The following is a 144,179-nucleotide window of genomic DNA, read 5'->3' on the forward strand; positions in this document are numbered from 1 at the left end:
ATGAAATGAAATGGAATGGAATGGAATCAACCCGAATGGAATGCAATGGAATGGAATGCAATGCAATGGAAACAATCAGAATGGAATGGAATGGAATGATTTCGAATTAACACGAATGGAATGGAATGGAATGGAATCAACCTTATTTTAATGCATTGGAAGGGAATGGAATGGAATGGAATCAACCCGAATGGAATGTAATGGAATGGAATGGAATGGAATGGAATGCAATCAACACGAATGAAATGGAATGGAATGGAATGGAATGGATTCAACCTGAATGGAATGCAATGTAATGGAATCGAAACCACACGAATGGAATGGAATGGAATGGAATCAAATTGAATGGAATGGAATGGAATGGAATCAACCCGAATGGAATGGAATGCAATGGAATGGAATGGAATGGAATGGAATCAACCCGAATGGAATGGAATGGAATGGAAAGGAATCAATTCGAATGGAATGGAATGGAATGCAATGGAATGGAATGGAATGGAATCAACTAGAATGGAATGGAATGGAATGGAATCAACCCGAATGGAATGGAATGGATTGGAATAAACTCGAATGGAATGGAAAGGAATGGAATGGAATGGATAGCAATGCAATGCAAGCAACCCAAATGGAATGGAATGGAATGGAATGGAATGGAATGGAATGGAATGGAATGGAATCAACCCGAATGGAATGGAATGGAATGGAACGGAGTGGAATGGAATCAACCAGAATGGAATGGAATGGAATGGCATGGAGTGGAATGGTATGGAATGGAATCGAATGGAATTGAATCAACCCGATTGGAGGGGATAGGAATGCGATGTAATGGAATGGAATGGGTTGGAATTGAATCAATATGATTGGAATGGAATGCAGAGGAGTGGAATGAAATGGCATGGAATGGAGTGGAGTGGAATGGAATGGAATGGAATCAATCTGAATGGAATGGAATGGAATGGAATGGAATGGAATGGATTGGAATAAAATGGAAAGGAAGCAACTCCAATGGAATGGAATGGAATGGAATGCAATGGCATGGAATGGAATCTACCCGAATGGAATGGAATGGAATGGAATGGAATGGAATGGAATGGAATCAACTCGAATGGAATGGAATGCAATGGAATGGAATGGAATCGAATCATCGCGAATGGAATGGAATGCAATGGAATGGAATCAACTCAAATGGAATGGAATGCAATGGAATGGAATGGAATGACATCAACCCGAGTGGAGTGGAATGGAATGGAATGGAATGGAATGCAATCAATCCGAATGGAATGGAATGGAATCAACCCGAATGGAATGGAATAAAGTGGAATCAAATCGAAAGGAATGGAATGGAATGGAATGGAATATATCCGAATGGAATGGAAAGGAATGGAATAGAATAGAATGGAATGTAATGGAAAGGAATCAAACCGCATGGAATGGAATCGAGTGGAATGAACTCCAATGGAATGGAATGGAATAGAATTGAATGGAATGGAATGGAATGGAATCACCCCGAATGGAATGGAATGCAATGGAAAGGAATGGAATGGATTCAACCCGAATGGGATGGGATGGAATGGAATGGGATGGGATGGAATGGAATGCAATGGAATGGAATGGAATGGAATGGAATGGAATAGAATGGAATCAACCCGAATGAAATGCAATGGAATGGCACGGAATGGAATGCAATGGAATGTATTCGTTCGGAATGGAGTGGTGTGGAATGGAATGGAATGGAATGTATTGGAATCAACACGAATCTAATGGAATGGAATGGAATGGAATGGAATTGACTGGAATCAACTCGTGTAGAACGGAATGGAATGGAATGGAATTGAATGGAATGGAATGGAATCAACCCGAATGGAATCGAGGGGAATCACCCCGAATGGAATGGAATGCAATGGAAGGGAATGGAATGGATTCAACCCGAATGGAATGGAATGGAATGGAATAGAATGGAATGGAATGGAATGGAATGGAATCAACCAGAATGGAATGCAATGGAATGGCACGGAACGGAATGCAATGGAATGGAATCAATCGGAATGGAGTAGAGTGGAATGGAATGGAATGGAATGGAATGGAATGGAATCAACACGAATCTAATGGAATGGAATGGAATGGACTGGAATGAACTCGATTGGAACGGAATGGAATGGAATGGAATGGAACAGAATGAAATCAACCCGAATGGAATGGAATGGAATGGAACAGAATCGAATAGAATGGAAAGGAATCAACCCGAATGGAATGGAAAGGAACGGAATGGAAAGGAATGGAATGGAATGGAATGGAATCAACCCGAATGGAATGGAATGGAATGGAATGGAATGGAAGTGAATGGAATGGTTTCAAAACGAATCTAATGGAATGGAATGGAATGGGATGGAATGGAATGGAATGCAATCAACCGGAATGGAATGGAATGGAATGGAATGGAATGGAATGGAAACAACTGGAATGGAATGGAATTGAAAAAAATGGAATGGAATGGAATCAACCGGAATGGAATGGAATGGAATGGGACGGAATGGAATAGAATGGAATGGAATCAACCCGAATGGAATGTAATAGAATGGCATGGAATGGAATGGCATGGAAAGGAATCAACACGAATGGAATGGAATGGAATGGAATGGAATGGAATCACCCAGAATGGAATGGAATGAAATGGAAAGAAATGGAATGGATTCAACCCGAATGGGCTGGAAAGGAATGGAATGGAATGGAACGGAATAGAATGAAATCAACACGAATGGAATGCAATGGAATGGCACGGAATGGAATAAAATGGAATGTAATCAATAGGAATGGAGTGGAGTGGAATGGAATGGAATGGAATGGAATGGATTGGAATCAATACGAATCTAATGGAATGGAATGGAATGGAATGGAATGAACCGGAATAGAATGGAATGGAACGGAATGGAATCAACCCGAATGGAATGGAATGGGATGGAATGGAATGGAATGGAATGGAATCAATTCGAATGGAATTGAATGGAATGGAATGCAATGCAATGGAATGGAATGGAATCAACATGAATGAAGTGGAATGGAATGGAATGGAATGGACTGGAGTGGAATGGAATCAACCCGAATGGAATGGAAAGGAATGGAATGGGATGAAATGGTATGGAATGGAATCACCCCGAATGGAATGGAATGGAATGGAATCAACCCGAATGGAATGGAATGGATTGGAATGAACTCGAATACAATGGAATGGAATGGAACGGAATGGAATGATCACAAATGGAATGGAATGGAATCGAATGGAAATGAATGGAATGGAATGGATTGAAATGCAATGGAAGCAACACGAATGGAATGGAATGGAATGGAATGGAATGGAATGGATTGGATTCAACACTAATCTAATGGAATGGAATGGAATGGAATGGAATGGACTGGAATCAACTCGAGTAGAACGGAATGGAATGGAATGGAATTGAATGGAATGGAATGGATTCAACCCGAATGGAATCGAGGGGAATCACCCCGAATGGAATGGAATGCAATGGAAGGGAATGGAATGGATTCAACCCGAATGGAATGGAATGGAATGGAATGGAATGGAATGGAATGGAATGGAATGGAATAGAATGGAATCAACCAGAATGGAATGCAATGGAATGGCACGGAACTGAATGCAATGGAATGGAATGAGATGGAACGAAATGGAATCAACCCGAATGGAATGGAATGGAATGGAACGGAATGGAATGGAATCAACCAGAATGGAATGGAATGGAATGGAATGGAATGGTATGGAATTGAATTGAATGGAATTGAATCAACCCGATTGGAGGGGATTGGAATGCAATGTAATGGAATGGAATGGGGTGGAATTGAATCATTATGATTGGAATGGAATGGAATGGAATGGAGTGGAGTGGAATGAATCGGAATGGAATGGAGTGGAGTGGAATGGAATGGAATGGAATCAATCTGAATGGAATGGAATGGAATGGAATGGATTGGAATAAAATGGAAAGGAATCAACTCCAATGGAATGGAATGGAATGGAATGCAATGGCATGGAATGGAATCTACCCAAATGGAATGGAATGGAATGGAATGCAATGGAATGGAATGGAATCAACTCGAATGGAATGGAATGCAGTTGAATGGAATGGAATCGAATCATCGCGAATGGAATGGAATGGAATGGAATGGAATGGAATCAACTCAAATGGAATGGAATGCAATGGAATGGAATGGAATGGTATCAACCCGAGTGGAGTGGAATGGAATGGAATGCAATCAATCCGAATGGAATGGAATGGAATATATCCGAATGGAATGGAATGGAAAGGAATGGAATAGAATGGAATGGAATGTGATGGAATGGAATCAACCCGTAAGGATTGGAATTCAATTGATTGGAATGGAATCGAATCAACACGAATGTATTGGAATGGAATGGAATCAACTCCAATGGAATGGAAAGGAATGGAATGGAATCGATTCAACCAGAGTAGAATGGAATGGAATGGAATGGAATGGTATGGAAGGGAATGGAATCAATCCGAAATAAATGGAATGGAATAGAATGGAATGGAATGGAATGGAATCAACCCGAATGGAATGGAATGGTGTGCAATCGCCTCGAATGGAATGGAATGGAATGGAATCGAATCAACCTGAATGGAATGGAATGGAATGGAATGGAATGGAATGGAATGGAATGGAAGCAACACGAATGGAATGGAATGGAGTGGAAAGGAATGGAATGCGATGGAATGGAATGGAATCAACCCGAATGGAATGGAATGGAATGGAATGGAATGGAATGGAAGCAACACGAATGGAATGGAATGGAGTGGAAAGGAATGGAATGCGATGGAATCAAACCGAATGGAATGGAATGGAATCAACCGAAATGGAATGGAAAGCAATGGAATGGAATCAACCCGAATGGAATGGAATGGAATGGAATGGAATCAACACGAATGGAATGGAATGGAATGGAATGGAATGGAATGGAATGGAATGGAATCAATGCGAAAGTTATAGAATGGAATGGAATGGAATGGAATGCCATGGAGGGAAAAGGAATGGTATCAACACAAATGGAATGCAATGGAAGGGAATTGAATGGAATGGAACGGGTTGGAATCAACCCGAAAGGAATGGAATGGAATGGAAGGGATTGGAATGCAATGGAACGGAATGGAATCAAACCGAAAGGAATGGAATGGAATGGAATTGAATGGAATGAAATGGAATGGAATATATCCAAATGGAATGGAATGGAAAGGAATGGAATAGAATGGAATGGAATCAATCCGAATGGAATGGAATGGAATGGAATATAATGGAATGGAATGGAATCAACAGGAATGGAATGGAATGGAATGGAAGAGAATGGAATGGAATGGAACGGAATGGACTCAAACCGAATGGAATGGAATGGAATGGAATGGAATGAAATGCAATGGAATGGAATCAACCCAAATGGATTGGAATGGAATGGAATGGAAAGAAATGGAAAGGAATGGAATCGACCCAAATGCAATGGAATCGAATGGAATGGAATCAAAACAAATGGAATGGAATGGAATGGAATGGAATGGAGTGTAATGGAATGGAATCAACCCGAATGCAATAGTATGTAATGGAATGGAATAGAATGGAATGGATTGTTATGGAATGGAAAGGAATGGAATGGAATCAATCCGAATGGATTGGAATGGAATGCAGTGGAATGGAATGGAATGGAATGGAATGGAATGGAATCAACACGAATCTAATGGAATGGAATGGAATGGAATGGAATTGAATGGAATCAACACGAATCTAATGAAATGGAATGGAATGGAATTTAATGGATTGGAATAAAATGGAAAGGAAACAACTCCAGTGGAATGGAATGGAATGGAATGCAATGGCATGGAATGGAATCTACCCGAATGGAAAGGAATGGAATGGAATGCAATGGAATGGAATCGAATCATCGCGAATGGAATGGAATGGAATGGAATCAACTCAAATGGAATGGAATGCAATGGAATGGAATGCAATGGAATGGAACGGAATGGTATCAACCCGAGTGGAGTGGAATGGAATGGAATGGAATGCAATCAATCCGAATGGATTGGAATGGAATATATCCGAATGGAATGGAATGGAACGGAATGGAATGGAATGGAATGGAACAGAATGAAATCAACCCGAATGGAATGGAATGGAATGGAACGGAAACGAATGGAATGGAATGGAATCAACCCGAATGGAATGGAATGGAATGTAATCAACCCGAACGGAATGGAAAGGAACAGAATGGAAAGGAATGGAATGGAATGGAATGGAAGCAACCCGAATGGAATGGAATGGAATGGAATGGAATGGAAGTGAATGGAATGGTTTCAAAACGAATCTAATGGAATGGAATGGAGTGGGATGGAATGGAATGGAATGCAATCAACCGGAATGGAATGGAATGGAATGGAATGGAATTGAATGGAATCGAATGGAAATGAATGGAATGGAATGGATTGCAATGCAATGGAAGCAACCCGAATGGAATGGAATGGAATGGAATGGAATGGAATGGAATGGAATGGAATGGAATCAACCCGAATGGAATGGAATGGAATCAACCCGAATGGAATGGAATGGAATGGAATGGAATCAACCCGAATGGAATGGAATGCAATTGAATGGAATGGAAAGGAATCAACCCGAATGCAATGCAATGGAATGGAATGGAATGCAATCAACCCGAATGGAATGGAATGGAATGGAATAGAGTCAACCCGAATGGAATGGAATGGTTTGGAATCATCTCGAATGAAATGGAATGGAATTGATTGGAATGGAATGGAATGGAATGCAATGGATTCAACTCGTATGGAATGGAATGGAATGGAATGGAAAGGAATGGAATGGAATGGAATGGAACGGAATGAAATGGAATTGAGTGGAATGGAATGGAGAAACCCGAAGGGAATGTCATGTAGTGGAATGGAATGGAATGGAATGGAATAAACCCGAATGGAATGAAACGGAATGGAATGGACTGGAATGGAATGGAAGTGAATGGAATGGAAAGGAATGCAATGGAATAAACCCGAATGAAATGGAAAGGAATGGAATGGAATGGAATGGAATGGAATGCAATGGAATCAACCCGAATGGAATGGAATGGAATGGAAAGTAATCTACCCGAATGGAATGGAATTGAATCGAAAGAAATGGAATGGAATGAAATGGAATGGAAAGGAATGGGATGGAATGGAATGGAATGGAATCAACCCGAATAGAATGGTATGGAATGGAATGGAATGGTATTGAATGGAATGGAATGGAATGGAATCAACCCGAAAGCATTGGAATTCAATGGAATGGAATGGAATCGAATCAACGCGAATGTATTGGAATGGAATGGAATCAACTCAAATGGAATGGAAAGGAATGGAATCGAATCGAATCAACCCGAATAGAATGGAATGGAATGGAATGGAATGGAATGGTATGGAAGGGAATGGAATCAATCCGAAATAAATGGAATGGAATAGAATGGAATGGAATGAACGGAATCAACCCGAATGGAATGGAATGGTGTGCAATCGCCTCGAATGGAATGGAATGGAATGGAATGGAATGCAATGGCATGGAATGGAATTTACCCGAATGGAAAGGAATGGAATGGAATGCAATGGAATGGAATCGAATCATCGCGAATGGAATGGAATGGAATGGAATGGAATCAACTCAAATGGAATGGAATGCAATGGAATGGAATGGAATGGTATCAACCCGAGTGTAGTGGAATGGAATGGAACGGAATGCAATCAATCCGAATGGATTGGAATGGAATATATCCGAATGGAATGGAATGGAAAGGAATGGAATAGAATGGAATGGAATGGAATGGAATCAAACCGCATGGAATGGAATCGAGTGGAATCAACTCGAATGGAATGGAATGGAATGGAATTGAATGGAATGGAATGGAATCACCCCGAATGGAATGGAATGCAATGGAAAGGAATGGAATGGATTCAACCCGAATGGGATGGAATGGAATGGAATGGAATGGAATGGAATGGAATGGAATGGAATAGAAAGGAATCAACCCGAATGGAATGCAGTGGAATGGCACGGAATGGAATGCAATGGAATGTAATTAATCGGAGTGGAGTGGAGTGGAATGGAATGGAATTGAAAGGAGTGGATTGGAATCAACAGGAATCTGATGGAATGGAATGGAATGGAATGGAATGGACTGGAATCAACTCGATTAGAACGGAATGGAATGGAATGGAATTGAATGGAAAGGAATGGAATCAACCCGAATGGAATGGAATGGAAGGGAACGGAATGGAACGGAATGGAATGGAATCAACAGGAATGAAATGGAATGGAAGGGAATGGAATGGAATGGAAGCGAATGGAATCGAATGGAATGGAATCAACCCGAATGGAATGGAATGGAACGGAATGGAATGGAATTCAATCTACCCGAATGGAATGGAATGGAATGGAATGGAATGGAAGTGAATGGAATGGTTTCAACACGAATCTAATGGAATGGAATGGAATGGGATGGAATGGAATGGAAAGGAATCAACCGGAATGGAATGGAATGGAATGGAATGGAATGGAATGGAACCAACACGAATGGAAAGGAATGGAATGGAATGGAATGGAATTGAAGGGAACGGATTCAACACGAGTCTAAAGGAATGGAATGGAATCAACACGAATGGATTGGAATGGAATGGAATGGAATGGAATGGAATGGAATGGAATGAACCGGAGTGGAATGGAATGGATTGGAATGAAATCAACCCGAATGGAATGGAATGGGATGGATCGGAATTTAATGGAATGGAATCAACCCGAATGGAATGGAATTGAATTGAATGCAATGCAATGGAATGTAATGGAATCAACATGAATGGAGTCGAATGGAATGGAATGGAATGGACTGGAGTGAAATGAAATCAACCCGAAAGGAATGGAATGGAATGGAATGGGATGAAATGGTGTGGAATGGAATCACCCCGAATGGAATGGAATTGAATGGAATGCAATGTTATGGAATGGAATTGAATGCAATGTTATGGAATGGAATTGAATGGAATCAACGCGCATAGAATGAAATAGAATGGAATGGAATGGAATGGAATGGAATGGAATCACACCGAGTGGATTGGAATGGAATGGAATAGAATGGAATGGAATAGAATCAAACCGAAAGGAATGGAATGGAATGGAAGAGAATGGAATGGAATGGAACGGAATGGAATCAACCCGAATGGAATGGAATGGAATGGAATGGAATGGAATGGAATGAAATGCAATGGAATGGAATCAACCCGAATGGATTGGAATGGATTGGAATGGAATGAAATGGAATGGAATGGAATCGACCCAAATGGAATGGAATGGAATGGAATGGAATGGAATGGAATCGAATGGAATGGAATCAACCAAAATGGAATGGAATGGAATGGAATGAAATGGAGTGTAATGGAATGGAATCAACGCGAATGCAATGCGATGTCATGGAACGGAATAGAATGGAATGGAATGGAATTGAAAAGAATGGAATGGAATGGAATCAAACGGAATGGAATGGTATGGAATAGCATGGAAAGGAATGGAATGGAATGGAATCAACCCGAATGGAATGGAATGGAATGGAACAGAATGGAATGACATGGAATGGAATCTAACCGAATTGAATGGAATGGAATGGAATGCAATGGAATGCAATGGAATCAACTCGAATGTAATGGAATGCAATGGAATGAAATGGAATCGAATCATCGCGAATGGAATGGAATGGAATGGAATGGAATCAACTCAAATGGAATGGAATGCAATGTTATGGAATGGAATGGTATCAAACCGAGTGGAGTGGAATGGAATGGAGTGGAATGGAATGGAATGGATTCAACCGGAATGGAATGGAACGGAATGGAATGGAATGGAATGGAATCAACCGGAATGGAATGGAATGGAATGGAATGGAATAGAAAGGAATGCAATGGAATCGAAAGGAATGGAATGGAATCAACCCGCATGGAATGGAATGGAGAGGAATCAAGTCGAATGGAATGGTATCGAATGGAATGGACTGGAATCAACCAGAATGGAAAGGAATGGATTGGAATGGAATGGAATGAAATGAAATGGAATGGAATGGAATCAACCCTAATGGAATGCAATGGAATGGACTGGAATGCAATGGAATCAACCAGAATGGAATGGAATGGAATGGTTTGGAATAAACCCGAATGGAATGTAATGGAATGGAATGGAATCAACCTAAATGGAATGTAATGGAAGGGAATGGAATGGAATGGAATCAACCCGAAAGAGAATGGAATGGAATGGAATGGAATGGAATGCAATCAACACGAATGGAAAGGAATGGAATGGAATCAACCTGAATGGAATGGAATGCAATGGAATCGAATCAACAGGAATGGAATTGAATGGAATGGAATCAACTTGAATGGAATGGAATGGAATGGAATCAACCCGAATGGAATCTAATGCAATGGAATAGAAAGGAATGGAATCAACCCGAATGGAATGGAATGGAATGGAAAGGAATCAATTCAAATGGAATGGAAAGGAATGCAATGGAATGGAATGGAACGGAATCAACCCGAATGGAATGGAATGGCATGGAATCAACCCGAAAGGAATGGAATGGATTGGAATCAACTCGAATGGAATGGAATGGAATGGAATGGAATGATCACAAATCGAATGGAATGGAATCGAATGGAAATGAATGGAATGGCATGGATTGCAATGCAATGGAAGCAACCCGAATGGAATGGAATGGAATGGAAAGGAATGGAATGGAATCAACCCGAATGGAATGGATTGGATTGGAATGGAATACAATGGAATGGAATCAACCCGAATGGAATGGAATCAACTCGAATGGAATGGAATGGAATGGAATGGAATATTATCAACCCGACTGGAATGGAATGCAATTGAATGGACTGGAATGCAATCAACAAGAATGGAATGGAATGGAGTGGAATGGAATGCAAACAACCCGAATGGATTGGAATGGAATGGAGTCAACCCGAATGGAATGGAATGGTTTGGAATCAACTCGTATGGAATGGAATGGAATGGAATGGAATGGAATTTATTGGAATGGAGTGGAATGGAATGCAATGGAATCAACTCGTACGGAATGGAATGGAATGGAATGGAAAGGAATGGAATGGAATGGAATGGAACGGAATGGAATGGAATTGAGTGGAATGGAATGGAGAAACCCGAAGGGAATGTAATGTAAAGTAATGGAATGGAATGGAATGGAATCAACACGAATGGAATGGAATGGAATGGAATGGAATGGTATGGAATGGAATCGAATGGAATTGAATCAACCCGATTGGAGTGGATTGGAATGCTAAGTAATGGAATGGAATGGGGTGGAATTGAATCAACATGAGTGGAATGGAATGGAATGGAATGGAGTGGAGTGGATTGAAATGGAATGGAATGAAGTGGAGTGGAATGGAATGGAATGGAATAAACCTGAAAGGAATGGAACGTAATGGAGTGGAATGGAATGGAATAAAATTGAAAGGAAGCAACTCGAATGGAATGGAATGGAATGGAATGCAATGGAATGGAATGGAATCTAACGGAATGGAATGGAATGGAATGGAATGCAATGGAATGGAATGGAATCTACCGGAATGGAATGGAATGGAATGGAGTGCAATGGAATGGAATGGAATCAACTCGAATGGAATGGAATGCAATGGAATGGAATGGAATCGAATCATCGCGAATGGAATGGAATGGAATGGAATGGTATCAACCAGAGTTGAGTGGAATGGAATGGAATGGAATGCAATCAATCCGAATGGAATGGAATGGAATCAACCCGAATGGAATGGAATAAAGTGGAATCAAATTGAATGGAATGGAATGGAATGGAATGGAATGGAATGGATTCAACCGGAATGGAATGCAATGGAATGCAATGGAATGGAATGGAATGGAATCAACCGGAATGGAATGGAATGGAATGGAAAGGAATGGAATGGAATCGAATTGAGTGGAATGGAATCAACCCGCATGGAATGGAATGGAGAGGAATCAAGTCGAATGGAATGGCATTGAATGAAATGGAATGGAATCAACCCGAATGGGATGGAATGGAATGAAATGGAATGGGATGGAATGGAATGAAATGGAATGGGATGGAATGGAATGAAATGGAATGGAATGGAATCAACACGAATGGAATGCAATGGAATGGAACGGAATGCAATGGAATCATCCAGAATGGAATGGAATGGAATGGAATGGAATGGTATGGAATCAACCCGAATGGAATGGAATGGAATGGAATGGAATCAATCTTAATTGAATGCAATGGAAGGGAATGAAACGGAATTAAATGGAATGGAATGCAATCAACCCGAATGGAATGGAATGGAATGGAATGGAATGGAATGGAATGGAATCAACCCGAATGGAATGGAATGCAATGGAATGGAATCAACACGAATGGAATTGAATGGAATGGAATCAACTCGAATGGAATGGAATGGAATGGAATCAAAGCGAATGGAATGGAATGCAATGGAATGGAATGGAATCAAACCGAATGGAATGCAATGGAATGGAAAGGAATCAATCCGAATGGAATGGAATGGAATGCAAAGGAATGGAATGGAATGCAATGGAATGGAATGGAATGGAATCAACCCGAAAGGAATGGAATGGAATGGAATGGAATCAACCCGAATGGATTGGAATGGATTGGAATCAACTCGAATGGAATGGAATGGAGTGGAATGGAATGGAGTGATCAAAAATGGAATGGAATGGAATCCACTGGAAATTAATGGAATGGAATGGAATTGAATGGAATGGAATGCAATGGAAGCAACCCGAATGGAATGGAATGGAATGGAATGGAATCAACCCGAATGGAACGGAATGGAATGGAATGGAATGGAATGGAATAAGCCATAATGGAATGGAATCAACTCGAATGAAATGGAATGGAATGGAATGGAATATAATTAACTCGATTGGAATGGAATGCAATGGAATGGAATGGAATGGAATCAACCCGAATGGAATGGAATGGAATGGAATGGAATGGAATGGAATGGAATGCAATTAACCAGAATGGAATGGGATGGAATGGAATGGAATGGAGTCAACCCGAATGGAATGGAATGGATTGGAATCAACTCGAATGGAATGGAATGGAATGGAATGGAATGGAATGGAATGGAATGGAATGGAGTGAAACCGAATGGAATGGAGTGGAATGGTTTCAACACGAATCTAATGGAATGGAATGGAATGGGATGGAATGGAAATGACTGGAATGGTTTCAACACGAATCTAATGGAAGGGAATTGAATGGGATGGAATGGAATGGAATGGAATCAACCGGAATGGAATGGAATGGAATGGAATGGAATCAACTGGAATGGAATGGTATGGAATGGAATGGAATGGATTCAACTAGAATGGAATGGAATAGGATGGAACGGAATGGAAACAACCCGAATGGAAAGGAATGGAATGGAATGGAATGGAATTGAATGGAATGGAATCAACACGAGTCTATTGGAATGGAATGGAATGGAATCAACACGAATGGAATGGAATGGAATGGAATGGAATGAACTGGAATGGAATGGAATGAAATGGAATGGAATGGAATGGAATGGAATGGAATCAACCCGAACGGAATGGAAGGGAATGGAATGGAATGGAATGGAATGGAAAGAAAAATAATGGAATGGTTTCAACACGAATCTATTGGAATGGAATGGAATGGGATGCAATGGAATGGAATCAACCCAAATGGAATGGAATGCAATGCAATGGAATGGAATGGAAAGGAAGGGAATCAACATGAATGGAGTGGAATGGAATGGAATGGAATGCACTGGAGTGGAATGGAATCAACACGAATGGATTGGAATGGAATGCAATGGAATGGAATGGAATGGAATGGAATCAACACGAATCTAATGAAATGGAATGGAATGGAATCAAGCCGAATGGAATGGAATGCAATGGAATGGAATGGAATGGAATGGATTGGAGTAGAATCAACCTGAATAGAAAGCAATGGAATGGAATGGAATTTAATGGAATGGAATGGAATGGAATGGAATGGATTTGAATGGAATCAACCTGAATAGAATGGAATGGAATGGAATGGATTGGAATGGAATTGAATGGAATAGAATGGAATGGAATCAACCCGATTGGAATGGAATGGAATGGAATGGAATGGAATGGAGTGGAATGGACTGGAATCAACCCGAATGGAATGGTATGGAAGGGAATGGAATGGAATGGAATGGAATGGAATAAACCCGAATGGAATGGAATGTAATTGATTAGAATGGAATGGAATGGAATTAGATGGAACGAAATGGAATGAACGCGAAAGGAATGGAATGGAATGGAATGGAATGGAATCAACCTGGATGGAATGGAATGGAATGGCATGGAATGGAATGGTATGGAATGGAATCGAATGGAATTGAATCAACCCGATTGCAGTGGATTGGAATGCAATGTAATTTAATGGAATGGGGTGGAATTGAATCAACATGAGTGGAATGGAATGGAATGGAATGGAATGGAGTGGAGTGGACTGAAATGGAATGGAATGAAGTGGAGTGGAATGGAATGGAATGGAATCAACCTGTATGGAATGGAATGGAATGGAATGGAATGGAATGGAATGGAATGGAATAAAATTGCAAGGAAGCAACTAGAATGGAATGGAATGGAATGGAATGCAATGGAATGGAATGGAATCTACTGGAATGGAATGGAATGGAATGGAATGCCATGGAATGGAATGGAATCTACCGGAATGGAGTGGAATGGAATGGAATGGAATGCAATGGAATGGAATGTAATCAACTCGAATAGAATGGAATGGAATGCAATGGAATGGAATGGTATCGAATCATCGTGAAAGGAATGGAATGGAATGGAATGGTATCAAACCGAGTGGAGTGGAATGGAATGGAATGCAATGGAATGGAACGGAATGCAATGGAATCAAACAGAATGGAATGGAATGGAATGGAATGGAATGGTATGGAATCAACCGGAATGGAATGGAATGGAATGGAATGGAATGGAATGGAATAAATCCTAATGGAATGCAATGGAAGGGAATGGAATGGAATGGAATCAACCCGAATGGAATGGAATGGAATGGAATGGAATGGAATGGAATGCAATCAACCCGAATGCAATGGAATGGAATGGAATCAACCCGAATGGAATGGAATGCAATGGAATGGAATGGAATCAACCCGAATGGAATGGAATGGAATGGAAAGGAATCAATCCGAATGGAATGGAATGGAATGCAATGGAATGGAATGGAATGGAATCAACCCGAAAGGAATGGAATGGAATGGAATGGAATCAACCCGAATGGAATGGAATGGATTGGAATCAACTCGAATGGAATGGAATGGAGTGGACTGGAATGGAGTGATCAAAAATGGAATGGAATGGAATCGAATGGAAATTAATGGAATGGAATGGAATGGAATGGAATGCAATGGAAGCAACCCGAATGGAATGGAATGGAATGGCATGGAATGGAATGGTATGGAATGGAATCGAATGGAATTGAATCAACCCGATTGCAGTGGATTGGAATGCAATGTAATTTAATGGAATGGGGTGGAATTGAATCAACATGAGTGGAATGGAATGGAATGGAATGGAATGGAGTGGAGTGGACTGAAATGGAATGGAATGAAGTGGAGTGGAATGGAATGGAATGGAATCAACCTGAATGGAATGGAATGGAATGGAATGGAATGGAATGGAATGGAATGGAATGGAATAAAATTGCAAGGAAGCAACTAGAATGGAATGGAATGGAATGGAATGCAATGGAATGGAATGGAATCTACTGGAATGGAATGGAATGGAATGGAATGCCATGGAATGGAATGGAATCTACCGGAATGGAGTGGAATGGAATGGAATGGAATGCAATGGAATGGAATGTAATCAACTCGAATAGAATGGAATGGAATGCAATGGAATGGAATGGTATCGAATCATCGTGAAAGGAATGGAATGGAATGGAATGGTATCAAACCGAGTGGAGTGGAATGGAATGGAATGCAATGGAATGGAACGGAATGCAATGGAATCAAACAGAATGGAATGGAATGGAATGGAATGGAATGGTATGGAATCAACCGGAATGGAATGGAATGGAATGGAATGGAATGGAATCAATCCTAATGGAATGCAATGGAAGGGAATGGAATGGAATGGAATCAACCCGAATGGAATGGAATGGAATGGAATGGAATGGAATGGAATGCAATCAACCCGAATGCAATGGAATGGAATGGAATCAACCCGAATGGAATGGAATGCAATGGAATGGAATGGAATCAACCCGAATGGAATGGAATGGAATGGAAAGGAATCAATCCGAATGGAATGGAATGGAATGCAATGGAATGGAATGGAATGGAATCAACCCGAAAGGAATGGAATGGAATGGAATGGAATCAACCCGAATGGAATGGAATGGATTGGAATCAACTCGAATGGAATGGAATGGAGTGGACTGGAATGGAGTGATCAAAAATGGAATGGAATGGAATCGAATGGAAATTAATGGAATGGAATGGAATGGAATGGAATGCAATGGAAGCAACCCGAATGGAATGGAATGGAATGGCATGGAATGGAATGGTATGGAATGGAATCGAATGGAATTGAATCAACCCGATTGCAGTGGATTGGAATGCAATGTAATTTAATGGAATGGGGTGGAATTGAATCAACATGAGTGGAATGGAATGGAATGGAATGGAATGGAGTGGAGTGGACTGAAATGGAATGGAATGAAGTGGAGTGGAATGGAATGGAATGGAATCAACCTGAATGGAATGGAATGGAATGGAATGGAATGGAATGGAATGGAATGGAATAAAATTGCAAGGAAGCAACTCGAATGGAATGGAATGGAATGGAATGCAATGGAATGGAATGGAATCTACTGGAATGGAATGGAATGGAATGGAATGCCATGGAATGGAATGGAATCTACCGGAATGGAGTGGAATGGAATGGAATGGAATGCAATGGAATGGAATGTAATCAACTCGAATAGAATGGAATGGAATGCAATGGAATGGAATGGTATCGAATCATCGTGAAAGGAATGGAATGGAATGGAATGGTATCAAACCGAGTGGAGTGGAATGGAATGGAATGCAATGGAATGGAACGGAATGCAATGGAATCAAACAGAATGGAATGGAATGGAATGGAATGGAATGGTATGGAATCAACCGGAATGGAATGGAATGGAATGGAATGCAATGGAATCAATCCTAATGGAATGCAATGGAAGGGAATGGAATGGAATGGAATCAACCCGAATGGAATGGAATGGAATGGAATGGAATGGAATGGAATGCAATCAACCCGAATGCAATGGAATGGAATGGAATCAACCCGAATGAAATGGAATGCAATGGAATGGAATCAACACGAATGGAATTGAATGGAATGGAATCAACTCGAATGGAATGGAATGGAATGGAATCAACCCGAATGGAATGGAATGGAATGGATAGGAATCAATCCGAATGCAATGGAATGGAATGCAATGGAATGGAATGGAATGCAATAAACCCGAAAGGAATGGAATGGAATGCAATGGAATCAACCCGAATGGAATGGAATGGATTGGAATCAACTCGAACGGATTGGAATGGAGTGGAATGGAATGGAGTGATCAAAAATGGAATGGAATGGAATCGAATGGAAATTAATGGAATGGAATGGAATGCAATGCAATGCAATGGAAGCAACCCGAATGGAATGGAGTGGAGTGGAATGGAATCAACCCGAATGGAACGGAATGGAATGGAATCAGCCCGAATGGAATGGTATGGAAGGGAATGGAATGGAATGGAATGGAATAAACCCGAATGGAATGGAATGGAATTGATTGCAATGGAATGGAATGGAATGAGATGGAACGAAATGAAATGAACCCGAATGGAATGGAATGGAATGGAACGGAATGGAATGGAATCAACCAGAATGGAATGGAATGGAATGGCATGGAATGGAATGGTATGGAATGGAATCGAATGGAATTGAATCAACCCGATTGGAGTGGACTGGAATGCAATGTAATGGAATGGAATGGGGTGGAATTGAATCAACATGAGTGGAATGGAATGGAATGGAATGGAGTGGAGTGGATTGAAATGGAATGGAATGAAGTGGAGTGGAATGGAATGGAATGGAATCAACCTGAATGGAATGGAACGGAATGGAATGGAATGGAATAAAATTGAAAGGAAGCAACTTTAATGGAATGGAATGGAATGGAATGCAATGGAATGGAATGGAATCTACCGGAATGGAATGGAATGGAATGGAATGCAATGGAATGGAATGGAATGGAATCTAACGGAATGGAATGGAATGGAATGGAATGCAATGGAATGGAATGGAATCAACTCGAATGGAATGGAATGCAATGGAATGGAATGGAATCGAATCGTCGCGAATGGAATGGAATGGATTGGAATGGTATCAACCCGAGTGGAGTGGAATGGAATGGAATGCAATCAATCCAAATGGAATGGAATGGAATCAACCCGAATGGAATGGAATAAAGTGGAATCAAATCGAATGGAATGGAATGGAATGGAATGGAATGGAATCAACCGGAATGGAATGGAATGGAATGGAAAGCAATGGAATGGAATCGAATTGAGTGGAATGGAATCAACCCGCATGGAATGGAATGGAGAGGAATCAAGTCGAATGGGATGGCATCGAATGAAATGGAATGGAATCAACCCGAATGGAATGGAATGGAATGGAATGAAATGGAATGGAGTGGAATCAACCCGAATGAAAAGCAATGGAATGGAAAGGAATGCAATGGAATCAACTCGTATGGAATGGAATGGAATGGAATGGAAAGGAATGGAATGGAATGGAATGGAAAGGAATGGAATGGAATGGAATGGAATGGAATGGAATGGAATGGAAGGGAATGGAATGGAATGGATTGGAATGGAATGGAGAAACCCGAAGGGAATGGAATGGAATGGAATGGAATGGAATGGAATGGAATAAACCCGAATGGAATGAAAGGGAATGGAATGGATTGGAATGGAATGGAATGGAATGGAAAGGAAAGGAATGCCATGGAATAAACCCGAATGGAATGACTAGGAATGGAATGGAGTGGAATGGAATAGAATGGAATGGAATGCAATGGAATCAACCCGAATGGAATGGAATGGAATTGAATGGAAAGGAATCAACCTGAATGGAATGGAATGGAATGGAATGGAATGGAAAGGAATCAACCCGAATTGAATGGAATGAAATGGAATGGAAAGGAATGGAATGGAAAGAAATGGAATGGAAAGGAATGGAATGGAATGGAATGGAATGGAATGGAATCAACCCGAATGGAAAGGAATGGAATGGAATGAAATCAACCCGAAAGGAGTGGAATTCAATGGAATGGAATGGAATCAAATCAACACGAAAGAATTGGAATTGAATGGAATCAACTCAAATGGAATGGAATGGAATGGAATGGAATCGAATCAAGCCGAATAAAATGGAATGGAATGGAATGGAATGGAATCGAATCGAATGGAATTGAATGGAATCAACCCCCATGGAATGGAATGCAGAGGAATCAATTCGAATGGAATGGAATGGAAAGGAATGGAATGGTATGGCATCAACCCGAATGGAATGGAATTGAATGAAATGGAATGGAATGGAATCAACTTTAATGGAAGGCAATGGAAGGGAATGGAATGGAATGGAATCAAACCGAATGGAATGGAATGGAATGGAACGGAATCTACCCGAATGGAATGGAATGCAAGGGAATGGAATCAGCACGAATGGAATTGAATGGAATGGAATCAACTCGAATGGAATGGAATGGAATGGAATCAACCCGAATGGAATGGAATGCAATGGAATGGAATGGAATCAACCCGAATGTAATGGAATGGAATGGAAAGGAATCAAACCGAATGGAATGGAATGGAATGCAATGGAATGGAATGGAATGGAATCAACCCGAAAGGAATGGAATGGAAAGTAATGGAATCAACGAGTATGGAATGGAGTGGGATGGAACGGAATGGAATGGAATGCAATGCAATGGAATGGAATGGAATGGAATGGAATCAACATGAATGGATTGGAATGGATTGGAATGGAATGGACAGGAGTGGAATGGAATCAACCAGAATATATTGGAATGGAATGCAATGGAATGGAATGGAATGGAATGGAATCAACACGAATCTAATGAAATGGAATGGAATGGAATCAAACCGAATGGAATGGAAAGCAATGGAATGGAATGGATTGGAATAGAATCAACCTGAATAGAAAGGAATGGAATGGAATGGAATGGAATGGAATGGAATGGAATGGAATGGAATGGATTTGAATGGAATCAACCCGAAGAGAATGGAATAGAATGGATTGGAATGGAAGTGAATGGAATAGAATTGAATGGAATCACCCCGAGTGGAATGGAATGGAATGGAATGGAATGGAATGGACTGGAATCAACCCGAATGGAATGGTATGGAAGGGAATGGAATGGAATGGAATGGAATGGAATAAACCCGAATGGAATGGAATGCAATTGATTGGAATGGACTGGAATGGAATGAGATGGAACGAAATCGAATGAACCCGAATGGAATGGAATGGAATGGAATGGAATGGAATCATCCCGAATGGAATGGAATGGAATGGAATGGAATGGAATGGTATGGAATGGAATCGAATGGAATTGAATCAACCCGATTGGAGTGGAATGGAATGCAATGTAATGGCATGCAATGGGGTGGAATTGAATCAACATGAGTGGAATGGAATGGAATGGAATGGAGTGGAGTGGATTGAAATGGAATGGAATGAAGTGGAGTGGAATGGAATGGAATGGAATGAAGCTGAATGGAATGGAATGGAATCAACTCGAATGGAATGGAATGGAATGGAATCAAAGCGAATGGAATGGAATGCAATGGAATGGAATGGAATCAAACCGAATGGAATGGAATGGAATGGAAAGGAATCAATCCGAATGGAATGGAATGGAATGCAAAGGAATGGAATGGAATGCAATGGAATGGAATGGAATGGAATCAACCCGAAAGGAATGGAATGGAATGGAATGGAATCAACCCGAATGGATTGGAATGGATTGGAATCAACTCGAATGGAATGGAATGGAGTGGAATGGAATGGAGTGATCAAAAATGGAATGGAATGGAATCCACTGGAAATTAATGGAATGGAATGGAGTGGAATGGAATGCAATGGAAGCAACCCGAATGGAATGGAATGGAATGGAATGGAATGGAATGGAATGGAAAGGAATAAGCCCGAATGGAATGGAATCAACTCGAATGAAATGGAATGGAATGGAATGGAAAATAATCAACTCGATTGGAATGGAATGCAATGGAATGGAATGGAATATAATCAACTCGATTGGAATGGAATGCAATGGAATGGAATGGAATGGAATCAACCCGAATGGAATGGAATGGAATGGAATGGAATGGAATGGAATGGAATGCAATTAACCAGAATGGAATGGGATGGAATGGAATGGAATGGAGTCAACCCGAATGGAATGGAATGGATTGGAATCAACTCGAATGGAATGGAATGGAATGGAATGGAATGGAATGGAATGGAATGAAACCGAATGGAATGGAATGGAATGGTTTCAACACGAATCTAATGGAATGGAATGGAATGGGATGGAATGGAAATGACTGGAATGGTTTCAACACGAATCTAATGGAAGGGAATTGAATGGGATGGAATGGAATGTAATGGAATCAACCGGAATGGAATGGAATGGAATGGAATGGAATCAAATGGAATGGAATGGTATGGAATGGAATGGAATGGATTCAACTAGAATGGAATGGAATAGGATGGAACGGAATGGAAACAAACCGAATAGAAAGGAATGGAATGGAATGGAATGGAATTGAATGGAATGGAATCAACACGAGTCTAGTGGAATGGAATGTAATGGAATCAACACGAATGGAATGGAATGGAATGGAATGGAATGGAATGGAATGAACTGAAATGGAATGGAATGAAATGGAATGGAATGGAATGGAATGGAATCAACCTGAACGGAATGGAATGGAATGGAATGGAATGGAATGGAAAGAAAAATAATGGAATGGTTTCAACACGAATCTATTGGAATGGAATGGAATGGAATGGGATGCAATGGAATGGAATCAACCCAAATGGAATGGAATGCAATGCAATGGAATGGAATGGAATGGAAGGGAATCAACATGAATGGAGTGGAATGGAATGGAATGGAATGCACTGGAGTGGAATGGAATCAACACGAATGGATTGAAATGGAATGCAATGGAATGGAATTGAATGGAATGGAATCCACACGAATCTCATGAAATGGAATGGAATGGAATCAAGCCGAATGGAATGGAATGCAATGGAATGGAATGGAATGGAATGGATTGGAGTAGAATCAACCTGAATAGAAAGGAATGGAATGGAATGGAATTTAATGGAATGGAATGGAATGGAATGGAATGGATTTGAATGGAATCATCCTGAATAGAATGGAATGGAATGGAATGGATTGGAATGGAATTGAATGGAATAGAATGGAATGGAATCAACCCGATTGGAATGGAATGGAATGGAATGGAATGGAATGGAATGGAATCAACTCGAATGGAATGGAATGCAATGGAATGGAATGGAATCGAATCATCGCGAATGGAATGGAATGCAATGGAATGGAATCAACTCAAATGGAATGGAATGCAATGGAATGGAATGGAATGACATCAACCCGAGTGGAGTGGAATGGAATGGAATGGAATGGAATGCAATCAATCCGAATGGAATGGAATGGAATCAACCCGAATGGAATGGAATAAAGTGGAATCAAATCGAAAGGAATGGAATGGAATGGAATGGAATATATCCGAATGGAATGGAAAGGAATGGAATAGAATAGAATGGAATGTAATGGAAAGGAATCAAACCGCATGGAATGGAATCGAGTGGAATGAACTCCAATGGAATGGAATGGAATGGAATTGAATGGAATGGAATGGAATGGAATCACCCCGAATGGAATGGAATGCAATGGAAAGGAATGGAATGGATTCAACCCGAATGGGATGGGATGGAATGGAATGGGATGGGATGGAATGGAATGCAATGGAATGGAATGGAATGGAATAGAATGGAATCAACCCGAATGAAATGCAATGGAATGGCACGGAATGGAATGCAATGGAATGTATTCGTTCGGAATGGAGTGGAGTGGAATGGAATGGAATGGAATGTATTGGAATCAACACGAATCTAATGGAATGGAATGGAATGGAATGGAATTGACTGGAATCAACTCGTGTAGAACGGAATGGAATGGAATGGAATTGAATGGAATGGAATGGAATCAACCCGAATGGAATCGAGGGGAATCACCCCGAATGGAATGGAATGCAATGGAAGGGAATGGAATGGATTCAACCCGAATGGAATGGAATGGAATGGAATGGAATGGAATGGAATGGAATGGAATGGAATGGAATGGAATCAACCAGAATGGAATGCAATGGAATGGCACGGAACGGAATGCAATGGAATGGAATCAATCGGAATGGAGTAGAGTGGAATGGAATGGAATGGAATGGAATGGAATGGAATCAACACGAATCTAATGGAATGGAATGGAATGGACTGGAATGAACTCGATTGGAACGGAATGGAATGGAATGGAATGGAATAGAATGAAATCAACCCGAATGGAATGGAATGGAATGGAACAGAATCGAATAGAATGGAAAGGAATCAACCCGAATGGAATGGAAAGGAACGGAATGGAAAGGAATGGAATGGAATGGAATGGAATCAACCCGAATGGAATGGAATGGAATGGAATGGAATGGAAGTGAATGGAATGGTTTCAAAACGAATCTAATGGAATGGAATGGAATGGGATGGAATGGAATGGAATGCAATCAACCGGAATGGAATGGAATGGAATGGAATGGAATGGAATGGAATGGAAACAACTGGAATGGAATGGAATTGAAAAAAATGGAATGGAATGGAATCAACCGGAATGGAATGGAATGGAATGGGACGGAATGGAATAGAATGGAATGGAATCAACCCGAATGGAATGTAATAGAATGGCATGGAATGGAATGGCATGGAAAGGAATCAACACGAATGGAATGGAATGGAATGGAATGGAATGGAATGGAATCACCCAGAATGGAATGGAATGAAATGGAAAGAAATGGAATGGATTCAACCCGAATGGGCTGGAAAGGAATGGAATGGAATGGAACGGAATAGAATGAAATCAACACGAATGGAATGCAATGGAATGGCACGGAATGGAATAAAATGGAATGTAATCAATAGGAATGGAGTGGAGTGGAATGGAATGGAATGGAATGGAATGGATTGGAATCAATACGAATCTAATGGAATGGAATGGAATGGAATGGAATGAACCGGAATGGAATGGAATGGAACGGAATGGAATCAACCCGAATGGAATGGAATGGGATGGAACGGAATGGAATGGAATGGAATCAATTCGAATGGAATTGAATGGAATGGAATGCAATGCAATGGAATGGAATGGAATCAACATGAATGAAGTGGAATGGAATGGAATGGAATGGACTGGAGTGGAATGGAATCAACCCGAATGGAATGGAAAGGAATGGAATGGGATGAAATGGTATGGAATGGAATCACCCCGAATGGAATGGAATGGAATGGAATCAACCCGAATGGAATGGAATGGATTGGAATGAACTCGAATACAATGGAATGGAATGGAATGAAATGGAATGATCACAAATGGAATGGAATGGAATCGAATGGAAATGAATGGAATGGAATGGATTGAAATGCAATGGAAGCAACACGAATGGAATGGAATGGAATGGAATGGAATGGAATGGATTGGATTCAACACTAATCTAATGGAATGGAATGGAATGGAATGGAATGGACTGGAATCAACTCGAGTAGAACGGAATGGAATGGAATGGAATTGAATGGAATGGAATGGATTTAACCCGAATGGAATCGAGGGGAATCACCCCGAATGGAATGGAATGCAATGGAAGGGAATGGAATGGATTCAACCCGAATGGAATGGAATGGAATGGAATGGAATGGAATGGAATGGAATGGAATGGAATGGAATGGAATAGAATGGAATCAACCAGAATGGAATGCAATGGAATGGCACGGAACTGAATGCAATGGAATGGAATGAGATGGAATGAAATGGAATCAACCCGAATGGAATGGAATGGAATGGAACGGAATGGAATAGAATCAACCAGAATGGAATGGAATGGAATGGAATGGAATGGTATGGAATTCAATTGAATGGAATTGAATCAACCCGATTGGAGGGGATTGGAATGCAATGTAATGGAATGGAATGGGGTGGAATTGAATCATTATGATTGGAATGGAATGGAATGGAATGGAGTGGAGTGGAATGAATCGGAATGGAATGGAGTGGAGTGGAATGGAATGGAATGGAATCAATCTGAATGGAATGGAATGGAATGGAATGGATTGGAATAAAATGGAAAGGAATCAACTCCAATGGAATGGAATGGAATGGAATGCAATGGCATGGAATGGAATCTACCCAAATGGAATGGAATGGAATGGAATGCAATGGAATGGAATGGAATCAACTCGAATGGAATGGAATGCAGTTGAATGGAATGGAATCGAATCATCGCGAATGGAATGGAATGGAATGGAATGGAATGGAATCAACTCAAATGGAATGGAATGCAATGGAATGGAATGGAATGGTATCAACCCGAGTGCAGTGGAATGGAATGGAATGCAATCAATCCGAATGGAATGGAATGGAATATATCCGAATGGAATGGAATGGAAAGGAATGGAATAGAATGGAATGGAATGTGATGGAATGGAATCAACCCGTAAGGATTGGAATTCAATTGAATGGAATGGAATCGAATCAACACGAATGTATTGGAATGGAATGGAATCAACTCCAATGGAATGGAAAGGAATGGAATGGAATCGATTCAACCAGAGTAGAATGGAATGGAATGGAATGGAATGGTATGGAAGGGAATGGAATCAATCCGAAATAAATGGAATGGAATAGAATGGAATGGAATGGAATGGAATCAACCCGAATGGAATGGAATGGTGTGCAATCGCCTCGAATGGAATGGAATGGAATGGAATCGAATCAACCTGAATGGAATGGAATGGAATGGAATGGAATGGAATGGAATGGAAGCAACACGAATGGAATGGAATGGAGTGGAAAGGAATGGAATGCGATGGAATGGAATGGAATCAACCCGAATGGAATGGAATGGAATGGAATGGAATGGAATGGAAGCAACACGAATGGAATGGAATGGAGTGGAAAGGAATGGAATGCGATGGAATCAAACCGAATGGAATGGAATGGAATCAACCGAAATGGAATGGAAAGCAATGGAATGGAATCAACCCGAATGGAATGGAATGGAATGGAATGGAATGGAATGGAATCAACACGAATGGAATGGAATGGAATGGAATGGAATGGAATGGAATGGAATGGAATCAATGCGAAAGTTATAGAATGGAATGGAATGGAATGGAATGCCATGGAGGGAAAAGGAATGGTATCAACACAAATGGAATGCAATGGAAGGGAATTGAATGGAATGGAACGGGTTGGAATCAACCCGAAAGGAATGGAATGGAATGGAAGGGATTGGAATGCAATGGAATGGAATGGAATCAAACCGAAAGGAATGGAATGGAATGGAATTGAATGGAATGGAATGGAATGGAATATATCCAAATGGAATGGAATGGAAAGGAATGGAATAGAATGGAATGGAATCAATCCGAATGGAATGGAATGGAATGGAATATAATGGAATGGAATGGAATCAACAGGAATGGAATGGAATGGAATGGAAGAGAATGGAATGGAATGGAACGGAATGGACTCAAACCGAATGGAATGGAATGGAATGGAATGGAATGAAATGCAATGGAATGGAATCAAAAAAAATGGATTGGAATGGAAGGGAATGGAAAGAAATGGAAAGGAATGGAATCGACCCAAATGCAATGGAATCGAATGGAATGGAATCAACCCAAATGGAATGGAATGGAATGGAATGGAATGGAGTGTAATGGAATGGAATCAACCCGAATGCAATAGTATGTAATGGAATGGAATAGAATGGAATGGATTGTTATGGAATGGAAAGGAATGGAATGGAATCAATCCGAATGGATTGGAATGGAATGCAGTGAAATGGAATGGAATGGAATGGAATGGAATGGAATCAACACGAATCTAATGGAATGGAATGGAATGGAATGGAATTGAATGGAATCAACACGAATCTAATGAAATGGAATGGAATGGAATTTAATGGATTGGAATAAAATGGAAAGGAAACAACTCCAGTGGAATGGAATGGAATGGAATGCAATGGCATGGAATGGAATCTACCCGAATGGAAAGGAATGGAATGGAATGCAATGGAATGGAATCGAATCATCGCGAATGGAATGGAATGGAATGGAATCAACTCAAATGGAATGGAATGCAATGGAATGGAATGCAATGGAATGGAACGGAATGGTATCAACCCGAGTGGAGTGGAATGGAATGGAATGGAATGCAATCAATCCGAATGGATTGGAATGGAATATATCCGAATGGAATGGAATGGAACGGAATGGAATGGAATGGAATGGAACAGAATGAAATCAACCCGAATGGAATGGAATGGAATGGAACGGAAACGAATGGAATGGAATGGAATCAACCCGAATGGAATGGAATGGAATGTAATCAACCCGAACGGAATGGAAAGGAACAGAATGGAAAGGAATGGAATGGAATGGAATGGAAGCAACCCGAATGGAATGGAATGGAATGGAATGGAATGGAAGTGAATGGAATGGTTTCAAAACGAATCTAATGGAATGGAATGGAGTGGGATGGAATGGAATGGAATGCAATCAACCGGAATGGAATGGAATGGAATGGAATTCAATGGAATCGAATGGAAATGAATGGAATGGAATGGATTGCAATGCAATGGAAGCAACCCGAATGGAATGGAATGGAATGGAATGGAATGGAATGGAATGGAATGGAATGGAATGGAATGGAATGGAATCAACCCGAATGGAATGGAATGGAATCAACCCGAATGGAATGGAATGGAATGGAATGGAATCAACCCGAATGGAATGGAATGCAATTGAATGGAATGGAAAGGAATCAACCCGAATGCAATGCAATGGAATGGAATGGAATGCAATCAACCCGAATGGAATGGAATGGAATGGAATAGAGTCAACCCGAATGGAATGGAATGGTTTGGAATCATCTCGAATGAAATGGAATGGAATTGATTGGAATGGAATGGAATGGAATGCAATGGATTCAACTCGTATGGAATGGAATGGAATGGAATGGAATGGAAAGGAATGGAATGGAATGGAATGGAACGGAATGAAATGGAATTGAGTGGAATGGAATGGAGAAACCCGAAGGGAATGTCATGTAGTGGAATGGAATGGAATGGAATGGAATAAACCCGAATGGAATGAAACGGAATGGAATGGACTGGAATGGAATGGAAATGAATGGAATGGAAAGGAATGCAATGGAATAAACCCGAATGAAATGGAAAGGAATGGAATGGAATGGAATGGAATGCAATGGAATCAACCCGAATGGAATGGAATGGAATGGAAAGTAATCTACCCGAATGGAATGGAATTGAATCGAAAGAAATGGAATGGAATGAAATGGAATGGAAAGGAATGGGATGGAATGGAATGGAATGGAATCAACCCGAATAGAATGGTATGGAATGGAATGGAATGGTATTGAATGGAATGGAATGGAATGGAATCAACCCGAAAGCATTGGAATTCAATGGAATGGAATGGAATCGAATCAACGCGAATGTATTGGAATGGAATGGAATCAACTCAAATGGAATGGAAAGGAATGGAATCGAATCGAATCAACCCGAATAGAATGGAATGGAATGGAATGGAATGGAATGGTATGGAAGGGAATGGAATCAATCCGAAATAAATGGAATGGAATAGAATGGAATGGAATGGAACGGAATCAACCCGAATGGAATGGAATGGTGTGCAATCGCCTCGAATGGAATGGAATGGAATGGAATGGAATCGAATCAACCTGAATGGAATGGCATGGAATGGAAAGGAAGCAACACGAATGGAATGGAATGGACTGGAAAGGAATGGAATGCGATGGAATGGAATGGAATCACCTCGAATGGAATGGAATGGAATGGAATGGAAGCAACACGAATGGAATGGAATGGAGTGGAAAGGAATGGAATGCGATGGAATGGAATGGAATCAACCCGAATGGAATGGAATGGAATGGAAGCAACACGAATGGATTGGAATGGAGTGTAAAGGAATGGAATGTGATGGAATGGAATGGAATCAACCCGAATGGAATGTAATGGAATGGAATGGAATGGAATCAACACGAATGGAATGGAATGGAATGGAATGGAATGGAAAGGAATGGAATCTATGCGAATGGTATAGAATGGAACGGAATGGAATGGAATGCCATGGAGGGAAAAGGAATGGTATCAACACATATGGAATGCAATGGAAGGGAATGGAATGGAATGGAACGGGATGGAATCAACCCGAAATGAATGGAATGGAATGGAAGGGATTGGAATGGAATGGAACGGAATTCAATCAACCCGAAAGGAATGGAATGGAATGGAATGGAATGGAATGGAATGGAATGGAATATATCCGAATGGAATGGAATGGACAGGAATGGAATAGAATGGAATGGAATGGCATGGAATGGAATCAAACCGAATGGAATGGAATCGAGTGGAATCAACTCGAATGGAATGGAATGGAATGGAATTGAATGGAATGGAATCAACAGGAGTCTAATGGAATGGAATGGAATGGAATGGAATGGAATGGAATGGCATCTACACGAATGGAATGGAATGGAATGGAATGAACCCGATTGGAATGGAATGGAAAGGAATGGAATGGAATGGAATCGAATGGAATCAACCCGAGTGGAATGGAAACAACCCGAACGGAATGGAATGGAATGGAATGGAATCAACCGGAATGGAATGGAATGGAATGGAATGGAATTGAATGGACTGGAATCAATCCGAATGAAATGGAATGGAAGGGAATGGAATGGAATGAAATGGAATGGAATGGAAAGGAATAAAATCGAAAAAAAGCAACTCCAATGAAATGGAATGGAATGGAATGCAATGGAATGGAATGGAAACAACTCGAATGGAATGGAAAGCAATGGAATGGAATGGAATCGAATCATCGCGCATGGAATGGAATGGAATGGAATGGAATCAACTCAAATGGAATGGAATTCAATGGAATGGAATGGAATGGTATCAACCAGAGTGGAGTGGAATGGAATGGAATTGAATGCAATGAATCCGAATGGAATGGAATGGAATCAACGCGAATGGAATGAAATAAACTGGAATCAAATCGAATGGAATGGAATGGAATGGATTCAACAGGAATGGAATGGAATGGAATTGAATCAACCGGAATGGACAGGAATGGAATGGAATGGAATGGAATGAAATGAAATGGAATGGAATGGAATCAACCCGAATGGAATGCAATGGAATGGAATGGAATGCAATGGAATCAATCAGAATGGAATGGAATGGAATCATTTGGAATCAACCCGAATGGAATGGAATGGAATGGAATGGAATGCAATCAACCCGAATGGAATGGAATGGAATGGAATGGAATGGAATGGAATGCAATCAACACGAATGAAATGGAATGCAATGGAATGGAATGGAATCAACCTGAATGGAATGGAATGCAATGGAATCGAATCCACACGAATGGAATGGAATGGAATGGAATCAACTTGAATGGAATGGAATGGAATGGAACCAACCCGAATGGAAAGGAATGCAATAGAATGGAATGGAATGGAATCAACCCGAATGGAATGGAATGGAATGGAAAGGAATCAATTCGAATGGAATGGAATGGAATGCAATGGAATGGAATGGAATGGAATCAACCCGAATGGAATGGAATCGAATGGAATCAACCCGAATGGAATGGAATGGATTGGAATAAACTCGAATGGAATGGAAAGGAATGGAATGGAATAGAATGATCACAAATGGAATGCAATGGAATCCAATGGAAATGAATGGAATGGAATGGATAGCAGTGCAATGGAAGCAACCCGAATGGAATGGAATGGAATGGAATGGAATGGAATGGAATGGAATGGAATGGAATGGAATCAACACGAATGGAATGGAATGGAATGGAATGGAATGGAATGGAATGGAATGGAATGGAATGGAAAGGAATGGAATCTATGCGAATGGTATAGAATGGAACGGAATGGAATGGAATGCCATGGAGGGAAAAGGAATGGTATCAACACATATGGAATGCAATGGAAGGAAATGGAATGGAATGGAACGGGATGGAATCAACCCGAAATGAATGGAATGGAATGGAAGGGATTGGAATGGAATGGAACGGAATTCAATCAACCCGAAAGGAATGCAATGGAATGGAATGGAATGGAATATATCCGAATGGAATGGAATGGAAAGGAATGGAATAGAATGGAATGGAATGGCATGGAATGGAATCAAACCGCATGGAATGGAATCGAGTGGAATCAACTCGAATGGAATGGAATGGAATGGAATGGAATGGAATGGAATCAACAGGAGTCAAATGGAATGGAATGGAATGGAATGGAATGGAATGGCATCTACACGAAAGGAATGGAATGGAATGGAATGGAATGAACCGGAATGGAATTGAATGGAATGGAATCAAACCGAATGGAATGAAATGGGATGGAACGGAATGGAATGGAATGGAATCAACCCGATTGGAATGGAATGCAATTGAATGCAATGCAATGCAATGGAATGGAATGGAATAGAATGGAATGGAATGGAATGGAATCAACATGAACGGAGTGGAATGGAATGGAATGGTATGGACTGGAGTGGAATGCAATCAACCCGAATGGAATGGAATGGAATGGAATGTGATGGAATGGAATTCAATGGAATCAACGCGAATAGAATGAAACGGAATGGAATGGAATGGAATCAATACTAGTGGAATGGAATGGAATGGAATATAATGGAATGGAATGGAATCAACACGAATGGAATGGAATGGAATGGAAGAGAATGGAATGGAATGGAACGGAATGGACTCAAACCAAATGCAATGTAATGGAATGGAATGGAATGAAATGCAATCGAATGGAATCAACCCGAATGGATTGGAATGGAATGGAATGGAATGAAATGGAAAGGAATGGAATCGACCCAAATGGAATGGAATGGAATGGAATAGAATGGAATGGAATCAACCCAAATGGAATGCAATGGAATGGAGTGTAATGGAATGGAATCAACCCGAATGCAATAATATGTAATGGAATGGAATAGAATGGAATGGATTGCTATGTAATGGAAAGGAATGGAATGGAATCAATCCGAATGGATTGGAATGGAATGCAGTGGAATGGAATGGAATGGAATGGAATGGAATGGAATGGAATCAACACGAATCTAATGGAATGGAATGGAATGGAATGGAATGGAATGGAATGGAATCAACACGAATCTAAAGAAATGGAATGGAATGGAATTTAATGAATTGGAATAAAATGGAAAGGAAGCAACTCCAATGGAATGGAATGGAATGGAATGCAATGGCATGGAATGGAATCTACCCGAATGGAAAGGAATGGAATGGAATGCAATGGCATGGAATCGAATCATCGCGAATGGAATGGAATGGAATGGAATGGAATCAACACAAATGGAATGGAATGCAATGGAATGGAACGGAATGGTGTCAACCCGAGTTGAGTGGAATGGAATGGAATGGAATATAATGGAATGGAAGGGAATCAACACGAATGGAATGGAATGGAATGGAAGAGAATGGAATGGAATGGAACGGAATGGACTCAAACCGAATGGAATGGAATGGAATGGAATGGAATGAAATGCAATGTAATGGAATCAACCCGAATGGATTGGAATGGAATGGAATGGAATGAAATGGAAAGGAATGGAATCGACCCAAATGGAATGGAATGGAATGGAATCAAATGGAATGGAATCAACCCAAAAGGAATGGAATGGAATGGAATGGAATGGAATGGAGTGTAATGGAATGGAATAAACCCGAATGCAATAGTATGTAATGGAATGGAATAGAATGGAATGGATTGTTATGGAATGGAAAGGAATGGAATGGAATCAATCCGAATGGATTGGAATGGAATGCAGTGGAATGGAATGGAATGGAATCGAATGGAATCAACACGAATCTAATGGAATGGAATGGAATGGAATGGAATTGAATGGAATCAACACGAATCTAATGAAATGGAATGGAATGGAATTTAATGGATTGGAATAAAATGGAAAGGAAGCAACTCCAATGGAATGGAATGGAATGGAATGGAATGCAATGGCATGGAATGGAATTTACCCGAATGGAAAGGAATGGAATGGAATGCAATGGAATGGAATCGAATCATCGCGAATGGAATGGAATGGAATGGAATGGAATCAACTCAAATGGAATGGAATGCAATGGAATGGAATGGAATGGTATCAACCCGAGTGTAGTGGAATGGAATGGAACGGAATGCAATCAATCCGAATGGATTGGAATGGAATATATCCGAATGGAATGGAATGGAAAGGAATGGAATAGAATGGAATGGAATGGAATGGAATCAAACCGCATGGAATGGAATCGAGTGGAATCAACTCGAATGGAATGGAATGGAATGGAATTGAATGGAATGGAATGGAATCACCCCGAATGGAATGGAATGCAATGGAAAGGAATGGAATGGATTCAACCCGAATGGGATGGAATGGAATGGAATGGAATGGAATGGAATGGAATGGAATAGAAAGGAATCAACCCGAATGGAATGCAGTGGAATGGCACGGAATGGAATGCAATGGAATGTAATTAATCGGAGTGGAGTGGAGTGGAATGGAATGGAATTGAAAGGAGTGGATTGGAATCAACAGGAATCTGATGGAATGGAATGGAATGGAATGGAATGGACTGGAATCAACTCGATTAGAACGGAATGGAATGGAATGGAATTGAATGGAAAGGAATGGAATCAACCCGAATGGAATGGAATGGAAGGGAACGGAATGGAACGGAATGGAATGGAATCAACACGAATGAAATGGAATGGAAGGGAATGGAATGGAATGGAAGCGAATGGAATCGAATGGAATGGAATCAACCCGAATGGAATGGAATGGAACGGAATGGAATGGAATTCAATCTACCCGAATGGAATGGAATGGAATGGAATGGAATGGAATGGAATGGAAGTGAATGGAATGGTTTCAACACGAATCTAATGGAATGGAATGGAATGGGATGGAATGGAATGGAAAGGAATCAACCGGAATGGAATGGAATGGAATGGAATGGAATGGAACCAACACGAATGGAAAGGAATGGAATGGAATGGAATGGAATTGAAGGGAACGGATTCAACACGAGTCTAAAGGAATGGAATGGAATCAACACGAATGGATTGGAATGGAATGGAATGGAATGGAATGGAATGAACCGGAATGGAATGGAATGGATTGGAATGAAATCAACCCGAATGGAATGGAATGGGATGGATCGGAATTTAATGGAATGGAATCAACCCGAATGGAATGGAATTGAATTGAATGCAATGCAATGGAATGTAATGGAATCAACATGAATGGAGTCGAATGGAATGGAATGGAATGGACTGGAGTGAAATGAAATCAACCCGAAAGGAATGGAATGGAATGGAATGGGATGAAATGGTGTGGAATGGAATCACCCCGAATGGAATGGAATTGAATGGAATGCAATGTTATGGAATGGAATTGAATGCAATGTTATGGAATGGAATTGAATGGAATCAACGCGCATAGAATGAAATGGAATGGAATGGAATGGAATGGAATGGAATGGAATCACACCGAGTGGATTGGAATGGAATGGAATAGAATGGAATGGAATGGAATCAAACCGAAAGGAATGGAATGGAATGGAAGAGAATGGAATGGAATGGAACGGAATGGAATCAACCCGAATGGAATGGAATGGAATGGAATGGAATGAAATGCAATGGAATGGAATCAACCCGAATGGATTGGAATGGATTGGAATGGAATGAAATGGAATGGAATGGAATCGACCCAAATGGAATGGAATGGAATGGAATGGAATGGAATGGAATCGAATGGAATGGAATCAACCAAAATGGAATGGAATGGAATGGAATGGAATGGAATGGAATCGAATGGAATGGAATCAACCAAAATGGAATGGAATGGAATGGAATGAAATGGAGTGTAATGGAATGGAATCAACGCGAATGCAATGCGATGTCATGGAACGGAATAGAATGGAATGGAATGGAATGGAATGGAATGGAATCAAACTGAATGGAATGGAATTGAAAAGAATGGAATGGAATGGAATCAAACGGAATGGAATGGTATGGAATAGCATGGAAAGGAATGGAATGGAATGGAATCAACCCGAATGGAATGGAATGGAATGGAACGGAATGGAATGACATGGAATGGAATCTAACCGAATTGAATGGAATGGAATGGAATGCAATGGAATGCAATGGAATCAACTCGAATGTAATGGAATGCAATGGAATGAAATGGAATCGAATCATCGCGAATGGAATGGAATGGAATGGAATGGAATGGAATCAACTCAAATGGAATGGAATGCAATGTTATGGAATGGAATGGTATCAAACCGAGTGGAGTGGAATGGAATGGAATGGATTCAACCGGAATGGAATGGAACGGAATGGAATGGAATGGAATGGAATCAACCGGAATGGAATGGAATGGAATAGAAAGGAATGCAATGGAATCGAAAGGAATGGAATGGAATCAACCCGCATGGAATGGAATGGAGAGGAATCAAGTCGAATGGAATGGTATCGAATGGAATGGACTGGAATCAACCAGAATGGAAAGGAATGGATTGGAATGGAATGGAATGAAATGAAATGGAATGGAATGGAATCAACCCTAATGGAATGCAATGGAATGGACTGGAATGCAATGGAATCAACCAGAATGGAATGGAATGGAATGGTTTGGAATCAACCCGAATGGAATGTAATGGAATGGAATGGAATCAACCTAAATGGAATGTAATGGAAGGGAATGGAATGGAATGGAATCAACCCGAAAGAGAATGGAATGGAATGGAATGGAATGGAATGCAATCAACACGAATGGAAAGGAATGGAATGGAATCAACCTGAATGGAATGGAATGCAATGGAATCGAATCAACAGGAATGGAATTGAATGGAATGGAATCAACTTGAATGGAATGGAATGGAATGGAATCAACCCGAATGGAATCTAATGCAATGGAATAGAATGGAATGGAATCAACCCGAATGGAATGGAATGGAATGGAAAGGAATCAATTCAAATGGAATGGAAAGGAATGCAATGGAATGGAATGGAACGGAATCAACCCGAATGGAATGGAATGGCATGGAATCAACCCGAAAGGAATGGAATGGATTGGAATCAACTCGAATGGAATGGAATGGAATGGAATGGAATGATCACAAATCGAATGGAATGGAATCGAATGGAAATGAATGGAATGGCATGGATTGCAATGCAATGGAAGCAACCCGAATGGAATGGAATGGAATGGAAAGGAATGGAATGGAATCAACCCGAATGGAATGGATTGGATTGGAATGGAATATAATGGAATGGAATCAACCCGAATGGAATGGAATCAACTCGAATGGAATGGAATGGAATGGAATGGAATATTATCAACCCGACTGGAATGGAATGCAATTGAATGGACTGGAATGCAATCAACAAGAATGGAATGGAATGGAGTGGAATGGAATGCAAACAACCCGAATGGATTGGAATGGAATGGAGTCAACCCGAATGGAATGGAATGGTTTGGAATCAACTCGTATGGAATGGAATGGAATGGAATGGAATGGAATTTATTGGAATGGAGTGGAATGGAATGCAATGGAATCAACTCGTACGGAATGGAATGGAATGGAATGGAAAGGAATGGAATGGAATGGAATGGAACGGAATGGAATGGAATTGAGTGGAATGGAATGGAGAAACCCGAAGGGAATGTAATGTAAAGTAATGGAATGGAATGGAATGGAATCAACACGAATGGAATGGAATGGAATGGAATGGAATGGTATGGAATGGAATCGAATGGAATTGAATCAACCCGATTGGAGTGGATTGGAATGCTAAGTAATGGAATGGAATGGGGTGGAATTGAATCAACATGAGTGGAATGGAATGGAATGGAATGGAGTGGAGTGGATTGAAATGGAATGGAATGAAGTGGAGTGGAATGGAATGGAATGGAATAAACCTGAAAGGAATGGAACGTAATGGAGTGGAATGGAATGGAATAAAATTGAAAGGAAGCAACTCGAATGGAATGGAATGGAATGGAATGCAATGGAATGGAATGGAATCTAACGGAATGGAATGGAATGGAATGGAATGCAATGGAATGGAATGGAATCTACCGGAATGGAATGGAATGGAATGGAGTGCAATGGAATGGAATGGAATCAACTCGAATGGAATGGAATGCAATGGAATGGAATGGAATCGAATCATCGCGAATGGAATGGAATGGAATGGAATGGTATCAACCAGAGTGGAGTGGAATGGAATGGAATGGAATGCAATCAATCCGAATGGAATGGAATGGAATCAACCCGAATGGAATGGAATAAAGTGGAATCAAATTGAATGGAATGGAATGGAATGGAATGGAATGGAATGGATTCAACCGGAATGGAATGCAATGGAATGCAATGGAATGGAATGGAATGGAATCAACCGGAATGGAATGGAATGGAATGGAAAGGAATGGAATGGAATCGAATTGAGTGGAATGGAATCAACCCGCATGGAATGGAATGGAGAGGAATCAAGTCGAATGGAATGGCATTGAATGAAATGGAATGGAATCAACCCGAATGGGATGGAATGGAATGAAATGGAATGGGATGGAATGGAATGAAATGGAATGGAATGGAATCAACACGAATGGAATGCAATGGAATGGAACGGAATGCAATGGAATCATCCAGAATGGAATGGAATGGAATGGAATGGAATGGTATGGAATCAACCCGAATGGAATGGAATGGAATGGAATGGAATCAATCTTAATTGAATGCAATGGAAGGGAATGAAACGGAATTAAATGGAATGGAATGCAATCAACCCGAATGGAATGGAATGGAATGGAATGGAATGGAATGGAATGGAATGGAATCAACCCGAATGGAATGGAATGCAATGGAATGGAATCAACACGAATGGAATTGAATGGAATGGAATCAACTCGAATGGAATGGAATGGAATGGAATCAAAGCGAATGGAATGGAATGCAATGGAATGGAATGGAATCAAACCGAATGGAATGCAATGGAATGGAAAGGAATCAATCCGAATGGAATGGAATGGAATGCAAAGGAATGGAATGGAATGCAATGGAATGGAATGGAATGGAATCAATCCGAAAGGAATGGAATGGAATGGAATGGAATCAACCCGAATGGATTGGAATGGATTGGAATCAACTCGAATGGAATGGAATGGAGTGGAATGGAATGGAGTGATCAAAAATGGAATGGAATGGAATCCACTGGAAATTAATGGAATGGAATGGAATTGAATGGAATGGAATGCAATGGAAGCAACCCGAATGGAATGGAATGGAATGGAATGGAATCAACCCGAATGGAACGGAATGGAATGGAATGGAATGGAATGGAATAAGCCAGAATGGAATGGAATCAACTCGAATGAAATGGAATGGAATGGAATGGAATATAATCAACTCGATTGGAATGGAATGCAATGGAATGGAATGGAATGGAATCAACCCGAATGGAATGGAATGGAATGGAATGGAATGGAATGGAATGGAATGCAATTAACCAGAATGGAATGGGATGGAATGGAATGGAATGGAGTCAACCCGAATGGAATGGAATGGATTGGAATCAACTCGAATGGAATGGAATGGAATGGAATGGAATGGAATGGAATGGAATGGAGTGAAACCGAATGGAATGGAGTGGAATGGTTTCAACACGAATCTAATGGAATGGAATGGAATGGGATGGAATGGAAATGACTGGAATGGTTTCAACACGAATCTAATGGAAGGGAATTGAATGGGATGGAATGGAATGGAATGGAATCAACCGGAATGGAATGGAATGGAATGGAATGGAATGGCATGGAATGGAATGGTATGGAATGGAATGGAATGGATTCAACTAGAATGGAATGGAATAGGATGGAACGGAATGGAAACAACCCGAATGGAAAGGAATGGAATGGAATGGAATGGAATTGAATGGAATGGAATCAACACGAGTCTAGTGGAATGGAATGGAATGGAATCAACACGAATGGAATGGAATGGAATGGAATGGAATGAACTGGAATGGAATGGAATGAAATGGAATGGAATGGAATGGAATGGAATGGAATCAACCCGAATGGAATGGAAGGGAATGGAATGGAATGCAATGGAATGGAAAGAAAAATAATGGAATGGTTTCAACACGAATCTATTGGAATGGAATGGAATGGGATGCAATGGAATGGAATCAACCCAAATGGAATGGAATGCAATGCAATGGAATGGAATGGAAAGGAAGGGAATCAACATGAATGGAGTGGAATGGAATGGAATGGAATGCACTGGAGTGGAATGGAATCAACACGAATGGATTGGAATGGAATGCAATGGAATGGAATGGAATGGAATGGAATCAACACGAATCTAATGAAATGGAATGGAATGGAATCAAGCCGAATGGAATGGAATGCAATGGAATGGAATGGAATGGAATGGATTGGAGTAGAATCAACCTGAATAGAAAGCAATGGAATGGAATGGAATTTAATGGAATGGAATGGAATGGAATGGAATGGATTTGAATGGAATCAACCTGAATAGAATGGAATGGAATGGAATGGATTGGAATGGAATTGAATGGAATAGAATGGAATGGAATCAACCCGATTGGAATGGAATGGAATGGAATGGAATGGAATGGAGTGGAATGGACTGGAATCAACCCGAATGGAATGGTATGGAAGGGAATGGAATGGAATGGAATGGAATGGAATAAACCCGAATGGAATGGAATGTAATTGATTAGAATGGAATGGAATGGAATTAGATGGAACGAAATGGAATGAACGCGAAAGGAATGGAATGGAATGGAATGGAATGGAATCAACCTGGATGGAATGGAATGGAATGGCATGGAATGGAATGGTATGGAATGGAATCGAATGGAATTGAATCAACCCGATTGCAGTGGATTGGAATGCAATGTAATTTAATGGAATGGGGTGGAATTGAATCAACATGAGTGGAATGGAATGGAATGGAATGGAATGGAGTGGAGTGGACTGAAATGGAATGGAATGAAGTGGAGTGGAATGGAATGGAATGGAATCAACCTGAATGGAATGGAATGGAATGGAATGGAATGGAATGGAATGGAATGGAATAAAATTGCAAGGAAGCAACTAGAATGGAATGGAATGGAATGGAATGCAATGGAATGGAATGGAATCTACTGGAATGGAATGGAATGGAATGGAATGCCATGGAATGGAATGGAATCTACCGGAATGGAGTGGAATGGAATGGAATGGAATGCAATGGAATGGAATGTAATCAACTCGAATAGAATGGAATGGAATGCAATGGAATGGAATGGTATCGAATCATCGTGAAAGGAATGGAATGGAATGGAATGGTATCAAACCGAGTGGAGTGGAATGGAATGGAATGCAATGGAATGGAACGGAATGCAATGGAATCAAACAGAATGGAATGGAATGGAATGGAATGGAATGGTATGGAATCAACCGGAATGGAATGGAATGGAATGGAATGGAATGGAATGGAATAAATCCTAATGGAATGCAATGGAAGGGAATGGAATGGAATGGAATCAACCCGAATGGAATGGAATGGAATGGAATGGAATGGAATGGAATGCAATCAACCCGAATGCAATGGAATGGAATGGAATCAACCCGAATGGAATGGAATGCAATGGAATGGAATGGAATCAACCCGAATGGAATGGAATGGAATGGAAAGGAATCAATCCGAATGGAATGGAATGGAATGCAATGGAATGGAATGGAATGGAATCAACCCGAAAGGAATGGAATGGAATGGAATGGAATCAACCCGAATGGAATGGAATGGATTGGAATCAACTCGAATGGAATGGAATGGAGTGGACTGGAATGGAGTGATCAAAAATGGAATGGAATGGAATCGAATGGAAATTAATTGAATGGAATGGAATGGAATGGAATGCAATGGAAGCAACCCGAATGGAATGGAATGGAATGGCATGGAATGGAATGGTATGGAATGGAATCGAATGGAATTGAATCAACCCGATTGCAGTGGATTGGAATGCAATGTAATTTAATGGAATGGGGTGGAATTGAATCAACATGAGTGGAATGGAATGGAATGGAATGGAATGGAGTGGAGTGGACTGAAATGGAATGGAATGAAGTGGAGTGGAATGGAATGGAATGGAATCAACCTGAATGGAATGGAATGGAATGGAATGGAATGGAATGGAATGGAATGGAATAAAATTGCAAGGAAGCAACTCGAATGGAATGGAATGGAATGGAATGCAATGGAATGGAATGGAATCTACTGGAATGGAATGGAATGGAATGGAATGCCATGGAATGGAATGGAATCTACCGGAATGGAGTGGAATGGAATGGAATGGAATGCAATGGAATGGAATGTAATCAACTCGAATAGAATGGAATGGAATGCAATGGAATGGAATGGTATCGAATCATCGTGAAAGGAATGGAATGGAATGGAATGGTATCAAACCGAGTGGAGTGGAATGGAATGGAATGCAATGGAATGGAACGGAATGCAAGGGAATCAAACAGAATGGAATGGAATGGAATGGAATGGAATGGTATGGAATCAACCGGAATGGAATGGAATGGAATGGAACGGAATGGAATCAATCCTAATGGAATGCAATGGAAGGGAATGGAATGGAATGGAATCAACCCGAATGGAATGGAATGGAATGGAATGGAATGGAATGGAATGCAATCAACCCGAATGCAATGGAATGGAATGGAATCAACCCGAATGGAATGGAATGCAATGGAATGGAATCAACACGAATGGAATTGAATGGAATGGAATCAACTCGAATGGAATGGAATGGAATGGAATCAACCCGAATGGAATGGAATGGAATGGATAGGAATCAATCCGAATGCAATGGAATGGAATGCAATGGAATGGAATGGAATGCAATAAACCCGAAAGGAATGGAATGGAATGCAATGGAATCAACCCGAATGGAATGGAATGGATTGGAATCAACTCGAACGGATTGGAATGGAGTGGAATGGAATGGAGTGATCAAAAATGGAATGGAATGGAATCGAATGGAAATTAATAAAATGGAATGGAATGCAATGCAATGCAATGGAAGCAACCCGAATGGAATGGAGTGGAGTGGAATGGAATCAACCCGAATGGAACGGAATGGAATGGAATCAGCCCGAATGGAATGGAAGCAACTCGAATGAAATGGAGTGGAATGGAATGGAATATAATCAACTCGATGGAATGGAATGCAATGGAATGGAAAGAAATGGAATCAACCAGAATGGAATGGAATAGAATGGAATGGAATGGAATGGAATGGAATGGAATGGAATGGAATGGAATGGAATGGAATGGAATGGAATGGAATGCAATGGAATGCAATGGAATGGAATGGAATGGAGTGGAATGGAATGGAATGGATTTGAATGGAATCAACCCGAATAGAATGGAATGGAATGGATTGGAATGGAATTGAACGGAATAGAATGGAATGAAATCAACCCGAATGGAATGGAATGGAATGGAATGGACTGGAATCAACCCGAATGGAATGGTATGGAAGGGAATGGAATGGAATGGAATGGAATAAACCCGAATGGAATGGAATGGAATTGATTGCAATGGAATGGAATGGAATGAGATGGAACGAAATGAAATGAACCCGAATGGAATGGAATGGAATGGAACGGAATGGAATGGAATCAACCAGAATGGAATGGAATGGAATGGCATGGAATGGAATGGTATGGAATGGAATCGAATGGAATTGAATCAACCCGATTGGAGTGGACTGGAATGCAATGTAATGGAATGGAATGGGGTGGAATTGAATCAACATGAGTGGAATGGAATGGAATGGAATGGAGTGGAGTGGATTGAAATGGAATGGAATGAAGTGGAGTGGAATGGAATGGAATGGAATCAACCTGAATGGAATGGAACGGAATGGAATGGAATGGAATAAAATTGAAAGGAAGCAACTTTAATGGAATGGAATGGAATGGAATGCAATGGAATGGAATGGAATCTACCGGAATGGAATGGAATGGAATGGAATGCAATGGAATGGAATGGAATGGAATCTAACGGAATGGAATGGAATGGAATGGAATGCAATGGAATGGAATGGAATCAACTCGAATGGAATGGAATGCAATGGAATGGAATGGAATCGAATCGTCGCGAATGGAATGGAATGGATTGGAATGGTATCAACCCGAGTGGAGTGGAATGGAATGGAATGCAATCAATCCAAATGGAATGGATTGGAATGGTATCAACCCGAGTGGAGTGGAATGGAATGGAATGCAATCAATCCAAATGGAATGGAATGGAATCAACCCGAATGAAATGGAATAAAGTGGAATCAAATCGAATGGAATGGAATGGAATGGAATGGAATCAACCGGAATGGAATGGAATGGAATGGAAAGCAATGGAATGGAATCGAATTGAGTGGAATGGAATCAACCCGCATGGAATGGAATGGAGAGGAATCAAGTCGAATGGGATGGCATCGAATGAAATGGAATGGAATCAACCCGAATGGAATGGAATGGAATGAAATGGAATGGAGTGGAATCAACCCGAATGAAATGCAATGGAATGGAAAGGAATGCAATGGAATCAACTCGTATGGAATGGAATGGAATGGAATGGAAAGGAATGGAATGGAATGGAATGGAATGGAAAGGAATGGAATGGAATGGAATGGAATGGAATGGAATGGAATGGAATGGAAGGGAATGGAATGGAATGGATTGGAATGGAATGGAGAAACCCGAAGGGAATGGAATGGAATGGAATGGAATGGAATGGAATAAACCCGAATGGAATGAAAGGGAATGGAATGGATTGGAATGGAATGGAATGGAATGGAAAGGAACGGAATGCCATGGAATAAACCCGAATGGAATGACTAGGAATGGAATGGAGTGGAATGGAATAGAATGGAATGGAATGCAATGGAATCAACCCGAATGGAATGGAACGGAATTGAATGGAAAGGAATCAACCAGAATGGAATGGAATGGAATGGAATGGAATGGAAAGGAATCAACCCGAATTGAATGGAATGAAATGGAATGGAAAGGAATGGAATGGAAAGAAATGGAATGGAAAGGAATGGAATGGAATGCAATGGAATGGAATGGAATGGAATCAACCCGAAAGGAATGGAATGGAATGGAATGGAATCAACCCGAATGGATTGGAATGGATTGGAATCAACTCGAATGGAATGGAATGGAGTGGAATGGAATGGAGTGATAAAAAATGGAATGGAATGGAATCCACTGGAAATTAATGGAATGGAATGGAATTGAATGGAATGGAATGCAATGGAAGCAACCCGAATGGAATGGAATGGAATGGAATGGAATCAACCCGAATGGAACGGAATGGAATGGAATGGAATGGAATGGAATAAGCCAGAATGGAATGGAATCAACTCGAATGAAATGGAATGGAATGGAATGGAATATAATCAACTCGATTGGAATGGAATGCAATGGAATGGAATGGAATGGAATCAACCCGAATGGAATGGAATGGAATGGAATGGAATGGAATGGAATGGAATGGAATGGAATGCAATTAACCAGAATGGAATGGGATGGAATGGAATGGAATGGAGTCAACCCGAATGGAATGGAATGGATTGGAATCAACTCGAATGGAATGGAATGGAATGGAATGGAATGGAATGGAATGGAATGGAGTGAAACCGAATGGAATGGAGTGGAATGGTTTCAACACGAATCTAATGGAATGGAATGGAATGGGATGGAATGGAAATGACTGGAATGGTTTCAACACGAATCTAATGGAAGGGAATTGAATGGGATGGAATGGAATGGAATGGAATCAACCGGAATGGAATGGAATGGAATGGAATGGAATCAACTGGAATGGAATGGTATGGAATGGAATGGAATGGATTCAACTAGAATGGAATGGAATAGGATGGAACGGAATGGAAACAACCCGAATGGAAAGGAATGGAATGGAATGGAATGGAATTGAATGGAATGGAATCAACACGAGTCTAGTGGAATGGAATGGAATGGAATCAACACGAATGGAATGGAATGGAATGGAATGGAATGAACTGGAATGGAATGGAATGAAATGGAATGGAATGGAATGGAATGGAATGGAATCAACCCGAACGGAATGGAAGGGAATGGAATGGAATGGAATGGAATGGAAAGAAAAATAATGGAATGGTTTCAACACGAATCTATTGGAATGGAATGGAATGGGATGCAATGGAATGGAATCAACCCAAATGGAATGGAATGCAATGCAATGGAATGGAATGGAAAGGAAGGGAATCAACATGAATGGAGTGGAATGGAATGGAATGGAATGCACTGGAGTGGAATGGAATCAACACGAATGGATTGGAATGGAATGCAATGGAATGGAATGGAATGGAATGGAATCAACACGAATCTAATGAAATGGAATGGAATGGAATCAAGCCGAATGGAATGGAATGCAATGGAATGGAATGGAATGGAATGGATTGGAGTAGAGTCAACCTGAATAGAAAGCAATGGAATGGAATGGAATTTAATGGAATGGAATGGAATGGAATGGAATGGATTTGAATGGAATCAACCTGAATAGAATGGAATGGAATGGAATGGATTGGAATGGAATTGAATGGAATAGAATGGAATGGAATCAACCCGATTGGAATGGAATGGAATGGAATGGAATGGAATGGAGTGGAATGGACTGGAATCAACCCGAATGGAATGGTATGGAAGGGAATGGAATGGAATGGAATGGAATGGAATAAACCCGAATGGAATGGAATGTAATTGATTAGAATGGAATGGAATGGAATTAGATGGAACGAAATGGAATGAACGCGAAAGGAATGGAATGGAATGGAATGGAATGGAATCAACCTGGATGGAATGGAATGGAATGGCATGGAATGGAATGGTATGGAATGGAATCGAATGGAATTGAATCAACCCGATTGCAGTGGATTGGAATGCAATGTAATTTAATGGAATGGGGTGGAATTGAATCAACATGAGTGGAATGGAATGGAATGGAATGGAATGGAGTGGAGTGGACTGAAATGGAATGGAATGAAGTGGAGTGGAATGGAATGGAATGGAATCAACCTGAATGGAATGGAATGGAATGGAATGGAATGGAATGGAATGGAATGGAATGGAATAAAATTGCAAGGAAGCAACTAGAATGGAATGGAATGGAATGGAATGCAATGGAATGGAATGGAATCTACTGGAATGGAATGGAATGGAATGGAATGCCATGGAATGGAATGGAATCTACCGGAATGGAGTGGAATGGAATGGAATGGAATGCAATGGAATGGAATGTAATCAACTCGAATAGAATGGAATGGAATGCAATGGAATGGAATGGTATCGAATCATCGTGAAAGGAATGGAATGGAATGGAATGGTATCAAACCGAGTGGAGTGGAATGGAATGGAATGCAATGGAATGGAACGGAATGCAATGGAATCAAACAGAATGGAATGGAATGGAATGGAATGGAATGGTATGGAATCAACCGGAATGGAATGGAATGGAATGGAATGGAATGGAATGGAATAAATCCTAATGGAATGCAATGGAAGGGAATGGAATGGAATGGAATCAACCCGAATGGAATGGAATGGAATGGAATGGAATGGAATGGAATGGAATGCAATCAACCCGAATGCAATGGAATGGAATGGAATCAACCCGAATGGAATGGAATGCAATGGAATGGAATGGAATCAACCCGAATGGAATGGAATGGAATGGAAAGGAATCAATCCGAATGGAATGGAATGGAATGCAATGGAATGGAATGGAATGGAATCAACCCGAAAGGAATGGAATGGAATGGAATGGAATCAACCCGAATGGAATGGAATGGATTGGAATCAACTCGAATGGAATGGAATGGAGTGGACTGGAATGGAGTGATCAAAAATGGAATGGAATGGAATCGAATGGAAATTAATTGAATGGAATGGAATGGAATGGAATGCAATGGAAGCAACCCGAATGGAATGGAATGGAATGGCATGGAATGGAATGGTATGGAATGGAATCGAATGGAATTGAATCAACCCGATTGCAGTGGATTGGAATGCAATGTAATTTAATGGAATGGGGTGGAATTGAATCAACATGAGTGGAATGGAATGGAATGGAATGGAATGGAGTGGAGTGGACTGAAATGGAATGGAATGAAGTGGAGTGGAATGGAATGGAATGGAATCAACCTGAATGGAATGGAATGGAATGGAATGGAATGGAATGGAATGGAATGGAATAAAATTGCAAGGAAGCAACTCGAATGGAATGGAATGGAATGGAATGCAATGGAATGGAATGGAATCTACTGGAATGGAATGGAATGGAATGGAATGCCATGGAATGGAATGGAATCTACCGGAATGGAGTGGAATGGAATGGAATGGAATGCAATGGAATGGAATGTAATCAACTCGAATAGAATGGAATGGAATGCAATGGAATGGAATGGTATCGAATCATCGTGAAAGGAATGGAATGGAATGGAATGGTATCAAACGGAGTGGAGTGGAATGGAATGGAATGCAATGGAATGGAACGGAATGCAAGGGAATCAAACAGAATGGAATGGAATGGAATGGAATGGAATGGTATGGAATCAACCGGAATGGAATGGAATGGAATGGAACGGAATGGAATCAATCCTAATGGAATGCAATGGAAGGGAATGGAATGGAATGGAATCAACCCGAATGGAATGGAATGGAATGGAATGGAATGGAATGGAATGCAATCAACCCGAATGCAATGGAATGGAATGGAATCAACCCGAATGGAATGGAATGCAATGGAATGGAATCAACACGAATGGAATTGAATGGAATGGAATCAACTCGAATGGAATGGAATGGAATGGAATCAACCCGAATGGAATGGAATGGAATGGATAGGAATCAATCCGAATGCAATGGAATGGAATGCAATGGAATGGAATGGAATGCAATAAACCCGAAAGGAATGGAATGGAATGCAATGGAATCAACCCGAATGGAATGGAATGGATTGGAATCAACTCGAACGGATTGGAATGGAGTGGAATGGAATGGAGTGATCAAAAATGGAATGGAATGGAATCGAATGGAAATTAATAAAATGGAATGGAATGCAATGCAATGCAATGGAAGCAACCCGAATGGAATGGAGTGGAGTGGAATGGAATCAACCCGAATGGAACGGAATGGAATGGAATCAGCCCGAATGGAATGGAAGCAACTCGAATGAAATGGAGTGGAATGGAATGGAATATAATCAACTCGATGGAATGGAATGCAATGGAATGGAAAGAAATGGAATCAACCAGAATGGAATGGAATAGAATGGAATGGAATGGAATGGAATGGAATGGAATGGAATGGAATGGAATAGAATGGAATGGAATGGAATGGAATGGAATGGAATGCAATGGAATGGAATGGAATGGAGTGGAATGGAATGGAATGGATTTGAATGGAATCAACCCGAATAGAATGGAATGGAATGGATTGGAATGGAATTGAACGGAATAGAATGGAATGAAATCAACCCGAATGGAATGGAATGGAATGGAATGGACTGGAATCAACCCGAATGGAATGGTATGGAAGGGAATGGAATGGAATGGAATGGAATAAACCCGAATGGAATGGAATGGAATTGATTGCAATGGAATGGAATGGAATGAGATGGAACGAAATGAAATGAACCCGAATGGAATGGAATGGAATGGAACGGAATGGAATGGAATCAACCAGAATGGAATGGAATGGAATGGCATGGAATGGAATGGTATGGAATGGAATCGAATGGAATTGAATCAACCCGATTGGAGTGGACTGGAATGCAATGTAATGGAATGGAATGGGGTGGAATTGAATCAACATGAGTGGAATGGAATGGAATGGAATGGAGTGGAGTGGATTGAAATGGAATGGAATGAAGTGGAGTGGAATGGAATGGAATGGAATCAACCTGAATGGAATGGAACGGAATGGAATGGAATGGAATAAAATTGAAAGGAAGCAACTTTAATGGAATGGAATGGAATGGAATGCAATGGAATGGAATGGAATCTACCGGAATGGAATGGAATGGAATGGAATGCAATGGAATGGAATGGAATGGAATCTAACGGAATGGAATGGAATGGAATGGAATGCAATGGAATGGAATGGAATCAACTCGAATGGAATGGAATGCAATGGAATGGAATGGAATCGAATCATCGCGAATGGAATGGAATGGATTGGAATGGTATCAACCCGAGTGGAGTGGAATGGAATGGAATGCAATCAATCCAAATGGAATGGAATGGAATCAACCCGAATGAAATGGAATAAAGTGGAATCAAATCGAATGGAATGGAATGGAATGGAATGGAATGGAATCAACCGGAATGGAATGGAATGGAATGGAAAGCAATGGAATGGAATCGAATTGAGTGGAATGGAATCAACCCGCATGGAATGGAATGGAGAGGAATCAAGTCGAATGGGATGGCATCGAATGAAATGGAATGGAATCAACCCGAATGGAATGGAATGGAATGAAATGGAATGGAGTGGAATCAACCCGAATGAAATGCAATGGAATGGAAAGGAATGCAATGGAATCAACTCGTATGGAATGGAATGGAATGGAATGGAAAGGAATGGAATGGAATGGAATGGAATGGAATGGAATGGAATGGAATGGAAGGGAATGGAATGGAATGGATTGGAATGGAATGGAGAAACCCGAAGGGAATGGAATGGAATGGAATGGAATGGAATGGAATAAACCCGAATGGAATGAAAGGGAATGGAATGGATTGGAATGGAATGGAATGGAATGGAAAGGAACGGAATGCCATGGAATAAACCCGAATGGAATGACTAGGAATGGAATGGAGTGGAATGGAATAGAATGGAATGGAATGCAATGGAATCAACCCGAATGGAATGGAACGGAATTGAATGGAAAGGAATCAACCTGAATGGAATGGAATGGAATGGAATGGAATGGAAAGGAATCAACCCGAATTGAATGGAATGAAATGGAATGGAAAGGAATGGAATGGAAAGAAATGGAATGGAAAGGAATGGAATGGAATGGAATGGAATGGAATCAACCCGAATGGAAAGGAATGGAATGGAATGGAATCAACCCGAAAGGAGTGGAATTCAATGGAATGGAATGGAATCAAATCAACACGAATGGATTGGAATGGAATGGAATCAACTCAAATGGAATGGAATGGAATGGAATGGAATCGAATCAAGCCGAATAAAATGGAATGGAATGGAATGGAATGGAATCGAATGGAATGGAATGGAATGGAATCAACCCCCATGGAATGGAATGCAGAGGAATCAATTCGAATGGAATGGAATGGAAAGGAATGGAATGGTATGGCATCAACCCGAATGGAATGGAATTGAATGAAATGGAATGGAATGGAATCAACTTTAATGGAAGGCAATGGAAGGGAATGGAATGGAATGGAATCAAACCGAATGGAATGGAATGGAATGGAACGGAATCTACCCGAATGGAATGGAATGCAAGGGAATGGAATCAGCACGAATGGAATTGAATGGAATGGAATCAACTCGAATGGAATGGAATGGAATGGAATCAACCCGAATGGAATGGAATGCAATGGAATGGAATGGAATCAACCCGAATGTAATGGAATGGAATGGAAAGGAATCAATCCGAATGGAATGGAATGGAATGCAATGGAATGGAATGGAATGGAATCAACCCGAAAGGAATGGAATGGAAAGGAATGGAATCAACCAGTATGGAATGGAGTGGGATGGAACGGAATGGAATGGAATGCAATGCAATGGAATGGAATGGAATGGAATGGAATCAACATGAATGGATTGGAATGGATTGGAATGGAATGGACAGGAGTGGAATGGAATCAACCAGAATATATTGGAATGGAATGCAATGGAATGGAATGGAATGGAATGGAATCAACACGAATCTAATGAAATGGAATGGAATGGAATCAAACCGAATGGAATGGAAAGCAATGGAATGGAATGGATTGGAATAGAATCAACCTGAATAGAAAGGAATGGAATGGAATGGAAGGGAATGGAATGGAATGGAATGGATTTGAATGGAATCAACCCGAAGAGAATGGAATAGAATGGATTGGAATGGAAGTGAATGGAATAGAATTGAATGGAATCACCCCGAGTGGAATGGAATGGAATGGAATGGAATGGAATGGACTGGAATCAACCCGAATGGAATGGTATGGAAGGTAATGGAATGGAATGGAATGGAATGGAATAAACCCGAATGGAATGGAATGCAATTGATTGGAATGGACTGGAATGGAATGAGATGGAACGAAATCGAATGAACCCGAATGGAATGGAATGGAAAGGAATGGAATGGAATGGAATGGAATCATCCCGAATGGAATGGAATGGAATGGAATGGAATGGAATGGTATGGAATGGAATCGAATGGAATTGAATCAACCCGATTGGAGTGGAATGGAATGCAATGTAATGGCATGCAATGGGGTGGAATTGAATCAACATGAGTGGAATGGAATGGAATGGAATGGAGTGGAGTGGATTGAAATGGAATGGAATGAAGTGGAGTGGAATGGAATGGAATGGAATGAAGCTGAATGGAATGGAATGGAATCAACTCGAATGGAATGGAATGGAATGGAATCAAAGCAAATGGAATGGAATGCAATGGAATGGAATGGAATCAAACCGAATGGAATGGAATGGAATGGAAAGGAATCAATCCGAATGGAATGGAATGGAATGCAAAGGAATGGAATGGAATGCAATGGAATGGAATGGAATGGAATCAACCCGAAAGGAATGGAATGGAATGGAATTGAATCAACCCGAATGGATTGGAATGGATTGGAATCAACTCGAATGGAATGGAATGGAGTGGAATGGAATGGAGTGATCAAAAATGGAATGGAATGGAATCCAGTGGAAATTAATGGAATGGAATGGAGTGGAATGGAATGCAATGGAAGCAACCCGAATGGAATGGAATGGAATGGAATGGAATGGAATGGAATAAGCCCGAATGGAATGGAATCAACTCGAATGAAATGGAATGGAATGGAATGGAAAATAATCAACTCGATTGGAATGGAATGCAATGGAATGGAATGGAATATAATCAACTCGATTGGAATGGAATGCAATGGAATGGAATGGAATGGAATCAACCCGAATGGAATGGAATGGAATGGAATGGAATGGAATGGAATGCAATTAACCAGAATGGAATGGGATGGAATGGAATGGAATGGAGTCAACCCGAATGGAATGGAATGGATTGGAATCAACTCGAATGGAATGGAATGGAATGGAATGGAATGGAATGGAATGGAATGGAATGAAACCGAATGGAATGGAATGGAATGGTTTCAACACGAATCTAATGGAATGGAATGGAATGGGATGGAATGGAAATGACTGGAATGGTTTCAACACGAATCTAATGGAAGGGAATTGAATGGGATGGAATGGAATGTAATGGAATCAACCGGAATGGAATGGAATGGAATGGAATGGAATCAAATGGAATGGAATGGTATGGAATGGAATGGAATGGATTCAACTAGAATGGAATGGAATAGGATGGAACGGAATGGAAACAACCCGAATAGAAAGGAATGGAATGGAATGGAATGGAATTGAATGGAATGGAATCAACACGAGTCTAGTGGAATGGAATGTAATGGAATGAACACGAATGGAATGGAATGGAATGGAATGGAATGGAATGGAATGAACTGGAATGGAATGGAATGAAATGGAATGGAATGGAATGGAATGGAATCAACCTGAACGGAATGGAATGGAATGGAATGGAATGGAATGGAATGGAAAGAAAAATAATGGAATGGTTTCAACACGAATCTATTGGAATGGAATGGAATGGAATGGGATGCAATGGAATGGAATCAACCCAAATGGAATGGAATGCAATGCAATGGAATGGAATGGAATGGAAGGGAATCAACATGAATGGAGTGGAATGGAATGGAATGGAATGCACTGGAGTGGAATGGAATCAACACGAATGGATTGAAATGGAATGCAATGGAATGGAATTGAATGGAATGGAATCAACACGAATCTCATGAAATGGAATGGAATGGAATCAAGCCGAATGGAATGGAATGCAATGGAATGGAATGGAATGGAATGGATTGGAGTAGAATCAACCTGAATAGAAAGGAATGGAATGGAATGGAATTTAATGGAATGGAATGGAATGGAATGGAATGGAATGGATTTGAATGGAATCATCCTGAATAGAATGGAATGGAATGGAATGGATTGGAATGGAATTGAATGGAATAGAATGGAATGGAATCAACCCGATTGGAATGGAATGGAATGGAATGGAATGGAATGGTGTGGAATGGACTAGAATCAACCCGAATGGAATGGTATGGAAGGGAATGGAATGGAATGGAATGGAATGGAATAAACCCGAATGGAATGGAATGTAATTGATTAGAATGGAATGGAATGGAATTAGATGGAACGAAATGGAATGAACCCGAAAGGAATGGAATGGAATGGAATGGAAAGGAATGGATTGGAATGGAATGGAGAAACCCGAAGGGAATGTAATGGAATGGAATGGAATGGAATAGGATAAACCCGAATGGAATGAATGGGAATGGATTGGATTGGAATGGAATGGAATGGAATGGAAAGGAACGGAATGCCATGGAATAAACCCGAATGGAATGACAAGGAATGGAATGGATTGAAATGGAATGGAATGGAATGGAATCAACCCGAATGGAAAGGAATGGAATGGAATGGAATCAACCCGAAAGGAGTGGAATTCAATGGAATGGAATGGAATCAAATCAACACGAATGGATTGGAATGGAATGGAATCAACTCAAATGGAATGGAATGGAATGGAATGGAATCGAATCAAGCCGAATAAAATGGAATGGAATGGAATGGAATGGAATCGAATCAAATGGAATGGAATGGAATCAACCCCATGGAATGGAATGCAGAGGAATCAAGTCGAATGGAATGGAATGGAATGGTATGGCATCAACTCGAATGGAATGGAATTGAATGCAATGGAATGGAATGGAATCAACTTTAATGGAACGCAATGGAAGGGAATGGAATGGAATGGAATCAAAACGAATGGAATGGAATGGAATGGAATGGAACGGAATCTACCCGAATGGAATGGAATGCAATGGAATGGAATCAACACGAATGGAATTGAATGGAATGGAATCAACTCGAATGGAATGGAATGGAATGGAATGGAATCAACCCGAATGGAATGGAATGCAATGGAATGGAATGGAATCAACCCGAATGTAATGGAATGGAATGGAAAGGAATCAATCCGAATGGAATGGAATGGAATGCAATGGAATGGAATGGAATGGAATCAACCCGAAAGGAATGGAATGGAATGGAATGGAATCAACCCGTATGGAATGGAATGGGATGGAACGGAATGGAATGGAATGCAATGCAATGGAATGGAATGGAATGGAATGGAATCAACATGAATGGAGTGGAATGGATTGGAATGGAATGGACTGGAGTGGAATGGAATCAACCAGAATGTATTGGAATGGAATGCAATGGAATGAATGGAATGGAATGGAATCAACACGAATCTAATGAAATGGAATGGAATGGAATCAAACCGAATGGAATGGAATGCAATGGAATGGAATGGAATGGATTGGAATAGAATCAACCTGAATAGAAAGGAATGGAATGGAATGGAATGGAATAGAATGGAATGGAATGGAATGGAATGGAATGGATTTGAATGGAATCAACCCGAAGAGAATGGAATGGAATGGATTGGAATGGAATTGAATGGAATAGAATTGAATGGAATCAACCCGAATGGAATGGAATGGAATGGAATCGAATGTAATGGAATGGACTGGAATCAACCCGAATGGAATGGTATGGAAGGGAAGGGAATGGAATGGAATGGAATGGAATGGAATGGAATGGAATGGAATAAACCCGAATGGAATGGAATTCAATTGATTGGAATGGACTGGAATGGAATGAGATGGAAAGAAATCGAATGAACCCGAATAGAATGGAATGGAATGGAATGGAATGGAATGGAATGGAATGGAATCAACCCGAATAGAATGGAATGGAATGGAATGGAATGGTATGGAATGGAATCGAATGGAATTGAATCAAGCCGATTGGAGTGGAATGGAATGCAATGTAATGGCATGGAATGGGGTGGAATTGAATCAACATGAGTCGAATGGAATGGAATGGAATGGAGTGGAGTGGATTGAAATGGAATGGAATGAAGTGGAGTGGAATGGAATGGAATGGAATAAAGCTGAATGGAATGGAACGGAATGGAATGGAATGGAATGGAATAAAATTGAAAGGAAGCAACTCGAATGGAATGGAATGGAATGGAATGCAATGGAATGGAATGGAATCTAACGGAATGGAATGGAATGGAATGGAATGCAATGGAATGGAATGGAATCTACCGGAATGGAATGGAATGGAATGGAGTGCAATGGAATGGAATGGAATCAACTCGAATGGAATGAAATGCAATGGAATGGAATGGAATCGAATCATCGCGAATGGAATGGAATGGAATGGAATGGAATGGTATCAACCAGAGTGGAGTGGAATATAATGGAATGGAATGCAATCAATCCGAATGGAATGGAATGGAATCAACCCGAATGGAATGGAATAAAGTGGAATCAAATTGAATGGAATGGAATGGAATGGAATGGAATGGAATGGAATGGATTCAACCGGAATGGAATGCAATGGAATGGAATGGAATGGAATCAACCGGAATGGAATGGAATGGAATGGAAAGGAATGGAATGGAATCGAATTGAGTGGAATGGAATCAACCCGCATGGAATGGAATGGAGAGGAATCAAGTCGAATGGAATGGCATTGAATGAAATGGAATGGAATCAACCCGAATGGAATGGAATGGAATGAAATGGAATGGAATGGAATCAACCCGAATGGAATGCAATGGAATGGAACGGAATGCAATGGAATCAACCAGAATGGAATGGAATGGAATGGAATGGAATGGAATGGAATGGAATGGAATGGTATGGAATCAACCCGAATGGAATGGAATGGAATGGAATGGAATCAATCTTATTTGAATGCAATGGAAGGGAATGAAATGGAATGGAATCAACCCGAATGGAATGGAATGGAATGGAATGGAATGGAATGGAATGGAATGGAATGGAATGCAATCAACCCGAATGGAATGGAATGGAATGGAATGGAATGGAATGGAATCATCCCGAAAGGAATGGAATGCAATGGAATGGAATCAACACGAATGGAATTGAATGGAATGGAATCAACTCGAACGGAATGGAATGGAATGGAATCAAAACGAATGGAATGGAATGCAATGGAATGGAATGGAAACAAACCGAATGGAATGGAAAGGAATCAATCCGAATGGAATGGAATGGAATGCAATGGAATGGAATGGAATGCAATGGAATGTAATGGAATGGAATCAACCCGAAAGGAATGGAATGGAATGGAATGGAATCAACACGAATGGATTGGAATGGATTGGAATCAACACGAATGGAATGGAATGGATTGGAATGGAATGGAGTGATCAAAAATGGAATGGAATGGAATCCAATAGAAATTAATGGAATGGAATGGAATGGAATGGAATGCAATGGAAGCAACCCGAATGGAATGGAATGGAATGGAATGGAATGGAATCAACCCGAATGCAACGGAATGGAATGGAATGGAATCAGCCCGAATGGAATGGAAGCAACTCGAATGAAATGGAATGGAATGGAATGGAATGGAATGGAATGGAATGGAATCAACCAGAATGGAATGGAATGGAATGGAATGGAATGGAATGGAATGGAATGGAATGCAATCAACCCGAATGGAATGGAATGGAATGGAATGGAATGGAGTCAACCCGAATGGATTGGAATGGATTGGAATCAACTCGAATGGAATGGAATGGAATGGAATGGAATGGAATGGAATGGAATGGAGTCAAACCGAATGAAATGGAATGGAATTGTATCAACACGAATCTAATGGAATGGAATGGAATGAGATGGAATGGAAATGACTGGAATGGTTTCCACACGAATCTAATGGAATGGAATTGAATGGGATGGAATGGAATGGAAGGGAATCAACCGGAATGCAATGGAAAGGAATGGAATGGACTGGAATCAACTGGAATGGAATGGTATGGAATGGAATGGATTGGATTCAACTAGCATGGAATGGAATAGGATGGAACGGAATGGAAACAACCCGAATGGAAAGGAATGGAATGGAATGGAATGGAATTGAAAGGAATGGAATCAACACGAGTCTAATGGAATGGAATGGAATGGAATCAACAAGAATGGAATGGAATGGAATGGAATGGAATGGAATGGAATGGAATGAACTGGAATGTAATGGAATGAAATAGAATGGAATGGAATGGAATGCAATAAACCCGAACGGAATGGAATGGAATGGAATGGAATGGAAAGAAAATGAATGGAATGGTTTCAACACGAATCTAATGGAATGGAATGGAATGGGATGCAATGGAATGGAATCAACCCAAATGTAATGGAATGCAATGCAATGGAATGGAATGGAATGGAAGGGAATCAACATGAATGGAGTGGAATGGAATGGAATGGAATGGACTGGAGTGGAATGGAATCAACCCGAATGGATTGGAATGGAATGCAATGGAATGAAATGGAATGGAATGGAATGGAATGGAATCAACACGAATCTAATGAAATGGAATGGAATGGAATCAAGCCGAATGGAATGGAATGCAATGGAATGGAATTGAATGGAATGGATTGGAGTAGAATCAACCTGAATAGACAGGAATGGAATGGAATGGAATGGAATGGAATGGAATGGAATGGATTTGAATGGAATCAACCCGAATAGAATGGAATGGAATGGAATGGATTGGAATGAAATTGAATGGAATAGAATGGAATGGAATCAACCCGATTGGAATGGAATGGAATGGAATGGAATGGAGTGGAATGGACTGGAATCAACCCGAATGGAATGGTATGGAAGGGAATGGAATGGAATGGAATAAACCCGAATGGAACGGAATGTAATTGATTGGAATGGAATGGAATGGAATGAGATGGATCGAAATGGAATGAACCCGAATGGAATGGAATGGAATGGAATGGAACGGAATGGAATGGAATCAACCCGAATGGAATGCAATGGAATGGCATGGAATGGAATGGTATGGAATGGCATCGAATGGAATTGAATCAACCCAATTGCAGTGGATTGGAATGCAATGTAATGGAATGGAATGGGGTGGAATTGAATCAACATGAGTGGAATGGAATGGAATGGAATGGAGTGGAGTGGATTGAAATGGAATGGAATGAAGTGGAGTGGAATGGAATGGAATGGAATCAACCTGAATGGAATGGAATGGAATGGAATGGAATGGAATAAAATTGCAAGGAAGCAACTCGAATGGAATGGAATGGAATGGAATGCAATGGAATGGAATGTAATCAACTCGAATAGAATGGAATGGAATGCAATGGAATGGAATGGAATCGAATCATCGTGAGTAGAATGGAATAGAATGGAATGGTATCAACCCGATTGGAGTGGAATGCAATGGAATGGAATGGAATGCAATAAATCCTAATGGAATGGAATGGAATGGAATCAAACCGAATGGAATGGAATAAAGTGGAATCAAATCGAATGGAATGGAATGGAAAGGAATGGATTCAACCGGAATGGAAAGCAATAGAATGGAATGGAATGGAATCAACAGGAATGGAATGGAATGGAATGGAAAGGAATGGAAAGGAATCGAATTGAGTGGAATGGAATCAACCCGCATGGAATGGAATGGAGAGGAATCAAGTAGAATGGAATGGCATCGAATGAAATGGAATGGAAGCAACCCGAATGGAATGGAATGGAATGAAATGGAATGGAATGGAATCAACCCAAATGGAATGCAATGAAATAGAATGGAATGCAATGGAATCAACCAGAATGGAATGGAATAGAATGGCATGGAATCAACCCGAATGGAATGGAATGCAATGGAATGGAATCAATCTTAATGGAATGCAATGGAAGGGAATGGAATGGAATGCAATCAACCCGAATGGAATGGAATGGAATGGAATGGAATGGAATGGAATGGAATGGAATGGAATGGAATGGAATCAACCCGAATGGAATGGAATGCAATGGAATGGAATCAACACGAATGGAATTGAATGGAATGGAATCAACTCGAATGGAATGGAATGGAATGGAATCAACCCGAATGGAATGGAACGCAATGGAATGGAATGGAATCAACCCGAATGGAATCAACCCGAATTGAATGGAATAGAATGGAAAGGAATCAATCCGAATGGAATGGAATTTAATGCAATGGAATGGAATGGAATGGAATCAACCCGAAAGGAATGGAATGGAATGGAATGGAATGGAATTGAATGGAATGGAATGGAATGGAATCAACCCGAATGGAATGGAATGGATTGGAATCAACTCGAATGGAATGGAATGGAGTGGAAAGGAATGGAGTGATCAAAAATGGAGTGGAATTGAATCGAATGGAAATTAATGGAATGGAATGTAATGGAATGGAATGCAATGGAAGCAACCCGAATGGAATGGAATGGAAAGAAATGGAATGGAATGGAATCAACCCGAATGGAATGCAATGGAATGGAACGGAATGCAATGGAATCAACCATAATGGAATGGAATGGAAGGGTATGGAATCAACCCGAATGGAATAGAATGGAATGGAATGGAATCAATCTTAATGGAATGCAATGGAAGGGAATGGAATGGAATGGAATCAACCCGAATGGAATGGAATGAAATGGAATGGAATGGAATGGAATGGAATGGAATGGAATGCAATCAACCCGAATGGAATGGAATGGAATGGTATGGAATGGAATGGAATGCAATGGAAGCAACCCGAATGGAATGGAATGGAATGGAATGGAATGGAATGGAATCAACCCGAATGCAACGGAATGGAATGGAATGGAATCAGCCCGAATGGAATGGAAGCAACTCGAATGAAATGGAATGGAATGGAATGGAATGGAATGGAATGGAATGGAATGGAATGGAATCAACCAGAATGGAATGGAATGGAATGGAATGGAATGGAATGGAATGGAATGGAATGGAATGGAATGCAATCAACCCGAATGGAATGGAATGGAATGGAATGGAATGGAATGGAGTCAACCCGAATGGATTGGAATGGATTGGAATCAACTCGAATGGAATGGAATGGAATGGAATGGAGTCAAACCGAATGAAATGGAATGGAATGGTATCAACACGAATCTAATGGAATGGAATGGAATGGGATGGAATGGAAATGACTGGAATGGTTTCAACACGAATCTAATGGAATGGAATTGAATGGGATGGAATGGAATGGAAGGGAATCAACCGGAATGCAATGGAAAGGAATGGAATGGATTGGAATCAACTGGAATGGAATGGTATGGAATGGAATGGAATGGATTCAACTAGAATGGAATGGAATAGGATGGAACGGAATGGAAACAACCTGAATGGAAAGGAATCGAATGGAATGGAATGGAATTGAAAGGAATGGAATCAACACGAGTCTAATGGAATGGAATGGAATGGAATCAACAAGAATGGAATGGAATGGAATGGAATGGAATGGAATGGAATGAACTGGAATGTAATGGAATGAAATAGAATGGAATGGAATGGAATGGAATGCAATAAACCCGAACGGAATGGAATGGAATGGAATGGAATGGAAAGAAAATGAATGGAATGGTTTCAACACGAATCTAATGGAATGGAATGGAATGGGATGCAATGGAATGGAATCAACCCAAATGTAATGGAATGCAATGCAATGGAATGGAATGGAATGGAAGGGAATCAACATGAATGGAGTGGAATGGAATGGAATGGAATGGACTGGAGTGGAATGGAATCAACCCGAATGCATTGGAATGGAATGCAATGGAATGAAATGGAATGGAATGGAATGGAATGGAATCAACACGAATCTAATGAAATGGAATGGAATGGAATCAAGCCGAATGGAATGGAATGCAATGGAATGGAATTGAATGGAATGGATTGGAGTAGAATCAACCTGAATAGACAGGAATGGAATGGAATGGAATGGAATGGAATGGAATGGAATGGAATGGAATGGATTTGAATGGAATCAACCCGAATAGAATGGAATGGAATGGAATGGATTGGAATGAAATTGAATGGAATAGAATGGAATGAAATCAACCCGATTGGAATGGAATGGAATGGAATGGAATGGAGTGGAATGGACTGGAATCAACCCGAATGGAATGGTATGGAAGGGAATGGAATGGAATGGAATAAACCCGAATGGAATGGAATGTAATTCATTGGAATGGAATGGAATGGAATGAGATGGATCGAAATGGAATGAACCCGAATGGAATGGAATGGAATGGAATGGAACGGAATGGAATGGAATCAACCCGAATGGAATGCAATGGAATGGCATGTAATGGAATGGTATGGAATGGCATCGAATGGAATTGAATCAACCCGATTGCAGTGGATTGGAATGCAATGTAATGGAATGGAATGGGGTGGAATTGAATCAACATGAGTGGAATGGAATGGAATGGAATGGAGTGGAGTGGATTGAAATGGAATGGAATGAAGTGGAGTGGAGTGGAATGGAATGGAATCAACCTGAATGGAATGGAATGGAATGGAATGGAATGGAATGGAATAAAATTGCAAGGAAGCAACTCGAATGGAATGGAATGGAATGGAATGCAATGGAATGGAATGTAATCAACTCGAATAGAATGGAATGGAATGCAATGGAATGGAATGGAATCGAATCATCGTGAGTGGAATGGAATAGAATGGAATGGTATCAACCCGATTGGAGTGGAATGCAATGGAATGGAATAGAATGCAATAAATCCGAATGGAATGGAATGGAATGGAATCAAACCGAATGGAATGGAATAAAGTGGAATCAAATCGAATGGAATGGAATGGAATGGAATGGATTCAACCGGAATGGAAAGCAATAGAATGGAATGGAATGGAATCAACAGGAATGGAATGGAATGGAATGGAAAGGAATGGAAAGGAATCGAATTGAGTGGAATGGAATCAACCCGCATGGAATGGAATGGAGAGGAATCAAGTAGAATGGAATGGCATCGAATGAAATGGAATGGAAGCAACCCGAATGGAATGGAATGGAATGAAATGGAATGGAATGGAATCAACCCAAATGGAATGCAATGAAATAGAATGGAATGCAATGGAATCAACCAGAATGGAATGGAATAGAATGGCATGGAATCAACCCGAATGGAATAGAATGCAATGGAATGGAATCAATCTTAACGGAATGCAATGGAAGGGAATGGAATGGAATGCAATCAACCCGAATGGAATGGAATGGAATGGAATGGAATGGAATGGAATGGAATGGAATGGAATCAACCCGAATGGAATGGAATGCAATGGAATGGAATCAACACGAATGGAATTGAATGGAATGGAATCAACTCGAATGGAATGGAATGGAATGGAATCAACCCGAATGGAATGGAACGCAATGGAATGGAATGGAATCAACCCGAATGGAATCAACCCGAATTGAATGGAATAGAATGGAAAGGAATCAATCCGAATGGAATGGAATTTAATGCAATGGAATGGAATGGAATGGAATCAACCCGAAAGGAATGGAATGGAATGGAATGGAATGGAATGGAATGGAATGGAATGGAATCAACCCGAATGGAATGGAATGGATTGGAATCAACTCGAATGGAATGGAATGGAGTGGAAAGGAATGGAGTGATCAAAAATGGAGTGGAATTGAATCGAATGGAAATTAATGGAATGGAATGTAATGGAATGGAATGCAATGGAAGCAACCCGAATGGAATGGAATGGAAAGAAATGGAATGGAATGGAATCAACCCGAATGGAATGCAATGGAATGGAACGGAATGCAATGGAATCAACCATAATGGAATGGAATGGACGGGTATGGAATCAACCCGAATGGAATAGAATGGAATGGAATGGAATCAATCTTAATGGAATGCAATGGAAGGGAATGGAATGGAATGGAATCAACCCGAATGGAATGGAATGAAATGGAATGGAATGGAATGGAATGGAATGGAATGCAATCAACCCGAATGGAATGGAATGGAATGGTATGGAATGGAATGGAGTGGAATGAACCCGAATGGAATGGAATGCAGTGGAATGGAATCAACACGAAAGGAATATAATGGAATGGAATCAACTCGAATGGAATGGAATGGAATGGAATCAACCCGAATGGAATGGAATGCAACGGAATGGAATGGAATCAACCCGAATGGAATGGAATGGAATGGAAAGGAATCAATCCGAATGGAATGGAATGGAATGCAATGGAATGGAATGGAATGGAATCAACCCGAAAGGAATGGAATGGAATGGAATGGAATCAACCCGAATGGAATGGAATGGATTGGAATCAACTCGAATGGAATGGAATGGAGTGGACTGGAATGGAGTGATCAAAAATGGAATGGAATGGAATCGAATGGAAATTAATGGAATGGAATGGAATGGAATGGAATGCAATGGAAGCAACCCGAATGGAATGGAATGGAATGGAATGGAATCAACCCGAATGGAACGGAATGGAATGGAATGCAATGGAATGGAATGGAATGGAATCAACCCGAATGGAATGGAATGGAATGGAATGAAATGGAATGGAATGCAATCAACCCGAATGAAATGGAATGGAATGGAATGGAATGGAGTCAACCCGAATGGAATGGAATGGATTGGAATCAACTCGAATGGAATGGAATGAAATTGATTGGAATGGAATGGAATGCAATGGAATCAACTCGTATGGAATGGAATGGAATGGAAAGGAATGGAATGGAATGGAATGGAATGGGATGGAATGGAGTGCAATGGAATGGGAAAACCTAAGGGAATGTAATGTAATGGAATGGAATGGTATGGAATAAACACGAATGGAATGAATCGGAATGGAATGGATTGGAATGGAATGGAATGGAAGGGAATGGAACGGAATGCCATGGAATAAACCCGAATGGAATGGCAAGGAATGGAAAGGAATGGAATGGAATGGTATGGAATCGAATGCAATGGAATGCAATGGAATCAACCCGAACGGAATGGAATGGAATGGAAAGTAATTAACCCGAATGGAATGGAATGGAATGGAATGGAATGGAAAGGAATCAACACGAATTGAATGGAATGAAATGGAATGGAAAGCAATGGAATGGAAAGAAATGGAATGGAATGGAATGGAATGGAATGGAATGGAATGGAATGGAATGGAATCAACCCGAATGGAATGGAATGGAATGGAATGGAATCAACCAGAAAGGAGTGGAATTCAATGGAATGGAATGGAATCAAATCAACACAAATGGATGAGAATGGAATGGAATCAACTCAAATGGAATGGAATGGAATGGAATGGAATCGAATCAACCCGAATAGAATGGAATGGAATGGAATGGAATGGAATGGAATGGAATGGAATGGAATCAACCCGCATGGAATGGAAACCAGAGGAATCAAGTCGAATGGAATGGAATGGAATGGAATGGAATGGAATTTATTGGAATGGAATGGAATGGAATGCAATGGAATCAACTCGTACGGAATTGAATGGAATGGAATGGAAAGCAATGGAATGGAATGGAATGATATGGAATGGAATGGAGTGGAATGGAATGGAGAAAACCGAAGGGAATGTAATGAAATGGAATGGAATGGAATGGAAAGGAATCAACCTTAATGGAACGCAATGGAAAGGAATGGAATGGAATGGAATCAACCCGAATGGAATGGAATGGAATGGAATGGAATTTAATGGAATGGAATGCTATCAACCCGAATGGAATGGAATGGTGTGCAATCACCTCGAATGGAATGGAATGGAATGGAGTCGAATCAACCTGAATGGAATCGAATAGAATGGAATGGAATGGAAACAACACGAATGGAATGGAATGAAGTGGAAAGGAATGGAATGCGTTGGAATGGAATGGAATGAACCCGAATGGAATGGAATGGAATGGAATGGAATGGAATGGAAAAGAATGGAATAAAAACGAATGGAATGGAATGGAATGGAATGGAATCAACCGAAATGGAATGGAATGGAATGGAATGGAATCAACAAGAAAGGAATGGAATGGAATGGAATGGAATGGAATGGAATCAACACGAATGGAATGGAATGGAATGGAATGGAATCAATGCGAATGGAATGGAACGAAATGGAATGGAATGGAATGGAAAGCCATGGAGGGAAAAGGAATGGAATCAACACAAATGGAATGCAATGGAAGGGAATGGAATGGAATGGAACGGAATGGAATCAACCCGAAAGGAATGGAATGGAATGGAGGGGATTGGAATGGAATGGAACGGAAAGGAATCAACCCAAAAGGAATGGAATGGAATGGAATGGAATGGAATGGAATGGAATGGAATGGAATGTATCCGAATGGAATGGAATGGAAAGGAATGGAATAGAATGGAACGGAATGGAATGGAATCAAACCGCGTGGAATGGAATCGAGAGGAATCAACTCGAAAGGAATGGAATGGAATGGAATGGAATGGAAGCGAATCACCCCGAATGGAATGGAATGCAATGGAAATGAATGGAATGGATGCAACCCAAATGGAATGGAATGGAATGGAATGGAATAGAATGGAATCAACCCGAATGGAATGCAATGGAATGGGACGGAATGGAATGGAATGGAATGGAAAAGAATGGAATGGAATGGAATCAAGCGGAATGGAATTGTATGGAATAGAATGGAAAGGAATGGAATGGAATGGAATCAACCCGAATGGAAGGGAATGGAATGGAACGGAATGGAATAGAATGGAATGGAATCTACCTGAATGGAATGGAATGGAATGGCATGGAATGAAATGGAATGGAATGTAATCAACCCGAATGGAAAGGAATGGAATGGAATGGAATAAACCCAAATGCCCTGGAATGGAATGGTATGGAATGGAATCAACATGAACGGAATGGAATGGAATGGAATGGAATCGACCCAAATGGAATGGAATGGAATGGAATGGAATGAAATTGAATCGAATGTAATGGAATCAACCCAAATGGAATGGAATGGAATGGAATGGAATGGAATGGAATGGAATGGAATGGAATGGAATGGAGTGTAATGGAATGGAATCAAACCGAATGCAAAAGTATGTAATGGAATGGAATGGAATGGAATGGAATGGAATGGAATGGAATGGAATCAAACTGAATGGAATGGAATGGAAAAGAATGGAATGGAATGGAATCAACTGGAATGGAATGGTATGGAATAGAATGGAAAGGAATGGAATGGAATAGAATCAACCCAAATGGAATGGAATGGAAAGGAAAGGAATGGAATAGAATGGAATGGAATCAACCCGAATGGAATGGAATGGAATGGAACGGAACGGACTGGAATCAACCCGAATGGAATGTAATGGAAGGGAACGGAATGGAATGGAATGGAATGGAATAAACCTGAATGGAATTTAATGTAATTGATTGGAATGGAATGGAATGGAATGAGATGGAACGAAATGGAATGAACCCGAATGGAATCGAATGGAATGGAACGGAATGGAATGGAATCAACCCGAATGGAATGGAATGGAATGGCTTGGAATGGAATGGTATGGAATGGAAAAGAAAGGTATTGAATCAACCCGTTTGGAGTGGATTGGAATGCAATGTAACGGAATGGAATGGGGCGGAATTGATTCAATATGACTGGAATGGAATGGAATGGAATGGAGTGGAGTGGAATGAAATGGAATGGAAAGAAGGGGAGTGGAATGGAATGGAATGGAATCAACATGAATGGAATGGAAAGGAATGGAATGGAATGGAATAAAATGGAATGGAAGCAACTCTAATGGAATGGAATGGAATGGAATGCAATGGAATGGAATGGAATCTACCCGAATGGAATGGAATGGAATGGAATGCAATGGAACGGAATGGAATCAACTCGAATGGAATGGAATGCAATGAAATGGAATGGAATCGAATCATCGCGAATGGAATGGAATGGAATGGAATGGAATCAACTCAAATGGAATGGAATGCAATGGAATGGAATGGAAAGGTATCAACACGAGTGGAGTGGAATGGAATGGAATGGAATGGAATGCAGTCAATCCGAAAGGAATGGAATGGAATCAACCCGAATGGAATGGAATAAAGTGGAATCAAATCGAATGGAATGGAATGGAGTGGAATTGATTCAACCGGAATGGAATGGAATGGAATGGCATGGAATGGAAAGGAATGGAACGGAATGGAATGGAATGGAATGGAATCAACCCGCATGGAATGGAATGGAGAGGAATCAAGCCGAATGGAATGGAATCGAATGGAATGGAATGGAATCAACCCGAATGGTATGGAATGGAATGAAATGGAATGAAATGGAATGAAATGGAATCAACACGAATGGAATGCAATGGAATGGAATGGAATGCAATGGACTCAACCAGAATGGAATGGAATGGAATGGTATGGAATCAGCCCGAATGGAATGGAATGGAATGGAATGGAATGGCAAGGAATCAACCTTAATGGAACGCAATGGCAGGGAATGGAATGGAATGGAATCAACCCGAATGGAATAGAATGTAATGGAATGGAATGGGATGGAATGCAATCAACCCGAATGGAATGGAATGGAATGGAATAAACCCGAATGGAATGGAATGCAATGGAATCGAATCAACACGAATGGAATGGAATGGAATGGAAGCAACTGGAATTGAATGGAATGGAATGGAGTGGAAAGGAATCAACACGAATGGAATGGAATGCAATGGAATGGAATGGAATGGAATGGATTGGAATATAATCAACCTGAATAGAATGGAAGGGAATGGAATGGAATGGAGTGCAATGGAATGGAATGGATTTTAATGGAATCAACCCGGATAGAATGGAATGGAATGGAATGCAATGGAATGGCATGGAATGGAATGGTATGGAATGGCATCGAATGGAATTGAATCAACCCGATTGCAGTGGATTGGAATGCAATGTAATGGAATGGAATGGGGTGGAATTGAATCAACATGAGTGGAATGGAATGGAATGGAATGGAGTGGAGTGGATTGAAATGGAATGGAATGAAGTGGAGTGGAATGGAATGGAATGGAATCAACCTGAATGGAATGGAATGGAATGGAATGGAATGGAATAAAATTGCAAGGAAGCAACTCGAATGGAATGGAATGGAATGGAATGCAATGGAATGGAATGTAATCAACTCGAATAGAATGGAATGGAATGCAATGGAATGGAATGGAATCGAATCATCGTGAATGGAATGGAATAGAATGGAATGGTATCAACCCGAGTGGAGTGGAATGCAATGGAATGGAATGGAATGCAATAAATCCGAATGGAATGGAATGGAATGGAATCAAACCGAATGGAATGGAATAAAGTGGAATCAAATCGAATGGAATGGAATGGAATGGAATGGATTCAACCGGAATGGAAAGCAATAGAATGGAATGGAATGGAATCAACAGGAATGGAATGGAATGGAATGGAAAGGAATGGAAAGGAATCGAATTGAGTGGAATGGAATCAACCCGCATGGAATGGAATGGAGAGGAATCAAGTAGAATGGAATGGCATCGAATGAAATGGAATGGAAGCAACCCGAATGGAATGGAATGGAATGAAATGGAATGGAATGGAATCAACCCAAATGGAATGCAATGAAATAGAATGGAATGCAATGGAATCAACCAGAATGGAATGGAATAGAATGGCATGGAATCAACCCGAATGGAATAGAATGCAATGGAATGGAATCAATCTTAATGGAATGCAATGGAAGGGAATGGAATGGAATGCAATCAACCCGAATGGAATGGAATGGAATGGAATGGAATGGAATGGAATGGAATGGAATGGAATGGAATCAACCCGAATGGAATGGAATGCAATGGAATGGAATCAACACGAATGGAATTGAATGGAATGGAATCAACTCGAATGGAATGGAATGGAATGGAATCAACCCGAATGGAATGGAACGCAATGGAATGGAATGGAATCAACCCGAATGGAATCAACCCGAATTGAATGGAATAGAATGGAAAGGAATCAATCCGAATGGAATGGAATTTAATGCAATGGAATGGAATGGAATGGAATCAACCCGAAAGGAATGGAATGGAATGGAATGGAATGGAATGGAATGGAATGGAATGGAATGGAATGGAATGGAATGGAATCAACCCGAATGGAATGGAATGGATTGGAATCAACTCGAATGGAATGGAATGGAGTGGAAAGGAATGGAGTGATCAAAAATGGAGTGGAATTGAATCGAATGGAAATTAATGGAATGGAATGTAATGGAATGGAATGCAATGGAAGCAACCCGAATGGAATGGAATGGAAAGAAATGGAATGGAATGGAATCAACCCGAATGGAATGCAATGGAATGGAACGGAATGCAATGGAATCAACCATAATGGAATGGAATGGACGGGTATGGAATCAACCCGAATGGAATAGAATGGAATGGAATGGAATCAATCTTAATGGAATGCAATGGAAGGGAATGGAATGGAATGGAATCAACCCGAATGGAATGGAATGAAATGGAATGGAATGGAATGGAATGGAATGGAATGCAATCAACCCGAATGGAATGGAATGGAATGGTATGGAATGGAGTGGAGTGGAATGAACCCGAATGGAATGGAATGCAGTGGAATGGAATCAACACGAAAGGAATATAATGGAATGGAATCAACTCGAATGGAATGGAATGGAATGGAATCAACCCGAATGGAATGGAATGCAACGGAATGGAATGGAATCAACCCGAATGGAATGGAATGGAATGGAAAGGAATCAATCCGAATGGAATGGAATGGAATGCAATGGAATGGAATGGAATGGAATCAACCCGAAAGGAATGGAATGGAATGGAATGGAATCAACCCGAATGGAATGGAATGGATTGGAATCAACTCGAATGGAATGGAATGGAGTGGACTGGAATGGAGTGATCAAAAATGGAATGGAATGGAATCGAATGGAAATTAATGGAATGGAATGGAATGGAATGGAATGCAATGGAAGCAACCCGAATGGAATGGAATGGAATGGAATGGAATCAACCCGAATGGAACGGAATGGAATGGAATGCAATGGAATGGAATGGAATGGAATCAACCCGAATGGAATGGAATGGAATGGAATGGAATGGAGTCAACCCGAATGGAATGGAATGGATTGGAATCAACTCGAATGGAATGGAATGAAATTGATTGGAATGGAATGGAATGCAATGGAATCAACTCGTATGGAATGGAATGGAATGGAAAGGAATGGAATGGAATGGAATGGAATGGGATGGAATGGAGTGCAATGGAATGGGAAAACCTAAGGGAATGTAATGTAATGGAATGGAATGGTATGGAATAAACACGAATGGAATGAATCGGAATGGAATGGATTGGAATGGAATGGAATGGAAGGGAATGGAACGGAATGCCATGGAATAAACCCGAATGGAATGGCAAGGAATGGAAAGGAATGGAATGGAATGGTATGGAATCGAATGCAATGGAATGCAATGGAATCAACCCGAACGGAATGGAATGGAATGGAAAGTAATTAACCCGAATGGAATGGAATGGAATGGAATGGAATGGAAAGGAATCAACACGAATTGAATGGAATGAAATGGAATGGAAAGCAATGGAATGGAAAGAAATGAATGGAATGGAATGGAATGGAATGGAATGGAATGGAATGGAATGGAATGGAATCAACCCGAATGGAATGGAATGGAATGGAATGGAATCAACCAGAAAGGAGTGGAATTCAATGGAATGGAATGGAATCAAATCAACACAAATGGATGAGAATGGAATGGAATCAACTCAAATGGAATGGAATGGAATGGAATGGAATCAAATCAACCCGAATAGAATGGAATGGAATGGAATGGAATGGAATGGAATGGAATGGAATGGAATCAACCCGCATGGAATGGAAACCAGAGGAATCAAGTCGAATGGAATGGAATGGAATGGAATGGAATGGAATTTATTGGAATGGAATGGAATGGAATGCAATGGAATCAACTCGTACGGAATTGAATGGAATGGAATGGAAAGCAATGGAATGGAATGGAATGATATGGAATGGAATGGAGTGGAATGGAATGGAGAAAACCGAAGGGAATGTAATGAAATGGAATGGAATGGAATGGAAAGGAATCAACCTTAATGGAACGCAATGGAAAGGAATGGAATGGAATGGAATCAACCCGAATGGAATGGAATGGAATGGAATGGAATTTAATGGAATGGAATGCTATCAACCCGAATGGAATGGAATGGTGTGCAATCACCTCGAATGGAATGGAATGGAATGGAGTCGAATCAACCTGAATGGAATCGAATAGAATGGAATGGAATGGAAACAACACGAATGGAATGGAATGAAGTGGAAAGGAATGGAATGCGTTGGAATGGAATGGAATGAACCCGAATGGAATGGAATGGAATGGAATGGAATGGAATGGAAAAGAATGGAATAAAAACGAATGGAATGGAATGGAATGGAATGGAATCAACCGAAATGGAATGGAATGGAATGGAATGGAATCAACAAGAAAGGAATGGAATGGAATGGAATGGAATGGAATGGAATCAACACGAATGGAATGGAATGGAATGGAATGGAATCAATGCGAATGGAATGGAACGAAATGGAATGGAATGGAATGGAAAGCCATGGAGGGAAAAGGAATGGAATCAACACAAATGGAATGCAATGGAAGGGAATGGAATGGAATGGAACGGAATGGAATCAACCCGAAAGGAATGGAATGGAATGGAGGGGATTGGAATGGAATGGAACGGAAAGGAATCAACCCAAAAGGAATGGAATGGAATGGAATGGAATGGAATGGAATGGAATGGAATGGAATGTATCCGAATGGAATGGAATGGAAAGGAATGGAATAGAATGGAACGGAATGGAATGGAATCAAACCGCGTGGAATGGAATCGAGAGGAATCAACTCGAAAGGAATGGAATGGAATGGAATGGAATGGAAGCGAATCACCCCGAATGGAATGGAATGCAATGGAAATGAATGGAATGGATGCAACCCAAATGGAATGGAATGGAATGGAATGGAATAGAATGGAATCAACCCGAATGGAATGCAATGGAATGGGACGGAATGGAATGGAATGGAATGGAAAAGAATGGAATGGAATGGAATCAAGCGGAATGGAATTGTATGGAATAGAATGGAAAGGAATGGAATGGAATGGAATCAACCCGAATGGAAGGGAATGGAATGGAACGGAATGGAATAGAATGGAATGGAATCTACCTGAATGGAATGGAATGGAATGGCATGGAATGAAATGGAATGGAATGTAATCAACCCGAATGGAAAGGAATGGAATGGAATGGAATAAACCCAAATGCCCTGGAATGGAATGGTATGGAATGGAATCAACATGAACGGAATGGAATGGAATGGAATGGAATCGACCCAAATGGAATGGAATGGAATGGAATGGAATGGAATGGAATGGAATGGAATGAAATTGAATCGAATGTAATGGAATCAACCCAAATGGAATGGAATGGAATGGAATGGAATGGAATGGAATGGAATGGAATGGAATGGAATGGAATGGAGTGTAATGGAATGGAATCAAACCGAATGCAAAAGTATGTAATGGAATGGAATGGAATGGAATGGAATGGAATGGAATGGAATGGAATCAAACTGAATGGAATGGAATGGAAAAGAATGGAATGGAATGGAATCAACTGGAATGGAATGGTATGGAATAGAATGGAAAGGAATGGAATGGAATAGAATCAACCCAAATGGAATGGAATGGAAAGGAAAGGAATGGAATAGAATGGAATGGAATCAACCCGAATGGAATGGAATGGAATGGAACGGAACGGACTGGAATCAACCCGAATGGAATGTAATGGAAGGGAACGGAATGGAATGGAATGGAATGGAATAAACCTGAATGGAATTTAATGTAATTGATTGGAATGGAATGGAATGGAATGAGATGGAACGAAATGGAATGAACCCGAATGGAATCGAATGGAATGGAACGGAATGGAATGGAATCAACCCGAATGGAATGGAATGGAATGGCTTGGAATGGAATGGTATGGAATGGAAAAGAAAGGTATTGAATCAACCCGTTTGGAGTGGATTGGAATGCAATGTAACGGAATGGAATGGGGCGGAATTGAGTCAATATGACTGGAATGGAATGGAATGGAATGGAGTGGAGTGGAATGAAATGGAATGGAAAGAAGGGGAGTGGAATGGAATGGAATGGAATCAACATGAATGGAATGGAAAGGAATGGAATGGAATGGAATAAAATGGAATGGAAGCAACTCGAATGGAATGGAATGGAATGGAATGCAATGGAATGGAATGGAATCTACCCGAATGGAATGGAATGGAATGGAATGCAATGGAACGGAATGGAATCAACTCGAATGGAATGGAATGCAATGAAATGGAATGGAATCGAATCATCGCGAATGGAATGGAATGGAATGGAATGGAATCAACTCAAATGGAATGGAATGCAATGGAATGGAATGGAAAGGTATCAACACGAGTGGAGTGGAATGGAATGGAATGGAATGGAATGCAGTCAATCCGAAAGGAATGGAATGGAATCAACCCGAATGGAATGGAATAAAGTGGAATCAAATCGAATGGAATGGAATGGAGTGGAATTGATTCAACCGGAATGGAATGGAATGGAATGGCATGGAATGGAAAGGAATGGAACGGAATGGAATGGAATGGAATGGAATCAACCCGCATGGAATGGAATGGAGAGGAATCAAGCCGAATGGAATGGAATCGAATGGAATGGAATGGAATCAACCCGAATGGTATGGAATGGAATGAAATGGAATGAAATGGAATGAAATGGAATCAACACGAATGGAATGCAATGGAATGGAATGGAATGCAATGGACTCAACCAGAATGGAATGGAATGGAATGGTATGGAATCAGCCCGAATGGAATGGAATGGAATGGAATGGAATGGCAAGGAATCAACCTTAATGGAACGCAATGGCAGGGAATGGAATGGAATGGAATCAACCCGAATGGAATAGAATGTAATGGAATGGAATGGGATGGAATGCAATCAACCCGAATGGAATGGAATGGAATGGAATAAACCCGAATGGAATGGAATGCAATGGAATCGAATCAACACGAATGGAATGGAATGGAATGGAATGGAAGCAACTGGAATTGAATGGAATGGAATGGAGTGGAAAGGAATCAACCCGAATGGAATGGAATGCAATGGAATGGAATGGAATGGAATGGATTGGAATATAATCAACCTGAATAGAATGGAAGGGAATGGAATGGAATGGAGTGGAATGGAATGGAATGGATTTTAATGGAATCAACCCGGATAGAATGGAATGGAATGGAATGCAATGGAATGGCATGGAATGGAATGGTATGGAATGGCATCGAATGGAATTGAATCAACCCGATTGCAGTGGATTGGAATGCAATGTAATGGAATGGAATGGGGTGGAATTGAATCAACATGAGTGGAATGGAATGGAATGGAATGGAGTGGAGTGGATTGAAATGGAATGGAATGAAGTGGAGTGGAATGGAATGGAATGGAATCAACCTGAATGGAATGGAATGGAATGGAATGGAATGGAATAAAATTGCAAGGAAGCAACTCGAATGGAATGGAATGGAATGGAATGCAATGGAATGGAATGTAATCAACTCGAATAGAATGGAATGGAATGCAATGGAATGGAATGGAATCGAATCATCGTGAATGGAATGGAATAGAATGGAATGGTATCAACCCGAGTGGAGTGGAATGCAATGGAATGGAATGGAATGCAATAAATCCGAATGGAATGGAATGGAATGGAATCAAACCGAATGGAATGGAATAAAGTGGAATCAAATCGAATGGAATGGAATGGAATGGAATGGATTCAACCGGAATGGAAAGCAATAGAATGGAATGGAATGGAATCAACAGGAATGGAATGGAATGGAATGGAAAGGAATGGAATGGAATCGAATTGAGTGGAATGGAATCAACCCGCATGGAATGGAATGGAGAGGATTCAAGTAGAATGGAATGGCATCGAATGAAATGGAATGGAAGCAACCCGAATGGATGGAATGGAATGAAATGGAATGGAATGGAATCAACCCAAATGGAATGCAATGAAATAGAATGGAATGCAATGGAATCAACCAGAATGGAACGGAATAGAATGGCATGGAATCAACCCGAATGGAATGGAATGCAATGGAATGGAATCAATCTTAATGGAATGCAATGGAAGGGAATGGAATGGAAATGCAATCAACCCGAATGGAATGGAATGGAATGGAATGGAATGGAATGGAATCAACCCGAATGGAATGGAATGCAATGGAATGGAATGAACACGAATGGAATTGAATGGAAAGGAATCAACTCGAATGGAATGGAATGGAATGGAATCAACCCGAATGGAATGGAACGCAATGGAATGGAATGGAATCAACCCGAATGGAATCAACCCGAATTGAATGGAATAGAATGGAAAGGAATCAATCCGAATGGAATGGAATTTAATGCAATGGAATGGAATGGAATGGAATCAACCCGAAAGGAATGGAATGGAATGGAATGGAATGGAATGGAATGGAATGGAATGGAATGGAATGGAATCAACCCGAATGGAATGGAATGGATTGGAATCAACTCGAATGGAATGGAATGGAGTGGAATGGAATGGAGTGATCAAAAATGGAGTGGAATAGAATCGAATGGAAATTAATGGAATGGAATGTAATGGAATGGAATGCAATGGAAGCAACCCGAATGGAATGGAATGGAATGAAATGGAATGGAATGGAATCAACCCGAATGGAATGCAAAGGAATGGAACGGAATGCAATGGAATCAACCATAATGGAATGGAATGGAAGGGTATGGAATCAACCCGAATGGAATAGAATGGAATGGAATGGAATCAATCTTAATGGAATGCAATGGAAGGGAATGGAATGGAATGGAATCAACCCGAATGGAATGGATTGAAATGGAATGGAATGGAATGGAATTCAATCAACCCGAAGGGAATGGAATGGAATGGTATGGAATGGAATGGAGTGGAATCAACCCGAATGGAATGGAATGCAGTGGAATGGAATCAACACGAATGGAATATAATGGAATGGAATCAACTCGAATGGAATGGAATGGAATGGAATCAACCCGAATGGAATGGAATGCAATGGAATGGAACGGAATCAACCCGAATGGAATGGAATGGAATGGAAAGGAATCAATCCGAATGGAATGGAATGGAATGCAATGGAATGGAATGGAATGGAATCAACCCGAAAGGAATGGAATGGAATGGAATGGAATCAACCCGAATGGAATGGAATGGATTGGAATCAACTCGAATGGAATGGAATGGAGTGGAATGGAATGGAGGGATCAAAAATGGAATGGAATGGAATCGAATGGAAATTAATGGAATGGAATGGAATAGAATGGAATGCAATGGAAGCAACCCGAATGGAATGGAATGGAATGGAATGGAATCAACCCGAATGGAACGGAATGGAATGGAATGCAATGGAATGGAATGGAATGGAATCAACCCGAATGGAATGGAATGGAATGGAATGAAATGGAATGGAATGCAATCAACCCGAATGGAATGGAATGGAAAGGAATGGAATGGAATGGAATGGAATGGAATGGAGTCAACCCGAATGGAATGGAATGGATTGGAATCAACTCGAATGGAATGGAATGAAATTCATTGGAATGGAATGGAATGGAATGGAATGCAATGGAATCAACTCGTATGGAATGGAATGGAATGGAAAGGAATGGAATGGAATGGAATGGAATGGAATGGAATGGAATGGGATGGAATGGAGTGCAATGGAATGGGAAACCCGAAGGGAATGTAATGTAATGGAATAGAATGGTATGGAATAAACACGAATGGAATGAAACGGAATGGAATGGATTGGAATGGAATGGAATGGAAGGGAATGGAACGAAATGCCATGGAATAAACCCGAATGGAATGGCAAGGAATGGAAAGGAATGGAATGGAATGGTATGGAATCGAATGGAATGGAATGCAATGGAATCAACCCGAACGGAATGGAATGGAATGGAAAGTAATTAACCCGAATGGAATGGAATGGAATGGAATGGAATGGAAAGGAATCAACACGAATTGAATGGAAAGAAATGGAATGGAAAGCAATGGAATGGAAAGAAATGAATGGAATGGAATTGAATTGAATGGAATGGAATGGAATGGAATGGAATCAACCCGAATGGAATGGAATGGAATGGAATGGAATCAACCCGAAAGGAGTGGAATTCAATGGAATGGAATGGAATCAAATCAACACAAATGGATGAGAATGGAATGGAATCAACTCAAATGGAATGGAATGGAATGGAATGGAATCAAATCAACCCGAATAGAATGGAATGGAATGGAATGGAATGGAATGGAATGGAATGGAATGGAATGGAATCAACCCGCATGGAATGGAAACCAGAGGAATCAAGTCGAATGGAATGGAATGGAATGGAATGGAATGGAATTTATTGGAATGGAATGGAATGGAATGCAATGGAATCAACTCGTACGGAATTGAATGGAATAGAATGGAAAGCAATGGAATGGAATGGAATGATATGGAATGGAATGGAGTGGAATGGAATGGAGAAACCCGAAGGGAATGTAATGAAATGGAATGGAATGGAATGGAAAGGAATCAACCTTAAAGGAACGCAATGGAAAGGAATGGAATGGAATGGAATCAACCCGAATGGAATGGAATGGAATGGAATGGAATTTAATGGAATGGAATGCTATAAACCCGAATGGAATGGAATGTTGTGCAATCACCTCGAATGGAATGGAATGGAATGGAGTCGAATCAACCTGAATGGAATCGAATAGAATGGAATGGAATGGAAACAACACGAATGGAATGGAATGAAGTGGAAAGGAATGGAATGCGATGGAATGGAATGGAATGAACCCGAATGGAATGGAATGGAATGGAATGGAATGGAAAAGAATGGAATAAAAACGAATGGAATGGAATGGAATGGAATGGAATCAACCGAAATGGAATGGAATGGAATGGAATGGAATGGAATCAACAAGAAAGGAATGGAATGGAATGGAATGGAATCAATGCGAATGGAATGGAACGAAATGGAATGGAATGGAATGGAAAGCCATGGAGGGAAAAGGAATGGAATCAACACAAATGGAATGCAATGGAAGGGAATGGAATGGAATGGAACGGAATGGAAACAACGCGAAAGGAATGGAATGGAATGGAGGGGATTGGAATGGAATGGAACGGAAAGGAATCAACCCAAAAGGAATGGAATGGAATGGAATGGAATGGAATGGAATGTATCCGAATGGAATGGAATGGAAAGGAATGGAATAGAATGGAACGGAATGGAATGGAATCAAACCGCGTGGAATGGAATCGAGTGGAATCAACTCGAAAGGAATGGAATGGCATGGAATGGAATGGAATCGAATCACCCCGAATGGAATGGAATGCAGTGGAAATGAATGGAATGGATGCAACCCAAATGGAATGGAATGGAATGGAATGGAATAGAATGGAATCAACCCGAATGGAATGCAATGGAATGGGACGGAATGGAATGGAATGGAATGGAAAAGAATGGAATGGAATGGAATCAAGCGGAATGGAATTGTATGGAATAGAATGGAAAGGAATGGAATGGAATGGAATCAACCCGAATGGAAGGGAATGGAATGGAACGGAATGGAATAGAATGGAATGGAATCTACCTGAATGGAATGGAATGGAATGGCATGGAATGAAATGGAATGGAATGTAATCAACCCGAATGGAAAGGAATGGAATGGAATGGAATAAACCCAAATGCCCTGGAATGGAATGGTATGGAATGGAATCAACCTGAACGGAATGGAATGGAATGGAATGGAATCGACCCAAATGGAATGGAATGGAATGGAATGGAATGGAATGGAATGGAATGGAATGAAATTGAATCGAATGTAATGGAATCAACCCAAATGGAATGGAATGGAATGGAATGGAATGGAATGGAATGGAATGGAATGGAATGGAATCAAACTGAATGGAATGGACTGGAAAAGAATGGAATGGAATGGAATCAACTGGAATGGAATGGTATGGAATAGAATGGAAAGGAATGGAATGGAATAGAATCAACCCAAATGGAATGGAATGGAAAGGAAAGGAATGGAATAGAATGGAATGGAATCAACCCGAATGGAATGGAATGGAATGGAACGGAACGGACTGGAATCAACCCGAATGGAATGGAATGGAAGGGAACGGAATGGAATGGAATGGAATGGAATGGAATAAACCTGAATGGAATGGAATGTAATTGATTGGAATGGAATGGAATGGAATGAGATGGAACGAAATGGAATGAACCCGAATGAAATCGAATGGAATGGAACGGAATGGAATGGAATCAACCCGAATGGAATGGAATGGAATGGCTTGGAATGGAATGGTATGGAATGGAAAAGAAAGGAATTGAATCAACCCTTTTGGAGTGGATTGGAATGCAATGTAACGGAATGGAATGGGGCGGAAATGAGTCAATATGACTGGAATGGAATGGAATGGAATGGAGTGGAGTGGAATGAAATGGAATGGAAAGAAGGGGAGTGGAATGGAATGGAATGGAATCAACATGAATGGAATGGAAAGGAATGGAATGGAATGGAATAAAATGGAATGGAAGCAACTCGAATGGAATGGAATGGAATGGAATGCAATGGAATGGAATGGAATCTACCCGAATGGAATGGAATGGAATGGAATGCAATGGAATGGAATGGAATCAACTCGAATGGAATGGAATGCAATGAAATGGAATGGAATCGAATCATCGCGAATGGAATGGAATGGAATGGAATGGAATCAACTCAAATGGAATGGAATGCAATGGAATGGAATGGAAAGGTATCAACACGAGTGGAGTGGAATGGAATGGAATGGAATGGAATGCAGTCAATCCGAAAGGAATGGAATGGAATCAACCCGAATGGAATGGAATAAAGTGGAATCAAATCGAATGGAATGGAATGGAGTGGAATTGATTCAACCGGAATGGAATGGAATGGAATGGCATGGAATGGAAAGGAATGGAACGGAATGGAATGGAATGGAATGGAATCAACCCGCATGGAATGGAATGGAGAGGAATCAAGCCGAATGGAATGGAATGGAATCAACCCGAATGGTATGGAATGGAATGAAATGCAATGAAATGGAATGAAATGGAATCAACACGAATGGAATGCAATGGAATGGAATGGAATGCAATGGACTCAACCAGAATGGAATGGAATGGAATGGTATGGAATCAGCCCGAATGGAATGGAATGGAATGGAATGGAATGGCAAGGAATCAACCTTAATGGAACGCAATGGCAGGGAATGGAATGGAATGGAATCAACCCGAATGGAATAGAATGTAATGGAATGGAATGGGATGGAATGCAATCAACCCGAATGGAATGGAATGGAATGGAATAAACCCGAATGGAATGGAATGCAATGGAATCGAATCAACACGAATGGAATGGAATGGAATGGAATGGAAGCAACTGGAATTGAATGGAATGGAATGGAGTGGAAAGGAATCAACCCGAATGGAATGGAATGCAATGGAATGGAATGGAATGGAATGGATTGGAATATAATCAACCTGAATAGAATGGAAGGGAATGGAATGGAATGGAGTGGAATGGAATGGAATGGATTTTAATGGAATCAACCCGGATAGAATGGAATGGAATGGAATGCAATGGAATGGCATGGAATGGAATGGTATGGAATGGCATCGAATGGAATTGAATCAACCCGATTGCAGTGGATTGGAATGCAATGTAATGGAATGGAATGGGGTGGAATTGAATCAACATGAGTGGAATGGAATGGAATGGAATGGAGTGGAGTGGATTGAAATGGAATGGAATGAAGTGGAGTGGAATGGAATGGAATGGAATCAACCTGAATGGAATGGAATGGAATGGAATGGAATGGAATGGAATAAAATTGCAAGGAAGCAACTCGAATGGAATGGAATGGAATGGAATGCAATGGAATGGAATGTAATCAACTCGAATAGAATGGAATGGAATGCAATGGAATGGAATGGAATCGAATCATCGTGAATGGAATGGAATAGAATGGAATGGTATCAACCCGAGTGGAGTGGAATGCAATGGAATGGAATGGAATGCAATAAATCCGAATGGAATGGAATGGAATGGAATCAAACCGAATGGAATGGAATAAAGTGGAATCAAATCGAATGGAATGGAATGGAATGGAATGGATTCAACCGGAATGGAAAGCAATAGAATGGAATGGAATGGAATCAACAGGAATGGAATGGAATGGAATGGAAAGGAATGGAAAGGAATCGAATTGAGTGGAATGGAATCAACCCGCATGGAATGGAATGGAGAGGAATCAAGTAGAATGGAATGGCATCGAATGAAATGGAATGGAAGCAACCCGAATGGAATGGAATGGAATGAAATGGAATGGAATGGAATCAACCCAAATGGAATGCAATGAAATAGAATGGAATGCAATGGAATCAACCAGAATGGAATGGAATAGAATGGCATGGAATCAACCCGAATGGAATAGAATGCAATGGAATGGAATCAATCTTAATGGAATGCAATGGAAGGGAATGGAATGGAATGCAATCAACCCGAATGGAATGGAATGGAATGGAATGGAATGGAATGGAATGGAATGGAATGGAATGGAATCAACCCGAATGGAATGGAATGCAATGGAATGGAATCAACACGAATGGAATTGAATGGAATGGAATCAACTCGAATGGAATGGAATGGAATGGAATCAACCCGAATGGAATGGAACGCAATGGAATGGAATGGAATCAACCCGAATGGAATCAACCCGAATTGAATGGAATAGAATGGAAAGGAATCAATCCGAATGGAATGGAATTTAATGCAATGGAATGGAATGGAATGGAATCAACCCGAAAGGAATGGAATGGAAAGGAATGGAATGGAATGGAATGGAATGGAATGGAATGGAATGGAATCAACCCGAATGGAATGGAATGGATTGGAATCAACTCGAATGGAATGGAATGGAGTGGAAAGGAATGGAGTGATCAAAAATGGAGTGGAATTGAATCGAATGGAAATTAATGGAATGGAATGTAATGGAATGGAATGCAATGGAAGCAACCCGAATGGAATGGAATGGAAAGAAATGGAATGGAATGGAATCAACCCGAATGGAATGCAATGGAATGGAACGGAATGCAATGGAATCAACCATAATGGAATGGAATGGACGGGTATGGAATCAACCCGAATGGAATAGAATGGAATGGAATGGAATCAATCTTAATGGAATGCAATGGAAGGGAATGGAATGGAATGGAATCAACCCGAATGGAATGGAATGAAATGGAATGGAATGGAATGGAATGGAATGGAATGCAATCAACCCGAATGGAATGGAATGGAATGGTATGGAATGGAATGGAGTGGAATGAACCCGAATGGAATGGAATGCAGTGGAATGGAATCAACACGAAAGGAATATAATGGAATGGAATCAACTCGAATGGAATGGAATGGAATGGAATCAACCCGAATGGAATGGAATGCAACGGAATGGAATGGAATCAACCCGAATGGAATGGAATGGAATGGAAAGGAATCAATCCGAATGGAATGGAATGGAATGCAATGGAATGGAATGGAATGGAATCAACCCGAAAGGAATGGAATGGAATGGAATGGAATCAACCCGAATGGAATGGAATGGATTGGAATCAACTCGAATGGAATGGAATGGAGTGGACTGGAATGGAGTGATCAAAAATGGAATGGAATGGAATCGAATGGAAATTAATGGAATGGAATGGAATGGAATGGAATGCAATGGAAGCAACCCGAATGGAATGGAATGGAATGGAATGGAATCAACCCGAATGGAACGGAATGGAATGGAATGCAATGGAATGGAATGGAATGGAATCAACCCGAATGGAATGGAATGGAATGGAATGAAATGGAATGGAATGCAATCAACCCGAATGAAATGGAATGGAATGGAATGGAATGGAGTCAACCCGAATGGAATGGAATGGATTGGAATCAACTCGAATGGAATGGAATGAAATTGATTGGAATGGAATGGAATGCAATGGAATCAACTCGTATGGAATGGAATGGAATGGAAAGGAATGGAATGGAATGGAATGGAATGGGATGGAATGGAGTGCAATGGAATGGGAAAACCTAAGGGAATGTAATGTAATGGAATGGAATGTTATGGAATAAACACGAATGGAATGAATCGGAATGGAATGGATTGGAATGGAATGGAATGGAAGGGAATGGAACGGAATGCCATGGAATAAACCCGAATGGAATGGCAAGGAATGGAAAGGAATGGAATGGAATGGTATGGAATCGAATGCAATGGAATGCAATGGAATCAACCCGAACGGAATGGAATGGAATGGAAAGTAATTAACCCGAATGGAATGGAATGGAATGGAATGGAATGGAAAGGAATCAACACGAATTGAATGGAATGAAATGGAATGGAAAGCAATGGAATGGAAAGAAATGGAATGGAATGGAATGGAATGGAATGGAATGGAATGGAATGGAATGGAATCAACCCGAATGGAATGGAATGGAATGGAATGGAATCAACCAGAAAGGAGTGGAATTCAATGGAATGGAATGGAATCAAATCAACACAAATGGATGAGAATGGAATGGAATCAACTCAAATGGAATGGAATGGAATGGAATGGAATCGAATCAACCCGAATAGAATGGAATGGAATGGAATGGAATGGAATGGAATGGAATGGAATGGAATCAACCCGCATGGAATGGAAACCAGAGGAATCAAGTCGAATGGAATGGAATGGAATGGAATGGAATGGAATTTATTGGAATGGAATGGAATGGAATGCAATGGAATCAACTCGTACGGAATTGAATGGAATGGAATGGAAAGCAATGGAATGGAATGGAATGATATGGAATGGAATGGAGTGGAATGGAATGGAGAAAACCGAAGGGAATGTAATGAAATGGAATGGAATGGAATGGAAAGGAATCAACCTTAATGGAACGCAATGGAAAGGAATGGAATGGAATGGAATCAACCCGAATGGAATGGAATGGAATGGAATGGAATTTAATGGAATGGAATGCTATCAACCCGAATGGAATGGAATGGTGTGCAATCACCTCGAATGGAATGGAATGGAATGGAGTCGAATCAACCTGAATGGAATCGAATAGAATGGAATGGAATGGAAACAACACGAATGGAATGGAATGAAGTGGAAAGGAATGGAATGCGTTGGAATGGAATGGAATGAACCCGAATGGAATGGAATGGAATGGAATGGAATGGAATGGAAAAGAATGGAATAAAAACGAATGGAATGGAATGGAATGGAATGGAATCAACCGAAATGGAATGGAATGGAATGGAATGGAATCAACAAGAAAGGAATGGAATGGAATGGAATGGAATGGAATGGAATCAACACGAATGGAATGGAATGGAATGGAATGGAATCAATGCGAATGGAATGGAACGAAATGGAATGGAATGGAATGGAAAGCCATGGAGGGAAAAGGAATGGAATCAACACAAATGGAATGCAATGGAAGGGAATGGAATGGAATGGAACGGAATGGAATCAACCCGAAAGGAATGGAATGGAATGGAGGGGATTGGAATGGAATGGAACGGAAAGGAATCAACCCAAAAGGAATGGAATGGAATGGAATGGAATGGAATGGAATGGAATGGAATGGAATGTATCCGAATGGAATGGAATGGAAAGGAATGGAATAGAATGGAACGGAATGGAATGGAATCAAACCGCGTGGAATGGAATCGAGAGGAATCAACTCGAAAGGAATGGAATGGAATGGAATGGAATGGAAGCGAATCACCCCGAATGGAATGGAATGCAATGGAAATGAATGGAATGGATGCAACCCAAATGGAATGGAATGGAATGGAATGGAATAGAATGGAATCAACCCGAATGGAATGCAATGGAATGGGACGGAATGGAATGGAATGGAATGGAAAAGAATGGAATGGAATGGAATCAAGCGGAATGGAATTGTATGGAATAGAATGGAAAGGAATGGAATGGAATGGAATCAACCCGAATGGAAGGGAATGGAATGGAACGGAATGGAATAGAATGGAATGGAATCTACCTGAATGGAATGGAATGGAATGGCATGGAATGAAATGGAATGGAATGTAATCAACCCGAATGGAAAGGAATGGAATGGAATGGAATAAACCCAAATGCCCTGGAATGGAATGGTATGGAATGGAATCAACATGAACGGAATGGAATGGAATGGAATGGAATCGACCCAAATGGAATGGAATGGAATGGAATGGAATGGAATGGAATGAAATTGAATCGAATGTAATGGAATCAACCCAAATGGAATGGAATGGAATGGAATGGAATGGAATGGAATGGAATGGAATGGAATGGAATGGAATGGAGTGTAATGGAATGGAATCAAACCGAATGCAAAAGTATGGAATGGAATGGAATGGAATGGAATGGAATGGAATGGAATGGAATGGAATCAAACTGAATGGAATGGAATGGAAAAGAATGGAATGGAATGGAATCAACTGGAATGGAATGGTATGGAATAGAATGGAAAGGAATGGAATGGAATAGAATCAACCCAAATGGAATGGAATGGAAAGGAAAGGAATGGAATAGAATGGAATGGAATCAACCCGAATGGAATGGAATGGAATGGAACGGAACGGACTGGAATCAACCCGAATGGAATGTAATGGAAGGGAACGGAATGGAATGGAATGGAATGGAATAAACCTGAATGGAATTTAATGTAATTGATTGGAATGGAATGGAATGGAATGAGATGGAACGAAATGGAATGAACCCGAATGGAATCGAATGGAATGGAACGGAATGGAATGGAATCAACCCGAATGGAATGGAATGGAATGGCTTGGAATGGAATGGTATGGAATGGAAAAGAAAGGTATTGAATCAACCCGTTTGGAGTGGATTGGAATGCAATGTAACGGAATGGAATGGGGCGGAATTGAGTCAATATGACTGGAATGGAATGGAATGGAATGGAGTGGAGTGGAATGAAATGGAATGGAAAGAAGGGGAGTGGAATGGAATGGAATGGAATCAACATGAATGGAATGGAAAGGAATGGAATGGAATGGAATAAAATGGAATGGAAGCAACTCTAATGGAATGGAATGGAATGGAATGCAATGGAATGGAATGGAATCTACCCGAATGGAATGGAATGGAATGGAATGCAATGGAACGGAATGGAATCAACTCGAATGGAATGGAATGCAATGAAATGGAATGGAATCGAATCATCGCGAATGGAATGGAATGGAATGGAATGGAATCAACTCAAATGGAATGGAATGCAATGGAATGGAATGGAAAGGTATCAACACGAGTGGAGTGGAATGGAATGGAATGGAATGGAATGCAGTCAATCCGAAAGGAATGGAATGGAATCAACCCGAATGGAATGGAATAAAGTGGAATCAAATCGAATGGAATGGAATGGAGTGGAATTGATTCAACCGGAATGGAATGGAATGGAATGGCATGGAATGGAAAGGAATGGAACGGAATGGAATGGAATGGAATGGAATCAACCCGCATGGAATGGAATGGAGAGGAATCAAGCCGAATGGAATGGAATCGAATGGAATGGAATGGAATCAACCCGAATGGTATGGAATGGAATGAAATGGAATGAAATGGAATGAAATGGAATCAACACGAATGGAATGCAATGGAATGGAATGGAATGCAATGGACTCAACCAGAATGGAATGGAATGGAATGGTATGGAATCAGCCCGAATGGAATGGAATGGAATGGAATGGAATGGCAAGGAATCAACCTTAATGGAACGCAATGGCAGGGAATGGAATGGAATGGAATCAACCCGAATGGAATAGAATGTAATGGAATGGAATGGGATGGAATGCAATCAACCCGAATGGAATGGAATGGAATGGAATAAACCCGAATGGAATGGAATGCAATGGAATCGAATCAACACGAATGGAATGGAATGGAATGGAAGCAACTGGAATTGAATGGAATGGAATGGAGTGGAAAGGAATCAACACGAATGGAATGGAATGCAATGGAATGGAATGGAATGGAATGGATTGGAATATAATCAACCTGAATAGAATGGAAGGGAATGGAATGGAATGGAGTGGAATGGAATGGAATGGATTTTAATGGAATCAACCCGGATAGAATGGAATGGAATGGAATGCAATGGAATGGCATGGAATGGAATGGTATGGAATGGCATCGAATGGAATTGAATCAACCCGATTGCAGTGGATTGGAATGCAATGTAATGGAATGGAATGGGGTGGAATTGAATCAACATGAGTGGAATGGAATGGAATGGAATGGAGTGGAGTGGATTGAAATGGAATGGAATGAAGTGGAGTGGAATGGAATGGAATGGAATCAACCTGAATGGAATGGAATGGAATGGAATGGAATGGAATAAAATTGCAAGGAAGCAACTCGAATGGAATGGAATGGAATGGAATGCAATGGAATGGAATGTAATCAACTCGAATAGAATGGAATGGAATGCAATGGAATGGAATGGAATCGAATCATCGTGAATGGAATGGAATAGAATGGAATGGTATCAACCCGAGTGGAGTGGAATGCAATGGAATGGAATGGAATGCAATAAATCCGACTGGAATGGAATGGAATGGAATCAAACCGAATGGAATGGAATAAAGTGGAATCAAATCGAATGGAATGGAATGGAATGGAATGGATTCAACCGGAATGGAAAGCAATAGAATGGAATGGAATGGAATCAACAGGAATGGAATGGAATGGAATGGAAAGGAATGGAAAGGAATCGAATTGAGTGGAATGGAATCAACCCGCATGGAATGGAATGGAGAGGAATCAAGTAGAATGGAATGGCATCGAATGAAATGGAATGGAAGCAACCCGAATGGAATGGAATGGAATGAAATGGAATGGAATGGAATCAACCCAAATGGAATGCAATGAAATAGAATGGAATGCAATGGAATCAACCAGAATGGAATGGAATAGAATGGCATGGAATCAACCCGAATGGAATAGAATGCAATGGAATGGAATCAATCTTAATGGAATGCAATGGAAGGGAATGGAATGGAATGCAATCAACCCGAATGGAATGGAATGGAATGGAATGGAATGGAATGGAATGGAATGGAATGGAATGGAATCAACCCGAATGGAATGGAATGCAATGGAATGGAATCAACACGAATGGAATTGAATGGAATGGAATCAACTCGAATGGAATGGAATGGAATGGAATCAACCCGAATGGAATGGAACGCAATGGAATGGAATGGAATCAACCCGAATGGAATCAACCCGAATTGAATGGAATAGAATGGAAAGGAATCAATCCGAATGGAATGGAATTTAATGCAATGGAATGGAATGGAATGGAATCAACCCGAAAGGAATGGAATGGAATGGAATGGAATGGAATGGAATGGAATGGAATGGAATGGAATGGAATCAACCCGAATGGAATGGAATGGATTGGAATCAACTCGAATGGAATGGAATGGAGTGGAAAGGAATGGAGTGATCAAAAATGGAGTGGAATTGAATCGAATGGAAATTAATGGAATGGAATGTAATGGAATGGAATGCAATGGAAGCAACCCGAATGGAATGGAATGGAAAGAAATGGAATGGAATGGAATCAACCCGAATGGAATGCAATGGAATGGAACGGAATGCAATGGAATCAACCATAATGGAATGGAATGGACGGGTATGGAATCAACCCGAATGGAATAGAATGGAATGGAATGGAATCAATCTTAATGGAATGCAATGGAAGGGAATGGAATGGAATGGAATCAACCCGAATGGAATGGAATGAAATGGAATGGAATGGAATGGAATGGAATGGAATGCAATCAACCCGAATGGAATGGAATGGAATGGTATGGAATGGAGTGGAGTGGAATGAACCCGAATGGAATGGAATGCAGTGGAATGGAATCAACACGAAAGGAATATAATGGAATGGAATCAACTCGAATGGAATGGAATGGAATGGAATCAACCCGAATGGAATGGAATGCAACGGAATGGAATGGAATCAACCCGAATGGAATGGAATGGAATGGAAAGGAATCAATCCGAATGGAATGGAATGGAATGCAATGGAATGGAATGGAATGGAATCAACCCGAAAGGAATGGAATGGAATGGAATGGAATCAACCCGAATGGAATGGAATGGATTGGAATCAACTCGAATGGAATGGAATGGAGTGGACTGGAATGGAGTGATCAAAAATGGAATGGAATGGAATCGAATGGAAATTAATGGAATGGAATGGAATGGAATGGAATGCAATGGAAGCAACCCGAATGGAATGGAATGGAATGGAATGGAATCAACCCGAATGGAACGGAATGGAATGGAATGCAATGGAATGGAATGGAATGGAATCAACCCGAATGGAATGGAATGGAATGGAATGAAATGGAATGGAATGCAATCAACCCGAATGAAATGGAATGGAATGGAATGGAATGGAGTCAACCCGAATGGAATGGAATGGATTGGAATCAACTCGAATGGAATGGAATGAAATTGATTGGAATGGAATGGAATGCAATGGAATCAACTCGTATGGAATGGAATGGAATGGAAAGGAATGGAATGGAATGGAATGGGATGGGATGGAATGGAGTGCAATGGAATGGGAAAACCTAAGGGAATGTAATGTAATGGAATGGAATGGTATGGAATAAACACGAATGGAATGAATCGGAATGGAATGGATTGGAATGGAATGGAATGGAAGGGAATGGAACGGAATGCCATGGAATAAACCCGAATGGAATGGCAAGGAATGGAAAGGAATGGAATGGAATGGTATGGAATCGAATGCAATGGAATGCAATGGAATCAACCCGAACGGAATGGAATGGAATGGAAAGTAATTAACCCGAATGGAATGGAATGGAATGGAATGGAATGGAAAGGAATCAACACGAATTGAATGGAATGAAATGGAATGGAAAGCAATGGAATGGAAAGAAATGGAATGGAATGGAATGGAATGGAATGGAATGGAATGGAATGGAATGGAATGGAATCAACCCGAATGGAATGGAATGGAATGGAATGGAATCAACCAGAAAGGAGTGGAATTCAATGGAATGGAATGGAATCAAATCAACACAAATGGATGAGAATGGAATGGAATCAACTCAAATGGAATGGAATGGAATGGAATGGAATCGAATCAACCCGAATAGAATGGAATGGAATGGAATGGAATGGAATGGAATGGAATGGAATGGAATCAACCCGCATGGAATGGAAACCAGAGGAATCAAGTCGAATGGAATGGAATGGAATGGAATGGAATGGAATTTATTGGAATGGAATGGAATGGAATGCAATGGAATCAACTCGTACGGAATTGAATGGAATGGAATGGAAAGCAATGGAATGGAATGGAATGATATGGAATGGAATGGAGTGGAATGGAATGGAGAAAACCGAAGGGAATGTAATGAAATGGAATGGAATGGAATGGAAAGGAATCAACCTTAATGGAACGCAATGGAAAGGAATGGAATGGAATGGAATCAACCCGAATGGAATGGAATGGAATGGAATGGAATTTAATGGAATGGAATGCTATCAACCCGAATGGAATGGAATGGTGTGCAATCACCTCGAATGGAATGGAATGGAATGGAGTCGAATCAACCTGAATGGAATCGAATAGAATGGAATGGAATGGAAACAACACGAATGGAATGGAATGAAGTGGAAAGGAATGGAATGCGTTGGAATGGAATGGAATGAACCCGAATGGAATGGAATGGAATGGAATGGAAAAGAATGGAATAAAAACGAATGGAATGGAATGGAATGGAATGGAATCAACCGAAATGGAATGGAATGGAATGGAATGGAATCAACAAGAAAGGAATGGAATGGAATGGAATGGAATGGAATGGAATGGAATCAACACGAATGGAGTGGAATGGAATGGAATGGAATCAATGCGAATGGAATGGAACGAAATGGAATGGAATGGAATGGAAAGCCATGGAGGGAAAAGGAATGGAATCAACACAAATGGAATGCAATGGAAGGGAATGGAATGGAATGGAACGGAATGGAATCAACCCGAAAGGAATGGAATGGAATGGAGGGGATTGGAATGGAATGGAACGGAAAGGAATCAACCCAAAAGGAATGGAATGGAATGGAATGGAATGGAATGGAATGGAATGGAATGGAATGGAATGTATCCGAATGGAATGGAATGGAAAGGAATGGAATAGAATGGAACGGAATGGAATGGAATCAAACCGCGTGGAATGGAATCGAGAGGAATCAACTCGAAAGGAATGGAATGGAATGGAATGGAATGGAAGCGAATCACCCCGAATGGAATGGAATGCAATGGAAATGAATGGAATGGATGCAACCCAAATGGAATGGAATGGAATGGAATGGAATAGAATGGAATCAACCCGAATGGAATGCAATGGAATGGGACGGAATGGAATGGAATGGAATGGAAAAGAATGGAATGGAATGGAATCAAGCGGAATGGAATTGTATGGAATAGAATGGAAAGGAATGGAATGGAATGGAATCAACCCGAATGGAAGGGAATGGAATGGAACGGAATGGAATAGAATGGAATGGAATCTACCTGAATGGAATGGAATGGAATGGCATGGAATGAAATGGAATGGAATGTAATCAACCCGAATGGAAAGGAATGGAATGGAATGGAATAAACCCAAATGCCCTGGAATGGAATGGTATGGAATGGAATCAACATGAACGGAATGGAATGGAATGGAATGGAATCGACCCAAATGGAATGGAATGGAATGGAATGGAATGGAATGGAATGGAATGAAATTGAATCGAATGTAATGGAATCAACCCAAATGGAATGGAATGGAATGGAATGGAATGGAATGGAATGGAATGGAATGGAATGGAATGGAGTGTAATGGAATGGAATCAAACCGAATGCAAAAGTATGTAATGGAATGGAATGGAATGGAATGGAATGGAATGGAATGGAATGGAATGGAATCAAACTGAATGGAATGGAATGGAAAAGAATGGAATGGAATGGAATCAACTGGAATGGAATGGTATGGAATAGAATGGAAAGGAATGGAATGGAATAGAATCAACCCAAATGGAATGGAATGGAAAGGAAAGGAATGGAATAGAATGGAATGGAATCAACCCGAATGGAATGGAATGGAATGGAACGGAACGGACTGGAATCAACCCGAATGGAATGTAATGGAAGGGAACGGAATGGAATGGAATGGAATGGAATAAACCTGAATGGAATTTAATGTAATTGATTGGAATGGAATGGAATGGAATGAGATGGAACGAAATGGAATGAACCCGAATGGAATCGAATGGAATGGAACGGAATGGAATGGAATCAACCCGAATGGAATGGAATGGAATGGCTTGGAATGGAATGGTATGGAATGGAAAAGAAAGGTATTGAATCAACCCGTTTGGAGTGGATTGGAATGCAATGTAACGGAATGGAATGGGGCGGAATTGAGTCAATATGACTGGAATGGAATGGAATGGAATGGAGTGGAGTGGAATGAAATGGAATGGAAAGAAGGGGAGTGGAATGGAATGGAATGGAATCAACATGAATGGAATGGAAAGGAATGGAATGGAATGGAATAAAATGGAATGGAAGCAACTCGAATGGAATGGAATGGAATGGAATGCAATGGAATGGAATGGAATCTACCCGAATGGAATGGAATGGAATGGAATGCAATGGAACGGAATGGAATCAACTCGAATGGAATGGAATGCAATGAAATGGAATGGAATCGAATCATCGCGAATGGAATGGAATGGAATGGAATGGAATCAACTCAAATGGAATGGAATGCAATGGAATGGAATGGAAAGGTATCAACACGAGTGGAGTGGAATGGAATGGAATGGAATGGAATGCAGTCAATCCGAAAGGAATGGAATGGAATCAACCCGAATGGAATGGAATAAAGTGGAATCAAATCGAATGGAATGGAATGGAGTGGAATTGATTCAACCGGAATGGAATGGAATGGAATGGCATGGAATGGAAAGGAATGGAACGGAATGGAATGGAATGGAATGGAATCAACCCGCATGGAATGGAATGGAGAGGAATCAAGCCGAATGGAATGGAATCGAATGGAATGGAATGGAATAAACCCGAATGGTATGGAATGGAATGAAATGGAATGAAATGGAATGAAATGGAATCAACACGAATGGAATGCAATGGAATGGAATGGAATGCAATGGACTCAACCAGAATGGAATGGAATGGAATGGTATGGAATCAGCCCGAATGGAATGGAATGGAATGGAATGGAATGGCAAGGAATCAACCTTAATGGAACGCAATGGCAGGGAATGGAATGGAATGGAATCAACCCGAATGGAATAGAATGTAATGGAATGGAATGGGATGGAATGCAATCAAGCCGAATGGAATGGAATGGAATGGAATAAACCCGAATGGAATGGAATGCAATGGAATCGAATCAACACGAATGGAATGGAATGGAATGGAATGGAAGCAACTGGAATTGAATGGAATGGAATGGAGTGGAAAGGAATCAACCCGAATGGAATGGAATGCAATGGAATGGAATGGAATGGAATGGATTGGAATATAATCAACCTGAATAGAATGGAAGGGAATGGAATGGAATGGAGTGGAATGGAATGGAATGGATTTTAATGGAATCAACCCGGATAGAATGGAATGGAATGGAATGCAATGGAATGGCATGGAATGGAATGGTATGGAATGGCATCGAATGGAATTGAATCAACCCGATTGCAGTGGATTGGAATGCAATGTAATGGAATGGAATGGGGTGGAATTGAATCAACATGAGTGGAATGGAATGGAATGGAATGGAGTGGAGTGGATTGAAATGGAATGGAATGAAGTGGAGTGGAATGGAATGGAATGGAATCAACCTGAATGGAATGGAATGGAATGGAATGGAATGGAATAAAATTGCAAGGAAGCAACTCGAATGGAATGGAATGGAATGGAATGCAATGGAATGGAATGTAATCAACTCGAATAGAATGGAATGGAATGCAATGGAATGGAATGGAATCGAATCATCGTGAATGGAATGGAATAGAATGGAATGGTATCAACCCGAGTGGAGTGGAATGCAATGGAATGGAATGGAATGCAATAAATCCGAATGGAATGGAATGGAATGGAATCAAACCGAATGGAATGGAATAAAGTGGAATCAAATCGAATGGAATGGAATGGAATGGAATGGATTCAACCGGAATGGAAAGCAATAGAATGGAATGGAATGGAATCAACAGGAATGGAATGGAATGGAATGGAAAGGAATGGAATGGAATCGAATTGAGTGGAATGGAATCAACCCGCATGGAATGGAATGGAGAGGATTCAAGTAGAATGGAATGGCATCGAATGAAATGGAATGGAAGCAACCCGAATGGATGGAATGGAATGAAATGGAATGGAATGGAATCAACCCAAATGGAATGCAATGAAATAGAATGGAATGCAATGGAATCAACCAGAATGGAACGGAATACAATGGCATGGAATCAACCCGAATGGAATGGAATGCAATGGAATGGAATCAATCTTAATGGAATGCAATGGAAGGGAATGGAATGGAAATGCAATCAACCCGAATGGAATGGAATGGAATGGAATGGAATGGAATGGAATCAACCCGAATGGAATGGAATGCAATGGAATGGAATGAACACGAATGGAATTGAATGGAAAGGAATCAACTCGAATGGAATGGAATGGAATGGAATCAACCCGAATGGAATGGAACGCAATGGAATGGAATGGAATCAACCCGAATGGAATCAACCCGAATTGAATGGAATAGAATGGAAAGGAATCAATCCGAATGGAATGGAATTTAATGCAATGGAATGGAATGGAATGGAATCAACCCGAAAGGAATGGAATGGAATGGAATGGAATGGAATGGAATGGAATGGAATGGAATGGAATCAACCCGAATGGAATGGAATGGATTGGAATCAACTCGAATGGAATGGAATGGAGTGGAATGGAATGGAGTGATCAAAAATGGAGTGGAATAGAATCGAATGGAAATTAATGGAATGGAATGTAATGGAATGGAATGCAATGGAAGCAACCCGAATGGAATGGAATGGAATGAAATGGAATGGAATGGAATCAACCCGAATGGAATGCAAAGGAATGGAACGGAATGCAATGGAATCAACCATAATGGAATGGAATGGAAGGGTATGGAATCAACCCGAATGGAATAGAATGGAATGGAATGGAATCAATCTTAATGGAATGCAATGGAAGGGAATGGAATGGAATGGAATCAACCCGAATGGAATGGATTGAAATGGAATGGAATGGAATGGAATTCAATCAACCCGAAGGGAATGGAATGGAATGGTATGGAATGGAATGGAGTGGAATCAACCCGAATGGAATGGAATGCAGTGGAATGGAATCAACACGAATGGAATATAATGGAATGGAATCAACTCGAATGGAATGGAATGGAATGGAATCAACCCGAATGGAATGGAATGCAATGGAATGGAACGGAATCAACCCGAATGGAATGGAATGGAATGGAAAGGAATCAATCCGAATGGAATGGAATGGAATGCAATGGAATGGAATGGAATGGAATCAACCCGAAAGGAATGGAATGGAATGGAATGGAATCAACCCGAATGGAATGGAATGGATTGGAATCAACTCGAATGGAATGGAATGGAGTGGAATGGAATGGAGGGATCAAAAATGGAATGGAATGGAATCGAATGGAAATTAATGGAATGGAATGGAATAGAATGGAATGCAATGGAAGCAACCCGAATGGAATGGAATGGAATGGAATGGAATCAACCCGAATGGAACGGAATGGAATGGAATGCAATGGAATGGAATGGAATGGAATCAACCCGAATGGAATGGAATGGAATGGAATGAAATGGAATGGAATGCAATCAACCCGAATGGAATGGAATGGAAAGGAATGGAATGGAATGGAATGGAATGGAATGGAGTCAACCCGAATGGAATGGAATGGATTGGAATCAACTCGAATGGAATGGAATGAAATTCATTGGAATGGAATGGAATGGAATGCAATGGAATCAACTCGTATGGAATGGAATGGAATGGAAAGGAATGGAATGGAATGGAATGGAATGGAATGGAATGGGATGGAATGGAGTGCAATGGAATGGGAAACCCGAAGGGAATGTAATGTAATGGAATAGAATGGTATGGAATAAACACGAATGGAATGAAACGGAATGGAATGGATTGGAATGGAATGGAATGGAAGGGAATGGAACGAAATGCCATGGAATAAACCCGAATGGAATGGCAAGGAATGGAAAGGAATGGAATGGAATGGTATGGAATCGAATGGAATGGAATGCAATGGAATCAACCCGAACGGAATGGAATGGAATGGAAAGTAATTAACCCGAATGGAATGGAATGGAATGGAATGGAATGGAAAGGAATCAACACGAATTGAATGGAAAGAAATGGAATGGAAAGCAATGGAATGGAAAGAAATGAATGGAATGGAATTGAATTGAATGGAATGGAATGGAATGGAATGGAATCAACCCGAATGGAATGGAATGGAATGGAATGGAATCAACCCGAAAGGAGTGGAATTCAATGGAATGGAATGGAATCAAATCAACACAAATGGATGAGAATGGAATGGAATCAACTCAAATGGAATGGAATGGAATGGAATGGAATCAAATCAACCCGAATAGAATGGAATGGAATGGAATGGAATGGAATGGAATGGAATGGAATGGAATCAACCCGCATGGAATGGAAACCAGAGGAATCAAGTCGAATGGAATGGAATGGAATGGAATGGAATGGAATTTATTGGAATGGAATGGAATGGAATGCAATGGAATCAACTCGTACGGAATTGAATGGAATAGAATGGAAAGCAATGGAATGGAATGGAATGATATGGAATGGAATGGAGTGGAATGGAATGGAGAAACCCGAAGGGAATGTAATGAAATGGAATGGAATGGAATGGAAAGGAATCAACCTTAAAGGAACGCAATGGAAAGGAATGGAATGGAATGGAATCAACCCGAATGGAATGGAATGGAATGGAATGGAATTTAATGGAATGGAATGCTATAAACCCGAATGGAATGGAATGTTGTGCAATCACCTCGAATGGAATGGAATGGAATGGAGTCGAATCAACCTGAATGGAATCGAATAGAATGGAATGGAATGGAAACAACACGAATGGAATGGAATGAAGTGGAAAGGAATGGAATGCGATGGAATGGAATGGAATGAACCCGAATGGAATGGAATGGAATGGAATGGAATGGAAAAGAATGGAATAAAAACGAATGGAATGGAATGGAATGGAATGGAATCAACCGAAATGGAATGGAATGGAATGGAATGGAATGGAATCAACAAGAAAGGAATGGAATGGAATGGAATGGAATCAATGCGAATGGAATGGAACGAAATGGAATGGAATGGAATGGAAAGCCATGGAGGGAAAAGGAATGGAATCAACACAAATGGAATGCAATGGAAGGGAATGGAATGGAATGGAACGGAATGGAAACAACGCGAAAGGAATGGAATGGAATGGAGGGGATTGGAATGGAATGGAACGGAAAGGAATCAACCCAAAAGGAATGGAATGGAATGGAATGGAATGGAATGGAATGTATCCGAATGGAATGGAATGGAAAGGAATGGAATAGAATGGAACGGAATGGAATGGAATCAAACCGCGTGGAATGGAATCGAGTGGAATCAACTCGAAAGGAATGGAATGGCATGGAATGGAATGGAATCGAATCACCCCGAATGGAATGGAATGCAGTGGAAATGAATGGAATGGATGCAACCCAAATGGAATGGAATGGAATGGAATGGAATAGAATGGAATCAACCCGAATGGAATGCAATGGAATGGGACGGAATGGAATGGAATGGAATGGAAAAGAATGGAATGGAATGGAATCAAGCGGAATGGAATTGTATGGAATAGAATGGAAAGGAATGGAATGGAATGGAATCAACCCGAATGGAAGGGAATGGAATGGAACGGAATGGAATAGAATGGAATGGAATCTACCTGAATGGAATGGAATGGAATGGCATGGAATGAAATGGAATGGAATGTAATCAACCCGAATGGAAAGGAATGGAATGGAATGGAATAAACCCAAATGCCCTGGAATGGAATGGTATGGAATGGAATCAACCTGAACGGAATGGAATGGAATGGAATGGAATCGACCCAAATGGAATGGAATGGAATGGAATGGAATGGAATGGAATGGAATGGAATGAAATTGAATCGAATGTAATGGAATCAACCCAAATGGAATGGAATGGAATGGAATGGAATGGAATGGAATGGAATGGAATGGAATGGAATGGAATGGAATCAAACTGAATGGAATGGAATGGAAAAGAATGGAATGGAATGGAATCAACTGGAATGGAATGGTATGGAATAGAATGGAAAGGAATGGAATGGAATAGAATCAACCCAAATGGAATGGAATGGAAAGGAAAGGAATGGAATAGAATGGAATGGAATCAACCCGAATGGAATGGAATGGAATGGAACGGAACGGACTGGAATCAACCCGAATGGAATGGAATGGAAGGGAACGGAATGGAATGGAATGGAATGGAATGGAATAAACCTGAATGGAATGGAATGTAATTGATTGGAATGGAATGGAATGGAATGAGATGGAACGAAATGGAATGAACCCGAATGAAATCGAATGGAATGGAACGGAATGGAATGGAATCAACCCGAATGGAATGGAATGGAATGGCTTGGAATGGAATGGTATGGAATGGAAAAGAAAGGAATTGAATCAACCCTTTTGGAGTGGATTGGAATGCAATGTAACGGAATGGAATGGGGCGGAAATGAGTCAATATGACTGGAATGGAATGGAATGGAATGGAGTGGAGTGGAATGAAATGGAATGGAAAGAAGGGGAGTGGAATGGAATGGAATGGAATCAACATGAATGGAATGGAAAGGAATGGAATGGAATGGAATAAAATGGAATGGAAGCAACTCGAATGGAATGGAATGGAATGGAATGCAATGGAATGGAATGGAATCTACCCGAATGGAATGGAATGGAATGGAATGCAATGGAATGGAATGGAATCAACTCGAATGGAATGGAATGCAATGAAATGGAATGGAATCGAATCATCGCGAATGGAATGGAATGGAATGGAATGGAATCAACTCAAATGGAATGGAATGCAATGGAATGGAATGGAAAGGTATCAACACGAGTGGAGTGGAATGGAATGGAATGGAATGGAATGCAGTCAATCCGAAAGGAATGGAATGGAATCAACCCGAATGGAATGGAATAAAGTGGAATCAAATCGAATGGAATGGAATGGAGTGGAATTGATTCAACCGGAATGGAATGGAATGGAATGGCATGGAATGGAAAGGAATGGAACGGAATGGAATGGAATGGAATGGAATCAACCCGCATGGAATGGAATGGAGAGGAATCAAGCCGAATGGAATGGAATGGAATCAACCCGAATGGTATGGAATGGAATGAAATGCAATGAAATGGAATGAAATGGAATCAACACGAATGGAATGCAATGGAATGGAATGGAATGCAATGGACTCAACCAGAATGGAATGGAATGGAATGGTATGGAATCAGCCCGAATGGAATGGAATGGAATGGAATGGAATGGCAAGGAATCAACCTTAATGGAACGCAATGGCAGGGAATGGAATGGAATGGAATCAACCCGAATGGAATAGAATGTAATGGAATGGAATGGGATGGAATGCAATCAACCCGAATGGAATGGAATGGAATGGAATAAACCCGAATGGAATGGAATGCAATGGAATCGAATCAACACGAATGGAATGGAATGGAATGGAATGGAAGCAACTGGAATTGAATGGAATGGAATGGAGTGGAAAGGAATCAACCCGAATGGAATGGAATGCAATGGAATGGAATGGAATGGAATGGATTGGAATATAATCAACCTGAATAGAATGGAAGGGAATGGAATGGAATGGAGTGGAATGGAATGGAATGGATTTTAATGGAATCAACCCGGATAGAATGGAATGGAATGGAATGCAATGGAATGGCATGGAATGGAATGGTATGGAATGGCATCGAATGGAATTGAATCAACCCGATTGCAGTGGATTGGAATGCAATGTAATGGAATGGAATGGGGTGGAATTGAATCAACATGAGTGGAATGGAATGGAATGGAATGGAGTGGAGTGGATTGAAATGGAATGGAATGAAGTGGAGTGGAATGGAATGGAATGGAATCAACCTGAATGGAATGGAATGGAATGGAATGGAATGGAATAAAATTGCAAGGAAGCAACTCGAATGGAATGGAATGGAATGGAATGCAATGGAATGGAATGTAATCAACTCGAATAGAATGGAATGGAATGCAATGGAATGGAATGGAATCGAATCATCGTGAATGGAATGGAATAGAATGGAATGGTATCAACCCGAGTGGAGTGGAATGCAATGGAATGGAATGGAATGCAATAAATCCGAATGGAATGGAATGGAATGGAATCAAACCGAATGGAATGGAATAAAGTGGAATCAAATCGAATGGAATGGAATGGAATGGAATGGATTCAACCGGAATGGAAAGCAATAGAATGGAATGGAATGGAATCAACAGGAATGGAATGGAATGGAATGGAAAGGAATGGAAAGGAATCGAATTGAGTGGAATGGAATCAACCCGCATGGAATGGAATGGAGAGGAATCAAGTAGAATGGAATGGCATCGAATGAAATGGAATGGAAGCAACCCGAATGGAATGGAATGGAATGAAATGGAATGGAATGGAATCAACCCAAATGGAATGCAATGAAATAGAATGGAATGCAATGGAATCAACCAGAATGGAATGGAATAGAATGGCATGGAATCAACCCGAATGGAATAGAATGCAATGGAATGGAATCAATCTTAATGGAATGCAATGGAAGGGAATGGAATGGAATGCAATCAACCCGAATGGAATGGAATGGAATGGAATGGAATGGAATGGAATGGAATGGAATGGAATCAACCCGAATGGAATGGAATGCAATGGAATGGAATCAACACGAATGGAATTGAATGGAATGGAATCAACTCGAATGGAATGGAATGGAATGGAATCAACCCGAATGGAATGGAACGCAATGGAATGGAATGGAATCAACCCGAATGGAATCAACCCGAATTGAATGGAATAGAATGGAAAGGAATCAATCCGAATGGAATGGAATTTAATGCAATGGAATGGAATGGAATGGAATCAACCCGAAAGGAATGGAATGGAAAGGAATGGAATGGAATGGAATGGAATGGAATGGAATGGAATGGAATCAACCCGAATGGAATGGAATGGATTGGAATCAACTCGAATGGAATGGAATGGAGTGGAAAGGAATGGAGTGATCAAAAATGGAGTGGAATTGAATCGAATGGAAATTAATGGAATGGAATGTAATGGAATGGAATGCAATGGAAGCAACCCGAATGGAATGGAATGGAAAGAAATGGAATGGAATGGAATCAACCCGAATGGAATGCAATGGAATGGAACGGAATGCAATGGAATCAACCATAATGGAATGGAATGGACGGGTATGGAATCAACCCGAATGGAATAGAATGGAATGGAATGGAATCAATCTTAATGGAATGCAATGGAAGGGAATGGAATGGAATGGAATCAACCCGAATGGAATGGAATGAAATGGAATGGAATGGAATGGAATGGAATGGAATGCAATCAACCCGAATGGAATGGAATGGAATGGTATGGAATGGAATGGAGTGGAATGAACCCGAATGGAATGGAATGCAGTGGAATGGAATCAACACGAAAGGAATATAATGGAATGGAATCAACTCGAATGGAATGGAATGGAATGGAATCAACCCGAATGGAATGGAATGCAACGGAATGGAATGGAATCAACCCGAATGGAATGGAATGGAATGGAAAGGAATCAATCCGAATGGAATGGAATGGAATGCAATGGAATGGAATGGAATGGAATCAACCCGAAAGGAATGGAATGGAATGGAATGGAATCAACCCGAATGGAATGGAATGGATTGGAATCAACTCGAATGGAATGGAATGGAGTGGACTGGAATGGAGTGATCAAAAATGGAATGGAATGGAATCGAATGGAAATTAATGGAATGGAATGGAATGGAATGGAATGCAATGGAAGCAACCCGAATGGAATGGAATGGAATGGAATGGAATCAACCCGAATGGAACGGAATGGAATGGAATGCAATGGAATGGAATCAACCCGAATGGAATGGAATGGAATGGAATGAAATGGAATGGAATGCAATCAACCCGAATGAAATGGAATGGAATGGAATGGAATGGAGTCAACCCGAATGGAATGGAATGGATTGGAATCAACTCGAATGGAATGGAATGAAATTGATTGGAATGGAATGGAATGCAATGGAATCAACTCGTATGGAATGGAATGGAATGGAAAGGAATGGAATGGAATGGAATGGAATGGGATGGAATGGAGTGCAATGGAATGGGAAAACCTAAGGGAATGTAATGTAATGGAATGGAATGGTATGGAATAAACACGAATGGAATGAATCGGAATGGAATGGATTGGAATGGAATGGAATGGAAGGGAATGGAACGGAATGCCATGGAATAAACCCGAATGGAATGGCAAGGAATGGAAAGGAATGGAATGGAATGGTATGGAATCGAATGCAATGGAATGCAATGGAATCAACCCGAACGGAATGGAATGGAATGGAAAGTAATTAACCCGAATGGAATGGAATGGAATGGAATGGAATGGAAAGGAATCAACACGAATTGAATGGAATGAAATGGAATGGAAAGCAATGGAATGGAAAGAAATGGAATGGAATGGAATGGAATGGAATGGAATGGAATGGAATGGAATCAACCCGAATGGAATGGAATGGAATGGAATGGAATCAACAAGAAAGGAGTGGAATTCAATGGAATGGAATGGAATCAAATCAACACAAATGGATGAGAATGGAATGGAATCAACTCAAATGGAATGGAATGGAATGGAATGGAATCGAATCAACCCGAATAGAATGGAATGGAATGGAATGGAATGGAATGGAATGGAATGGAATGGAATCAACCCGCATGGAATGGAAACCAGAGGAATCAAGTCGAATGGAATGGAATGGAATGGAATGGAATGGAATTTATTGGAATGGAATGGAATGGAATGCAATGGAATCAACTCGTACGGAATTGAATGGAATGGAATGGAAAGCAATGGAATGGAATGGAATGATATGGAATGGAATGGAGTGGAATGGAATGGAGAAAACCGAAGGGAATGTAATGAAATGGAATGGAATGGAATGGAAAGGAATCAACCTTAATGGAACGCAATGGAAAGGAATGGAATGGAATGGAATCAACCCGAATGGAATGGAATGGAATGGAATGGAATTTAATGGAATGGAATGCTATCAACCCGAATGGAATGGAATGGTGTGCAATCACCTCGAATGGAATGGAATGGAATGGAGTCGAATCAACCTGAATGGAATCGAATAGAATGGAATGGAATGGAAACAACACGAATGGAATGGAATGAAGTGGAAAGGAATGGAATGCGTTGGAATGGAATGGAATGAACCCGAATGGAATGGAATGGAATGGAATGGAATGGAATGGAAAAGAATGGAATAAAAACGAATGGAATGGAATGGAATGGAATGGAATCAACCGAAATGGAATGGAATGGAATGGAATGGAATCAACAAGAAAGGAATGGAATGGAATGGAATGGAATGGAATGGAATCAACACGAATGGAATGGAATGGAATGGAATGGAATCAATGCGAATGGAATGGAACGAAATGGAATGGAATGGAATGGAAAGCCATGGAGGGAAAAGGAATGGAATCAACACAAATGGAATGCAATGGAAGGGAATGGAATGGAATGGAACGGAATGGAATCAACCCGAAAGGAATGGAATGGAATGGAGGGGATTGGAATGGAATGGAACGGAAAGGAATCAACCCAAAAGGAATGGAATGGAATGGAATGGAATGGAATGGAATGGAATGGAATGGAATGTATCCGAATGGAATGGAATGGAAAGGAATGGAATAGAATGGAACGGAATGGAATGGAATCAAACCGCGTGGAATGGAATCGAGAGGAATCAACTCGAAAGGAATGGAATGGAATGGAATGGAATGGAAGCGAATCACCCCGAATGGAATGGAATGCAATGGAAATGAATGGAATGGATGCAACCCAAATGGAATGGAATGGAATGGAATGGAATAGAATGGAATCAACCCGAATGGAATGCAATGGAATGGGACGGAATGGAATGGAATGGAATGGAAAAGAATGGAATGGAATGGAATCAAGCGGAATGGAATTGTATGGAATAGAATGGAAAGGAATGGAATGGAATGGAATCAACCCGAATGGAAGGGAATGGAATGGAACGGAATGGAATAGAATGGAATGGAATCTACCTGAATGGAATGGAATGGAATGGCATGGAATGAAATGGAATGGAATGTAATCAACCCGAATGGAAAGGAATGGAATGGAATGGAATAAACCCAAATGCCCTGGAATGGAATGGTATGGAATGGAATCAACATGAACGGAATGGAATGGAATGGAATGGAATCGACCCAAATGGAATGGAATGGAATGGAATGGAATGGAATGGAATGGAATGAAATTGAATCGAATGTAATGGAATCAACCCAAATGGAATGGAATGGAATGGAATGGAATGGAATGGAATGGAATGGAATGGAATGGAGTGTAATGGAATGGAATCAAACCGAATGCAAAAGTATGTAATGGAATGGAATGGAATGGAATGGAATGGAATGGAATGGAATGGAATCAAACTGAATGGAATGGAATGGAAAAGAATGGAATGGAATGGAATCAACTGGAATGGAATGGTATGGAATAGAATGGAAAGGAATGGAATGGAATAGAATCAACCCAAATGGAATGGAATGGAAAGGAAAGGAATGGAATAGAATGGAATGGAATCAACCCGAATGGAATGGAATGGAATGGAACGGAACGGACTGGAATCAACCCGAATGGAATGTAATGGAAGGGAACGGAATGGAATGGAATGGAATGGAATAAACCTGAATGGAATTTAATGTAATTGATTGGAATGGAATGGAATGGAATGAGATGGAACGAAATGGAATGAACCCGAATGGAATCGAATGGAATGGAACGGAATGGAATGGAATCAACCCGAATGGAATGGAATGGAATGGCTTGGAATGGAATGGTATGGAATGGAAAAGAAAGGTATTGAATCAACCCGTTTGGAGTGGATTGGAATGCAATGTAACGGAATGGAATGGGGCGGAATTGAGTCAATATGACTGGAATGGAATGGAATGGAATGGAGTGGAGTGGAATGAAATGGAATGGAAAGAAGGGGAGTGGAATGGAATGGAATGGAATCAACATGAATGGAATGGAAAGGAATGGAATGGAATGGAATAAAATGGAATGGAAGCAACTCGAATGGAATGGAATGGAATGGAATGCAATGGAATGGAATGGAATCTACCCGAATGGAATGGAATGGAATGGAATGCAATGGAACGGAATGGAATCAACTCGAATGGAATGGAATGCAATGAAATGGAATGGAATCGAATCATCGCGAATGGAATGGAATGGAATGGAATGGAATCAACTCAAATGGAATGGAATGCAATGGAATGGAATGGAAAGGTATCAACACGAGTGGAGTGGAATGGAATGGAATGGAATGGAATGCAGTCAATCCGAAAGGAATGGAATGGAATCAACCCGAATGGAATGGAATAAAGTGGAATCAAATAGAATGGAATGGAATGGAGTGGAATTGATTCAACCGGAATGGAATGGAATGGAATGGCATGGAATGGAAAGGAATGGAACGGAATGGAATGGAATGGAATGGAATCAACCCGCATGGAATGGAATGGAGAGGAATCAAGCCGAATGGAATGGAATCGAATGGAATGGAATGGAATCAACCCGAATGGTATGGAATGGAATGAAATGGAATGAAATGGAATGAAATGGAATCAACACGAATGGAATGCAATGGAATGGAATGGAATGCAATGGACTCAACCAGAATGGAATGGAATGGAATGGTATGGAATCAGCCCGAATGGAATGGAATGGAATGGAATGGAATGGCAAGGAATCAACCTTAATGGAACGCAATGGCAGGGAATGGAATGGAATGGAATCAACCCGAATGGAATAGAATGTAATGGAATGGAATGGGATGGAATGCAATCAACCCGAATGGAATGGAATGGAATGGAATAAACCCGAATGGAATGGAATGCAATGGAATCGAATCAACACGAATGGAATGGAATGGAATGGAATGGAAGCAACTGGAATTGAATGGAATGGAATGGAGTGGAAAGGAATCAACCCGAATGGAATGGAATGCAATGGAATGGAATGGAATGGAATGGATTGGAATATAATCAACCTGAATAGAATGGAAGGGAATGGAATGGAATGGAGTGGAATGGAATGGAATGGATTTTAATGGAATCAACCCGGATAGAATGGAATGGAATGGAATGCAATGGAATGGCATGGAATGGAATGGTATGGAATGGCATCGAATGGAATTGAATCAACCCGATTGCAGTGGATTGGAATGCAATGTAATGGAATGGAATGGGGTGGAATTGAATCAACATGAGTGGAATGGAATGGAATGGAATGGAGTGGAGTGGATTGAAATGGAATGGAATGAAGTGGAGTGGAATGGAATGGAATGGAATCAACCTGAATGGAATGGAATGGAATGGAATGGAATGGAATAAAATTGCAAGGAAGCAACTCGAATGGAATGGAATGGAATGGAATGCAATGGAATGGAATGTAATCAACTCGAATAGAATGGAATGGAATGCAATGGAATGGAATGGAATCGAATCATCGTGAATGGAATGGAATAGAATGGAATGGTATCAACCCGAGTGGAGTGGAATGCAATGGAATGGAATGGAATGCAATAAATCCGAATGGAATGGAATGGAATGGAATCAAACCGAATGGAATGGAATAAAGTGGAATCAAATCGAATGGAATGGAATGGAATGGAATGGATTCAACCGGAATGGAAAGCAATAGAATGGAATGGAATGGAATCAACAGGAATGGAATGGAATGGAATGGAAAGGAATGGAATGGAATCGAATTGAGTGGAATGGAATCAACCCGCATGGAATGGAATGGAGAGGATTCAAGTAGAATGGAATGGCATCGAATGAAATGGAATGGAAGCAACCCGAATGGATGGAATGGAATGAAATGGAATGGAATGGAATCAACCCAAATGGAATGCAATGAAATAGAATGGAATGCAATGGAATCAACCAGAATGGAACGGAATAGAATGGCATGGAATCAACCCGAATGGAATGGAATGCAATGGAATGGAATCAATCTTAATGGAATGCAATGGAAGGGAATGGAATGGAAATGCAATCAACCCGAATGGAATGGAATGGAATGGAATGGAATGGAATGGAATCAACACGAATGGAATGGAATGCAATGGAATGGAATGAACACGAATGGAATTGAATGGAAAGGAATCAACTCGAATGGAATGGAATGGAATGGAATCAACCCGAATGGAATGGAACGCAATGGAATGGAATGGAATCAACCCGAATGGAATCAACCCGAATTGAATGGAATAGAATGGAAAGGAATCAATCCGAATGGAATGGAATTTAATGCAATGGAATGGAATGGAATGGAATCAACCCGAAAGGAATGGAATGGAATGGAATGTAATTGAATGGAATGGAATGGAATGGAATCAACCCGAATGGAATGGAATGGAATCGAATGGAATGGAATCAACCGGAATGCAATGGAATGGAATGGAATAGAACGGACTGGAATCAACCCGAATGGAATGGAATGGAAGGGAATGGAATGAAATGGAATAAACCCGAATGGAATGGAATGTAATTGATTGGAATGGAATGGTATGGAATGAGATGGAACGAAATGGAATGAACCTGAATGGAATGGAATGGAATGGAATGGAACGGAATGGAATGGAATCAACCCGAATGGAATGGAATGGAATAGCATGGAATGGAATGGTATGGAATGAAATCGAATGGATTTGAATCAACCCGATTGGAGTGGATTGGAATGCAATGTAATGGAATGGAATGGGGTGGAATTGAATCAACATGAGTGGAATGGAATGGAATGGAATGGAGTGGAGTGGATTGAAATGGAATGGAATGAAGTGGAGTGGAATGGAATGGAATGGAATCAACCTGAATGGAATGGAACGGAATGGAATGGAATGGAATAAAATTGAAAGGAAGCAACTCGAATGGAATGGAATGGAATGGAATGCAATGGAATGGAATGGAATCTACCGGAATGGAATGGAATGGAATGGAATGCAATGGAATGGAATGGAATCTACCGGAATGGAATGGAATGGAATGGAATGCAATGGAATGGAATGGAATCAACTCGAATGGAATGGAATGCAATGGAATGGAATGGAATCGAATCGTCGCGAATGGAATGGAATGGAATGGAATGGTATCAACCCAAGTGGAGTGGAATGGAATGGAATGGAATGGAATGGAATGAAATGAATCCGAATGGAATGGAATGGAATCAACCCGAATGGAATGGAATAAAGTGGAATCAAATCGAATGGAATGGAATGGAATGGAATGGAATCAACCGGAATGGAATGGAATGGAATGGAAAGCAATGGAATGGAATAGAATTGAGTGGAATGGAATCAACCCGCATGGAATGGAATGGAGACGAATCAAGTCGAATTGGATGGCATCGAATGAAATGGAATGGAATCAACCCGAATGAAATGGAATGGAATGAAATGGAGTGGAATGGAATCAACCCGAATGAAATGCAATGGAATGGAACGGAATGCAATGGAATCAACCAGAATGGAATGGAATGGAATGGAATGGAACGGAATCTACCCGAATGGAATGGAATGCAATGGAATGGAATCAACACGAATGGAATTGAATGGAATGGAATCAACTCGAATGGAATGGAATGGAATGGAATCAACCCGAATGGAATGGAATGCAATGGAATGGAATGGAATCAACCCGAATGTAATGGAATGGAATGGAAAGGAATCAATCCGAATGGAATGGAATGTAATGCAATGGAATGGAATGGAATGGAATCAACCCGAAAGGAATGGAATGGAATGGAATGGAATCAAACCGTATGGAATGGAATGGGATGAAACGGAATGGAATGGAATGCAATGCAATGGAATGGAATGGAATGGAATGGAATCAACATGAATGGAGTGGAATGGATTGGAATGGAATGCACTGGAGTGGAATGGAATCAACCAGAATGTATTGGAATGGAATGCAATGGAATGAATGGAATGGAATGGAATCAACACGAATCTAATGAAATGGAATGGAATGGAATCAAACCGAATGGAATGGAATGCAATGGAACGGAATGGAATGGATTGGAATAGAATCAACCTGAAGAGAAAGGAATGGAATGGAATGGAATGGAATGGAATGGAATGGAATGGAATAGATTTCAGTGGAATCAACCCGAAGAGAATGGAATGGAATGGATTGGAATGGAATTGAATGGAATAGAATTGAATGGAATCAACCCGAATGGAATGGAATGGAATGGAATGGAATGGAATAAACACGAATGGAATGGAATTCAATTGATTGGAAAGGACTGGAATGGAATGAGATGTAACGAAATCGAATGAACCCGAATGGAATGGAATGGAATGGAATGGAATGGAATCAACCCGAATGGAATGGAATGGAATGGAATGGTATGGAATGGAATCGAATGGAATTGAATCAACCCGATTGGAGTGGAATGGAATGCAATGTAATGGCATGGAATGGGGTGGAATTGAATCAACATGAGTGGAATGGAATGGAATGCAATGGAATGGAGTGGAGTGGATTGAAATGGAATGGAATGAAGTGGAGTGGAATGGAATGGAATGGAATAAAGCTGAATGGAATGGAACGGAATGGAATGGAATGGAATGGAATAAAATTGAAAGGAAGCAACTCGAATGGAATGGAATGGAATGGAATGCAATGGAATGGAATGGAATCTAACGGAATGGAATGGAATGGAATGGAATGCAATGGAATGGAATGGAATCTACCGGAATGGAATGGAATGCAATGGAATGGAATGGAATCGAATCATCGCGAATGGAATGGAATGGAATGGAATGGAATCAACCAGAGTGGAGTGGAATATAATGGAATGGAATGCAATCAATCCGAATGGAATGGAATGGAATCAACCCGAATGGAATGGAATAAAGTGGAATCAAATTGAATGGAATGGAATGGAATGGAATGGAATGGATTCAACCGGAATGGAATGCAATGGAATGCAAAGGAATGGAATGGAATGGAACCAACTGGAATGGAATGGAATGGAATGGAAAGGAATGGAATGGAATTGAATTGAGTGGAATGTAATCAACCCGCATGGAATGGAATGGAGAGGAATCAAGTCGAATGGAATGGCATTGAATGAAATGGAATGGAATCAACCCGAATGGAATGGAATGGAATGAAATGGAATGGAATGGAATCAACCCGAATGGAATGCAATGGAATGGAACGGAATGCAATGGAATCAACCAGAATGGAATGGAATGGAATGGAATGGAATGGAATGGAATGGAATGGTATGGAATCAACCCGAATGGAATGGAATGGAATGGAATGGAATCAATCTTAATGGAATGCAATGGAAGGGAATGAAATGGAATGGAATCAACCCGAATGGAATGGAATGGAATGGAATGGAATGGAATGGAATGGAACGGAATGCAATCAACCCGAATGGAATGGAATGGAATGGAATGGAATGGAATGGAATCAACCCGAATGGAATGGACTGCAATGGAATGGAATCAACACGAATGGAATTTAATGGAATGGAATCAACTCGAATGGAATGGAATGGAATGGAATCAAAGCGAATGGAATGGAATGCAATGGAATTGAATGGAATCAAACCGAATGGAATGGAATGGAATGGAAAGGAATCAATCCGAATGGAATGGAATGGAATGCAATGGAATGGAATGGAATGCAATGGAATGTAATGGAATGGAATCAACCCGAAAGGAATGGAATGGAATGGAATGGAATCAACCCGAATGGATTGGAATGGATTGGAATCAACTCGAATGGAAAGGAATGGAGTGGACTGGAATGGAGTGATCAAAAATGGAATGGAATGGAATCCAATAGAAATTAATGGAATGGAATGGAATGGAATGGAATGCAATGGAAGCAAACCGAATGGAATGGAATGGAATGGAATGGAATGGAATCAACCCGAATGGAACGGAATGGAATGGAATGGAATGGAATGGAATCAGCCCGAATGGAATGGAAGCAACTCGAATGAAATGGAATGGAATGGAATGGAATATAATCAACTCGATGGAATGGAATGGAATGGAATGGAATCAAACAGAATGGAATGGAATGGAATGGAATGGAATGGAATGGAATGGAATGGAATGGAATGGAATTGAACGGAATGGAATGGAATGCAATCAACCCGAATGGAATGGAATGGAATGGAATGGAATGGAATGGAATGGAATGGAATGCAATCAACCCGAATGGAATGGAATGGAATGGAATGGAGTCGAGTCAACCCGAATGGAATGGAATGGATTGGAATCAACTCGAATGGAATGGAATGGAATGGAATGGAATGGAATGGAGTCAAACCGAATGGAATGGAATGGAATGGTATCAACACGAATCTAATGGAATGGAATGGAATGGGATGGAATGGAAATGACTGGAATGGGTTCAACACGAATCTAATGGAATGGAATTGAATGGGATGGAATGGAATGGAAGGGAATCAACCGGAATGGAATGGAAAGGAATGGAATGGAATGGAATCAACTGGAATGGAATGGTATGGAATGGAATGGAATGGATTCAACTAGAATGGAATGGAATAGGATGGAACGGAATGGAAACAACCCGAATGGAAAGGAATGGAATGGAATGGAATGGAATTGAATGGAATGGAATCAACACGAGTCTAATGGAATGGAATGGAATGGAATGGAATCAACAAGAATGGAATGGAATGGAATGGAATGGAATGAACTGGAATGTAATGGAATGAAATAGAATGGAATGGAATGGAATGCAATAAACCCGAACGGAATGGAATGGAATGGAATGGAATGGAATGGAAAGAAAATGAATGGAATGGTTTCAACACGAATCTAATGGAATGGAATGGAATGGGATGCAATGGAATGGAATCAACCCAAATGTAATGGAATGCAATGCAATGGAATGGAATGGAATGGAAGGCAATCAACATGAATGGAGTGGAATGGAATGGAATGGAATGGACTGGAGTGGAATGGAATCAACCCGAATGGATTGGAATGGAATGCAATGGAATGAAATGGAATGGAATGGAATGGAATGGAATCAACACGAGTCTAATGAAATGGAATGGAATGGAATCAAGCCGAATGGAATGGAATGCAATGGAATGGAATTGAATGGAATGGATTGCAGTAGAATCAACCTGAATAGAAAGGAATGGAATGGAATGGAATGGAATGGAATGGAATGGAATGGAATGGAATGGATTTGAATGGAATCAACCCGAATAGAATGGAATGGAATGGAATGGATTGGAATGAAATTTAATGGAATAGAATGGAATGGAATCAACCCGATTGGAATGGAATGGAATGGAATGGAATGGAGTGGAATGGACTGGAATCAACCCGAATGGAATGGTATGGAAGGGAATGGAATGGAATGGAATGGAATAAACCCGAATGGAATGGAATGTAATTGATTGGAATGGAATGGAATGGAATTAAATGGAACGAAATGGAATGAACCCGAATGGAATGGAATGGAATGGAATGGAATCAACCCGAATTGAATGGAATGGAATGGCATGGAATGGAATGGTATGGAATGGCATCGAATGGAATTGAATCAACCCGATTGCAGTGGATTGGAATGCAATGTAATGGAATGGAATTGGGTGGAATTGAATCAACATGAGTGGAATGGAATGGAATGGAATGGAGTGGAGTGGATTGAAATGGAATGGAATGAAGTGGAGTGGAATGGAATGGAATGGAATCAACCTGAATGGAATGGAATGGAATGTAATGGAATGGAATGGAATAAAATTGCAAGGAAGCAACTCGAATGGAATGGAATGGAATGGAATGAAATGGAATGGAATGGAATCTACTGGAATGGAATGGAATGGAATGGAATGCAATGGAATCTACCGGAATGGAGTGGAATGGAATGGAATGGAATGCAATGGAATGGAATGGAATCGAATCATCGTGAATGGAATGGAATGGAATGGAATGGTATCAACCCGAGTGGAGTGGAATGGAATGGAATGGAATGGAATGGAATGCAATAAATCCGAATGGAATGGAATGGAATGGAATCAACCCGAATGGAATGGAATAAAGTGGAATCAAATCGAATGGAATGGAATGGAATGGAATGGATTCAACCGGAATGGAATGCAATGGAATGGAATGGAATGGAATCAACAGGAATGGAATGGAATGGAATGGAAAGGAATAGAATGGAATCGAATTGAGGGGAATGGAATCAACCCGCATGGAATGGAATGGAGAGGAATCAAGTAGAATGGAATGGCATCGAATGAAATGGAATGGAACAACCCGAATGGAAAGGAATGGAATGGAGTGAAATGGAATGGAATGGAATGGAATCAACCCGAATGGAATGGAATGCAATGGAATGGAATCAACACGAATGGAATTGAATGGAATGGAATCAACTCGAATGGAATTGAATGGAATGGAATCAACCCGAATGGAATGGAACGCAATGGAATGGAATGGAATCAACCCGAATGGAATCAACCCGAATTGAATGGAATAGAATGGAAAGGAATCAATCCGAATGGAATGGAATTTAATGCAATGGAATGGAATGGAATGGAATCAACCCGAAAGGAATGGAATGGAATGGAATGGAATGGAATCAACCCGAATGCAATGGAAATGGATTGGAATCAACTCGAATGGAATGGAATGGAGTGGAATGGAATGGAGTGATCAAAAATGGAGTGGAATGGAATCGAATGGAAATTAATGGAATGGAATGGAATGGAATGGAATGCAATGGAAGCAACCCGAATGGAATGGAATGGAATGAAATGGAATGGAATGGAATCAACCCTAATGGAATGCAATGGAATGGAACGGAATGAAATGGAATCAACCATAATGGAATGGAATGGAAGGGTATGGAATCAACCCGAATGGAATGGAATGAAATGGAATGGAATGGAATGGAATGGAATGGAATGCAATCAACGCGAATGGAATGGAATGGAATGGTATGGAATGGAATGGAGTGGAATCAATCCGAATGGAATGGAATGCAGTGGAATGGAATCAACACGAATGGAATATAATGGAATGGAATCAACTCGAATGGAATGGAATGGAATTGAATCAACCCGAATGGAATGGAATGCAATGGAATGGAATGGAATCAACCCGAATGGAATGGAATGGAATGGAAAGGAATCAATCCGAATGGAATGGAATGGAATGCAATGGAATGGAATGGAATGGAAGCAACCCGAAAGGAATGGAATGGAATGGAATGGAATCAACCCGAATGGAATGGAATGGATTGGAATCAACTCGAATGGAATGGAATGGAATGGAATGGAAAGGAATCAATCCGAATGGAATGGAATGGAATGGAATGGAATGGAATGGAATGGAATGGAATGGAATGCAATGGAAGCAACCCGAATGGAATGGAATGGAATGGAATGGAATCAACCCGAATGGAATGGAGTGGAATGGAATGAAATGGAATGGAATGCAATCAACCGAATGGAATGGAATGGAATGGAATGGAATGGAATGGAATGGAGTCAACCCGAATGTAATGGAATGGATTGGAATCAACTCGAAAGGAATGGAATTAAATTGATTGGAATGGAATGGAATGGAATGGAATGCAATGGAATCAACTCGTATGGAATGGAATGGAATGGAAAGGAATGGAATGGAAAGGAATGGAATGGGATGGAATGGAGTGCAATGGAAAGGGAAACCCGAAGGGAATGTAATGTAATGGAATGGAATGGTATGGAATAATCACGAATGGAATGAAACGGAATGGAATGGATTGGAATGGAATGGAATGGAAGGGAATGGAACGGAATGCCATGGAATAAACCCGAATGGAATGGCGAGGAATGGAATGGAATGGAATGGAATGGAATGGAATCGAATGGAATGGAATGCAATGGAATCAACCCGAACGGAATGGAATGGAATGGAAAGTAATTAACCCGAATGGAATGGAATGGAATGGAATGGAATGGAAAGGAATCAACACGAATTGAATGGAATGAAATGGAATGGAAAGCAATGGAATGGAAAGAAATGGAATGGAAAGGAATGGAATGGAATGGAATGGAAAGGAATCAACCCGAATGGAATGGAATGGAATGGAATGGAATCAACCCGAAAGGAGTGGAGTTCAATGGAATGGAATGGAATCAAATCAACACAAATGGATGAGAATGGAATGGAATCAACTCAAATGGAATGGAATGGAATGGAATGGAATCGAATCAACCCGAATAGAATGGAATGGAATGGAATGGAATGGAATGGAATGGAATGGAATCAACCCGCATGGAATGGAAACCAGAGGAATCAAGTCGAATGGAATGGAATGGAATGGAATGGAATGGAATTTATTGGAATGGAATGGAATGGAATGCAATGGAATCAACTCGTACGGAATGGAATGGAATGGAATGGAAAGCAATGGAATGGAATGGAATGATATGGAATGGAATGGAGTGGAATGGAATGGAGAGACCCGAAGGGAATGTAATGAAATGGAATGGAATGGAATGGAAAGGAATCAACCTTAATGGAACGCAATGGAAAGGAATGGAATGGAATGGAATCAACCCGAATGGAATGCAATGGAATGGAATGGAATTTAATGGAATGGAATGCTATCAACCCGAATGGAATGGAATGGTGTGCAATCACCTCTAATGGAATGGAATGGAATGGAGTCGAATCAACCTGAATGGAATCGAATAGAATGGAATGGAATGGAAACAACACGAATGGAATGGAATGAAGTGGAAAGGAATGGAATGCGATGGAATGGAATGGAATGAACCCGAATGGAATGGAATGGAATGGAATGGAATGGAATGGAAAAGAATGGAATAAAAACGAATGGAATGGAATGGAATGGAATGGAATCAACAAGAAAGGAATGGAATGGAATGGAATCAACACGAATGGAATGGAATGGAATGGAATGGAATCAATGCGAATGGAATGGAATGGAATGGAATGGAATGGAATGGAATGCCATGGAGGGAAAAGGAATGGAATCAACACAAATGGAATGCAATGGAAGGGAATGGAATGGAATGGAACGGAATGGAATCAACCCGAATGGAATGGAATGGAGGGGATTGGAATGGAATGGAACGGAAAGGAATCAACCCAAAAGGAATGGAATGGAATGGAATGGAATGGAATGGAATATATCCGAATGGAATGGAATGGAAAGGAATGGAATATAATGGAACGGAATGGAATGGAATCTCACCCGCGCGGAATGGAATCGAGTGGAATCAACTCGAAAGGAATGGAATGGAATGGAATGGAATGGAATCGAATCACCCCGAATGGAATGGAATGCAATGGAAATGAATGGAATGGATTCAACCCAAATGGAATGGAATGGAATGAAATGGAAGAGAATGGAATCAACCCGAATGGAATGCAATGGAATGGGACGGAATGGAATGGAATGGAATGGAAAAGAATGGAATGGAATGGAATCAAGCGGAATGGAATGGTATGGAATAGAATGGAAAGGAATGGAATGGAATGGAATCAACCCGAATGGAAGGGAATGGAATGGAACGGAATGGAATAGAATGGAATGGAATCTACCTGAACGGAATGGAATGGAATGGCATGGAATGAAATGGAATGGAATGTAATCAACCCGAATGGAATGGAATGGAATAAACCCAAATGCCCTGGAATGGAATGGTATGGAATGGAATCAACCTGAACGGAATGGAATGGAATGGAATGGAATCGACCCAAATGTAATGGAATGGAATGGAATGGAATGGAATGGAATGGAATGAAATTGAATCGAATGTAATGGAATCAACCCAAATGGAATGGAATGGAATGGAATGGAATGGAATGGAATGGAATGGAGTGTAATGGAATGGAATCAACCCGAATTCAAAAGTATGTAATGGAATGGAACAGAATGGAATCGAATGGAAGGGAATGGAATGGAATGGAATCAAACTGAATGGAATGGAATGGAAAAGAATGGAATGGAATGGAATCAACAGGAATGGAATGGTATGGAATAGAATGGAAAGGAATGGAATGGAATAGAATCAACCCGAATGGAATGGAAAGGAAAGGAACGGAATAGAATGGAATGGAATCAACACGAATGGAATGGAATGGAATGGAACGGAACGGACTGGAATCAACCCGAATGGAATGGAATGGAAGGGAACGGAATGGAATGGAATGGAATGGAATACACCTGAATGGAATGGAATGTAATTGATTGGAATGGAATGGAATGGAATGAGATGGAACGAAATGGAATGAACCCTAATGGAATCGAATGGAATGGAACGGAATGGAATGGAATCAACACGAATGGAATGCAATGGAATGGAATGGAATGCAATGCAATGGAATGGAACGGAATAGAATGGAATCAACATGAATGGAGTGCAATGGAATGGAATGGAATGGACTGGAGTGGAATGGAATCAACCCGAATGGAATGGAATGGAATGGATGGAATGGAATGGAATGGGATAAACCCGAATGGATTGGAATGGAATGCAATGGAATGGAATGGAATCTACCCGAATGGAATGGAATGGAATGGAATGGAATCGAATGCAATGGAATGGAATGGAATCAACTCGAATGGAATGGAATGCAATGAAATGGAATGGAATCGAATCATCGCGAATGGAATGGAATGGAATGGAATCAACTCAAATGGAATGGAATGCAATGGAATGGAATGGAAAGGTATCAACACGAGTGGAGTGGAATGGAATGGAATGGAATGGAATGCAGTCAATCCGAAAGGAATGGAATGTAATCAACCCGAATGGAATGGAATAAAGTGGAATCAAATCGAATGGAATGGAATGGAGTGGAATTGACTCAACCGGAATGCAATGGAATGGAATGGAATGGAAAGGAATGGAACGGAATGGAATGGAATGGAATGGAATCAACCCGCATGGAATGGAATGGAGAGGAATCAAGCCGAATGGAATGGAATCGAATGGAATGGAATGGAATCAACCCGAATGGTATGGAATGGAATGAAATGGAATGAAATGGAATGAAATGGAATCAACACGAATGGAATGCAATGGAATGGAATGGAATGCAATGGAATCAACCAGAATGGAATGGAATGGAATGGTATGGAATCAGCCCGAATGCAATGGAATGGAATGGAATGGAATGGCAAGGAATTAATCTTAATGGAACGCAATGGCAGGGAATGGAATGGAATGGAATCAACCCGAATGGAATAGAATGTAATGGAATGGAATGGGATGGAATGCAATCAACCCTAATGGAATGGAATGGAATGGAATAAACCCGAATGGAATGGAATGCAATCGAATCGAATCAACACGAATGGAATGGAATGGAATGGAAGCAACTGGAATTGAATGGAATGGAATGGAGTGGAATAGAATCAACCCGAATGGAGTGGAATGCAATGGAATGGAATGGAAAGGAATCAACTCAAATGGAATGGAATGGAATGGAAAGGAATCAATCAGAATGGAATGGAATGGAATGCAATGAAATGGAATGGAATGGAATCAACCCGAATGGAATGGAATGGAATGGAATGGAATGGAATCAACCCGAATGGAATGGAATGGAATGGAATGGAATGGAATGGAATGGAAATGAATGGAATGGTTTCAACACGAATCTAACGGACTGGAATGGAATGGGATGGAACGGAATGGAATGGAATCAACCAGAATGGAATGGAATGGAATGGAAAGGATTCTACTGGAATGGAATGGAATGGAATGGAATGGAATGGAATGGAATCAACTCGTATGGAATGGAATGGGATGGGACGGAATGGAACCAACCCGAATGGAAAGGAATGTAATGGAATGGAATGGAATTGAATGGAATGGTATCAACACGATTCTAATGGAATGGAATGGAATGGAGTGCAATGGAATCAACACGAATGGAATGGAATGGAATGGAATGGAATGGAATGAATTGGAATGGAATGGAATATAATGGAATCAACCCGAAAGGAATGGAATGGGATGGAACGGAATGGAATGAAATGGAATGGAATCAACCCAAATGCAATGGAATGGAATGGAATGGAATGCAATGCAATGGAATGGAACGGAATAGAATGGAATCAACATGAATGGAGTGCAATGGCATGGAATGGAATGGACTGGAGTGGAATGGAATCAACCCGAATGGAATGGAATGGAATGGATGGAATGGAATGGAATGGAATAAACCCGAATGGATTGGAATGGAATGCAATGGAATGGAATGGAATGGAATGGAATGGAATGGGGTGGAATCAACACGAAACAAATGAAATGGAATAGAAAGGAATGGAATGGAATCAACCCGAATGGAATGGAATGCAATGGAATGGAATGGAATGGAATGGATTGGAATATAATCAACCTGAATAGAATGGAAGGGAATGGAATGGAATGGAGTGGAATGGAATGGAATGGATTTTAATGGAATCAACCCGGATAGAATGGAATGGAATGGAATGGAATTGAATGGAATGGAATGGAATGGAATCAACCCGAATGGAATGGAATGGAATCGAATGGAATGGAATCAACCGGAATGCAATGGAATGGAATGGAATAAAACGGACTGGAATCAACCCGAATGGAATGGAATGGAAGGGAATGGAATGGAATGGAATAAACCCGAATGGAATGGAATGTAATTGATTGGAATGGAATGGAATGGAATGAGATGGAACGAAATGGAATGAACCTGAATGGAATGGAATGGAATGGAATGGAATGGAATGGAATGGAATCAACCCGAATGGAATGGAATGGAATAGCATGGAATGGAATGGTATGGAATGGAATCGAATGGAATTGAATCAACCCGATTGGAGTGGATTGGAATGCAATGGAATGGAATGGGGTGGAATTGAATCAATATGAGTGGAATGGAATGAAATGGAATGGAGTGTAGTGGAATGAAATGGAATGGAATGAAGTGGAGTGGAATGGAATGGAATGGAATCAACCTGAATGGAATGGAATGGAATGGAATGGAATGGAATGGAATAAAATGGAAAGGAAGCAACTCGAATGGAATGGAATGCAATGAATCCGAATGGAATGGAATGGAATCAACCCGAATGGAATGGAATTAAGTGGAATCAAATCGAATGGAATGTAATGGAATGTAATGGAATGGATTCAACCGGAATTGAATGGAATGGAATGGAATGGAATGGAATGGAAAGGATTGGATTCAACCGGAATGGAATGGAATTGAATGGAATGGAATGGAATGGAATTGAATCAACCGGAATGTAATGGATTGGATTGGAAAGGAATGGAATGGAATCGAATGGAATGGAATGTAATCAACCCGCATGGAATGGAATGGTGAGGCATCAAGTCGAATGGAATGGAATCGAATGGAATGGAATGGAATCAACCCGAAAGGAATGGAATGGAATGGAATGGAATGAAATGGAACGGAATGGAATCAACCCAAAAGGAATGCAAGGGAATGGAATGGAATGCAATGGAATCAACCAGAATGGAATGGAATGGTATGAAATCAACCCGAATGGAATGGAAAGGAATGGAATGGAATGGAATCAACTTTAATGGAACGCAATGGAAGGGAATGGAATGGAATGGAATCAACCCGAATGGAATGGAATGGAATGGAATGCAACGGAATGGAATGGAATGCAATCAACCCGAATGGAATGGAATTGAATGGAATGGAATGGAAGGGAATGGAATGGAATCAACCCTAATGGAATGGAATGCAATGGAATCGAATCAACACGAATGGAATGGAATGGAATCTACCCGAATGGAATGGAATGGAATTGAATGGAATGGAATGCAATGGAATGGAATGGAATGAACTCGAATGGAAGGGAATGCAATGGAATGGAATGGAATGGTATCAACCCGAGTGGAGTGCAATGGAATGGAATGGAATGGAATGGAATGCAATCAATCCGAATGGAATGGAATGGAGTCACCACGAATTCAATGGAATGGATTGGAATCTACCGGAATGGAATGGAATGCAATGGAATTCAATGGAATGGAATGGAATCTACCGGAATTGAATGGAATGGAATCAACTCGAATTGGATGGAATGCAATGGTATGGAATGGAATCGAATCATCGCGAATGGAATGGAATGGAATGGTGTCAACCCGAGTGGAGTGGAATGGAATGGAATGGAATGGAATGCAATCAATCCGAATGGAATGGAATGGAATCAACCGGAATGGAATGGAATAAAGTGTAATCAAATCGAAAGGAATGGAATGGAATGGAATGGAATGGAATGGATTCAACCGGAATGGAATGGAATGGAATGGAATGGAAAGGAATGGAACGGAATCAACCCGCATGGAATGGAATGGAGAGGAATCAATTTGAATGGAATGGAATCGAATGGAATGGTATGGAATAAACCCGAATGGAATGGAATGGAATGAAATGGAATGACATGGAATGAAATGGAATCAACCCGAATGGAATGCAATGGAATGCAATAGAATGTAATGGAATCAACCAGAATGGAATGGAATGGAATGGAATGGTATGGAATCAACCCGAATGGAATGGAATGGAATGGAAAGGAATCAAATTTAATGGAACGCAATGGAAGGGAATGGAATGGAATGGAATCAACCAGAATGGAATAGAATGGAATGGAATGGAATGGGATGGAATACAATCAACCCTAATGGAATGGAATGGAACGGAATGGAACGGAATGGAATGGAATCAACGCGAATGGAATGGAATGAAATGGAATCGAATCAACACGAATGGAATGGAATGGAATGGAATCAACTGGAATGGAATGGAATGGAATGGAATGGAATCAACCCGAATGGAATGGAATGCAATGGAATGGAATGGAATCAACTGGAAAGGAATGGAATGGAATGGAATCAACCCGAATGGAATGGAATGGGATGAAACGGAATGTAACCAACCCGAATGGAAAGGAATGGAATGGAATGAAATGAAATTGAACGGAATGGAATCAACACGAGTCTAAAGGAATGGAATGGAATCAACACGAATGGAATGGAATGGAATGGAATGGAATCAACCCGAGTAGAATGGAATGGGATGGAACGGAATGGAATGGAATTGAATGGAATCTACATGAATGGAATGGAATGTACTGGAGTGGCATGGAATCAACCCGAATGGAATTGTATGGAATGGTATGGAATGGAATCACCCGGAAAAGAATGGAATGGAACGTAATGCAATGTTATGGAATGGAATTGAATGCAATCAACGCGAAAAGAAAGTAATGGAATGGAATGCAATGGAATGGAATGGAATCAATCCGAGTGGAATGGAATGGAATGGAATAGAATGGAATGGAATGGAATCAAACCGAATGGAATGGAATGGAATGGAAGAGAATGGAATGGAATGGAACGGAATGGAATCTACCCGAATGGAATGGAATGGAATAGAATGAAAAGCAATGGAATGGAATCAACCCGAACGGATTGGAATGGAATGGAATGGAATGAAATGGAATGGAATGGACTCGACCCAAATGGAATGGAATGGAATGGAATGGAATGGAATGGAATGGAATGGAATGGAATGGAGTGTAATAGAATGGATTCAACCCGAATGCAATAGTATATAATGGAACGGAATGGAATGGAATGGAATGGAATGGAATGGAATGGAATGGAATCAACCTGAATGGAATGGAATTGAAAAGAATGGAATGGAATGGAATCAACAGGATTGGAATGGTATGGAATAGAATGTAAAGGAATGGAATGGAATGGAATCAACCCGAATGGAATGGAATGGAATGGAACGGAATGGAATAGAATGGAATGGAATCAACCCGAATGAAATGGAATAGAATGGCATGGAATGGAATGGCATGGAATGGAATCAACCCGAATGGAATGGAATGGAATGGAATTGAATGGAATGGAATCAACCCAAATGCGATGCAATGAAATGGTATGGAATTGAATCAACCCGAATGGAATGGAATGGAATGGAATCAACCCGAATGGATTGGAAGGAAATGCAATGGAATGGAATGGAATGGAATGGAATGGAATCAAAACGAATCTAATGAAATGGAATGGAATGGAATTTAATGGAATCAACACGAATGGAAAGGAATGCAATAGAATGGAATGGAATGGACTGGAGTGGAATCAACCTGAATAGAATGGAATGGAGTGGAATGGAATGGATTTGAATGGAATCAACCAGAATAGAATGGAAAGGAATGGAATGAAAATCAATGGAATGGAATGGAATGGAATCAACCAGAATAGAATGGAAAGGAATGGAATGAAATTCAATGGAATGGAATGGAATGGAATCAACCCGAATGCAATGGAATGGAATGGAATGGAATGGAATCAACCCGAGTGGAATGGAAACAACCCGAATGGAATGGAATGGAATGGAATGGAATCAACCGGAATGGAATGGAATGGAATGGAATGGAACTGAACGGACAGGAATCAACCCGAATGGAATGGAATGGAAGGGAATGGAAGGGAATGGAATGGAATGGAATGGAATGAACCCGAATGGAATGGAATGTAATTGATTGGAGTGGAATGGAATGGAATGAGATGGAACGAAATGGAATCAACCCGAATGGAATGGAATGGAATGGAACGGAATGGAATGGAATCAACCAGAATGGAATGGAATGAAATGGCATGGAATGGAATGCTATGGAATGGAATCGAATGGAATTGAATCAACCCGAATGGAGTAGATTGGAATGCAATGTAATGGAATGGAATGGGGTGGAATTGAATCAATATGAGTGGAATGGAATGGAATGGAATGGAGTGGAGGGGAATGAAATGGAATGGAATGGAGTGGAGTGGAATGGAATGGAATGGAATCAACCTGAATGGAATGGAATGGAATGGATTGGAATAAAATGGAAAGGAAGCACGTCCAACGGAATGGAATGGAATGGAATACAATAGCATATAATGGAATCTACCCGAATGGATTGGAATGGAATGGAATGCAATGGAATGGAGTGGAATCAACTCGAATGGAATGGAATGCAATGGAATGGAATGGAAACGAATCATCGCGAAAGGAATGGAATGGAATGGAATCAACTCAAATGGAATGGAATGCAATGGAATGGAATGGAATGGTATCAACCGAAGTGGAGTAGAATGGAATGGAATGGAATGGAATGCAATCAATCAGAATGCAATGGAATGGAATCAACCCGAATTGAATGGAATAAAGTGGAATCAATTCGAATGGAATGGAATGGAATGGAATGGAATGCAATATATCCGAATGGAATGGAATGGAATAGAATGGAATGGAATGGAAAGGAATCAAACCGCATGGAATGGAATCGAGTGGAGTCAACACGAATGGAATGGAATGGAATGGAATGGAATGGAATGGAATGGAATGGAATCACCCAGAATGGAATGGAATGCAATGGAAAGAAATGGAATGGATTCAAACCGAATGGGATTGAATGGAATGGAATGGAATGGAATGGATAAGAATGAAATCAACCCGAATGGAATGCAATGGAATGGCACGGAATGGAATAAAATGGAATGTAATCAATCGGAATGGAGTGGAGTGGAATGGAATGGAATGGAATGGAATGGATTGGAATCAATACGAATCTAATGGAATGGAATGGAATGGAATGGAATGGACTGGAATCAACTCGATTAGAACAGAATAGAATGGAATGGAATTGAATGGAATGGAATGGAATCAACCCGAATGGAATGGAATGGAATGGAACGGAATGGAATGGAATGTAACGGAATGGAATGGTATGGAATGGAAACAACCCGAATGGAATGGAATGGAAGGGAATGGAATGGAATGGAATGGAATGGAATGGAATGGAATGGAATGGAATCAACCTGAATGGAATGGAATGGAACGCAATGGAATGGAATGGAATGGAATGGAATCTATCCGAATGGAATTGAATGGAATTGAATGGTAGTGAATGGAATGGTTTCAACACGAATGTAATGGAATGGAATGGAATAGGATGGAATGGAATGGAATCGAATCAACCGGAATGGAATGGAATGGAATGGAAAGGAATGGAATCAACCCGAATTGAATAGAATGGGATGGAACGGAATGGACCCAACACGAATGAAAAGGAATGGAATGGAATGGAATTTTACGGAACGGAATCAACACGAGTCTAAAGGAATGGAATGGAATCAACACGAATGGAATGGAATGGAATGGAATGGAATGGAATGAACCGGAATGGAATGGAATGGAATTAAATGGAATGGAATGGAATGTAATGGAATCAAACCGAATGGAATTGAATGGAATGGAACGGAATGGAATAGAATGGAATGGAATCAACCCGAAAGAAATGGAATAGAATGGCATGGAATGGAATGGCATCGAAAGGAATCAACCTGAATGGAATGGAATGGAATGGAATGGAATCGAATGGAATCAACCCAAATGCCATGCAATGGAATGGTATGGAATGAAATCAACCCGAATGGAATGGAATGGAATGGAATCAACCCGAAAGGATTGGAAGGAAATGCAGTGGAATGGAATGGAATGGAATGGAATGGAATCAAAACGAATCTAATGAAATGGAATGGAATGGAGTTTAATGGAATCAACACGAATGGAAAGGAATGCAATAGAATGGAATGGAATGGACTGGAATGGATTCAACCGGAATGGAATGGAATGGAATGGAATGGAATGGAATCAACCGGAATGGAATGGAATGGAATAGAAAGGAGTGCAATGGAATCGAAAGGAATGGAATGGAATCAACCCGCATGGAATGGAACGGAGAGGAATCAAGTCGAATGGAATGGAATGGAATGGAATGGAATGGAATCAACCGGAATGGAATGGAATGGAATAGAAAGGAGTGCAATGGAATCGAAAGGAATGGAATGGAATCAACCCGCATGGAATGGAACGGAGAGGAATCAAGTCGAATGGAATGGAATGGAATGGAATCAACCAGAATGGAAAGGAATGGATTGGAATGGAATGGAATGAAATGAAATGGAATGGAATTGAATCAACCCTAATGGAATGCAATGGAATGGACTGGAATGCAATGGAATCAACCAGAATGGAAAGGAATGGAATGGTTTGGAATCAACCCGAATGGAATGTAATGGAATGGAATGGAATCAACCTTAATGGAATGCAATGGAAGGGGATGGAATGGAATGGAATCAACCCGAAAGAGAATGGAATGGAATGGAATGGAATGGAATGCAATCAACCCGAATGGAATGGAATGGAATGGAATGGAATGGAATGGAATGGAATGGAATGGAATCCACCCGAGTGGAATGGAAACAACCCGAATGGAATGGAATGGAATGGAATGGAATCAACCGGAATGGAATGGAATGGAATTGAACGGACTGGAATAAATCCGAAGGGAATCGAACGGAAGGGAATGCAAAGGAATGGAATGGAATGGAATGGAATGGAATAAAATGGAAAGGAAGCAACTCCAATGGAATGGAATGGAATGGAATGCAATGGCATGGAATGGAATCTACCTGAATGGAATGGAATGGAATGGAATGCAATGGAATGGAATGGAATCAAATCGAATGGAATGGAATGCAAAGGAATCGAATCACCGCGATTGGAATGGAATGGAATGGAATGGAATGGAATCAACTCAAATGGAATGGAATGCAATGCAATGGAATGGAATGGTATCAACCCGAGTGGAGTGGAATGGAATGGAATGGAATGGAATGCAATCAATCCGAATGGAATGGATTGGAATCAGCGCGAATGGAATGGAATAAAGTGGAATCAAATCGAATGAAATGGAATGGAATGGATTCAACCGGAATGGAATGGAATGGAATGGAATGGAATGGAATATATCGGAATGGAATGGAATGGAAAGGAATGGAATAGAATGGAATGGAATGGCATGGAATGGAATCAAACCGCATGGAATGGAATCGAGTGGAATCAACCCGAATGGAATGGAATGCAATGGAAGGGAATGGAATGGATTCAACCCGAATGGAATGGAATGGAATGGAATGGAAGAGAATGGAATCAACCCGAATGGAATGCAATGGAATGGCACGGAATGGAATGCAATGGAATGGAATCAATCGGAATGGAGTGGAGTGGAATGGAATGGAATTGAATGGAATGGAATGGAATCAACACGAATCTAATGGGATGGAATGGAATGGAATGGACTGGAATCAACTCGATTGGAATGGAATGCAATGGAATGGAATGGAACGGAATGGAATCAACCCGAATGGAATGGAATGGAATGGAACAGAATCGAATGGAATGGCATGGAATCAACCCGAATGGAATGGAATGGAATGAAATGGAATGGAATGGAATGGAATCAACCCGAATGGAATGCAATGGAATGGCACGGAATGGAATGCAATGGAATGGAATCAATCGGAATGGAGTGGAGTGGAATGGAATGGAATGGAATGGAATGGAATGGAATGGAATGGAATCAACACGAATCTAATGGAATGGAATGGAATGGAATGGACTGGAATCAACTCGATTGGAATGGAATGCAATGGAATGTAATGGAACAGAATCGAATGGAATGGCATGGAATCAACCCGAATGGAATGGAATGGAATGAAATGGAATGGAATGGAATGGAATCAACCCGAATGTAATGGAAAGGAACGGAATGGAAATGAATGGAATGGAATTGAATGGAATCAACCCGAATGGAATGGAATGGAATGGAATGGAATGGAATGGAATGGAATGGAAGTGAATGGAATGGTTTCAAAACGAATCTAATGGAATTGAATGGAATGGGATGGAAAGGAATGGAAGGGAATCAACCGGAATGGAATGGAATGGGATGGAATGGAATGGAATGGAATAATCTGGGATGGAATGGAATGGAATGGAATCAACTGGAATGGAATGGAATTGAAAAGAATGTAGTGGAATGGAATCAACCGGAATGGAATGGAATAGAATGGCATGGAATGGATTGGCATGGAATGGAATCAAACCGAATGGAATGGAATGGAATGGAATCGAATGGAATCAACCCAAATGCCATGCGATGGAATGGTATGGAATGGAATCAACCCGAATGGAATGGAATGGAATGGAATCAACCCGAATGGATTGGAAGGGAATGCAATGGAATGGAATGGAATGGAATTGAATGGAATGGAATGGAATGGAATCAACACGAATCTAATGAAATGGAATGGAATGGAATTTAATGGAGTCAACCCGAATGGAAAGGAATGCAATGGAATGGAATGGATCTGAATGGAAACAACCCGAATAGAATGGAATGGAATGGAATGAAATTCAATGGAATGGAATGGAATGGAATGGAATCAACCCGAATGCAATGGAATGGAATGGAATGGAATGGAATGGAATCAACCCTAGTGGAATGGAAACACCCCGAAAGGAATGGAATGGAATGGAATGGAATCAACCGAAATGGAATGGAATGGAATGGAATGGAATTGAACGGACTGGAATCAACCCTAATGGAATGGAATGGAAGGGAATGGAATGGAATGGAATGGAATGGAATGGAATGGAATGAACCCGAATGGAATGGAATGGAATTGATTGGAATGGAATGGAATGGAATGAGATGGAACGAAATGGAATCAAACCGAATGGAATGGAATGGAATGGAAAGGAATGGAATGGAATCAACCAGAATGGAATGGAATGGAATGGCATGGAATGGAACGGTATGGAATGGAAACGAATGAAATTGAATCAACCGGATTGGAGTGGATTGGAATGCAGTGTAATGGAATGCAATGGGGTGGAATTGAATCAATATGAGTGGAATGGAATGGAATGGAATGGAGTGTAGTGGAATGAAATGGAATGGAATGGAGTGGAGTGGAATGGAATGGAATGGAATCAACCTGAATGGAATGGAATGGAATGGAATGGAATGGAATGGAATGGATTGAAATAAAATGGAAAAGAAGCACGTCCAATGGAATGGAATGGAATGGAGTGCAATGGTATGGAATGGAATCTACCCGAATGGAATGGAATGGAATGGAATGCAATGGAATGGAATGGAATCAACTCGAATGGAATGGAATGCAATGGAATGGAATGGAATCGAATCATCGCGAATGGAATGGAATGGAATGGAATGGAATCAACACGAATCTAATTAAATGGAATGGAATGGAATTTAATGGAGTCAACCCGAATGGAAAATAATGCAATGGAATGGAATGGAATGGACTGGAATTGAATCAACTTGAATAGAATGGAATGGAATGGAATGGAATGGAATTCAATGGAATGGAATGCAATGGAATGGAATCAACCCGAATGGAATGGAATGGAAAGGAATGGAATTGAATGGAATGCAATGGAATCAACCCGAGTGGAATGGAAACAACCCGAATGGAATGGAATGGAATGGAATCAACCGGAATGGGATGGAAAGGAATGGAATGGAATTGAACGGACTGGAATCAATCAGAATGGAATGGAATGGAAGGGAATGGAATGGAATGGAATGGAATGGAATGGAATGGAATAAAATGGAAAGGTAGCAACTCCAATGGAATGGAATGGAATGGAATGCAATGGCATGGAATGGAATCTACCCTAATGGAATGGAATGCAATGGAATGCAAAGGAATCAAATCATCGCGAATGGAATGGAATGGAATGGAATCAACTCCAATGGAATGGAATGCAATGGAATAGAATGGAATGGTATCAACCCGAGTGGAGTGGAATGGAATGGAATGGAATGGAATGCAATCAATCCGAATGGAATGGAATGGAATCAACGCGAATGGAATGGAATAAAGTGGAATCAAATCGAATGAAATGGAATGGATTGGATTCAACCGGAATGGAATGGAATGGAATGGAAACGAATGCAAAGCAATTGAATGGAATGGAATGGAATCAACCCGCATGGAATGAAATGGAGAGGAATCAAGTCGAATGGAATGGAATCGAATGGAATGGAATGAAATGGAATGGAATGCAATGGAGTGGAAAGGAATGCAATGGAATGGAATGGAATGGAATCAACCCGCATGGAATGAAATGGAGGGGAATCATGTCGAATGGAATGGAATCGAATGGAATGGAATGGAATGAAATGGAATGGAATGGAATCAATCCGAATGGAATGCAATGGAATGGAATGGAATACAATGGAATCAACCAGAATGGAATGGAATGGAATGGTTTGGAATCAACCCGAATGGAATGGAATGGAATGGAATGGAATGGAATCAACCTTGATGGAATGCAATGGAAGGGAATGGAATGGAATGGAATCAACCCGAATGGAATGGAATGGAATGGAATTGAATGGAATGCAATCAACAAGAATGGAATGGAATGGAATGGATTGGAATCAACCCGAATGGAATGGAATGGAATGGAATCGAATCAACACGAATGGAATGGAATGGAATGGAATCATCTCGAATGGAATGGAATGGAATGGAATCAACCCGAAAGGAATGGAATGCAATGGAATGGAAGGGAATGGAATGGAATCAACCCTAATGGAATGGAATGGAAAGGAATCAATTCGAATGGAATTGAATGGAATGCAATGGAATGGAATGGAATGGAATCAACCCGAATGGAATGGAATGGAATGGAATGGAATCAACCCGAATGGAAAGGAATGGATTGGAATCAACTCGAATGGAATGGAATGGAATGGAATGGAATGATCACAAATGGAATGGAATGGAATCGAATGGAAATGAATGGATTGGAATGCAATGGAAGCAACCCGAATGGAATGGAATGGAATAGAATGGAATGGAATGGAATCAACCCGAATGGAACGGAACGGAATGGAATGGAATGTAATGGAATGGAATGGAATGGAATGGAATCAATCCGAATGGAATGGAATCAACTCGAATTGAATGGAATGGAATGGAATGGAATGAACTCGAATGGAATGGAATGTAATTGATTGGAATGGATTGGAATGGAATGAGATGGAACGAAATGGAATCAACCCGTATGGAATGGAAAGGAATGGAAAGGAATGGAATCAACCAGAATGGAATGGAATGGCATGGAATGGAATGGAATGGAATTGATTGGAATGTAATGGAATGGAATGAGATGGAACGAAATGGAATCAACCCGTATGGAATGGAATGGAATGGAACGGAATGGAATGGAATCAACCGGAATGGAATGGAATGGAATGGCATGGAATGGAATGGTATGGAATGGAATCGAATGGAATTGAATCAAACCGATTGGAGGGGATTGGAATGCAATGTAATGGAATGGAATGGGGTTGAATTGAATCAATATGATTGGAATGGAATGGAATGGAATGGAGTGGAGTGGAATGAAATGGAATGGAATGGAGTTGAATGGAATGGAATGGAATCAATCTGAATGGAATCGAATGGAATGGAATGGAATGGAATGGAATGGATTGGAATAAAATGGAAAGGAAGCAACTCCAATGGAATGGAATGGAATTGAATGCAATGGCATGGAATGGAATCTACCCGAATGGAATGGAATGGAATGGAATGCAATGGAATGGAATGGAATCTACCCGAATGGAATGGAATGGAATGGAATGCAATGGAATGGAATGGAATCAACTCGAATGGAATGGAATGCAATGGAATGGAAGGGAATTGAATCATCGCGAATGGAATGGAATGGAATGGAATCAACTCAAATGGAATGGAATGCAATGGAATGGAATGGAATTGTATCAACGCGAGTGGAGTGGAATGGAATGGAATGGAATGGAATGCAATCAGTCCTAATGGAATGGAATGGAATATACCCGAATGGAATGGAATGGAAAGGAATGGAATAGAATGGAATGGAATGGAATCAAACCGCATGGAATGGAATCGAGTGGAATCAACTCGAATGGAATGGAATGGAATGGAATGGAATGGAATGGAATGGAATGGAATCACCACGAATGGAATGGAATGCAATGGAAAGGAATGGAATGAATTCAACTCGAATGGGATGGAATGGAATGGAATGGAATGGAATGGAATAGAATGGAATCAACCCGAATGGAATGCAATGGAATGGCACGGAATGGAATGCAATGGAATTTAATCAATCGGAATGGAGTGAAGTGGAACGGAATGGAATGGAATGGAATGGAATGGATTGGAATGAACATGAATGGAATGGAATTGAAAAGAATGGAATGGAATGGAATCAACTGGAATGGAGTGGTATGTAATAGAATGGAAAGGAATGGAATGGAATGCAATCAACACGAATGGAAAGGAATGGAATGGAAAGGAATGGAATAGAATGGAATGGAATCAACCCGAATGGAATGGAATGGAATGGCATGGAAAGGAATGGCATGGAATGGAATCAACCCGAATGGAATGGAAAGGAATGGAATTAACCCGAATGGATTGGAATGGAATGCAATGGAATGGAATGTAATGTAATGGAATGGAATGGAATCAACACGAATCTAATAAAATGGAATGGAATGGAATTTAATGGAATCAACCCGAATGGAATGGAATGCAATGGAATGGAATGGATTGGAATGGATTGGAATGGAATCAAACTGTATAGAATGGAATGGAATGGAATGGAATGGAATCAACCCGAATGGAATGGAATGGGATGGAACGGAATGGAATGGAATGGAATTAACCCGAATGGAATGGAATGGAATGGAATGCAATGCAATGGAATGGAATGGAATCAACATGAATGGAGTGGAATGGAATGGAATGGAATGGAATGGAGAGGAATGGAATCAACCCGAATGGAATGGAATGGAATGGAATGGAATGGAATGGAATGGGATGAAATGGTATGGAATGGAATCACCCCGAATGGAATGGAATGGAAAGGAATGCAATGTTATGGAATGGAATTGAATGGAATCAACGCGCATAGAATGAAATGGAATGGAATGGAATGGAACGGAATGGAATGGAATGGAATGCAATCCATTCGAGTGGAATGGAATGGAATGGAATAGAATGGAATGGAATGGAATCAAACCGAATGGAATGGAATGGAAGAGAATGGAATGGAATGGAACGGAATGGAATCAACCCGAATGGAATGGAATGGAATGGAATGGAATGGAATGGAATGAAATGCAATGGAATGGAATCAACCCGAATGGATTGCAATGGAATGGAATGAAATGAAATGGAATGGAATGGAATCGACCCAATTGGAAAGGAATGGAATGGAATGGAATGGAATCGAATGGAATGGAATCAACCCAAATGGAATGGAATGGAATCAATTCGAGTGGAATGGAATGGAATGGAATAGAATGGAATGGAATGGAATCAACCCGAATGGAAAGGAATGGAATGGAATTGAATGGAATGGAATGAAATGAAATGGAATGGAATGGAATCAACCCGAATGGAATGCAATGGAATGGAATGGAATGCAATGGAATCAACCAGAGTGGAATGGTTTGGAATCAACCCGAATGGAATGGAATGGAATGGAATGGAATGGAATCAACCTTAATGGAATGCAATGGAAGGGAATGGAATGGAATGGAATCAACCCGAATGGAATGGAATGGAATGGAATGGAATGCAATCAACACAAGTGGAATGGAATGGAATGGAATGGAATCAACCTGAATGGAATGGAATCAACCTGAATGGAATGGAATGCAATGGAATCGAATCAACACGAATGGAATGGAATGGAATCAACTTGAATGGAATGGAATGGAATGGAATCAACCCGAATGGAATGGAATGCAATGGAATGGAATGGAATGGATTCATCCCGAATGGAATGGAATGGAATGGAAAGGAATCAATTCGAATGGAATGGAATGGAATGCAATGGAATGGAATGGAATGGAATCAACCCGAATGGAATGGATTGGAATGGAATCAACCCGAATGGAATGGAATAGATTGGAATCAACTCGAATGGAATGGAATGGAATGGAATGGAATGGAATGATCACAAATGGAATGGAGTGGAATCGAATGGAAATGAATGCAATGGAATGGATTGGAATGCAATGGAAGCAACCTGAATGGAATGGAATGGAATGGAATGGAATCGAATGGAATCAAAGCGAATGGAATGGAATGGAATGGAAGAGAATGGAATGGAATGGAACGGAATGGAATCAACCCGAATGGAATGGAATGGAATGAAATCAAACTTAATGGAATGCAATGGAAGGGAATGGAATGGAATGGAATCAACCCGAATGGAATGGAATGGAATGGAATGCAATCAACACGAATGGAATGGAATGGAATGGAATGGAATCAACCTGAATGGAATGGAATGCAATGGAATCGAACAAACACGAATGGAATGGAATGGAGTGGAATCAACTTGAATGGAATGGAATGGAATAGAATCAACCCGAATGGAATGGAATGCAATGTAATGGAATGGAATGGAATCAACCCGAATGGAATGGAATGGAATGGAAAGGAATCAATTCGAATGGAATGGAATGGAATGCAAGGTAATGGAATGGAATGGAATCAACCCGAATGGAATGGAATGGAATGGAATCAACACGAATGGAATGGAATGGATTGGAATCAACTCGAATGGAATGGAATGGAATGGAATGATCACAAATGGAATGGAATGGAATCGAATGGAAATGAATGGAATGGAATGGATTGGAATGCAATGGAAGCAACCCGAATGGAATGGAATGGAAAGGAATGGAATGGAATCAACCCGAATGGAATGGAATGGAATGGAACGGAATGGAATGGAATCAACCCGAATGGAATGAAATCAACTCGAATGGAATGAAATTGATTGGAATGGAATATTATCAACCCGATTGGAATGGAATGCAATTGAATGGAATGGAATGGAAAGGAATCAACCCGAATGGAATGGAATGGAATGGAATGGAATGGAATGCTATCAACCCGAATGGAATGGAATGGAATGGAATGGAGTCAACCCGAATGGAATGGAATGGTTTGGAATCAACTCGAATGGAATGGAATGGAAGTGATTGAAATGGAATGGAAGGGAATGCAATGGAATCAACTCGTATGGAATGGAATGGAATGGAATGGAATTTATTGGAATGGAATGGAATGGAATGCAATGGAATCAACTCGTATGGAATGGAATGGAATGGAATGGAAAGGAATGGAATGGAATGGAACGGAATGGAATGGAATTGAGTGGAATGCAATGGAGAAACCCCAAGGGAATGTACTGTAATGGAATGGAATGGAAGGGAATAAACCCGAATGGAGTGAAACGGAATGCAATGGATTGGAATGGGATGGAATTGAATGCAATGGAAAGGAATGCCATGGAATATACCCGAATGGAATTGAAAGGAATGGAATGGAATGGAATGGAATGGAATGGAATGGAATGCAATGGAATCAATCCAAATGGAATGGAGTGGAATGGAAAGGAATCAACCCGAAAGGAATGGAATGGAATGGAAAGAAATGGAATGCAATGAAATGGAATGGAAAGGAATGGGATGGAATGGAATGGAATGGAATCAACCCGAATGGAATGGAATGGAATGGTATGGAATGGAATGGAATGGAATGGAATAGAATGGAATGGAATAGAATCAACCCGAAAGGATTGGAATTCAATGGAATGGAATGGAATCGAATCAACACGAATGTATTGGAATGGAATGGAATCAACTCAAATGGAATGGAATGGAATGGAATGGAATCGAATCAACCTGAATGGAATGGAATGGAATGGAAGCAACACGAATGGAATGGAATGGAATGGAGTGGAAAGGAATGGAATGCGATGGAATGGAATGGAATCAACCCGAATGGAATGGAATGGAAAAGAATGGAATCAAACCGAATGGAATGGAATGGAATCAATCGAAATGGTATGGAAAGCAATGGAATGGATTCAAACCGAATGGAATGGAATGGAATGGAATAGAATGGAATCAACCCGAATGGAATGAAATGGAATGGCACGGAATGGAATGCAATGGAATGGAATCAATCGGAGTGGAGTGGAATGCAATGGAATGGAATGGAATGGAATGGAATGGAATGGAATGGAATGGAATGGAATGGATTGGAATGGAATCAACTCGATTGGAATGGAATGCAATGGAATGTAATCAATCGGAATGGAGTGGAGTGGAACGGAATGGAATGGAATGGAATGGATTGGAAGCAACACGAATCTAATGGAATGGAATGGAATGGACTGGAATGAACTCGGTTAGAACGGAATGGAATGGAATGGAATTGAATGGAATGGAATGGAATCAACACGAATGGAATGGAATGGAATGGAAGGGAACGGAATGGAATGGAATGGAATGGAATCAACCCGAATGGAATGGAATGGAAGGGAATGGAATGGAATGGAATGGAATGGAATCAACCCGAATGGAATGGAATGGAACGGAATGGAATGGAATCTACACGAATGGAATGGAATGGAATTGAATGGAAGTGAATGGAATGGTTTCAACACGAATCTAATGGAATGGAATGGAATGGGATGGAATGGAATGGAATGGAATCAAACGTAATGGAATGGAATGGAATGGAAGGGAATGGAATCAACAGGAATGGAATGGAATGGGATGGAACGGAATGGAAACAACACGAGTGGAAAAGAATGGAATGGAATGGAATGGAATTGAACCGAAGGGAATCAACACGAGTCTAAAGAAATGGAATGGAATCAATATGAATCGAAAGGAATGGAATGGAATGGAATGGAATGAACCGGAATGGAATGGAATGGAATGCAATGCAATGGAATGGAATGGAATCAACATGAATGGATTGGAATGGAATGGAATGGAATGGACTGGAGTGGAATGGAATCAACCCGAAGGGAATGGAATGGAATGGAATGGGATGAAATGGTATGGAATGGAATCACCACGAATGGAATGGAATGGAATGGAATGCAATGTTATGGAATGGAATTGAATGGAATCTACACGCATAGAATGAAATGGAATGGAATGGAATGGAATGGAATGGAATGGAATGGATTGGAATCAATCCGAGTGGAATGGAATGGAATGGAATAGAATGGAATGGAATGGAATCAAACCGAATGGAAGGGAATGGAAGAGAATGGAATGGAATGGAACGGAATGGAATCAATCCGAATGGAATGTAATGGAATGGAATAGAATGAAATGCAATGGAATGGAATCAAACCGAATGGATTGGAACGGAATGGAATGGAATGAAATTGAATGGAATAGAATCGACCCAAATGGAATGGAATGGAATGGAGTGGAATTGAATCGAATGGAATGGAATCAACCCAAATGGAATGGAATGGAATGGAATGAAATGGAGTGTAATGGAATGGAATCATCGCTAATGCAATAGTATGTAATGGAACGGAATAGAATGGAACGGAATGGAATGGAATGGAATGGAATCAACCTGAATGGATTGGAATTGAAAAGAATGGAATGGAATGGAATCAACCGGAATGGAATGGTATGTAATAGAATGGAAAGGAATGGAATGGAATGCAATCAACCCGAATGGAAAGGAATGGAATGGAATGGAATGGAATAGAATGGAATGGAATCAACCCGAATTGAATGGAATGGAATGGCATGGAAAGGAATGGCATGGAATGGAATCAACCCGAATGGAATGGAAGGGAATGGAATCAACCCGAAAGGATTGGAATGGAATGCAATGGAATGGAATGGAATGGAATGGAATGGAATGGAATCAACACGAATCTAATAAAATGGAATGCAATGGAATTTAATGGAATCAACCCGAATGGAATGGAATGCAATGGAATGGAATGGAGTAGAATGGATTGGAATGGAATCAACCTGAATAGAATGGAATGGAATGGAATGGAATCAACCCGAATGGAATGGAATGGAATGGAATGCAATGCAGTGGAATGGAATGGAATCAACATGAATGCAGTGGAATGGAATGGAATGGAATGGACTGGAGTGGAATGGAATCGACCCGAATGTAATGGAATGGAATGGAATGGGATGAAATGGAATGGAGCGTAATGGAATGGAATCAACGTGAATGCAACAGTATGTAATGGAACGGAATAGAAAGGAATGGAATGGAATGGAATGGAATCAACCTGAATGGAATGGAATTGAAAAGAATGGAATGGAATGGAATCAACCGGAATGGAATGGTATGTAATAGAATGGAAAGGAATGGAATGGAATGCAATCAACCCGAATGTAAAGGAATGGAATGGAACGGAATGGAATAGAATGGAATGGAATCAACCCAAATGGAATGGAATGGAATGGCATGGAAAGAATGGCATGGAATGGAATCAACCCGAATGGAATGGAAGGGCATGGAATCAACACGAATGGATTGGAATGGAATGCAACGGAATGGAATGGAATGGAATGGAATGGAATGGAATCAACACGAATCTAATGAAATGGAATGGAATGGAATTTAATGGAATCAAACCGAATGGAATGGAATGCAATGGAATGGAATGGAGTGGAATGGATTGGAATGGAATCAACCTGAATAGAATGGAATGGAATGGAATGGAATAGAATGGAATGGATTTGAATGGAATCAACCCGAATAGAATGGAATGGAATGGAATGGAATTCAATGGAATGGAATGGAATGGAATAGAATCAACCCGAATGTAATGGAATGGAAAGGAATGGAATGGAATGGAATGGAATGGAATGGATTCAGCCGGAATGGAATGGAATGGAATGGACTGGAATCCATCCGAATGGAATGGAATGGAAGGGAATGGAATGGAATGGAATGGAAAGGAATAAAATCGAAAGGAAGCAACTCCAATGGAATGGAATGGAATGGAATGCAATGGAAACAACCGAAATGGAATGGAATGGAATGGAATGGAATTGAATGGACTGGAATCAACACGAATGGTATGGAATGGAATGGAAGGGAATGGAATGGAATGGAATGGAATGGAATGGAATGGAATGAACCCGAATGGAATGGAATGGAATTGATTGGAATGGAATGGAATGGAATGAGATGGAATGAAATGGAATCAACCCGAATGGAATGGAATGGAATGGAATGGAACGGAATGGAATGGAATCAACCAGAATGGAATGGAATGCAATGGCATGGAATGGAATGGTATGGAATGGAATCGAATGGAATTGAATCAACCCGATTGGAGTGGATTGGAATGCAATGTAATGGAATGCAATGGGGTGGAATTGAATCAATATGAGTGGAATGGAATGGAATGGAATGGAGTGGAGTGGAATGAAATGGAATGGAATGGAGTGGAGTGGAATAGAATGGAATGGAATCAACCTGAATGGAATGGAATGGAATGGAATGGAATGGATTGGAATAAAATGGAAAGGAAGCACATCCAATGGAATGGAATGGAATGGAATGCAATGGCATGGAATGGAATCTACCAGAATGGAATGGAATGGAATGGAATGGAATGCAATGGAATGGAATGGAATCAACTCGAATGGAATGGAATTCAATGGAATGGAATGGAATCGAATCATCGCGAATGGAGTGGAATGGAAAGGAATGGAATGGTATCAACCCGAGTGGAATGGAATGGAATGGAATGGAATATATCCGAATGGAATGGAATGGAATAGGATGGAATGGAATGGAATGGAATCAAACCGCATGGAATGGAATCGAGTGGAATCAACTCGAATGGAATGGAATGGAATGGAATGGAATGGAATGGAATGGAATCAACCTTAATGGAATGGAATGGAATGGAATGGAATGGAATGGAATGGAATGGAAGGGAAGTGAATGGAATGGTTTTAACACGAATCTAAAGGAATGGAATGGAATGGAATGGGATGGAATGGAATGGAATGGAATCAACCGGAATGGAATGCAATGGAATGGAATGGAATGGAATCCACTGGAATGGAATGGAATTGAAAAGAATGGAATGGAATGGAATCAACCGGAAAGGAATGGTATGGAATAGAATGGAAAGGAATGGAATGGAATGGAATCAACCGGAATGGAATGGAATGGAATGGAATGGAACGGAATGGAATAGAATGGAATGGAATCAACCCGAATGGAATGGAATAGAATGGCATGGAATGGAATGGCATGGAATGGAATCAACCCGAATGTAATGGAATGGAATGGAATGGAATGGAATGGAATGGAATGAAATCAACCCAAATGCCATGCAATGGAATTGTATGGAATGGAATCAACCCGAATGGAATTGACTGGAATGGAAAGAAATGGAATGGAAGGTAATGGAATGGAAAGGAATGGGATGGAATGGAATGGAATGGAATCAACCCGAATGGAATGAAATGGAATGGTATGGAATGGAATGGAATTGTATGGAATGGAATGGAATGGAATGGAATCAACACGAAAGGATTGGAATTCAATGGAATTGAATGGAATCGAATCAACGAGAATGTATTGGAATGGAATGGAATCAACTCAAATGGAATGGAAAGGAATGGAATGGAATCGAATCAACCCAAATAGAATGGAATGGAATGGAATGGAATGGTATGGAAGGGAATGGAATCAATCCGAAATAAATGGAATGGAATATAATGGAATGGAATGGAATGGAATCAACCCGAATGGAATGGAATGGTGTGCAATCGCCTCGAATGGAATGGAATGGAATCGAATCGAATCAACCTGAATGGAATGGAATGGAATGGAAGCAACACGAATGGAATGGAATGGACTGGAAAGGAATGGAATGCGATGGAATGGAATGGAATCACCCCGAATGGAATGGGATGGAATGGAATGGAATGGAATGGAATGGAATGGAAGCAACACGAATGGAATGGAATGGAGTGGAAAGGAATGGAATGCGATGGAATGGAATGGAATCAACCCGAATGGAATGGAATGGAAAGGAAAAGAATGGAATCAAACCGAATGGAATGGAATGGAATCAACCGAAATGGAATGGAAAGCAATGGAATGGAATCAACACGAATGGAATGGAATGGAATGGAATGGAATGGAATGGAATCAATGCGCATGGTATGGAATGGAATGGAATGGAATGGAATGGAATGCCATGGAGGGAAAAGGAATGGAATCAACACAAATGGAATGCAATGGATGGGAATGGAATGGAATGGAACGGGATGGAATCAACCCGAAAGGAATGGAATGGAATGGAAGGGATTGGAATGGAATGGAACGGAATGGAATCAACCCGAAAGGAATGGAATAGAATGGAATGGAATGGAATGGAATGGAATGGAATATTTCCGAATGGAATGGAATGGAAAGGAATGGAATAGAATGGAATGGAATGGCATGGAATGGAATCAATCAGCATGGAATGGAATCGAGTGGAATCAACTCGAATGGAATGGAATGGAATGGAATGGAATGGAATGGAATCACCCCGAATGGAATGGAATGCAATGGAAGGGAATGGAATGGATTCAACCCGAATGGAAAGGAATGGAATGGAATGGAATAGAATGGAATCAACCCGAATGGAATGCAATGGAATGGCACGGAATGGAATGCAATGGAATGGAATCAATTGGAATGGAGTGGAGTGGAATGGAATGGAATGGAATGGAATGGAATGGAATCAACACGAATCTAATGGAATGGTATGGAATGGAATGGAATGGAATGGACTGGAATCAACTCGATTGGAACGGAATGGAATGGAATGGAATGGAACGGAATCGAATGGAATGGAATGGAATCAACCCGAATGGAATGGAATGGAATGGAATGGAATGGAATGGAATGGAATCAACCCGAATGGAAGGGAAAGAACGGAATGGAAAGGAATGGAATGGAAAGGAATGGAATCAACCCGAATAGAATGGAATGGAATGGAATGGAATGGAATGGAATGGAATGGAATGGAATGGAAGTGAATGGAATGGTTTCAACACGAATGTAATGGAATGGAATGGAATGGGATGGAATGGAATGGAATGGAATCAAGCGGAATGGAATGGAATGGAATGGAATGGAATCAACTGGAATGGAATGGAATTGAAAAGAATGGAATGGAATGGAATCAACCGGAATGGAATGGTATGGAATAGAATGGAAAGGAATGGAATGGAATGGAATCAAGCCGAATGGAATGGAATGGAATGGAAAGGAATGGAATAGAATGGAATGGAGTCAACCCGAATGGAATG

The sequence above is a fragment of the Pan paniscus genome, chromosome 16 (assembly GCF_029289425.2).
Source record: "Pan paniscus chromosome 16, NHGRI_mPanPan1-v2.0_pri, whole genome shotgun sequence".
In the NCBI taxonomy this organism is placed as follows: Eukaryota; Metazoa; Chordata; class Mammalia; order Primates; family Hominidae; genus Pan; species Pan paniscus.